A 121,896-nucleotide genomic window follows, 5' to 3' on the forward strand; every position below is an offset into this window, starting at 1 on the left:
TAGTTTTATATTTGATTTATTTCCAGCACTATTTGCAGCTTTCACTGTGTCCCAGAAGTTCTGATATGTCATATTGTCATTTTCATTTGTCTCTATATAGCTTGTGATCTCACCTTTTATTTCTTCTTTGACCCAGTCAATTTTTAGTAGCATGTTGTTTAATCTCCACATATTTGTGGGTTTCTGAACTTCCTTTTTGTAGTTGATTCCTAATTTCAAAACATTGTAGTCAGAGAATATGCTTGGTATAATTTCAGTATTCCTGAACTTATTGTGGCTAGTTTTGTGTTACCCAACTCATAATCTATCCTTGAGAACATTCCTTGTGCACTAGAGAAGAATGTATACTCTGATGTTCTGGGATGAAAGGATCCATAAACATCAATTATGTTCATTTGGCATAATATGTCTTCTAAGGTCAATATTTCTTCATTGGTTTTGTTTGAATGATCTATCTAGAGTTGTCAGTGAGTGTTAAGATCCCCAACTATGATTGTGTTTCTGTCACTTTCTCTCTTTAGGTGTGTTAGTAGTTGTTTTATTCAATTTGGTGCTCCCTGACTGGATGCATATATACCGTTATATCTTCTTGTTGTAGAGTACCCTTTTTCCTTATAAAGTGTCTGTATTTGTCTCTTGTTACCTTTGTTATCTTGAAATCTATTTTGTCATATGTAAGCAGGCTACACCTGCTTTTTTGTGGATGTTATTTGTTTGGAGAATCATTTTCTATCTTTTCACCTGAGTCTAACTTTGTCTTGCAGCTTAAATGTGTCTCCTGAAGGCAGCATATTGGTTGGGTTTTGTTTTTGATCTGATCACTAATCTGTGCTTTTTTATTGATGAATTCACTCTATTTACATTTAGGGTAATTATTGATGTGTGAAGATTTCCCATAGCCATCTTATCTTTTGTTTTCTGGTAGCTCTGTGCCTCCATTGGTTCTTTTCCTTTGTGTTCTTATCTGTTGTTTTTGTCTGGTGGTATTCCATAATTCTTTCCTCTGTTTTCCTCTTTAAGTTTTGTCTCAGTTTTTGGTTTGTGTATATTCACCATTAAGCTTATGAAAAAGAGTTTCATATGTACAGTAGTTTGTTTTGCAAACAACAGCTCTGATAAGGGGTTAATATAAAAAATATATAAAGAACTCATATAACTCAACACCAAACAAACAATCGAATTTAAAAAATGGGCTCTGGCTGGTGTGGCTCAGTGCATTGAGTGCTGGCTTGCGAACCAAAGGGTTGCCAGTACAATTCCTAGTCAGGGCACATGCCTGGGTTGAAGGCCAGGTCCCCAGTTGGGGGCATGCAACAGATATATAAAAAGATGTTCAACTTCACCAATTATTAGGGAAATGCAAATCAAAACTATAGTGAGATACTACCTCACACCTGTTAGAATGGCTATTATCAACAAGACAGGTAATTACTAGCATTGGAGAGGCTGTGGAGAAATAGAAACCCTCACCCACTGCTGGTGGGAATGTATCCTGGCACAGCCACTATGGAAAACAGTATGGCGGTTCCTCCAAAAATTAAGAATACAGTTTCCATATGGCCCAGCAACCCCTCTTCTGGGTATCTACCAGAAAAACTCAAAAACGTTTATTCACAAAGAAACATGTACCCCTTTGTTCATTGCAGCATTATTTGATGCAGACACCAGCCCCCAGTGTCCACATCATTATGGATTAAATGAGACATCCACATGGACTACCGAGTCCAGTGGAGGAAAAGGGACAACATGGCTTTTCTCTCAAGAGGAGCAAAAGTTGCGGCCTCCGCTATGACAGGCCTTTATTGGGTTTCTCCATCCATTACATGATGATCCTCATTTACTATACACAGGTTCACTTTGGGCGGTTACTTTTTACAGAAAACAAAGGAGCCAATGCTGCTAATCACATCACTGAAGAGGGATATTTGCAAATGAAAAGGCAAAAGTGGTTGAACTGGTTACACTCATCCTTGGAAGGTTTAGCATGGATTTTAGGGAGTTACTTCATAGTAAATGCCCTCAATTCAGAGTGAGGGAGTTTTAGCAAAAAGCAAGACTCATAACAGCCTAGGTACAATGCAGGCCTGATTCCCCATGAGAAAACCTATCTGTGGGTGTGGGTCCTGTGCATCTCCCAGTGGGAGCTGGGCCAGTGCCACACAGAATGGTCTCCTACAATTATTCATGGTGGCCAAAACATAGAGACAACCAAAGTGTCCTTTGATAAAGAATTGGATAAAGAACATGTGGTACATATATACCATGGAATACTACTCATCCATAAGAAAAGATAAAATACTGCCATTTACAACAATATGGGTAGACCTTGAGAGTATTATCCTAAGCAAAACAAGTTGATCAGAGAAAGCTAAGATCCATATGATTTCCCTCATATGTGGGATATAAAACTAAAACTCATAAACACTATGGTGTTTCCCAGAAGAAATGGGGTGGGCTGTAATAAAGGATAAAGGCCAAACTATATGGTGACAAAGGTGATTTGACTTTGGGTAGTAGGCACACAATGTAATATAGAGATGATGTATTACAGAAATATACACTTGAAACCTACATGATCCGATTAACCAATGTCACCCCCAAAAATTTAATTTAAAAAATTAACTCTTACATACCCTACTTGCCCCTACATGTATATATACTCACCTCCCTGATAATCTCAACATAGCTTTTTATTCTTTTTGCTTAAATAGGTATAAGGTATTTATATTATTATAATAAAATAAATATCATTTAGGAATTAGCCTTTAGTACACAATGACAAGGTTTCTTTCCATGTGCAACTTTTTATCTCTAGGGGAAATACTGCCTTTTTATTTCCTCAGTTTTTATATAATTACCTCTCATTACTTCATCCACAATTCTTCAACAGAATTAAAAATACCCTCTCAAATTCAAACTCATCAGGTATTCTGTAAGTTTCATTTTTCTCAAAGAACTCACTCTCTTGGATATGTCCATCCTCTTCCATTAACCTACTATGACTGCACTCAAAACTTGCTGTGCCACTGGGACTTTCCTTCCCAGCCATCCTGGGAATTTCCTTCATTTCCCACCATGCTACATTGGAAACTTGTTTCCTGGATACTGGGCTCTTCCCCTTTCTGTGTTGCCTTATTTTTGGCAATGCACATGATATAATTATTTCTTTAAAATGCATAAAATTCTAAAGATATTGCATTATTCATTTTATTTACAAGGTAAGTTTTGAATTACAAATTGAAAACCTTTTCCATCAGAATTTTAAAGGTACTGTCTTCTAATTTTATTAATTGCAGTGAAGTCTCATGTCCTTCGGATTCTTGATTCTTACTTCATGACCTCTTTTTATGTGAGAATTTATGTGAAAACTCAAAAACTATTTATGTAAAATCACAGGAAAATTATTAACTTAATGTTGATATCTTCATATAATTTAGCAATTAAAATTGTATTTCAGAAAAACATTTAATGTCATAATAAAATACCCATAGTGGAAAAGATAATATAGATATTTAATGTTTGACTTCCAGCCAAGATGGAGGAATAGGTAGATACACTTTGCCTCCTCGCACAACCAAAAGGACAACAAACTTAAAAACAAAAAATACCAGAACTTCCAGAAAAATCAAACTGTATGGAAGTCCAACAACCAAGGAATTAAAGAAGAAACATTCATTCAGACTGGTAGGAAAGGCAGAGACCAGCAGTCAGGCAGAGAGGATATGCAGCAAGGTACCAGCTAGAGGACCAGTAGGGAGAGGTGGTGGTTGTCAGTTCCACATTCATGTATGGATAAACCAGGAGGAACATAAGGAGACAGACAGACCACTCAACCCAGGGTTCCAGTGCAGAAATAAAGCCTCAAAACCTCTGGCTGCAAAAAATACAGGGGGTTACAGCAGTGTGAGAAACTCCAAGACTCACAGGAGAGTTCACTGGAGAGACCCACAGGGTCCTAGAATGTACACAAACCCACCCACCCAGTAATCAGCACCAGAAGAGCCCAATTTGCTTGTGGATAACAGAAGTGACTGAAAGCCAGCTAAGAGCTGAGTAAGCAGCATTGCTCCCTCTCTGACCCCTCCCCCACATACAGCACACAGGGGTTGCCCCACCATGGTAAATACATAAGGCCCATCCCTTGTAATGTAACAGGTGAGCTGAGGCAAAGAAATATGGCCCAAATGAAAGAACAGATCAAAACTCTAGAAAACACTAAGCAATGAGAAGACAGCGAACTTATCAGATGCAGAGTTCAAAATACTGGTAATCAGGATGCTCACAGAAATGATTGAGTATGGTCACAAAGTAGAGAAAAAAAAGTGAAGGCTATGCAGAGTGAAATAAAGCAAAATGTAGAAGGAACCAACAGTGAAGGGAAGGAATCTGGGACTCAAATCAATAATTTAGAACAGAAGGAAGACATAAACATTTAACCAGAACAGAATGAAGAAACAAGAATTCAAAAAGATGAGGAGAGGCTTAGGAACCTCTTGGACAACTTTAAATGCTCCAACATCCAAATCCTAGGCGTGCCAGAAGGAGAAGAGGAAGAGCAAGAAATTGAAAGCTTATTTGAACAAATAACGAAAGAGAACTTCCCCAATCTGGCAAAGGAAATAAATAGACTTCCAGGAAATCCAGGAAGTTCAGAGTCCCAAAGCAGTGGGATCCAAGGAAGCACACACCAAGGCTCATCATAATTACATTATCCAAGATTAAAGATAAGGAAAGAAGCTTAGAAGCAGCAAGAGAAAAAGAGACAGTTACCTACAAAGGAGTGCCCATAAGGCTGTCAGCTGATTTCTCAAAAGAAACCTTGCAGGCAAGAAGGGGCTGGAAAGAAGTATTCCAAGTCATGAAGGCAAGGACCCCCATCCAAGATTGCTCTATTCAGCAAAGCTATCATTTAGAATGGAAGGGCAAATAAAGTGCTTCTCAGATAAGGTCAAGTTAAAGGAGTTCATTATCACCAAGCCCTTATTACATGAAATGTCAAAGGGACTTATTTAAGAAAGAAAGATGATCAAAACTATGACCAGTAATATGACAAGAAACTCACAACTGTCAACAACTGAACCTAAATATAAAAACAAACTAAGCAAACAATTAGAACAGGAACAGAATCACAGAAATGAATATCACATGGACGTTTATCAGTGGACAGGGGGATGGTAGAATGGGGAAAGAGGTACAGGGAATAAGAAGCATAAATGGTAGTACAACATAGACAGGGGGAGGTTAAGAACAGTATAGGAAGTGGAGAAGCCAAAGAACTTATATATATGACCCATGGATATGAACTAAGGTAGGGTGAAATATGGGTAAGGGGGTGCAGGGCAGAGGGGAATAAAGGGGAGAAAAAAATGGGACAACTGTAATAGCACAATCAATAAAATATATATAAATTTTTAAAAATAGTAAATAAATATATTAATGTTTTAAAATACTAAACAATAACTCACCAAAATATTAAAAATGGCACTGATGTATGATGAAAGTTTGAGTTCACTTCTTTAGTAACTTCTTGTTATGAACTAAATGAATGGTTATGTCCCACCCAAAATTCATATGTTGAGGCCCTAATCCCACCATGTGCTGATAGTTGGAGTTGGGGGTCTATGGGAGATTTAGATGAGGTCATAAGGGTGGGGCTCATGATGGGTCTAGTGTCCTCATAAGCAGAGAAGACACCTGAGCTCTCTTTCTCTCTCAAGAAAATGTGAGAACATGGGAGAAGGCAGCTGTATGCAAAACAAGAAAAGGGTTCTCACCAGGAACCAAACATGCCAGCACCTCAATCTTGTACTTCTCTGGGAAGTACAAGAAGCATGAGATATAACTGTCTCTTGTTTAAGCCACCTTGCTTATGCTTTTTGTTATAGCAACTGAAGCTAAGACAGTTCTATGTTAAATAAATTTCTGGGACCGGTTTATTTTTAAGTTGTGTTTGAAAAGTTAAAATATCATCTTTAAGCTAGTAATAAGTATTATCAGCACATTGGAAAAATAAAAATAGTGCATAATAATATAAATCTTTATAAATATAATTTTAATCCCATATTTCCAACATTTTATTATAAACATTTTCAATATATAGCAAAGTTAAAAGAATTTGTCTATAAACTGTACACCTACTACCTAGATTACACTAACAATATTTTACAATATTTGTTTTATCACATATCTATCCATTCATCCATTCCTCTGGTCATTCATTAATCTCTCTTATTTTTATGTATTTAAAAGCAAATAGCAGGTGTCAGTATAGTTCTCCTTAAATTTTTCAACATGCATATTAACTTGAGTTCAACATTATTTGTAGTAATTTTCTTTTTTTTAAGGCTTTATTCATTTTTAGAAAGAGGGGAAGAGAGAGAGAAGGAAAGGGAGAAAAACATTGATATGGTAGAGAAATATCAATCAGTTGCTTCTCGTATGCACCACCACCAGCAACCAAACCCACAACCCACTCAGGGCATCAAACTGGTGATATTTTGCTTTGCAGGATGATGCCCAGCCAATTGAGCCACACTGGTCAGGGCTGTAGCAATTTTCTTTAGAGGTAATGTTTATATATAGTAAAGTGTACAAGTCCAAAATGTAAATCCATTCAGTTTTTACAAATGCATATATCTGTATAACTCAAACTGCTACAAAGATATATAACTGCATCACTTCACATAAAATGTAAAACACTTGAAACCTTATAAATCCATTTATCACCTACCTCCATCCTTTATAATTGTCATATGTATTACATCTATATACATTATAAATATGATACACCCATGAGACAATGTTACAAGTGTTCCCTTAAACTGTCACATATGCTAAAGAAATTAAGAGAAAAAGTAATATTTTATATTTACCAGTTCTGATGCCCTTCCTTCTTTTTCTCCCTCCCTCCCTCCCTTCCTCTTTTCCTTTCTTCTGTCCTTTTTTCCTTTCCTTCCTTTCTTTCTGAAGAACTAGGTTTTCCATTTGGCCTTATTTTCCATCAGCCTGAAGAAATTACCTTAGCACATCTCTAGTGTAGTTATGTTGACAACAAGTTCTCTGAATTTCCTTAATTTCCTTTTATCTGAAAAGGGCCTTATTTTCCTTCATTTTTAAAAGAATATTTTGGCTTATACAAAACTTTTTAATATAAAATTCTGGGCTGGCATGGGGTTTTCTTTTCCCTCTTAAAGTTCTTTGAAGATGTTGGTTAGTTAGTTGTCTTCTGTCTTCATTATTTTTGAAATGTCAAAGTCATTCAAATCATTATTCCCCTATATGTAATGATTGTTTTTCTCTGGCTGCTTTCTAGATTTACTCTTTATCCTTAATTTTGAGCAGTTTTGGCAATGCTCTGATTTAGGGTTTGCTAAACTACTATAAACTATAAACTTATAATTTACACAAAATAGGAATATTTTGGCCATTGTTTCTTAAAATGTTTGTGTTGCATTTGCTTTTGGGCTTCCAATTATATATATGTTAAATATTTTGATATTGCACCCAAATATCTAAGGTTCTATTTCTTTGTTATAGCAAAGTTATAACTGCTTTAAAATTCTTCACCTGATAATTACAAAAGCTGGATCATATCAGGTTTCATCTTTTTTGTCATTTTTCTCAAGAATATATCATATTTTGGTTTCTTTATGTTAAATAATTTTGGATTATATTCTTGACATTGTGAACCTTATCTAGGAATACTCTGGATTCTGTTACATTGCTCTGAAGAGTATTACTTTTTGTTTTGGTTTTGGTTTCATGAGCATCTCAGACTTAAACTGCAAGTTTTTGTCTCTTGGGCACTAGCCAAAATCTCAGTTATTTTATCCTTAGCTGAGCTACCTAAAATCAGACCCCCCATGCAGAGTTCGGGGATCCACACAAATTTTAGTGTAAAATTTTATACAGAAGTTTTGGTTCCTCTCTCTGTATTTCTCATTGCCAGAATTCTTCCCTCATTGTCTAGTGAGTGGCTATAGTTCCCTTGAGCTCTGTTCTCTGATTCTTCAGGCCAGAAAGACCATTGGTTTTCTATAGACATTTTAGCTGCCCCATGTAGCCAACTGTGGTCTGCCCTGAGGCCAAAATTTGAAAAAAACAAACAAACAGACAAGCAAGGAAATTCACCCTTTTTTATTTCCTTGTTCCAAATGTCAACCATCTCCAAAATCTGTTTAATTGTATTTAGCCTCCATTATTACCAGGAACTCTTTGGTTTTTTGTCTGTTTTCCAGTGGTTTATAGTGTTATCTCTGGGAGGACCAAGCTACTGCAAACTTAATCAGACACTCCTGAAGTGAGCCACCACTGTTGGAGAAGTTAGTTTTCTTTTGTGTAATTTAATACATTACCTACATTGAACTAGAGTTACTTTTATAATCAGGAAAATTATGGTTTATTATATTAATATCATAACATGAATAAAAACTTTCCATACCCCCAAAATGAAACTTTACATTTATACAGAGAGCAGTGGGAAGTAGACATTCTTTGGAGAATGACAGTAAATGATTTAGGAGAATGAAGCAGAGCTGAAAATTACACAGCAAGAATTCAGACGATAAAATAGGAAAGTCTCTAAGACAAAGGACACTTTGAGCAGGCATTGAACCTCAACATTATTAGCAAGGAGGAAGGCAAACCAGAGTTTACCTGCACAGTATTTTCATGTGTAGGTCTCTTGGTTAACACTTACCCATCCCTTCCTGCTGTTAGCCCCTCTCCTCCCAGAGTACCCGTTGTCCCTAAGGCACTTACTGAATTTGATTTCCAGTTTCCTCCAGACCATAAGCCGCTCCTCAGCTGATGAGCATCTGAGTGAACAGGTACAAACTTTCTAGTTCATTCCACAGGAACCATAAGTTTATATGTTCAGTACCATCATTGGGGTTGAGAAGATCTACTTAAAACCAACTATGTGATCTTGAGTGAGTCATTGCCCCTTTCTGTTTGAATTTCTTCACCTGCAAAATGAGAAGTAAACTAACGGAACTTCAAGTTTAATTTTTTAATCCATTTTTCAATCCTCATATGAGGGTATGTTTTATTAACTGTAGAGAGGGGAGATGGGAGAGAGAGAGAGACATTGATTGGTTGCCTCCCATAGGCACCGCCCCCACCCAACTGGGGATCAAGTCTGCAACCTAAGCATGTGTCCTGACCAGAAACCGAACCAGCAGCACTTTGGTGTACAACTCCAACTAACCGAGTCACCCAGCCAGTGCTAATTTTTTCATCTCTAAAATTCTACAGAATTTGAAATTCTATAAAACAGAAACATGTGTTAAATATATTTTTAAATTCTTTTTTTTCCTCTAAAACCTGCTATCCTATATAAAAATCCACTAGAGGGGAGTAAAACATTAGATGAGAATATACCACAACTCATCTTGGGTATCCTGTATAAATTAAATTTGCAGTTATTGCCTAATGTCCGTTGTTTCCAATCAGTCCCTACTTAATTGCTTTACAATACAAAGATGTGAGGGAATCACCATTTCCATGTGGAAATCTTTTATTTTGTGGAAAACAGCCCCGTGTTTGGGGTTAGGGAGCCTCTGTACTCTCTAAAGTCCCTGGCTAATGGAACAAGATCAGTTCCCTAGAACAAGCATGCCCATTTCATTTCCGGTGTTCTATTGATTTACAACTGAGTGACAGCCACCAAAAAGATTCCCTAATCCTTAATTCAGAAGAGATGCTTCATCCTGACAACCAATTCTTACTGAAAGGCAAGAGCAACCCCAGCGTTCCCAACCCTCAAGTAGTTTCCATGTTGAAAGAGACCTCAGAACCTTGTCTGCATTCCAAGCTCTTTGCACCCAAAGGCTGAAAGAAAGATTCCTTTGATGGGATTTCCCTCATGTTAAGATGATTAGAGACCCATGGTGCAGTAGTTTAATACTTTTACTTTGAAGAAATACAATTCTCATATAATTTGCTCACCTTCTCTTTCAGAGTAAAGTTTTAAAAGGAGACCAGAGCCTCTGGTTCTTATTCCCAGAAAACCAGTTTCAGAGGAAAGGGAGGAGGAACAGAGGCAGAAGGACAAGATGGTGCCCAGGTGGGGCTCCACTGGGAGACCAGGTATTAGGAGAATCCAGCTACATACTTGTTCCTTGAATTCTATTTCTTAGTTTCCTAGTAGGTGCAGAATAACAAAGTAGAGAGAGCATTAACTTTGGAGTCAGCTGGACAGATCCTAGGTTGATGAACTGACTTCTGTGTGACCTGGAGATATTTGTGCCCTTTTGAGTCATGATATGTGAAGCAAGACTCGTTACTAGGAACAGTAATCAAATTCAAATTAGGATAAGTATACAATGTCATCACCCTCTTCCTATCCCCCTCCCTCTCTCTCCCCTCACTTTGTCTCTTTTGATTCTAGAGTCCTTGAATTTCATCCCTACACTGCTTCCTTCTTCTGGCTAATGAAGGAGGATCTTGACATCAACATGATCCCAGAAATACAGCCTCTCTCTTTTGACAGCTATATGCATGTGTATATAAAATCCTAGAGACAGACTCTGATGGCCATGGCTTGAGTCTTGTGCCATCCTATGCTAGCTCATGTGCTCACCGTTACGGCCCCTAAGATTACTGACTAGGATTGCCAGATAAAATATAGGATGCCTTGCTAGTTCTGAATGTATCAGATGAATAACAAATAACTTTTTAACATGAGTTGTAAGCAATATTTGGGACATACTGATACTAAAGGGGTATTTGTTATTTATCTGAAATTCAAGGTTAAATTCTAAGCATCCCTAGTGATATTTGGGACATACTTATCCGACCTGCACGGGAGCAAACGCAGGACTGACCAGGATTCCACATGCATGTGAGTTTCTGTTTAACATTCTGATGCCCACGGGGTCAGCACACACCCAGAGAACAGTGCAGACGCCCCTGACACCACCACCTCTTCCAGGAACCCACTACTCCCTCTGCACAGTGTTCAAGTAGTTGAGTGTGCTGTTTTGTACTGCTGATTTCTGGAGTTTCTGTGAACCTGTTTTCAGTGATTACATATAACTGCACAATCCCCACTAGAAGACCACCCCACACTTCAGTTATGAATGATCTATAGAGGAGAACCCCATAGTTATGAGTGACTGAACTTTTTTTAATTCAGTTTTTACTACTTTCAAGTTTTCATTGTTTTGTAGCATTAAAAAGGCATGACAATCCGTTGTTCATATGCTTGTTTTAAATTTTTTGATGGAAGAGTAAGGTACAGAACAGTGGGTATAATATGCTACCACTTAAAAGGGGGCTATTTCTATACATATCTCCAGGCACACAGACTCAGAGTAATGGATTCTGCTTCAGGGGTGGAAAGTTTGGGGACTGGGGATCAGAGTGGGAAGGAGGCTTTCAGTATACGTCTTTCTGTAATGTTAAATTTGTTTAACTTACCATTAACAATTTTAAAAACACTATAAACTCACTTATGAGTGAATTCTCACCATAATACATTGATTATTCTATGTGCTGCACCTGCAACACATCTTTGCATGGAGCAGTCATAGCCATGGCTGTCGTCTCTTTCCTAAGGCTCTCCGATGCTCAGCCCGTTATGACAGTGATGGGATGCTTCACTTACGGTTCTGTTCCTCCTTAGCAAACACACGGTTTTGCCAGTTAACTTCATGGAATGACTGTAGTGATTATGCTCACCATTGGCACAACCCCCACCCCAGGTGCTTGGCGGGAAAAGCAGAAATCCTAATAACTTGTAGACCCAAGATTCCTGGATGAGCATCGGTGGGAACTCCAGAACAGAAGGAAGACATTTGCTCCCACTTAAACAGAAACCAGGCATCTCTGCTCAGAATGTGCGTCTTAAGAAATCAAAGCTGCACCCATCGCGAAGGAGGCCATATATGTGAGATACTGCACAGAGGGGCTCTTTCTCTGGTTTTTCGCTAGTAGAAACTCACATTACGGGTTTGACCTTAAACAATTATCTGTAGTTTCTAGAATCATGGCAGCAGAGGGGAATAAGAGCACATCAACATATTTTGCATTTTAAAAAACGCACAAAGAAGCTTTGTGTGATTACAAAGCCACAAATCTGGATGAGAGCGAGATCTGCCAGCTGGCGCGGAGGAGGAAAGGGCTCTTTGCGGTAAAATAACTACGTGTCTTGAGAAAACAACTAGTATGTGTTGCAGGCTCAGTGGAATTTGCTTAATAAGTTGCACATTTGTCACTGTAGGTCAGTTCTTTGGGTGCCAGAAGACATAATTTCTTCATTATATAATCAAATATTTGTCCTCGCTGGAAAACGAGCGCCAAAAAAGCATCAATCACTCGGCAGTTTCTCCGGCCAGCTGGGTGTTCTGCATGGAGCCCACCATGGGGGACATTTTGAGACCATGTCTGGCACTGGGCTGTGGCCCCTCTGCCACTTATCTCTGCACCTCCTCCGGGAGACTATGACCTGACCTCTCTCTCAACAGGCTGATGAGAAGGGGGAGGAGAGCAGCAAAGCGGGCAGTCAGAGGGTTCCAAATGTGTCAACTGGCAGGTTTCTATGTATCTGGCCACAGATTTTGGTCAGCTACGGCAGCATCTTAGTTACTCTGAGGGACTTACAGACAAAACATTTTCATTCTTGAAATCTTTTTTCATCCTATAGTACCCATACCCATATGGTGGTTCGGCTCTAAAATCTTTGAAGACTTCTCCCAAGAACAACAAAACTTTTTCATTTCTCCTAAGAAGCCCCTTTGGTTAATCCTACATATTTTGATTTTGAGCAAATTCGGAATTTCTTCTGGTGTTCATTTTTGCTTCAGCGTGGGCAAATACATGTGAATAATTAGATTTGCTCCAGGGAAAAACTTTTGAAAGTGAAGTTCCTGAAATATTTATTCAGGAGGTGACTTGAAGAAGGTAATTCACTTCCAATAGCTGTGACATCAAGAAAGTGGGTCTCACTCAACCCCAATCTAGAAGTTACACATTTCTTGTTACAGGTTAGTTCTCCGTTCCCATGTTGGAGGAGACAATTTTTTTTGGAAGGAACGTTTTCCAGAAGTCCTCCCGCCCTTTCCTTACATCAGCATCTGTCAAAATTGAGTCATAGCCACTTCTAAACCAATCACTGGCAACGGAAACTGCAGCCACTCATGCCAAACAGGAGTCAGCTCTGGAATTGGGACTGAGTCACGAGGGGAAGGAACAGATACTCCCTCCGTGCTCTGCCAATAAGGAAGAGGTGGGTAATGATGTTGGATTCATAACCAACAGTGCCAGCCACATATCCCTTTTCAGTTGTGGGAGCTAGGTTCACCGGTAAGTGACGGAATAAAGATTTGAACCATACTTGACTCCAAAGTTCTGATCCTAATCACTACCTCAGTGTCTAACCTGAGAAAAGCCTGGTTTGTACTAAATGGATTTGAGCCATTCAGTACATACCTAATCTAATTTCAGGAAAGCGTTGTAGTTGTTGTTGTTGTTGTTGTTGTTGTAGAACAGTGCAGCAACTCCTAACTGTTTTTAGATAGAAGGCCCCTTATTAATGCTACAGTAGCAACCATATATATTTGGGGAGGGGAGCAATATCAATGTTAGAAATATATGGTTTTTGTTTAAAGACAATGCTTGCTGAGTGTATGGGCTCATATCTACCTTCGTATTCATGGCCTCTATGGGTACCTGCTCAGCCACATGAGCCTTCTTAGATAAGCCCTTTCACCTTTCAATCCTTTCTCACCTGTAACATGAGGGTAAGAAGACCTACTTTGAAAGACTATTGTAAGACTTAGGACAAAAACGTATGTACAGAGCTGAATATGATAACTGCTCCATTATAGGCATCCAAAAACTACATGCTATTATTTTGCATTTATACCTAGGTCAAACCTTAAGAAACTTAACAGGTAGAATTTTGGAAAACTCTTAATCAATTAAAACAGAAATTTGAATTCATGGGAAGATTAGAAATAATACGTGAAAATGTAGCCATCCAAAAATTAAAGTAACTAATGTATAATCAGTGTGTTATGCACTACTTTGCAGAGTAGATTGTGAAACTGTACATTTTAAAAAGTCTGCAAAAAACTCACTGGCAGCCCATAAAACCATTAACGTCTATAGGGCCATTGTGATCATGCATGAACACGGTTCACCCTGTGTCCTTGCACAAACAAACTACGACTCCAGGGTGCACAAGGTTCAAAAGTACAGAAAGCAGAATTTGCTCCGGTATGTTGTGTACACAACATGATTAATTAAATTGTGAAATTAAACTTGTGTGAAAACAAATCTTTCACACACACAAAAAAAAACAATTTTAAAAACCACATTTTTGGTTGGTTCTATTCAATTTGCTTACTCATGATGACAACATTTTTAAGAGCACAAGATTTAACTCAATCTCAGAGTCTCCATATTATTGTTGAGCTTTATGAAAGAAGTCATTCCATTTATACAGCTTTTTAAAATGAAGTTTCTCTTTAATGACATTTACTATTTTGATTTCTATTAATTTCCTGTTCTGAGCCTTAAGGGAAAATGTTGTTATAATAACAATAATACCAAGCATTAGAAGGGCTTGTTTACTGCTAGGAAATTTCTAAATATCTTTTAATTTTTCTTTTTAGATGAACCATTATTGGTTTAATTTTTAAATTACAAAAAATGGTTCTATTGTATTATGGGTTTTCCGGTTGTGTTGGTAAATTCCTAATTGCAACACAGCCTCCACATAATGTCCTATTCCAAAAATCTCCACTGAAAAGTAAGACCTGTTTTTTCCTATATTCTACCAAAGAAGCAAGTTAAAAGGATTTCACATGTGGAAAAGCCTGCTGAATTTATTTTCCTTTTTGGGAGCATGGGAAAGAAGTGGAAGGAGAGGAAAAAGGAAAGAACTCCCGTTTAAAATGAATTCCAGCTCACCTATAAGCCAAGCCAAATAAAGACAGTATAGGGGTTAAGACCGTGAGCTCTGGAGTAAAAAAAAAAGACCTAGATGAAATTGGTTCCTTAGTTGTGGCAAATTCATCATAGTGATGGAAGATGTTAACAATAGAGAAGTTCTGGTGAGAGGTATATGGAGACCTTCTGTAATATCTTTGTAACTTTTTTGCAAATCTAAAACTATTTTAACTGAGTTCATTTAAAAAAAAAAGACCTGGGTGTGACTTCTGACTCTGCCATGTGTTAGCTGTATTAACTTTGAGCAAATTATTTAACCTCTCTAAGCCTCAATTTCATTCATCCAAAGAATGTCCTTGTGGAGCCTACTTCACAGCCTGTTGCAAGGATTAAACGAGCTAATGAAGTACTTGGCACCAAGTTCAGCATGCAGTAAGAGTCTACATTTCTTGTAACATGAACGTGTGCCCACCAAAGGACCAAGCATTGTAGTATTTAATGGAAGGTCCAGTTACTTTAAGTGTTCACCATGTGCTATTTTCTTCCCAATTTCTCAAAATCTGTTAAGCTTCACAGTCACACAAACTCTAAACCAGTTTTGGTGTTTCTTTTCCCCATGACCTTGTAGTCAATCAGGCAGCAGGTCTTGTTCAAGCTATGGCTGTAATACTCTCCATCTTACCACCTCTTCTTTCCTACCATTTCCACCCTGGTTCCTGCCTCATGCACCAGGATGTTGTCCTCCTGGATTCCCTGCCTGTCTCTCTGCTCTTCTAAGTCTGCCTGCAGTGGGGTCTCACTAATCCCTCTAAATCATGCCCCCCAAACTTCCACAGCTCTTCATTTCCTGTGGACCCAGTCTCTCATTCTTTAGCTTTGGCACTCCAGACCAATCGTGACTTAGCCTCAATCGACCTTCCAAACTGCATTTCCCATACCTACCCTTCCCCCTGTATTCAGTTTTAGATCTCCCTTACCTGAATCATTAACTAGCTGTGAGATACACCTAAACATTAATAACAGCAGACACTGAGTCCCAGAAACAATAAGAAAAGGGTCAGATATCACAGAGTTAATGACAAAGCAGACTTTAGGTCATTGGATGGCATTGTGAGTTAGTATTTGGGGAATACCCAGCATCTACCAAATAGAGCAATAATAGGGGGGTGGGAAACAAAGACAAAGAAAAGACATTAAAAAAGATATATCTGAGTACTTGAAAAATAAGGTATGGCCTGCTCTGGATTCCAAAGCAGTAGAAGCCAGGAGTCCCTGAAAAGCAGCAAGGACTAAAAGCATCCCACTTGAAAGGGTGGAAGGACAAGCCAGATGCTTAAACTAGTAACCCATGCAGAGCTCCCTTACCCCAGGGAGACTGAAAAGCTACAATCCCTGTCTGAGGCTACAGCTTATATAAAAGCTATGCGCTAGAAAGCCTGGAGGCTACAGGCAGAGCTTTGCAGCCAAGACCAGGGCCAAGCAGCCTGCTGGCTCAGTGACTAGATTTAGGATAACGCTAATGGATCAGAAACCACCTATACAAGACCTTATCTTGGACTGGGAATACAAGTGGCCAGGGGAGACAACCACAAAAATCCAGACTGTGGAGGGAGAGAACACAGAAGGAAAAAAAAAAGTCCTCTGTACTACTGTTAGCAAGCTAAAATTCTATACACATGGAAGAAACTAGTTCTACAAAAGGCAATAAAAGCAACCATTTGGATATGACTTCACTCCCAAGTGACACCATAATTACCTTAGAAGTAATTTTTAAGTAAATTTTCTTAATTCTTTAAATATAAAGAAATAGAATCTATTAAAAAACCAAGATTAGTAAGTAAAACAAGCAGAAATTATACAAAAAGTGTAGGTATAAACACACCAACCAGCAATCCTGGACATGGAACAAACAAAGACAGAATTAGCAAACTATAAGATGGCACTGAAGAATTCCACAGAGCAGCACAGGAAGAGATGAAAATATACAGAAAAACAATTAAGAGACACAGGGGATGAGACTGTGTTTAATAAGAGATCCAGAAGTAGAAAACATAAGAACTGGTGATGCTACATTCACCACCTTCAAGTCTTTACCCAAACGTTACTATCTCAGTATGACCTCCCCCTACTACTGCATTTAAACTTCTGACCAGCCCTGTGCTATGACTCCTTCCCCTTCCCTGGCCCTGGTTTTCTCCACAGCACTTACCAGCTTCTAACGCACTTCACAAATTAAGTATACTTACTGTCTCCCCTGACCTAAATGTGAGAGCTATGAGAGTAGAAACTCATCTGTTTTGATAACTGCTATATCCCTATAGAACATTAACAAGCAATTAGTGCACTTCATAAATATTTGTTGAATGAATAATTAATTGTTGGCTGAGTACTTTTCATAATGGAAGAACAATTTGAAGGTAAACAGCAAAGAAGTAAAAAAAGCTCTAACACATTGACAATTGGAGCAACTGGAATAGACTGTGTATGTTCATGAATATTCAATTTCCTAAATATGATTATTGTACTTACATTAAGAAAATGTTTTTGTTCTTAGGAGAGGCATACTGATACGTTTAAAGATGAATTTTCATGATGTCCACAACTAACTTTAATGGTTAAGGAAAAAATATATATTTATATATTGCATACATGCATATACATGTATATATACAAATAAATATAAAGCAAATGTGGAAGTTTAATAGCTGGTGAATCTAAATGAAGGATATATAGGTATTTATTTTCTATGGATTATGAAGTTTGCAAGATAAAAAGTTGGGGAAAATAAAGGGATTGAGACTCCAGTACTAAATGGAATAAATAAAAATTAAGGAACTTCTGGTAAGTGAAGAGGTCAGCAATTCTTCTCCTCCCACCAAAATAACTATAAAACCAGGAAAAGATAGCCAAAAACAACCATTTCAGGGCTCCGTAAATCAACCAGAGGGAAACAACAAATCAGACTGCTGGGCTTTGGGAAACCACTGGGGCTCTCACACATTCTTACCTGGGGCCCCCATTCTCCACCGCAGATTGATGGGTGAGGTAGAGCTAACAGGGCAGGGGTGGCAGTGAAAACTTACGGCTTCTCTGCTAGAGTGGACTGACTTGATCCAGAGGAGAAGAAGATAAGGAGACCCATGCCCAACTGTAGTGTTAGCAAAAGAGGCAAAGTTAGAGGGGTAAAAATATAGTTCTGCTTGCCTGAAATTATAGTCCCTGTTGGGACAAGAGACTGGAAGACTAATTTAAAAATCATCAGACAGACAGCCTGGAAATGAGGAGCTAAACAAGCTATCCCTGAGTGGGAGGTTGCCCACAGGGGCAGGGAAGACCTAACAGGGCCCAAGCTCTACCATAACCCTGGATGGACAAAGAGGATGAGCACATGTGCAGGGAAGACCTGAAAAGGCTGAGGGAGTTGGGGGAGTAAAAGTGGGATAAGACTAGGAAATTGCCTGAACTTTGCACACTTCAACACACCCACAGATACAACAGCAGGGGTGTAGAAGACCTACTAACCCAAGGATTTTTAGCACAACCTCAAACCAATCACTGGGTGGCCACTAAACTTATATAGATGCTGGGGTAGCCCCTAAAATGCCAGGCTTATAAATTAAAAATACAAATTAAAACAATTGAGCAGAGAAATCACCAACACATGACACAGTGGAGAGATTCTGCAGATTAAGTCCAGGTAAATTAAACAGCAAACAAATCAAAACAACAACAATAAAAACCAACTCTGGAATATCAAATCTAGAGTTGCTACGTTACATAAAATCTCATTTTCAACAAATTTATGCACTGTATAAAGAAATAAGAAAGTGTGATCCATACTCAAGAAAAAAAACTGTCAAGAGAAAGTGTGTATGTGCTCAGATGTTGAATATAATAAAAACTACAACTCACAGAAGGACAAATACTGCATGGTTCTACTTATACACAATATCTAAAATAGTCAAACTCATAAAAACAGAGAGTAAGATGGTAGTTGCCAAGTGCTGAGGGGAGTAGGGGGAGGAGGAAATTAGGAGTTGCTGTTTAATGGGAATATTAATTTTTTTACATAGCAACTATAAAAAAGAACCAAATGAGAACTGTACAGTCAAAAGTATAACTGAAATAAAAATTCCTGGATAGGCTCAATAGCAGAACTGAGACAGCAGAAGAATCAGCAAACCTGAAGAGAGATAGGTAAAAATAATACAATTTGAAAACGACATAATCAAGATGGAAGAAACATGTACAGAGCATTACAGACCTGAGGCACAACAGCAGGTGTATCAATATCATTGAGAGTCCCAGAAGGAAGGAGGAATTAAAAAGGGGGAGAAAAAAATAATAGAAGTAAAATGGTAAAAAAACCCCAAGCCCTTCCAAATTTGATGAAAATAGTAATCTACAAACCCCAGAAGCTCAACAAATCCTAAGTAAGCTAGACACATACAAATATACACCTAGACACACCATGCTCACTATGGAAAGCCTAAGGAAAAATCTTAGAAGAAGTTGGAGAAAAACAACTAATCACAACTGGAGAATAATACAATTATAGCTAACTTTTCATCAGAAACCATGTTGACCATGATGCAGTGGAATGACATAATCAAAACACTCAAAAGAAATGTCAACCTAGAAAGAAATACAACAGGAAGACCCAAGATGGCGGAGGAGTAAGTGGAAGCTACACTAACCTCCTTCCAAGGCCAATCTGGAATTACAACTACATTGTAGAGAAATCATCCAGAAGAACCAACTGAACACTAGCAGGAGAGAAGCCTTATAATCACAAAAAGACAAAAGAAACCACTTCACCACAATATGACTGGTAGGGAGTATGGAGGAGGTGTGAGAAGGCTGGTTGGGACCTAGGGCAGCTGAAGTCCAGAGGGGTATTTCAGCAGCTGGGGGAACCCCCTGAGAAGTGTGAGGTCTAAACCCCAAGCTGGGCTCACCAGCCTACAGCATCAGAGCCAGAAAGGAGCCCAGATAACATGTAGCTGTGAAAAGCAGAAGGGTTTTGTCTGCTAGGAAGATACAGCTGGAGATGTAGAGAGCCTCTTAAAGGGCCAATGCACAAAATTTTGTTTGCAGCCACTTACCCTGGGCTCTGGCAAAGGAAGGGCAGAGTGGACTAGCAACATGTGAGGAGAGTCTGGGATTGGTGGCTCTGGGGAGAGACCTGAAGGAACAGTCACCAGGATTCCTGTGCTGAGTCATCCCCCATACAGCAGTAACAATCTTTCTCAGGCAGAGCACTCCTCTCCGAATGGCATCACGCTGAGGGGAAGCAATACCTCACTTTCAGTAATTACTCTGCCCCACCCAGTGTGCTTAAGCAAGCCTGCTGATCACAGCTTGGTTAGATCAACCGCAGATCATCTTAATGGCTGATAACTTTAAAAGCTAAAGCAGAAAATACAAAAAACCAGCCCAAAAGGAAAGACAAAGAAACAGGCCCCAAATGAAAGAACAACAGAAATCATGTAGGTGCACTACATGAATAGAGGCAAGTAATTTATCAGACAGTTTAGAGTAATGATTATGAGGATACTCAACAGTATGAGAAAAAACAGAAACCATAAAAAAGGACCAGTCAGAAATAAAGAATGCAATATCTGAAATGAATAATACACTGAAAGGAACAAACAGTAGGTAAGATGAAGCAGAAGATCAAATCAATGACCTGGAAGACAAGGTAGAAAAAAAAAATCCAGGCAGAGCAGCAAAAGGAAAAATGAATTAAAAAAAAATGAGAAGAGCTTAAGAAACATTTTGAACAACATGAAGTCTAACAACAGCCACATAATGGGAATACCAGAAGAAGAGAGAGCAAGGGATCGAGGACACATTTGAAGAAATAAGGACCAAAAACTTCCCTAACCTGGTGAAGGAAAAAGTCACACAAGTCCAGGAAACTCAGAGAGTCCCAAACAAGTTGGACCCAAAGAGGCCTACACCAAGAAACATCATAATTAAATGACAAGACATAAAGATAAGGAGAGAATCCTAAAAGCAGCAAGAGAAAAGCAGGTAGTTAAACACAAGAGAGCACCAATTAGACTGGCATCTGATTTCTCAATAGAAACCTTTCAGGCCAGAAGGGAATGGGGTGAAATATTTAAGATGATGAAAAGCAAGAACCTACAACCAAGGCTACTTTACTCTGCAAAGCTATCATTTATCCATCGAATGAAAAATAAGGAGCTTCCCAGCCAAGAAAAAGCTAAAGGAGTTTAACACCAAACCTGAACTACAACAAATGTTAAAGGGCTTGCTTTAAGGAGAAGAAAAAAAAACAGAAGAAAATAGTCTGACAATTAAAATGAAACTACATGTATATCTGTCAATAATCACCTTAAATGTAACTGGCTTAAATGCTCCAACCAAAAGACATTGGGTAGCTGAATGGATAAGAAAACAAGACCCATATATATGATACCTCCAAGAAACTCATTTTAGATCAAAAGATATACATAGACTAAAAGTAAAGGTATGAAAAAAGATATTTCGTGAAAATGGAAAGGGGGGAAGCTGGGGTAATGGAACTTATATCTGACAAAATACACTTTAAAACAAAGGATATAGTAAGAAACAAAGAAGGACACTACATAATGATAAAGGGAATAATCCATCAAGAGGATATAACCCTAGTAACATTGGGGCACCTAAATATGTACAACAAATCTTGATGGAGAGATCGACAGAAATATAGTCATACTTGGGGATTTTAACACCACAGTGACTTCAATGGAGATCTTCCAGACAGAAAATCAACAAGGAGACAGTGGCCTTAAACAATACACTAAATCAAATGGATTTAATAGATATCATCAGAGCATTTCACCCCAAAGAAGCAGAATATACACCCTTTTCAAGTGCACATAGAACATTTTCTAAGATAGACCACATGTTAGGACACAAAACAAGTTTCAAAAAATTTAAGATTAAAGCCATACCAAGCATCTTCTCTGACCACAATGCTATGAAACTAGATATCATCACAAGAACACTTGGAAAACACACAAAGACATGGAAGGCTAAATACTCTCATTAAACAATGAACAGGTTAACAAGGAGACCAAGGGAGAAATCAAAAGATACCCTGAAACAAATGAAAGTGAGGACACAACAATCCAAAATCTGTGGGACACTGGGAAAACAATCCTAAGAGGGAAATCCATAGCATTAACAGGCCTATCTAAAAACAACAAGAAAAAGCTCAAGCAAACAATCTAACTTCAAATGTGAACTTGAAAAAAGAACAACAAACCAAGCCCAAAGTAAGTAGAAATAAGGATATAACAAAGATCAGAGCAGAAATAAATGAAATGGAGCCTTAAAAAAATGATACAAAATATCAATGAAGCCAAGAGCTGGTTTTTTGAAAAGATAAACAAGATTGACAAACTTTTAACCAGACTCAACAACAAAAAGAGAAAGGAACCAAATAAATAAAATCAAAAATGAAAGGGAAGAAATAACAACTGACACTAAAGAAATACAAAGGATTATAAGAAAATATAAACAATTATATGCCAATAAACTGGACAACCTGGACAAAATGGATAAATTCCTAAAAACATACAATCTTCCAAAAATAAATCAGGAAGAATCAGAGAACCTAAATTAGACAGATTACACCTAATGAAATAGAAGCAGTAATCAAAAACTCCCAACAAACAAAAGCCATGGACCAGAGGGCTTCACAAGTGAATTTTACCAAACATTCTGAAAACTAACATCTCTCCTTCTCAAACTATTTCATAAAATTCAAGAGAAGGGAAAGCTCCCAAATTCATTTTACAAGGCCAGCATTGTCCTAATTCCAAAACCAGATAAAGACACTACAAAGAAAGGAAATTATAGGCCAATATACCTGATGAACATATATACTAAAATCCTCCACAAAATATTAGCAAACTGAATACTACAATGCATCAAATAGATTATACACCATGATTAAGTGGGATTTATTCTGGGAATGCAAAGTTGGTAAAACATTCAAGAACCAATAAATGGGATTTACCATTTAAGCAAAATGAACGATAAAAACTGTAGAAAAAGCATTTGAGAAAACCCAGTACCCATTTATGATAAAAACTCTCATAAAAATGGGACTAGAGGGGACATACCTAAACATAATAAAGGCCATATATGACAAACCCACCACAAGCATCATACTCAATGAGCAAAATACAGTGTTTTCCTTAAGATCGGGAACAACACAGGGATGTATGTTTTCACCTCTCTTAGTCAACATAGTACTGAAGTCCTAGCCACAGCAATCAGATAAGAAGGAGAAATAAAGGCATCCAAACTGGAAAGGAAGAAGTAAAACTGTCTTTATTTGCAGATGACATGATACTGTATCTACTTTTGTAGAATCCCCAAGATTCCACCAAGAAACTACTAGAACTTACAAACGAATTCAACAAAGTAGAAATTAATACAAAATTAATATCCAGAAATCAGCTGCATTATTATATGCTAATAACAAACTAGCAGAAAGGGAAATTAAGAAACCAATCCCATTTATAATTGCCTCAAAAAGAATAAAATACCTAGAAAAAAACCTAACCAAGGATATAAAAGACCTGTACTCAGAAAATTATAAGACACTGAAGAAAGAAACTAAAGAAGATATATGTGGAAGCATATAACATGTTCATGGATAGGAAGAATTAACATCATTAAAATACCCATACTACCCAAAGAAATCTATAGATTCAACAAAATTCCTATCAAGATTCCAATGAAGTATTTAGAACTAAAACAAATATTCAAAAATGTATATGGGACCACAAAAGGCCCCACATAGTGACAGCTATCCTGATAAAGAAGAACAAAGCGATCCTGGCTGGCATAGCTCAGTGGATTGAGTGCGGGCTGCGAACCAAAGTGTCGCAGGTTCGATTCCCAGTCAGGGTACATGCCTGGGTTGCAGGCCATGGCCCCCAGCAACCGCACATTGATGTTTCTCTCTCTCTCTCTCTCTCTTTCTCCCTCCCTTCCCTCTCTAAAAAATAAATAAATAAAATCTTAAAAAAAAAAAAAAGAACAAAGCTAGAGGAATGACACTACCTAATAAGGCCATATACTACAAAGCCATAGTAATCAAAACAGCCTGCTACTGGCATAAAAATAGGCACATACATCAATGAAACAGAATAGAGAGCTCAGAAATAAACCCACACCTTTATAGTCAATTAATATTCGACAGAGGAAGCAAGCATGTACAATGGGCTAAACATAGTTTATTCAATAATGGTGTTTGGAAAAATTAGATAGATATGTGCAGAAAAATGAAACTAGACCACCTTCTTACACCACATACAAGAATAAATTCAAAGTGGGTCAAAGACTTAAATGTTAAACCTCAAACCACAAAAATTCTAAAAGAAAACATAGGCAACAAAATTTCGGACATGTCTTGTAGAAATTTTTATCGGATATATTTCCCCAGACAAGGGAAACAAACAAACAAATTTTTTTTAATTGGGACTACATTAAACTAAAAGTTTTACACAGCAAAGTAAATCATCAACAAAATAAAACAACCCACAGAATAGAACATATTTGCCAATACATCTGATAAGGAGTTAATATCCAAAGTTTATAAAATCCTTAACAAAACTCAACACCAAAAAAACAAACAACCCAACTAAAAAATGGGCAAAGAACCTGAATGGACACTTCTCCAAAGGGTACATACAGACAGCCAATAGACATATGAGACCATGCTCAACATCACTAATCATCAGAGAAATGCAAATTAAAACCATGAGATACCATCTCACACCTGTCAGAATGGCTATCATCAATAAATCAACAAACAAGTGCTGGTGAAGATGTGGAGAAAGGGGAACCCTATTGCACTGTTGATGGGAATGCAGACTGGTGCAGCCAGTGTGGAAAGCAGTATGGAAATACCTCAAAAAATTAAAAAAGGATCTGCCTTTTGACCTAGCAATCCCACTTTCTGGGAACATATCCTAAGGAACCCAAAGCACAAATTCAAAAGAAAATAAGGACCCCTATGTTCATTGCAGCATTATTTACAATCGCCAAGCTATGTCCATCAATACATAAGTGGAACATTAATAGTGTCCATCAATAGATGAGTGGATAAAACAACTATGAGACATTTATACAATGGAACTCTAATTGGCCATAAGAAAGAAGAAAATTTTACCTTTCTTAACATCATGGATGGACCTGGAGAACATTATGCTAAGTGAAATAAGCCAGTCAGACAAAGACAAATACCATATGATTTCACTCATATGGGGAATCTAATGAACAAACTGAACTAAAAGCAAAACAGAGACAGACTCATAGATGGAGCACAGATGACAGCTAATTGGAGGTGGGGAGAAGGGTGGAGTTAGAGGGTGGAGGGATTGAGCAAAAAGAAAAAAGTACTCACAGACATGGACAACAGTGTGGTGATTGATGGAGGGAGGGGGTATAAGGGGACTAAATGGTAATGGAAGCAAAATATAACAAAGGTTAAATTTTTTAAAAAAAGAAGTGCCAACCAAGAATTCTAAGCCCATCAAACACAGTCCTTCAAAAACAAATTTAAAATATATTCCAAAATAAAGACTGAAAAAATTTGCTGTGGACATATTTGTCTTACACAGAATACTAAAGTCCTTCAGATGAAGAGAAATGACATGACTTGGTAACTTAAATCTAAGGGAAAAAATGAAGAGTGGCAGAAATGGTAAGTATGTGGGTAAATATAAAGGACTGTGTGCATGGGTATACTTTAGAAGACATGATTGTATAAAGACTTAATTATAACTGTACTGTTGTTATATATAATATGACAATATACAGATGTAGTATATATGACAATAATAGCACAAAGGGGATGAAAACAAAGCTATACTGGAATAAAGTTGTTATATTCTACCAGAACCTAGTCAATATTCATCTGAAGTAGACTATAGTAAATTAAGATGCCTATTGTAATACCTAGGGCAACAACTTAGAAAATAACTGAAAAATATGCAGATGATGTTTCATAGAATTGTACACTTGAAATATATATAATAATTTCATTAACCAATGTCACTCCACTAAATTTAATTTTAAAAAAGCCCAATACTTTATTTAAAGAATAGTAAAAAGTCATGAGTACGTAAAATGGTACACTAGTAAGTTTCTGTGTAACAGAAAAGAAGGCAGTAAGAGACCAACCCAACAACAACAAAAAAGACATAAGATATAGAGAAAGGAAATAGCAGAATGACAGGTATTAGTCCTGGCTGGTGTGGCTCAGTGGATTGAGTGCCAGCCTGCAAACCATAAGGTCGTTGGTTCAATTCCCAATCAGGGCACATGCCTGGGTTGTGGGCCAGGTCCCCACTTTAGGTTGTGAGAGAGGCAACCAATTGATGTTTTCTCTGAGACATTGATGTCTTTCTCCCTCTCTTTTTCCCTCCCCCTCTCTCTAAAAAATAAATAAAATCTTTAAAAAAATTATAGATTAAAACTCCAATCTAAAACAAAGGTTGCTGACTCAATTTTTAATTTTTTTAATCCTTACCAGAGGACCTGTTTATTTATTTAAGGCTAGAGAAGAAGGGAGAGAGGAAGAAGGAAGAGGAGGGGGACAAAGGGGAGGGAGGAGAGAGAGAGAAACAGAGAGAAACATAGATGTGAGAGAGAAACATCAATTAGTTACCTACCTCATATATGCCTGGATAGAGAAAAGAACCCACAACCTACACCTGTGCCCTGACCAGTATGTGCCCTCACTGGGATCGCGCTGCGACCTTTTGGTGCATGTGAGAACACTCCAAACAAGTGAGCCACCCAGCTGGGGCGCTGACTGGATTTCTAAAGAGTAAGATCCAACAATGTGTTGTCTACCAGAGATCCACTTGAAATTAAAAGTCACAAATAGGTTTTTACATATATATATATATATATATATATATATATATATATATATATAATTACTATTTACTATTCTATATATATGTAGAATATATATATATAAATTTATAAGTATATATATTATTACTATTTACTATTATATATATGTATATAGTGCAAATAGTAATCATAAGTGAGCTGAAGTGGCTGTGTTAATATCAGACAAAATGGATTTTAAGAAATAGTATTAGTGACAAAGAGATTTTATAAGGATAAGAGGTCAAACATTACTGGCTGGCGTAGCTCAGTGGATTGAGTGCAGGCTGCGAACCAAAGTGTCGCAGGTTTGATTCCCAGTCAGGGCACATGCGTGGGTTGCAGGCCACGGCCCCCAACAACTGCACATTGATGTTTCTCTCTCTCTCTCTTTCTCCCTCCCTTCCCTCTCTAAAAATAAATAAATAAAATCTAAAAATAAAAGAGGTCAAACATTAGAAAATTTTATAAAGGTATATACAAATATAAAGATATATTCACCTAAACACAGAGGCCCAAAATACATAAAGCAAACACTGACAAACTTGAAAAGAGAAATAAACAATTTGACAATTATAGTTGACAATTACAATATCACATTCTTAATGATTAAGAGAACAAATAAGCACAAATCAGCCAGGCTATCACCAACTTGAACAAACTATCAACCAACTTGACCTGACACTTGATTACTCCAGCAAACAAGAGCAGAATACTGTATGCATTCTTCTCAGGTGTGGCCATTCTCCAGGACAAGACTACATGGCAAGCCATAAAACAAGCCTCAAGACATTTAAAAGAATTTAATCGTTCAAAGTATATTCTCCAATGATAAAAAGTTAAAAATAAATAACAAGGAAATTTGTAAAACCCTTAACACCTAGAAATGAAGTGACGTATTTCCGTATAACCCATGGGTCAAAAAAAGAAATCACAAAGTAGGAAATATTTTGAACTAAATGAAAACAAAAACACAACATATCAAATTTTGTAAGATATGATTTAAATAGTGCTTAGAGGGAAATTTTGAGGTTTAAATATCTTTATTAGAAAAGAAAGGCTTCACATCAATAATCTAAGCTTGCACTTTAAGAACAGACAAAGAAGAGTGAGTTTAACCTAAAGCAAGTATTAGAAAAGAAATTAAGATGGGGGTGGGCGGAGGAGTCAATGAAATAAGAAACAGAAAAATAGAAAAAAAATCAAAGAAACCAAAAGTTCTTTTGGGGAAAAAGTCAACAAAATTGATAAATCTTTGGCTAGACTAAGAAAAAAGATGACAGAGAATACCAAAATTGGGGTAGAAGAGGACACATCACTACCAGCTCCACTGAAACTAAAGAAGTGGAAGGGTTATGTCAACAAATTAAGACAATTTGGATGAGCCAACTCCTCAAAAACCACAAAGTATCAAGACTAAAGAAGAAACAGAAAATCTGAATAGCTCTATAACAAGAAAAGAAAGCTATTACTTAAAAATCTAGCCCAGGCTAGAACTGTTTCACCTAGTGATCCTATCCATTATTTAAAGAAATAGTGCCAATTCTATACAATTTTTTTTTTCAGAAAATAGAGACGGATGGACATTTTCCAACTCATTCTATGAGACCAGTTATACTTTTTCATCAAAGCAAGACAAAGTTGTCACAATTAAACTAGAAACCAATATCCTTTGAGAGCATACACAGGAAAATCCATAACACAATATTACCAAACGAAACCCAGCAACATATAAAAAAGATTAAACGCCACGATAAAGTTAAATTTATGGGGCCATGTCGTCCCTGGAGCTCCTGCTTCCTTTCTGTTCTGACGTCATCCCTCAAATGCAAATCACCTGTGCTGGTGCGGCTGCATAGTCCCTGAATTTGCACAATTATTGATGTACACCTTCCTCGGTAGTTGTGTGTAGGGTATTTGAAATAAAGTAACCTAATCCTATTAAGATGAAATATGGATATTAAAAAATAGATTGAAATTAGAGTATCAAAGGAGATTAAAGACAACATAAAAGGAGCAGAATGCAAGATTTCCCATTTTGACCTTGACACTGAGGATTTAAATACCTGACAAGGATTTAAAACAAACAGAACATGAAAAGGTAGGTGGGCAATGAGCTAGATTCTCAGCTCAGTTATCCCCAGGGCTTAAAATGACCAATCACCAACCAGGTACATACATGCCCCTGGTTTAGATTTCCTAGAGTCCAAAATTCCAGCCAAACTATTAGACAAGGGGCCTTCTATTAGACAAGAAGAATTGCATCCTCAGGAACAGAAGTGAGACTTTGAAGTGATGGCGTGCTCCTTTCTCTAACTGCATGTCAACTCAAGGACTGAAATCCAGCATTAATTTCACCTAACTGGTGTAAGCTGTATCACCAGGTAATACACAGTTTTCCAGGCTCCAGAAAGTTCAATCATAGGCTCTTGTTTTTAAAGATGATTAGCAGCAGGATGATGCATCTTGCCACCCATCCCACCACCACCCACGTTAACCTGGCTCTGGGTGGAAAATACACCGAATCAACCCACATATACAGTCCACAATACAGCTGAGGGTGAGTGGTATGAAAGAAGCACCTATGCGCACCTAAAACTTTCATACGTATCTCTAGGAATCGGAAAAAGAGTTCCTCTAAAAACGTCACTATTTAGATGGTCATTCATTTCTGCATGGTGTAGAATTACAACTAAAAGTATTAATGAGTTAGCCAATTTCTACACCATAAATAAACATAAAAATCTAACAGTTAAAATTTTTCGACTATATGACAAAGCTTATCATTTCCATTTTTAAAAAGTAGTATCTTAGATAGAAGACGATGGTAAAACTATAAAAGAAACAAAGAAAGTCTCTGGATGTCATAGGAGTTATAACATTACGCAAATCTTAACTAAAAATATTTATACTAATATTTTAAATAATGTAACCAGGACACAGCTACATGTTTTGTGGCAATCCCTACAAAACCTCTTTTCCACTAACTGAAAGTGAGGATCAAAATTTTGAGTAGATACTTCTAGGAAAAGTATGTCTAGAATACATATTCAATATAGCCTTATTAAACATGGCCAATATAAAAAATTAAATTTGGCTGTTCATACATACAAATCATCAGTGTTTACATTTTTTTCTGGATGAATTTCAAACATAATGTCAATAGAATATTTCTACATTATGAATTACAAAACAATTCATAACAATTCTATAGGCCATATGCAAGTTTTATTTAAATAATTTAACACTGCACAGAGAGCTAATTCATAAGTAAAAAAATAGACAGTTTAGCAACCAAATACAAACACCACGCAGAAACAGATTACACAGACACTATCAGTCCTTCGGAAGATTAAGGCAACAGTAATGTCTCAAGTAATTTTATGAGAATACTTTACTCATATGATCGATGTTATCAAAACATCTCAAAATAGAACCCACAAATTTTTCAGTATGAAGTCTTCCCTTCCAGTTTTCTTGTCAATATATTCTTCTTAAATACTGTACAACAATTAGTCAAGATCGACAATGGGGCTATCAAAGCCACTATCCTGTTGGCTAGACAGAGGAGCAATCAGTGCGCTCGAAGACTGCCGATGCACGGAAGATGGCTCTGCACCGCCCAGTGTTTTGAAATCAGCCTTACGAAGAGGTGGGTGGACAAGCGTCACACGGATCTTCCCTGGCTGGGAATACATGGTTTCTTCTGACAGGTCTGGAAGGCGACAATTCTTACTATTTTTCTCTTTATCTGAAAGACAACCCACTGTTAAAAACTGTTTGAAATTACCAGACCTGGCTAGCGTATCTAGCGTCTCCCGTGCCCCTCCGAGACTGCTGCAGGGTCCAAGGGTGCTGCTGGAGCACCAGCTCTCGGAGGAGTTGCTGCAGTCCCCTCCGTCCTTCACGGGAGCGTCCTCGACGCCCAAACGTTCGCTTTTCTCAGATGCAGCATTTTCACTTCCCATCAGTGGAATACACTTATATACTTTTAAACCGAGTCTTTCATTAGGACCTTCACAAGTTATGTGCATGAATCCGGATTCAGAAAGACCAGGGACACTCCTGGGTGAGGATTTATTTCCACAAGTTCCAAGAAAGGGGTATTCAGCTGAATGCACATGTGATCCAGAGTCAGCATCACTGACGAGTTCTTTCTTCTTGTGCAAACCGAAGCCTCTTTCCCCTTCGCAAGGAACAAACTCAGGAGAAATGGCCCTTGGCGAAATGTCTGGTTGTTTGTGATTGTTATACCCAAACTGAAAGTCTGAGTGCGACCCTTTGGGGCCCACAAGCTTCATGTCCCCAGGTTCCGTCTCCTCCAACCGCTTTCGTAAGTCACAAGCAGCCCTTCTCTTAGGAACTTGGTCACACGTAGTTTTCCTACTGTTTGAGTTACTTTCAGTGTGACATGATACATTCTGATTCATGTCATTCCTTTTCGATTTGTCAACACCAATTATCTCTGAAGTCTGAGGCAGTACTACAACATACAAGGGAACACAAAATTAGGGAAACATAAAATCGGAGAAAATTAACATTGAAAGAAATGAAAAAGATTACATTTTTTATGTATTCCCAAAGGAGGCATATTTATTTTAATCATTCTCAAAGAAAATACAACAATGCTGAACATTTTAAAATAATCTTTTACATATATCTATTAGATAAAGAGAGGTGACTTTGTTACTGAAATCTGATACATTATTATTGCTATCCACCTGATTATTTTCTGCAATAGATGTTACAGCATTTTAAGAGCCAACTGCAACATTTCCAATCCTGTTCTGATGTCAAATATGGAGTTCCTGATGAAGAAAGTTTACTGGAAGAACCCTACTGCCCAACACTTATGCCCAAACACAGTACAAAGTGATGAGAGTCTCTGATTTGATTAGCCAAGACATTAAATCTAGCGGGAGGCAAAGCAGCCACATAGCAGACAAGTAGAGGCACCCTATCTCCGAACAGTGTACCCCAATCTCAGTCCAAGAAAAGGGTTTGCTTCTGTTGAGGACGTTATGTGCACACACTATTGCTCCAGATCTAGAAAACTCTTTTCTTGTATACCACTGCCCTCTTCTATCCAAGGTTCATATTACCATTGCAAAATTTACACAAATAATCTTTGTGCTTCTGTGTAAAGAACATTTACAACATCAGACTTGTGAATTCCTGAACAGACTCTGCTTTCCAGAAGTTCAAAAATCCTATTTCCCCATAGATATGTTCAAAATCCCTTAGTGTGGAGTTTACCAAAGTTTTCATGTATTTTCATCAGCTTTGGCTGTAAATAACCTACAGCTATGTTTTCTTTTTGGTTATTTATTTTTCATGTAGAGAAAGAAACCATTTATATAGCTTCCTGGGAGGCCGTTGCTTTATCATGAATTTTGGCCCCTTTTAATATTAACTCTGTGATTTACTCAATATTGTATTTAGCTCTATCTACTATCAACACTGCATTTGCTTGGTATGTCACCCTCCATCCCTCTATTTTGAATTTTAACTGTTCTTCCTGTAAAAATAACAAACATTGGGGTTTTTAAAAACTGCTAGAAAGTTGCGGTCTCTTCATAAGTGAGTTTAAACTATGCACATTTAGTATGATTGCCAGTATTTCAACCAATTATTTTCTACTTACCCATCCTTTCCAGCTGTATTTTCCTCTTTCTGGATTCCGTTAGATTGAAAACATTTTCTTTCAAGTTTTTCCCCCACCAGTTTGAAAGTTACATATTCTGTTTCTCTATTGGTTATGGCTAGAGTTATCAGTGTCTATATCGTCTTGAAAATAGTAAAAATCTTAGCATATTGCAATTTCCTCTATAATATCCTCTTACATTTTTCTGAGAATACTATGCTTTTCTAGTATTCTCAGGTCCTGCTGTTTATTCTATGAATTCCATTTTTGTTTGGTTTGGTTTGGTTTGGTTTTGAGTTTGGTGTCCTTTTTTCATGGTGCTGGCTTTCTATAGATAAGTGATGACTCCTCGTTGAATGTTTATCTTTCAGTTGCCCTGAATGTGCTGTTTGTGCTGTTTGTTTAAAAGAGTTGGGAGTGGGGCAGGAAGAAACGAGCTGCAGTACAGAAAGACCTAAATGCTGGTACTCTGGGCACGTGGGCTCTCCTTCCGCGCTGCAGCTGGCCGGCCACCTGGAGCACCGCCCCGGCCCAGCTTCCAGCCTCTTTGTTCCATTGCTCTCACCCAGCCCCATACTGAGGCTGGGAAAGGCAGAGGAGGAGAAGTAAACAGGGTGACCCTGCCTGGTTACTGCTGTTCTAGAACACCAACCAGTGATCCTGTTGGTATTCCTTAGGCTTGCTTCTCCAGCAACACACCACCTTCACACACGGACCGGTCTTGATGTTGCTCCTGCTTGCAGCAGTCATCTCTGACAGTTCTGAACTGAGGTTCCCATCCTCAGTCTTAGACTTCTTTCTTTCAGGATCTGTCATGGCTTCTGGTCTATCAATTATAACTTTTCTAAGCCCGGTTGTAATTTCTTCCTTTTCTCCTTTTATAGTTGTTGTTTACCATCTTTTCTATCATTTCTAGAGATGGAAGCAGCAATGGAAAGCTGATGGTTTTGCTCAGTCTGCCTATTTGAACTGGAAACTATATTCTTTCTTTGTACATTTCCAGTTTAAGAAAAAAACACATACAACTTAATAAATTACCTCTCACTCCTTACATTTCCTGCTCTTCTTCATTCCAAAAATATTAAATATCTTTTTTCAAAATAAAATGGAGAGAAAAGCCCTTCAAGTGACTCATTTTGACATACCTGACTCTGGAGTTTTGCTCTGGGATCTATTAGAAATGGGTGTTTCCAGCAATTTCGCCATTGTAGCTAGTTTGCTAGCAGCGTTCATAATCTTTTTCTCAGCTCTGTGGGAATTCCAGAATATTAAATTAATACAGTTTAAAGGAAAAACTGAGTTTCCTTAGCTCCGGGATTTCTGCTTTCCTATTAGCTCTGCCAACATTTAGGGTAGCACAGCATTTAAACCTCTCTTAACCCCTGATGGCTGATCATGGAGAAATAGTGCGGTTAAGGAAAATGCTTAAAAAATGACAACATGCCGTCATGGTACTCTAAGGACACAATGTTTGTTTACATTAAACTTACCCCTCCTGTTTTCCATTATCCTGCAAGATCTGCTGGAGACAAGTCAAGTAATATTTGCGCATCTTTCGGGTGGTTTCTTGACGTTCTCGCAATACCTCTGCTTTTACCATTTCCGCAGCCCTCTCCTTACTCTCCCGAATGTAATGAAGCATATCGCCTGGTGGTGAGGGTGGTGAGGGGGGAGAAGGGGGTGCATGTTTACTACCAGCTCTTCAAAACCAGGAGAGGCACACTTCAGACCAATTTTCTAAGAGATTAATTGATTATAGGTATAATTTAACCACTAGTCTTTTCCACAGTCATTAAAATGGAGTATTTCAGATCATTATTTTGGTAGACTCAAAGGAAAAGGAATCATTTTAGAATTCTAAGTAAACATAGCATATGACCTAGGGAAATTCTGCCATATTATGAAACAAGATAAGAAAATAACCATAAATGCAAGGTGAGGCAAAAGTAGGTTTATAGTTGTTTGCATGGAAAATATAATAATAAATAATACAAAAATAAACTGTTTCATGTGCTCACAACTATAAACTTACTTTTTCCCCATCTTGTATGAGGCACAGAAATGTATGCATTTTAGTTGTAAATTATATCCAATTAAGAGAAGAAAGAAATACAAGAAAAGGGGGAGCCAGTAAGGAAGAGACAGCAGATACAGAAAGACAGAAGGAAGCACTCTGAGATGAAGAGACTCATATTCTGTTCACTTGTGGTCTGAAAATCCATGTTTCATTATTTATTCAATTCTTTCAGCACCACTATGAGTATCCAACCACTGTAATCTCACCATCTACAGGAGATATACAAAATGCTATTGCAGGGAAAGGAATGAGACTTATGTTGCCTTCTGAAATTTGCATTTAGAAAAATTCACATGTCTTCAAAATCTCTTTTTATGTTTAATTCAACATGTTTTGATTGGGACTACCATTAGCTAAGGTTGACAATTTTTACCAAGTCCAGACCTGTTATAATAAGGATTCCAATTCAAAAAGGAAACTTCCTCTTAATATCAGTAAACCTCCCTGAAAATCAGATGTTCTCTGCAAAAATTCTAACTGATAGACTGTTTTTAATTATTCGAAGTGGGAAAAATTAAAACCAAGTACATGTCAACACAAAATCTTCAACCAACTTCTAAAATGTAAAACAACACATACATACATAAAACAAGTTATCATATTAGGATAAAAAATGCTTAAAATTTCACTTCCCATCAATAAGATTGCTAACAAAAATATTACCTTGTTTGTAGTAATAGGGCCCCTGTGAGCACAAGCAATGACTGAGATGCAAACCCTCTTACCTGCAAGTCAACAGGCTTTACAAATATCTACACGTGATTCTGATGACCTACCAATTACTTCTGGAACTTGAGACCTGTTCCACTCATTTTGTTAAAACTGAGTGCAATTTTAGGAGGTAAATATATATTTCTTCCATATAAACACTGGTTATTATTCTGGAATATACATATATTCTATGCAAAATTGTAATAAAAAACCAGGAGGTATTCTACTGGGAAAACATAACCAAAGATGCTCTGCAGGATGTGCTGCACCTCCTAGCACTGCAAAGGACTTGATAAGTAAATTGATGTCTATGATTGCATCCATTATCCACATAATGAGAAAAGAGAATGACCCCTAACTAGATCCATTTTCCATGGTCCTTAAAAGTTTAAGGTAGGAAAAAGTAATTGCTAATTTAAAACTCATGTGACATTTTCTTTGCTACCAGTTAAGGTATAAGATTATGAAATTTTGCTCTGGCTGCTGTGGCTCAGTGGATTGAGTGCCGGCCTACAAACTGAAAGGTAGCCAGTTTAATTCTCGGTCAGGACATGTGCTTGGGTTGCAGGCCAGGTCCCCAGTAGGGGGCGTGAGAGAGGCAACCAATCTATGCTTCTTTCGCACATTGATGTTTCCCTTCCTCCCCTTCTCCCTTCCTTCCCCTTCTCTAAAAATGAATAAATAGATAAATAGATTATAAAAATTTTAGTTCAATATCAGTGTCCAAAAAACAAAATAATCAATAACATACAGTAAAAATAATTCTATCCTTATGTCACTTCCAAAAGATACTACTTGGGCAAAATGATCCTATACTATCTAATTAGGAAGGTATCAATTGATATCTTATATAAGCTGGTAAGAATCTAGAACAAGGTAGTTTGAAAAATTCCCCAAAATTACTACTGTTAGTAACAAAAAAGGCCCAAACCATCTTAAAATCTTGGGAATGCCTTTAGGGACTTACGCTTGATTTTTTTTACTGCTTTAATGTACTGCCCACGAAGTTCCTCCAAGGCCCCCCGATGGCATGGCAGGGAAGCGTTTTCAATGGCCCCTTCTGACAATGACCTAAACACAAACAAAAGATTGCAAAAACATAGTCAGTAAGTGAAAAGTTCACTTAAAAAAACCTATCTGTATATATTCCGACAGAATAAACTGAAATGTGCTTTAAAATTCACATACGAGAATCTTTATTATAAAGGAGAAAACTGAAAACAACTTACTTTTTAAAAGATTTTATTTATTTTTAGAGAGAGGAAGGGAGGGAGAGAGAGAGAAACATCAATTGGCTGCCTCTCACATGCCCCCAACAAGGGACCTTGCCCACAACCCAGGCATGGCCATGACCAAAAATCAAACCAGCAACCTTTTGGTTGCGGGATGATGCCCAACCCACTAAGTCACACCAGTCAAGCATGAAAACAATTTAAGAGTTATGGTTACTTAAAGAAGTCATGGTAAATCCACATGAGAAAAATCTATTCAGCTACTGAAAAGCATACAGAATATCTAGAGAGACAGGATAATGTTTATCTTATAAAGTTAATAAAACTTTACAAAACAGCTTATCCAACATTCTCAATTTTTAAAAAACATGTGCATATGATGTGTGTATAAAGAGTTTAAATGATACAAAAGAAGAAGTCAACAGAGGATATCTCCCAGGGACAGGATTTTGGAAGATTTTTTTTTTTATACTTTATGCAGTAGAATCATGAACCACTTAATGATTGGGATACATTCTAGAAAATGTATCATTAAGCTCTTTTCGTCATTGTGTACATATCACAAAGTCCACTGGCACAAACCTAGATGGTCTAGTCTCCTACACACCTAGGCTAGTTGGTATAGCCTATTGCTCCTGGGCTGCAAGCCTGTACAGCCTGTCACCGGACAAAGCTACATGAGATTAAATCAAGCACAAGACAAAATTATACAATGAAGAAACAGGGCAGGCATGAACCAGTGACACAGTCATCAAGTATTGTGCACTGTACATAACTGTACGTGTTATACTTTTATATGATTCAGCAGGTTTGTTTACACCAGCATCTCCATCTCCACAAACACGTGAATAATGCTGTATCTCAATGGCTATGAAGTCTCTAGCAATAGGAATTTTCCAGCTCCATTATAATCTTCTGGGACCACTCTCATATATGAACACCATCATTAGTCAAAACATCGTTATTTGGCACAGGATTATATAACAATAACAATAATTGATATTCTTGGTATAATATTATTGATATGATTAAAACATTTTAAAGATATTTAGACAAAAGCAATTTCTTTACAATAGTAAAAGCATACCTTGGCGGTATTTTACAAAGTGTTCTCAGTTCTTCCAATTTACTCTTCATGTCATTGTTCTCTTCTATTAGTTCTTCAACAACTTTACTATTCTTTTCTGAAAAAGAAGTTCATAATATATTGATCAATTAATCTCTTTTTTCCTCAGTCTCCCACTTCCTTCCATCCCCAACACAAATGTTCCCAGAGGAAACTGCAGAATTCCCAGTTGCCCCTTTGTCATTCACTCCCTGGTGAGCCCCGACATCGCCACTCCCTGTTCTGCCTTCTCAGCCCTTGAAATCTGGACTTCATCTTCACTTCCCTTTGGGCTACACGCTGGTCTGGACTCGGTTTCCAATTGTTTCATATGCATGTGTTTTGTTTTCCAGCTGAACTGAAGCTCTGTAGAAACTACAAGGTTTCCTCATTCCCTCTTTCCTATGGAGCCTCATGCACAGTCTGATCATAACAACCGTTGAACAAATACCTCAATACAAACACTTTTTAAAAATAAGCTTATGCAGGTGCCATTTTCAGAATCATGGTAAGATTTTCAATTCCTTGAACTTTAAGAGAGAAGATGGGGAGACTTATCGGGTGACCTCATGTACCCCCACTCTCAACCCTCTCAGTACACTCCATAGACTGGGGGATGACTCATTCTATTCCCCCTAGTGCCTGATGTTAACTTGTATATTTTTAAGCCACTCACTCTTACCCTATCACTTTCCAATAAGTGGTACCAAGACAGTGGAAAGGAAATTTAAGAAGCAAAAAGGAAACAACCACAATAGTAAAAATATTATCAACAAATTTACATTAAGACAAATACTGAAATTAAACTACTGAATGACTTTCCATGACTACCAAATTCTGACCCCCGACTGAGCTCTTTTATTAGCCATTATTTTAAGCTAAGTACCAACTTTCTTGTATTACCTCTAAATCCACAAATTACAGAAGATATCAGCCTCAAAAAGTACTGTGTAGAATACCAATTTCACGCTCACAATGTTTGGTGCTAAATATTATTTATAAATAATAATCCCATCCAACTGCCACTGTCATTTAATTACATAAAACAGATATTTGAGGTTTTCATTTAATTTTATAGTAGCTACATCTTATATACATTTATATATGCCGTTTGCTCGGCTCTCAATACAAACCTCAATACAAACCTCAATTTGTCCAGAAGTTGGACAAATTAACTAAATAGTTAAGCAATCACGATGGGAACTATAATTGTTAACATTTTTTTTTCTCAAAATTCTTAAAACCCAGATGGAGGGCCAAGATGGAGATATGGATATAGACTTGTTTCACCTCCTTGCAGAACCATAAGAAGGATAAAACCAATCTAAAAACAAAACCCAACCAGAACTGCCAGAAAATTGAAATGTATGGAAGTCCAACAACCAAGGATTTAAAGAAACATCCAGATGGGTAGGAGGGGCAGAGAGGACTCGGGGTGGCGTAGGCAAGACAGCAGCAGTGCCTGTATGCACAACGGGTGGTCCCACATTCATGTGTGGCAGGGAAAAATCAGGAGGGACAACTGGGGCGTGAGTGATACCAGCCCCAGGCCAGATTATGCAGCCCAGGGTTCCAGCACTAGGAAATAAAGCCTCATAACCTCTGGCTGTAAAAACCAATGGAGGTCGGGGTAGCAGAAGAAACTGCCAGTCTCGCAGGAGAGTATGTTTAAAGGGCCCACAGGGTCCTAGAATGTATGCAAACCCACCCACTCTCAGAATCAGCACCAGGGCAGCAGCTAGAAGGGCACCACCTAGAAGGGCACCAGTCGCTTACAGGAAGTGGGAGAAGTGACTGGAAACAAGGTGAGAGCTGACCAAATGGCATTGTTCCCTCTCTGAACCCTCCCACACATACAGCATCACAAAACAGCAAAGCAGATTGCACTGCCTTGGCAAATACCTGAGGCTCTTCCCCTCACAATGTAACAGATGTGCCAAGACAGGGAGTCAAAGCAGCTCTACCTAATACACAGAAACACAGGGAGACTGCCAAATAGAGACAAAGAAATATGGCCCAAATGAAAGAACAGACCAAAATTCCAGAAAAAGAACTAAGCAACACAGAGATGGTCAACCTATCAGATGCAGAGTTCAAAACACTGGTAACCAGGATGCTCAGAGAAATGATTGAGTACAGCCACAAAATAAAGAAGTGAAGTCTATACGAAGTGAAATAAAGAAAAATAAACAGGGAACAGATGGTGAAGGGAAGGGAGCTGGTATTTAAATCAATGATTTGGAACAAGAGGAAGAAATAAATAGCCAACTGGAGAAGAAAGAAGAAACAAGAGTTTTTAAAAAAATGAGGAGAGGCTTAGGAACCTCTAGAACAACTTTAAACGTAACAACATCTGAATCATAGGGGTGCTGGAAGAAGAAGGGAAGGAGCAAGAAATTCAAAACTTATTTGAAAAAATAATGAAAGAAAACTTCCCTAATTTGGCATAGGAAATAGACGTACAAATCTAGGAAGCTCAGAGAGTCCCAAAGAAGTTGGACCCAAAGAGGAACACATCAAGACACATCATAATTAAAATGTCAAAGGTTAAAGATAAAGAGAGAATCTTAAAAGCAGCAAGATAAAAGGAGACAGTTATCTACAAACAAGTTCCCATAAGACTATAAGCTGATTTCTCAAAAGAAACCTTGCAAGCAAGGAGGATCTGTCAAAAAGTATTCAAAGTGATAAAAAGCAAGGACCTACATCCAAGATTACTCTATCCAGCAAAGCTATGATTTAGAATGGGAGGGATGACAAAATGTTTCTCAGACAAAGTAAAGTTAAAGGAGTTAATCATCACCAAGCCCTTATTATATAAAATGTTAAAGGAACTTACCTAAGAAAAACAAGATCAAAACTATGAACAGTAAAACAACAAGCTCACAACTATCAACTGAACCTAAAAAAACAAACTAAGCAAAAAACTAGAACAGGAACAGAATAATAGAAATAGAGATAAAATAGAGGGATATCAGTGGGGAGGAGGAAGAGGGAGAATGGGGAGAAAGGTACAGGGAATAAGAAGCATAAACGGTAGGTACAAAATAGATAGGGGGAGGTTAAGAATAGTATAGGAAATGGAGAAGCCAAAGAACTCATATGTACAACCCATGGACATGAACTAAGGTGGGGGGTGGGGTACTGCTGGAAGGAATGGGGATACCAGGCAGAGGGGCGCAAAAAGGAAAAAAATGGGACAACTGTAAGAACATAATCAATAAAATATACTTAAAAAATAAAAATGTAATAAAATAAAACAAAATTCTTAAAATGCTTTTTGCCTTAAATTTATTATCTATCTTTAACAGACTTAGCAAGCAGTAGGTAGAAATAGATAGATTCTCTTAGTCAACAGTATTTATAAAGTGTGCTATGATGCCAGATATTGCGCCAAGTGCTAGGACAGGACTTGGTCCTGGCCATCACCAGGTCCAAAAGAGAATGCAGACAATCAATAGTTGAAGGATGGTGAATGTTTTAAAAATCGCAGGGAGTGTGGGGCATGTCCAACAGAAGAACCTCTTCAAGTCTGTGGCTGGGATTACTTCACTAAGGAAGTAATGCATGAGGGACAGATGTAGAGGAGTTAGCCAGGCAATGTGATCAGGATGGGAAGACAGATGTTTTAGTCGAGGGAGAAAATGTAAAGAGAACCAGAGAAAAGGGATGATGAAATCCATGCCATGGCTCTACGACAGGGTAAGGGGGCCAGGGAAAGATGAGGCTGGAGGGGGTGGGAGATGCTGGATCATAAAAGCTTTTTAGGATCTGTTCAATGAAGTATTTGTATTTCTTACTGAGTAACACATCTGGTCCCTGATGGGCTTTAGTAAGAGAGGATGATGATCCAATTTATTTTTTAAAAGGTTGCTCTAGCTGCCTGATGGAGAACAGACAGGAGGGGCAAGAGTGGAAGCAAAAACTCAACAAGTGACTTTTACTGTCCAGGCAAGCAATAGAGGTGATGGTAAGGAAACAAATGAAATGATGTGATGTGATATGGATGATGTGATTATTTGGGACCAAGGGATTCAGTCTTTCTTTTTTTTTTTAAGATTTTATTTATTTATTTTTAGAGAGGGAAGGGAGGGAGAAAGAGAGAGAGAGAGAAACATCAATGTGAGGTTGCTGGGGGTCATGGCCTGCAACCCAGGCATGCACCCTGACTGGGAATTGAACCTGCGACACTTTGGTTCACAACCCGCGCTCAATCCACTGAGCTATGCCAGCCAGGGCTGGGACTCAGTCTTTCATTCATTCAAAACATTTACTATATTCTGGTATGTAGTGGGTACCATGACAATAAGGGTGAACAACACAAAACATTCCTTGTCCTCAGGGAACTTACAGGCTACAAAGGGTATCAGGCAAGTAACCACAAAATTGAATACTGAATGGTGATAGAGGAGGGGCTATGGGTTATGGGGCCACACAGGAGAGGCCCACCTACCCCAGACTGGGGAAAATCAAGGAGGGCTCTGCAGATAAGGCATCTTCTCAGTTGAGTCTTAAAGGATGAAAGAGTTAGGCCAAAAAGAATGAGAGGGTACAGTGTAGGACATAGTGACTTCATAATGTATAAGATCTGGCAGTAAAGAAAATTCCTGCCCAGTTCAGGAATCTGAACTGTTTCAAATGTAAACAGCACAGAGCATGGGATATAAGTGAGTAGTAAAAGGTAAGAAGATGCACCCTCATAAGCCCAACAGCTTCCCTTCTAACAAGGACAACAGAAAACAGCAGGAGGCACCCGTTTTAACATTCCCTGAAAACACTGTGAAAATGGACTGGAGAGAGGCCCCATCAGACCCATACACCTTTGTTCATGTCTTTTCCCTCCACCTAGAACACTGTCCTCTTTGGCAAAGACCTTCATCTTTCAAGGCTCAGTCAAGCATTCCTTAACTCTAATAGGAGGAAGAGTTAATTAACATATTTTCTTCCCAGTTTACATGAACATATTGCTGGTAGCACTCAATGCTGCAGTTATTTATTGATCTGTGCTTAGTTCTCCTCACTTGATAACCTTCTTGAAGGAAGACAGCAGTCTCGCACACCTCCCTTGGAACTAGAATTTCGTCTGATGTATTTACTGTGGGACCCCCAGTGCCTAGAACTCTGCTTGACACATACTGGGCACTCAGTGTCTGTTCAATCAAAATGGGAAGAAAGGAATGTGACCTTTTCATCAGAGCTCTCATTTTCCTCTTCCTCTTTTGAGTTCAGTAATAGTAAAAATACAGTCCAAATTAGCTTACATGAACCCCCCAAAAGAATCAGTGCCTACATTCACTAAAATGTCTATTTGAACATTTCAACAGGGATCAAAGAGATTTATACTGGCAGCGGTGCTACCTGAAATGCTAACCTCCGATTTTTTCCACTACAGCTTTGTGCTTCCTTTCTAGATGCTGAAGATGCCTACAGCATTTCTCCAGTTTTCCTTTGAGATCTTGACATTCCTGCTTTGCCTTTTCAAGTTCCTGGAAGCAGTGTCCACAGCATGAAGCTTTAATTTCAGGGATCTTTTTCTTATCTGTAAAAATTAAATAGTAGAAAACCTTTATATATTTAGAATGAGAGCTACAAGGAAGGAAGGGAGGGAGGGAGGAGGAGAGGGAGACCAGATGACGTAACTAAGGGCTACCGTGTAACTGGAGAAAGAATGATGCTTAAGGGAGAGACCTGGGTTTAAATCCCATTCCCACTACTGTGTGACTCAGACTGTATTACTTAACCTCTCTGAGACTTAGTATTTTAATATATAAAATTGAATAATACCATCAGTTTTAAATTGCCATGAAAAATAATGCTCAGACTTTAGTACTGAATGCCATTTCCCACTAAAATCTTGGGATCTTCAAGAAATGGCTGATTCCAGTAATGGAATGGGGTATATATGAGATGAGGCTAGAGTATTTTGCTGTGCCAGAAAGTTAGAAATTACTCAAAAATATAGGCATGTCAAAGGACACAGGAGCCAGTTTGAAGAGGCTCCACTAGCTGGATTTAGAGCAATTTGAAACTTAATAAGTACAGTAATAAATTCATGAGTCATACCAATAATCCTACCAATAACAGGGTGGATGGATAGAAGGATGGACAGGTAGGCAAGTTAGTAAGTAGATAGGTAGATGGACAAACAGATAAACAAATAGATAAATAATAACTACACAAACAAACTGGAGGGGAGGATTCTTGATTATAACAACATGCTGAGTACCAACTGGCAAAAGTGAAGGAAGGTCTGGAGTTGGAAAAATTATAATTGTGCAACCACCACAGTAAAGACTGGATCCGGTAAGCACCATCAGTGATTGCTAAATATAAGAAGAATATATTTTCATGGCCTTAAAAGCATCCCCCCACAGTGCTCATCAGTTGCAAGGGTGGGGAACCCAGGAAGACGACCTGACAACACCTTGACCAGGTGCTCAAACGAACCTCACCAGTGACAGACACCGTGCACCTCCAGATGTGAGACATGTCACCTGCACGGTGCTCCAGCCCAGAACACACAGCCCGAATCTAACCATGAGGACACACCAGGCAAACCCCAAATGGGAAAGTTCTGGTGAAAGCCTTGGGGAAAGGGGGAGATGTTGGAGAGAGTGGAAAATGTGCCTCTCAAAAATGTCAATGTCATAAAAGGCAGAGGAGTTGTGGAAATATTCTAATATTCTAAATGAAAGACAATTAAAGAGACATGACATCTAAACATATGCCTAAACCCAGACAGAGTCCTGTACTGGAGGGAAAAATGCCATGAGAGACATTATTGGCAAAATTAGAATACAAACAGTACACTGACAGAGTATTTTCATCTAATGTTAAATTTACTGTACTAATAAGCTTATACAAGAAAAATTCTTTTTTTTTAAATACATACTGAAGCATTTAGGAGTAAAAGGGCACAATGTGTATAACTTAGCCACAAATGGTTCAGGAAAGAATGAAATAGTCACATCCACATTCACATAGAAGAACATAAAATGAGCAAAATGTTAGCAATAGGTGTGTCTAGGTACGGGTACATGAGTGCTCTTTGCAACTATTTTTATTTTTGCAACTTTTCTGTATGCTTAAAGTCACTGCCAAATGAAAAAAATGATTTAAAACTATGAGGAGGTATAAGTGTATAAAAATTTTTGGGCAAGGAACCTGGCATAGAGCAAGTATGCAATAATCACTGTGGCTATCAGTAATATGTAGTAATATGTAGAATTTATAAAATTTAATAAATAAAAATGACACAAAAATGGATCATTACTATTAATATCATTGATATTATCATAAAGTAGAAATATCAACTAGCACAGGCTCAGAAGCCAATATCCAGTATGTTGATATAAAGTCACTGGTCTATCAATACCTGACTTTTTAGTTTCATTTAAATGGTGACATTTATGTTCATAAGCATTGAAGAATTAATAGAGCATCACTTTGGTACTATACACTGCTTTCTATTCTTCACTTAAGATACTGTTATAAAACTAAAAACCAAGCAAATGCCCATTAACAAGCAAGTAAATAAATTATTGCATGGTCTTGCAATGGAATACTACACGGCAGTGAAAATGAATGACCTAGAACTATATGCATTAACACTGACAAATCTTAGATGCTTGATATTAAGTAGAAAAGGCAAGTCAGAAAGATCACAACAAGTATTAAACCATTTTTACAATGTTAAATGACACACAAAATAAAGCAACAGCTTTTTGAGGGTACCTATACTTGATCAAAACAAAGAAAAGCAACAGAATAATTTTTAAAAATGAGAATAATGGTAGCCTCAGGGTGTAGGGAAGGCGTCGGAGAGAAACCGCGGTGAAACTCCCGGCCGTCTGTAACAGTGCTGGTCTCCTTCCGTTTCCTGCTCTGACAGCAGGTTCCGGGTTGCTGGCCTTCATTGTTCATATGAGTATGATGTGTATGGTTTGCATGTGTCAAGAATTTCATAATTAATGTTTAAATTGCTTTTAAAAATAATGCAATATTAGAAGAATACAACCAGTCAACAGTGGCGCTCTCTTGTAAGATTGCAAAGGACTTTACCTCTTGCTATACGTTTTGGATTATTTAATGGATTTGTTAATGTGTTTGTAGGGAAAAAAACAGACTGAAGAAAGACAAATATATCCTTTTATAGTCTGATTTGACTTAGTTCAAAACACTTCTTTCATGTTGACAGAACTTCCCAAAGCTAAATATTAACTAAAACTACCCGTTTCACAAAATAAAACATGATCCTCAGTAAACAGCAAGATACAAATTAAGGTGGTACTGCATCTAATTAGCAATTAGATATTCTCAGCCATCTGGAACCTAGAAGTAAGGGAAAGCGGTCTAAGAACAATAAGGAAAAATAACCGTTGACTGTTTCTTAGGAAAGACAGAGCTTCCCTCAGGTTCTGGTATTATTGTCTACTGAACTGAAAATGAGTGAAAACTAAGGCTATTGGCTTAGTGCTTGTGATTTGCTCTGGCAACTCTTAGTTCTTTCCAAGTTACAAACAGGAAGAATATGTGAGTGTTTGTATGCTGGGGAAGGAGCAGGCTGCAACAGAATGAGAGCTAAGAAAAGTTATGCCAATTCTAGCACAAAAATCTCAGGCAGCAGGAATCTAAGCCCGGTATTCCTTAGTGAGCTCTGAATACCTCAAGGGGCTGCAGTACAGCACACTAATTCTTTTTCACAATGACAGCTCAAAGTCATTAAGGAAAAGTTACACTGTTAATTCATCAAATTATTCAGGGAACACAAACTGTGCCATTCACTCAGCCATATGTTGGGGAGGAAGAGATAAAATCACTGACCCTGCCCTCAAGAAATTCACAAATCAATCAGAAAACACCTAATACACTTCAGAAACATTTCCAACTTTTAAAAAGATAGGTTAAAATAAGTGAATAACTTGAAATAAAAAGTCTCAGCTATTTGGCAATTCTCTTATCTGAAAACTTGATTAATCAATAAAGCCAGGGAACAGAAACAAGACCGGTCTATTAAAATTCTCATTATTCTCCTCCTAATCAGAATCACTTCTGAATAGAGGGAAGGCCATAAAAAGACAGAAGTAAGAGGGTCTAAAGCAACCATGTCTTCCAAATGCAAAATGAAATCTGTGGGGTGGATGCACATTGAGTAGAAGTAATATTATATGTGTGTTTGCTCAAAAACTATGATACACATTTGATCTCCTCTTATCTTCAAAGCACCCTCCAGAACCGTGGTTATGGGTGTCACAAAGATCAGTAAGAATCAAACCCCGTTACCAGCTTCTGCTTCTGTGTCTTGCAAGGCCAAGGTCTGAGGATGGTGTCCAGAAGTGGGTGCAGGAAGGGCGACCAGGACTCCGGGGTCTCCTCTGCCAGTGACGCCCGTGCCAGGGTCCTTACAGACCTTGGCCGTGTTGCTCTGAAATAGAATATCTTCATAGTTAATGCCTAGTATTTAACATGCTAATATTAACCACGTTCCTTAAAAAAATAATGCCTGATAAAAACCTGCCTAAATTATCACCAATATTCTTCTTATAGTGTTAAAGTGAATATTGTCATTACTATGAACTAGTCTCTGATGAGGATGTTTTCCAAATTAGAACATTCTCTGGCAGAGGGCTGGTGGTCCACTATGAAGCAGAGAGAAGATATATATGAATTTAAGATATTCTAATAGTTTATGTGATCAACCATAGGACAGACTAGATGAAATCAAAATTCCTCTTGAAAATCCAGAACATTTTCACTGCAGCAGGAATCAAATTCACTAGAAACTGTAATACCAATCTTTTGCCTTCCATGAATTGAAAGTAGCAACAGTAAAAAAAAATTTTTTAATTTACATAGTATGCTATATGTTTCTAAATATTTTAACATCCCTTGCCATTTTGTAAGGAAGGCCAGTTGAATTCCAATATTAAAGAGAGAAACTGAGGCACATCTAGTCATAAAATATCTTGCATAAGACCATTTCTTCACCAACAGGTATCGAACACTTATTGCACTCCAGTCTCTGTTACAGGCAACAGAGCTACTAAGCAAATTAATGGTGAGACATTCTTTTAAGGCAATATTTTCAGATTTTGGACAACTACTGCATCCCAAAGAATGATCTGGAGAGAGCTGTCTTGCTTAATTACTTAAAACACATTATATATATGCTTGATTTTGATGATGAGAAACTCATTTAATTGACTGTCAGGAAACCTACTTACAGTGCCCAACAAAAGCAGAAATTGACAGTTAAAGAGAAAAGGCAAATTCTGAGCTCTCAAAAGGACATGGAATGGAGGAATCAAAGTGGAGCCCAAAGGCAGTTGATGTTTCTAATGTCTCCTCAAAACTGGAGAAAAGTTAAGATAAAACAAAAGATAAGAAGTGGCAACCCTTTTGTCTTAGCTTTGACTTGACTTTGGTGGTAAGAAAACATAGAATGTGCATCCTTAAGTTCTGTTTGAAAATATTGTTTCAATTGATATTTCTCTTTTCTTGTATCCATTATGAATTACTGTATTAATGCATACTGTATTGATAATGCATTCATTTCCTTGGAGACTTGATTTTTAATTCATTTCATCCTTCCCATTTTGATCATCTTAGTTATTTTAATGAAACTTTTTTCATGTATACTGATCAGTTTTCCTGGGTTTTTTTTGTTTTGTTTTTTAAAAAGACTTTATTTTTAGAGAGAGGGGAAGGGAAGGAGAAAGAGAGGAAGAGAATCATCCATATGTGGTTGCCTCTCACACACCCCTCACTGGGGACCTGGCTGTGGCCCAGGCATGTGCCCTAACTGAGAACTGAAGCAGCGACCCTTTGGTTCGCAGGCCCATGTCCAATCCACTGAGCTAAACCAGCCAGGGCAGTTTTCCTGTTTTAATGTTCATGAACAGTTGCAAAAACTATAAATTTAATAAATCATCAATCATAGCTCTTTGCTTTCATGGCACTTACATTGCAATTTTATAATCACTGCTTTACCTCGAGGTTCTGAAATGAGTTAGCTTTAAAACAGCAAAAATCAAGTATTAGTCTATGACAAATGCCAGATTAGGCATTTCAAAGCCACCCTCTTCTCAGGAATGAAATCTGATCCCACCCAAAGCCACAGAAGTCTAAGTTCTTAGCCAAATTACGTGATTCTGTCTCCATTGACATGTAAGCCACATTAAGTCATACAAATGATCTTATACTGTTTGCACAATTATAAGCCCTATTAAAGGACCTCAGGTTTGATTATATATTAATGGTAAGAGAAAAGCGTTAGATTTTTCTTGATATTTATAGCAGAGATCGCCTTTTCAGGGAAGCAAACTTGAAAGCATATATAATGTGATTTTCCCATCACTTCTCATCATTAAAACCACCTATACATAATTCTTCTTATTTTAATTATCTATTTTTCCTAAAATTCTCAGTAAAGTATTATAAACAATATTCATGGGAAGTAGCTCACCCAATTACTCTTAAACTGAAAGCAACTACTAAGTAGTAATATCTTTGTGAAATCAAGAATTAAAATTATCAACTGGAATAAAATATGATGGGGTGGACTGATCTTTCAGGTCCCTTCAGCTCTAAAATTCTGGGATGCAGAAAAGCCAAACTGCATCATGTACATCCTATGAAAACCCAAGTAATGAGACAAAACCCAAAGATTTTGTACTTTCTTTTTCCAATGATCAGCAATACTATATGACTACCCAAGGTAGTAAGTTATCCCCACATATAACTAGACTCAGATTTTTTTCCTAGCTTGTAAGTCTTTCCAAAAGATATTAATAACAAATGCTCAATCCTTGCCTTGCAAATCTTTAATCATGCTACATATCTCAATTCTTCTACCAGACAAACCTTATAATACTGGCATTTTTTCCTTCCTCTAAGTCCAAATGTTGAAATCGGCTGAATCACAATGCCTAGAATATCATTCTGGATTTTTCACACATACCCGATTTCTTTAATCATAAAGGAGCAAGATTTTGATATTATCAACCGTTCCACAAACTAAAAGCTGGTGTCAGAAAGTACTTATACAGCTAAAAAAAAATACAACTGATTCATTATACACACATATATATGTATGTATGTTTGTATGTATGTACGTGTGTATTTATGTATATAGTATATGAACAGAATAGTTTTGTGTGAGTGAGCCATACATACCTCTATTTGCTTGTTTCTACATCAATACTCTTTGTACTTGGTTGGTCTTTTGCCTACATAAGACATAAATTTCTTGAGGGCAAGAAATAGGTTTCTAAACACTTTAGAAGCTCTTAAGAAGCCCTAGTTTAATGATGCATATTTCTTGAATGCCCAAAAAACAAAATAGGGATAAGAGTCATTCAGTTTCTGAAATCTTAGGCCCTTACAATGTATAACTTTTTTTTTTTTGAAAAAAGAAAGTATCTATAGTCTAAAAGCTCTGCCTCATATTTACAGCACTATGAAGAAGTAGAGTTTATAGCAAAACAAAAAACAAAACAAAAAAAACTGTAATCTTTTGGATTGCTACAAAAAGTTTTTTAAATCACTGGTTTAAAAAAAACACATAAGTCTTACATTTATTAAACTGTAAAATGAAAGGAAAATCTACCATATGCAACTTCTACAATCATCCTTGATATTTAATAGTTCTTTTCACTTTTCAGGAACATACCTTTGCCCATTCTGATTTGGCATTTTCTTTAAGTAGGGAGACTATATCTTGAAATGCTTTCTGAATGCAGGCCTTTAGTTTTTCAAAATACCGCACAGACACCCATTCTGAAGAACAAGTCAACACAAGGTCTGAAAGTTGCTTGTTTTCTGAACCACTGACATGCTCCTTTTGTGTATCCTCTAAGAGAAGTTCAAGGACAGTTAGAATGTCTTCCTCATACTGGTGGATTTCCAGTTGGACCCGCCTGGCTTCCTGCATAGTCCACTCTCTGCGACTCTGGTCTAGACATGTTTGTAATTCTGTCTCCTTCTGAAGAAGCAGCTCAGTTTTTTGTTTCAGAAAGTCTTCTTTGGCAGCCGCAAGCACCTCATTAATTTTATTTCGATGATCATCTAAAAATTGCCGGTAATCTTGCTCATTTTGTTCTTGAATTTTGCGAATTTCTTCCTGTTTTTCTTTGTTCCATTCATTCCAGGCCTTAGCCAACTCGGCCCTAACAATCACAGGGACTTCCTCATCTTTTAATTCTAGCTCTCTCTGAAGAGAATGAATCTTCTCCTCCAATTCCTTTCCAGGTATTACATTTTTCTTCATATTTTCAAGCTCACTTTTCCACTTCTCTTTAGCTTCAGAAACAGCGAATGATATCTAAAGGACATAATAATGTACATTTAATTCTTCTCATTAATAAAAAATTAAGCTAAAGTAACAATTTGGGTTAACAAGAGAACTTAGTAAGAGACATAAAATCAAAATTAAAGGCAAACAGTGAATTTAGATAAGACATTATTTTAAAAATATTCTTACACTATACTTCAGAATCTTTTCTTCATTTTAAGTCACATAACATTTGATCTTATGGCAAAAACTACAAGCATTCCCCTTAAGATTGGGAACAAGACAGGGATGTCTGCTTTCACCATTGTTATTCATCATAGCACTGGCAGTCCTAGCCACAGCACTCAGACAAGAAGAAATAAAAGGCATCCAAACTGGAAAGAAGGAAGTAAAACTGTCATTATCTGTGGATGACATGATACTGTACGTAAAAAACCCTATAGACTTCACCAAAAAACTACTAGGCCAAATAAATGAAATTTGGCAAAATACTGGATAAAGAAATCAATAATCAGAAATCAATGGCATTTTTATATACCAATAATGAACTATCAGAAAGAGAAACTAAAAAAAAATCCATTTTGCAACAAAAAAAATTAAAGTATCTAGGAATAAATTTAACCAAGGAGTTAAAAGACCTGCACTCAGAAAAAATAGGACATTGAAGATAGAAATTGAGGAAGACATAAATAGTGGAACTGTGTTCATGGATAGGAAGAATTAACATCATTAAAATGTCCTACTACCCAAAGCAATCTATAGATACAACGCAATTCCTATTAAAATACCATGGGTGTATTTCACAAATATTCCAAAAATTCATATGGAATCAAAAAAGATCCCAAATAGCCTCAAAAATCTTGAGAAAGACCAAAGTTGGGGGAATCACAATACCTCATATCAAGCTATAGTACAAGGCCACTGTCATTAAAATAGCCAGTAATGGCATAAGAACAGACCTCTAGATCAATGGAACAGAACAGAGAGCCCAGAAATAAACTCATGTCTTCCTGGTCAATTAACACTTGACAAAGGAGCCAGGAGCATACAATGGAGTAAGGACTGTCTTCCATACATGAGTTTTGGAAAATTGGTCTGTTATATGCAAAAAAAAAAAAAAACAACAACATGAAACTAGACCACCAACTTATACCATACCACAGAATAAACTCAAGTTGGATAAAAGACTTAAATATAAGTCACAATACCATAAAAATCCCAGAGCAAAACATAGGCAGGAAAATTTCAGATATCTCAGGTAGCAAAAAAATTTTAATATCCAAAATATATAAAGAATTTATACAATACAACACCAGGAAGACAAGCAATCCAAAAAGGGGCAAAGGACCTGATTAGACTCTTCTCTAAGGAGGACATACAAAATGACCAGGGACGTATGAAAAAACGCTCAACATCACTACCGATCAGAGAGATGCAAATTAAAACCACAATGAGATATCACTTCAAACCTGCCAGAATGGCCATCATAAATAAATCAACAAATAACTGCTGGCAAGGGTATGGAGAAAAGGGAACCCTAGTGCACTGTTGATGGGAATGCAGACTGGTACAGCCACTGTGGAAGAGTATGGAATTTCCTCAAAAAATTAAAAATGGAACTGCCTTTTGACCCAGCGATTCCACTTCTGAGAACATATCCTAAGTATCCCGAGACACCAATTCAAAAGAACCTATGCGCCCCTGTGTTCACAGCAGTGCTGTTTACAACAGCCAAGTGCTGAAACAGCCTAAGTGCCCATCAGTAGATGAGTGGATAAAAAAAATTTGCAGTATATTTACTCAATGGAATACTACATGGCAGAAAAAAAAATTCCTACCTTTTATGACAGCACGGATGGACCTGGAAACTGTCATGCTAAGTGAAATAAGCCAGTCAGTAAAAGATAAATACCATATGATCTCATGTGTTTGTGGAATTTAATGAATAAAATAAATTAACAAGCAAAATAGAATCAGAGGCACAAAAACATGGAACAGGCTGATAACTGTAAGAGGGGAGAGGGTGGTGGGGGTTGCTTGAAAGAAGGAGAAGGGACTAGTCCCAGGACACATATGCGTGACCCACGGACACAGACAACAGTGTGGGGACTGCCTGAGGGAGTTGGGGTGGGGGACTGCTGAGTAGAAACGGGCAAAGGGTAAAAAATTCAGAGAACTATAATAGCATAAACAATAACACACTTTTTAAAACATCAACCAAAAATTAGTTTCTTGATGAGCTAGAAATTTAAACTGACAAAAGATATGTAATTACATAATTGTACAAAACCAATTTTAGAAAAAACCCATATCAGTTTTTAATACAGAAGCAATTTCAAATTTTATCTAAGCCCCCCAAACGAATTAAGTATCTTTCACATGAAGCAAAAGCAGCCTTATAAGGAAATCTTGCTATCATTTAGGAATATAACATATACCTGCATAATTACTTGCTGACAAACATAAATGTATTTTAATGCAATTTTAGTGGTTGGAACAGTTCACTAAATGACAACAGCAAACAGAAAAAGTTGGGTTTTTCCCTTAATTTTCTTTTATAACGGAACAGAAATATTAGATCATAGAGAATAAGAGTGTGTAACCAAAAAGTAATAGGTAACCAGAACACCCGGGCTCTAGCTCTAATCCCGTTCGTGTGAGGAGGCTCTGGAGACCAACTGCTGCGGGATCTCACAAAATAACAGCTTTGGAACCTCAGGCCCAGTCCTCCACTTCTTTGAGCCTAGGTGTCCTCATCAGTTAAAATCAGGATAATTACCATGCCCACCTGAGAGAGTTATTTTAGGATTAAATGACAAGGAGATAAGCCATTTAAAGTACTTAGCCCAGAGTGTGGCAAACAATAAGGACTCAATAATGCTATGTAGTTATTATTGCTTTTGGCTTCTTGTCCTTGGAAAAGTCAATCTGTTTAGCATTTTACGGTCTTCATCTATATAATGAGCAAACTGGATAATTACCTTGAGTCCCTTTAACTTCTAATATTCGTTGACTGAATCCAGAGAAGTCATCAGAATACAACAGTGTTAAAAGAACTGGGCTATTCCAAAGGCTTGGCCTAGTCAGTGGTAATTGCTGTAATTAATACTACATACATGCTCTGAATGTGGAGACAGGATATCTGCTTACTAAATTTTCTGTTATGTAATGAGAGCAAACACCTCTACCAATACAGATTTATAAGCACATGTTACAAACCTTTAGTCAACAGTATGTGTTCATAAATAGTTGCAAATAATAAAAAGTTTCTGAACTGTATTTTAAGTTTACTAAATGAACCAGTATCTAAGATGAGCTTTACAAAGGAGTTCACAGTAAAGTTCTTTTGCTTCCAGCAGAATAATTCAGTAGCGTATGACACATGTTTAAAGAATGCTTTAGAGAAAACAGTTCATGTTGCAATGATACCTGGAAATCACTGTTAGGTGGCTTGGGTGGAGGTGGTGGATCTCACAGAATCTGGATAGCTGGCACAGTCTCCCCAAAAGCATACATCCTCTCACGTGAAGTCTTAAAAGGAGACTTGGACAGGATTTACTGCTCAGTGGTTCCCAACTTGGCTGCACATGAGCATCAGCTGAGCAGGTTTTAAAAATCCCAGTGCCCAGGCCACAACCCATAACAATCAAAACAAAGTCTGGGAGTAGGAGCCAGAAAACAGCATTTTTTAAAAGATCCTCAAGTTTTTCCAATGTGCAGTGAAGTTTGGGAACCACCAAACCAACCCAACTACTTATGGATTCTGGAAACTGGCCTTACATTTCCACAGACTTGAGGATCACTCCAATCCTGCAAGAGCTCTACGGCCAATACTATGAAATTGGACCTTGCCCGCTTCCTTTGGTTTGAGCACTGATGCCCAACATGCTCGCATTAGGCTCTGTGGCTGAATAATCACCTAAAACAGTGTGACCCCTACCCACGTGTGGTCCAAAGACTGGCAGTGTGTCACATCACCTGGGAGCCGGTGAGAAATGTGAATTCTCAGGACTCACTCCAGACCCACCAAAGCGGAATTTCCAGGAGTGAAGCCCAGGAATCTGATTTAACAAACTCCAGGTGACTCTTAAGCCTGCTCACTGTCCTCTGTTGCTGTATTTCTGCACTCCTTCAGGCCCTCTGTGTTCTTGAGGAATGATCTCTTGCCTATTTCCTATATTCTACCCAACTGCATCACTCTTCTAGACTTAGCTCTGAGACACATCTACATACCATAAGATTTCCTCTTTCTCTCCCCACTAAACTTCCTTTTGAACTGCTTCAACTTACTAAAAAATATAGAAAATAATATAATAAACAGGTACTTCCACATAACTTTAAAATATATTAAAATAGATTTTATTTGTTTAATTATTTCCTTAATTTGAGGAATAAGCATATGAATACTATATATGAATCCTTTATAATGTCTGTTCTGCATATTATTTTCTGAAATGACTGTGACACTGAGAGAGCAGTATGTACTTTACACTACAATCTGTTATGCTTTGCGTATGACAATTGAGAAAAGAGGATCCGTACACATGGCACAAAATGGCACCTTAAGTTTGATCTAGTTTTCACGTCTCCAAACTGGTAGATATGAATGCATTTCCATTGTTTTTTTGCTGTTTGGAATTCTCATGAACATTATTTGTTCATACCTTTGGCACACTTACTTATGGATGCTTATTTTTCTCATATATAAGTGTTAATGTCTCCCATATTTGATTCATTTATTTTCCTTATTTTATCATCCTTTTATTACACAAAAAGTTTGAAATATTTGTATATATTTTATTCTATTACTTTATCTTTCCTACTGTGCCTGTTGTCTCAAAATGTATTATGATGTGCATTTGAAATACTCAATTTAATTTTTAAAAAATAACTCCTTAATCAACCTAGATTTTATTGTGATACAAGGTATGAGAAAACTTAATTTTTCCAAAGTATTTGCTGGCTGTCGTAAGAGTATTTATTATAATATTATTTATCATTTTGTTGTTTTGACATAATTATTGAGTTTTTATGCATAGCTGGGGCTAACTCTGAAGTCTGTATTTTACTGAATGAAAAAGAATTTTATATTTGTGGCTCTATACTATCTAAATTGTTGCTTTCCAGTATATTGTGAGTGAAGGCTGGACTACTACTTATTTTCTACAATGTTAAAAAAAAATCTTTTAGCCCTGGCTGGCATAGCTCAGTGGATTGAGCATAGGCTGCGAACCAAAGTGTCGCAGGTTCGATTCCCAGTCAGGGTACATGCCTGGGTTGCAGGCCATGACTCCCAGCAACTGCACATTGATGTTTCTCTCTCTCTCTCTTTCTCCCTCCCTTCCCTCTCTAAAAATAAATAAATAAAATCTTTTAAAAAATCTTTAGTCCTTTAGTTTTCCAAATAAATTTTAGAATCATTGTGTCAAATTTCATGACTATGTTCAGTTTCATGGCATTTTGATTGGAACTGATTTAGAAATCAGACTGGGGGAATACAAATGATTATAGTCAAGGAACATGACATCTCTGGAAAGGACAGTTGGATTGGGTATTCACCGAGAAGAATATATTATAAGACTACTGACACAGCACAAAAAAAGTCTTTAAGCATGTGAAAGAATATTGTATAACTAATAAACAGAGAAACACCTGTCCTCAATTTCTCCTAAGGATATGGCAAGACAGAATGAAATTTAGTTTCACAGTTAAGGTTATCTTCCTGATTATGTGAGTTTTGAGACCCTAAAATACGTTCTCTCTCCCTGAACAACTTGATGACGACAAGAACAGGTACTACTAGCAAGGCTCTGAGCTAACAGTTAACTTTCATCATCATATACAAATCCTTCAACAACCCTGTGAGTAGACAGTAATTCCCAGGACTGAGATGAGAGAAGAGGGTAGCAGAAGGGGTCTCCTCAAGCCTCTTTCCAGGAGTGTTCTTACCCGTTTGGCCACAGAGATCTCTTGCTGTTCTTCCCACTTCTTCTGTTCTGCTCTTACACGGGCTTTATACTCTGCGAGCTCAGGTAGTTCTTGCAGCCATCGATGATGAGCATTTTGCACAGCTGTTTCTACCTGCAGGATATTGCAGGAGAAAGGGGTCAAGGGAAGTATAAAACTTCAAAATGATCACGTTTGCAAATAGCAACTATGACGTCCTGTGTATTTCACACTGTACTATACTGCACTGGAGTTATAGCTGGCTTCAAGTACCTTACCTTACCCCAAACAACAGAATCCGATCCTTCTGTTCTACACTTCCCATACTGTCCCCTGTACACACCACCGAAGGAGGGCTGCTTGGGGCCAGCTGCTGTCCAGCTGATGCAGCCACCACCTCCTCCACTCACACACATGCATGCATGTGTGCAAGCACCTATAGAGTTTAGAGCCTTACACCTGGCAAATTTTCCCACTGTCAAGAACGAGTCTATGACTAAAGAATAAGCATAATACATCAATTGAGGCAAAATTTAAGACATGATGAACTGTAAGGCTCATCTGCTTGTAAATCTGCTACAAGTTTCCACAAGATCATTTATTAACTAATCATTCCTTACTCTCTTGTTTTGAAATACACACACACACACACACACACACGTGTGCACGTATGTCCATGCACACACACAAAAGCTCAGTCGACGAGAGGCTGTATTTCTTACCAAAATATTACATTTACAGGTAAACTTCAAAGTGTTAAAAATATGGGGAAAGATATGGTTCCTATAAAAGTTTATATATCCTTTAAAAAGTTATTATGAACAATTTCCTTTCAACTATATTATGCTATTTGTTTTTCTTCACAAGATCTATAATTTTATAAATACCAAAGCTGAATCCTTAAACATGTCTATTTAAGGAACATTCTCTTACTCTGCTCAAGTCTTATGGTAAACATTTCAGAAAATTATTTTCTTATTGATTGAAGATATCCTTGATTCCATCACATATATTTGCCTATGTTTCCAGACTTTAAGGATGCCCTTTAAAATCAGGTAGAACAATTTAACAAATAAGCAGAATTTCAAGTATTTAGCAAAAACTGGGTGTATTTTTAAAACATTAATTTAGGTTATTATCTTAAGACTTAATAAGTAATGTTTCTAAATAATACATACACAATAAGTAATATTATATTAAGGTTTCAGAAACATCTAAGGACTAGAAACCCTATCCGATGGTCTGTGAGGTCAGAACTATTTTGAGAATAATAGTGAGACATTATTGGTCTCTTTTACTCCCACTCTGTCATGTGGAAACAGCACAGTTCTCCAGGCAACACACTACGTGATGGTGTCTCTGCTCAAACAGCCAATGGAATATGTGCCAGAATAGTCTGGCTTTTTAACAATTTCTTATGCAAAGGTAAGCTGAGGCCAAAAAATTCGAGAAATACTGTAATTGATAATATAGATAAAACAAATAGCTCATCTTTATTCTGTTAACACAGCGCTGTCCTTTCCTCAGTACAACATGTCTTGGAAACCAAGTGACAAGCCAGTTAAAAGTGAGCTGGCTTTTTGAGTGTGTCCAGGGGAGACAATGGCACTGCTCTGGGGCAGAAGTAGGCTTTGTAGACCAAGCCCCACTTAAGGGACATGCCTGCACATTCAACTCCACAAGTCTCAATGCAAATATTGCAAATATCTTATTTCCTTAAGCTTGCTTATCTATAACTGCTTTAGTGGAATGTTTTCTATAAAGTTAGACATGAAAGATTCACAATAAAATTGTGCTTAATTCAGCTGTAAAACCACCTCGGGTACCTGAATGCTTACAGTGACCTCAGAGGAGCCAACATTCCATAAACTGAAAGAATATATAGAAACATCAAGGGCAACATTCTAAAACAGAAACATAATGATAAAATGCTCAGAACCACATAGAGGGTTCTCTACCCTAGAATGCACACAATGTTTAAAGTATGAAATTATGAACAAGTTCAATGGTAGCATTTTATATGCTTTTTTAATAGACAAACAGTTGCAATAATTTTACCAAAATAAACCTATTACCTGTTTGGCAATGTTTTCACAGTATTTGAGTTCCAACTCAACCTCAAGTTTCTTCAAGGCCCCCTTGACAGCTGTTTCCTTTTCTTGCTCTACATCTTGCTGGACCCTTTGCTCCTGTTCTTCTCTAGCGACTGCCACCTCTTTCTGGGAAATAGCATCAATGGTGGCTACTGGGTCAGTCTGGCTATAACAATCAGAGGTCTTCTTTTTCATTGCCTTTATAGTTTGATCCAGCTGGGACTGCCACTCCTTTTCAAGCTGTTGAGTAAGTTCTTCTTTCATCTGTTTTCAAAAGAAAAATCATATGAGAAGAAAAATATTCAAATAATTATTAGTAAAAACCAGAATATAGCCAAAAAAGCAACCACAGCTGTGTCTGAAAGCCATCTAGACATTGTTATAATAATTACATGAGGTTTTGAAATTCAGTCTGTGGAAATACAGTCTCAAATGAATCCTAAAAATTATTCTTTGACCTTATCTATGTGACATAAATCACATGGGAGATTTAACTATGTTGTGTAAGGTCAGGCTATCTTGTTCTCAAGATGCAACCAGCTGGAGGCTTTGACCTTGCCAATACAAAGATGGTACGATAGCCATGGCAGGTATATAACTCAGTTGGTGGTCATCCCATAAACCAAAAGGTTGCGGTTTGATTCCTGGGTCAGGGCATATGCCTAGGTTGCAAGTTCAGTCCCCAGTCAGGGTGCGTGTGGGAGACAACAATTTGATGTTTCTCTCCCTCTCTTTCTCCCTCCCTTCCTCTCTCCTTAGGGGAAAAAAGGGGAGAGAGGAGATGGGATGGGAAGGGAGGGGAGGGGAGGGGAAAAACTTTTGTTATTAATATGTGTTTTTCCAGCCCTGGCTGGGGTAGTTCAGTTGGTTGGAGCATCATACTAATACACCAAGGTTGCAATTCAATCCCTGGTCAAGGCACATACAAGAGCCAACCAAATGCATAAATGAGTAGAATAACTAATGTTTTTGTTTCTCTCCCTCTCTCTCTCTAAAATCAGGACTGTCCTTGGACTTCTGGTAAAGAGGGAAGCATAGGTAAATACAGCTCACCTCCTCACACAACAACATTAAAATTACAACTAAAATATAAAACATAACTCAGAGCCATCACAAATCAAGTTGAATGAAAGTCCAAAAACGATGGAATTTAAAAAAACCACATCCATCCAGACTGGTAGGAGACATGGAGACGGAGCATCCCATACCCACATGTGGCAGATAAAAATCTGGGAGGGATATCTCGGGAGCAAGGAATCCCAACACCACACCAGGTCCCCCAGCCCAGGGTTCCAGTGCCAGGAAGATAAGTCCCTATAACTTCTGGCTGCAAAAACCAATGGGGACTGAGTCAGCAGAAGAAACTGATGGAGTTCCAAGCAGTTCCTCTTAAAAACCCACACATGGACTTACTCAGGCTCACTCCCTCTGAGCTACAGCACTGGAGCAGCAGCCTGAAAGGCACCAGTGTCATATAGGAACTTTATGTGCCTGGCATCAAGGTGAGAGCTGGGGAACAGCTTTCTCCCAGACAGGAAAGCAGCGGGCAGAGGGTAATTGTCCCTTTTCTAAACCTGCCCCCCCAAAGAGCCACAGAGCTGGCATGTGGTGCCATATCTGAGATTCCATTAACCTGGCTAACACAGTTTACTCTGCCCAGGAGATCCCCTGAGGCTCTATCCTACCCAACTTATGGGCCTGCCCAAGCAGTTAACAGTGTTTTTTCCAAATGAATGGCTGGTCCTGGCTCATGCTTCACAACTTCCTAAATCTTTTCAAACAAACCACTGCCTAACACCTGGTATCAATGAGTCCCCAACCCCCATAACTCTTGCTAAGTGACCCCAGGCCCTGCACTAGCAGCAACCAGCTTTGGGTCACTGGGAACCAAATCAATGATCTGGAACATAAGGAAGCAAAAACAACCAATCAGAACAACAAGAAGAAAAAAGAATACCAAAAAAATGAGAATTGTATAAGCAGCCTCTGGGACAACTTCAAGAGGTCCAACATTCACATGATAGGGATGCCAGAAGGAGAAGAGAGAGAGCAAGAAACTGGAAATCTATTTGAAAAAATAATGAATGAAAACTTCCCTAAATTGGGGAAGGAAATAGATATGTAAGTCTGGGAAGCACAGAGAGCCCCAAACAAGATGGATGCAAAGAGGCCCACTCTAGGACACATCATAATTAAAAGGCCAAAGGTTAAAGATAAAGAGAGAATCTTAAAAGCATCAAGAGAAAAGAAGTTAGTTACCTACAAGGGGGTCCCCATAAGACTGTCAGCTGATTTCTCAAAAGAAATTTTGCAGGCTAGAAGGCATTGACAAGAACTATTCAAAGTCATGAAAAGCAGAGACCTACAGCCAAGATTTGCTCTACCCAGCAAATATATCATTTAGAATCAAAGGACAGATAAAGTGCTTCCCAGACTAGGTAAAGCTAAAGGAGTTCATCATCACCAAACCATTATTATATGAAATGTTAAAGGGATTTATTTCTTAAAAAGATCAAAACTATGAACAATAAAATAGCAATAAATACATATCTATCAATAACTGAATCTAAAAAAAAAAACTAAGCAAACAAGAACAGAAACAGAATCATGGATAACAGAGAGTTTTGATGGATTTAGGTGAACGCATGAAGAGGTGAGGGGATTAAGAAATACAAACAGGTAGTTACAGAATAGCCATGGGGATGTAAAGTACAGCATAGGAAATGGAGTAGCCAAAGAACTTATATGCATGACCCATGGGCATGAACAATGTTGTGGGAGTGCTGGGTAGAGAGGGGGAAAGGAACAAAATCAGGATAACTGTAATAGCATATCAATATAGTTTTTTAAAAAATTAAATTATATTGACAGAAAAATACGTAATAAAATCAATCAATAAAAAATAATAATAATACATGTTTTCCCATCTACACAAGGCTTTCCACAATGCAGGCACTTGAGTACATCTAGTTAATGAACTTAATTTTACTCACTAGAACACATTACAATCTTGTTTGTTACGACATTAAATTCTACTGATTAGAATGGGCATTCAAGAGTGGGGAGTGTTCTACCTTATGATTTCCATTTTCAACAGGGTAGTAGGATGGATCCAAACACAATCAGTCTTAGGCAAAACTGCGAAACAATGAAATCTGCTTTTCCCTTTCCTGTTTCTTACCTGCCTGGGATCCAAGGTTCTCAAACTGCTTCCCTGGCTACCAGACTCTGGCTGTACCATGTCACTTGCAGTGGCCGTCTTGTGTAGCAGTTTATGATCTCCTGACATACAATAACATTAGCTCTCTATCTCATCCCCCATCCTCCCCATAAATAACTGGTTAGCAAATCCAACTAAAAACCAATGTAAACACAGAGAATTTGTTTTGTGCCATCCAGATTTTAAATATGTTGTATAAGGTCAAGATATATATATTTTTATATTAAAAATGACTAGTAGAAACAATTTTAGGTGCCATACCACAGCATGAGATTAATGAAAAAAATAATAATTTTAAGTGCCATACCACAGCATGAAATTAATGAAATTAGGGGGAGGGACTGGGTAATGAGGAATAGTGAAGCCAAAACATAGGACAACTTCAAATATCCCGGACCCCAATTATTAGCAATCATGTAGGTAGAAGAAACTAAGTTCAGGGTGTATGTCACTTCCAACTCAGTTTTTAAGATCATAATTTGGTTCTTAATGTTCTAGAATGCTGTTAGCTTTCCTAATCACATTTGCTATTAGATAATAGAAGCAATGTTTGAGTTTACCCAGTCATTACTTCTTCCTTCTAACCCATCATGTGAGAGTTTATTTGTTAATGTTAGATTGTTCTAAACTTATCAGAATTTCACAATATAAAATTAGGTCATGGTTTCATTTTAAAAAGTCGAAAAGTGCCCTAAAAAAATCATTATATCCTGACTTGGGTTGAAGAATCAAGTGGGATGGGAGATTCTTTTTAAATAAAATTGGTGTAAGCTACTAATAGCCCAATTCTGAGAACTATAATGAGTGATTATATACTTGACAAAGAAAAGTTACATGGTTGAGACAGTTGTCCTGTATCACGTCATATGTCACTGTTATTATTTTCTGTTTGACTGTAGAAGAAATCCTCAAATTTTCCTATCTGTCTATGTCAAACCCTCAGGAGTTATTTCCATCTGCACCTGCATTTCCCTTTGACCCACGGCAGAAAATTGCTACCATTTTTTTCTGTGTTCGTGGGCATATACACTATTTTGCTACATAATAACTAAGCCAAAATTTAGTGATTTAAAACAACAAACCTCTATTACTTCTCATAATTCTGAGGTCAGACAGGGCATGGCTCTGGTCTAAGCCAGTTCAGCTGATCTCTGTGGGAAACTGGGACTACACGGTCTAAGACGGCCTCACTCGCATATCTGCTAGTTAGTGTGATGTCTGCTGCTTAGTGTGATGTCTGCAAGGACAATGGCAATGACTTCATCACAAGTGCCACCATCCAATAGGTGATCCCAGGTCATTCACGTGCTGGTAGTCACAGGCTTCCTAAGAGCATTGAGCTTCCAAAAGCCCCAATGCACCAATGCTTTCCAAGCCTCTTTTGCATAATGTTTGCTAGTATCCCATTGGTCAAAGTAAGTCATGTGGCAAAGATCAAATTCAAGAATTAAAAACAAATTCTACCTCTTATTGGGAACAGCCACAAAGTCACGTTACAAGGGGGCAAGGATTCTGGGATAAGAGAAAGGTCTCGCTGTTTTTGCAATTCACCAGTGAGGAAAACCTTGCTTCCCTCTCTTTACAGAGGAAAAATAACAGATTCATTGGGTATAGGGATCTGCCATCTGAACATACTACTGAAATACCTAATTCAGAAAGTTTTAGCACTAAAAGTAAAGAAATATTTGAATAGTTTTAAAACATTTACACTTGTTTGGCATGGCTTGAACAGCAAAAACCTTTACCTCATATGGACTGACTTAGCATGTATTATAACAAAATGTGTGTATAGGTATGGCATTATGAATGGGAATATTAAACATCTGTTTGAAGGGTTCTATGTGGATGGCCTTTTTCCCCTTTCTCTGAACAAGCCAGGTTAATGTGAAGAAAGCTCCATGTGTTAATAAAATCCCTAAAACTTTGAATTGAGCTCCTACTTAACCCCTAGTTAGACTCACCAACTGTTTCAGAAAAGAGCACATATGAAACATTTTCCATGCAACCTTGGACTCCTGGTGCCGAATGTCTTTAAAAATCTGTATCCAGACTAAGTTCCCAACCTGAAGCTCAGCCACAGGAAAAATGGCTTATGCCCCATAGGGGAGGGCTACCCCCAAAAGTTCCTTGGTTTGTTCCACATTTTAATAACACTCTTCTGTTGTGTGTGAAATAGATCATAGGAAAACAGACTGGCATATCTTTACCCACCTCTGGAGGATATAAAATAATTAAAGTCTCTTAAATTTAAAGAAGTTCTATTCTGACTGTCTTATAAAGACTCCTACCCTGGCTGGTGTGGCTCAGTGGATTGAGTGCCAGCCTGCAAACCAAAGAATCACCAGTTTGATTCCCAGTCAGGGCACATGCCTGGGCTGCAGGCCAGGTCCCCAGTAGGGGGCATGTGAGAACACCACACATTGATGTTTCTCTCTCTCTTTCTCCTTTCTTTCCCCTCTGTCTAAAAATAAACAAATAAAATATTTTTTTTAAAAAGAGAAAAGCCTTCTAAGCCTTATAAGGAGCTTATATACATATACAGGGTCCAACAGAAGTAAGGCCTGCTTGAGTGTGGTTGGTACAGTAATAACATGGGTGTAATAGCTTATAGGTTTAATTTGAACATTTTACCTAAAGTGTCATATGGTGTGCTTGAGTATATTATGTTACACAATTACATGCTTATGATTTTATAATAAAAAGGGGGCATTATTTGTGCCAGACCCCTGTGTGTATGTATAAATATAAATATAAAAAAACAAAGAGAAGAAACGAATTAAACTTCTCATGTTTTAAGTACACTGGCCCTTTAAGTGTGGGGTATGTAACTACAAAGGGATAGCACAAAGGACTTCTTTTTAGGGTGATGAAACTGTTTTGTATTCTGATCCTTTTATACATGTGTTAAAATGTATAGAACAATACACTAAATTTTAAAATGAGTTAATTTGAAAGGACTCATGGAAGAGGACAATGGGGGGAGGACTAAATGTGGGAGGGGGGTTGGGCAGGGCAGAGCAGGGGAGAGCAATGGGGGAAAAATGGGGACAACTATAATTAAACAAGAAAAGTTCTTTTAAAAATGAGTTAATTTGACACACGGCTGACCTCTTTGCACAACCACATCAAAATAACAACTAAAATAAAGAACAACCATTACTCAGGAACATCAGAAATCAAGTTGAACTGGAAGTCTGACAACTACAAAATCAAGCTGACTGGAAGTCTAACGATTATGGAATTAAAGAAACCACATCCATCCAGACTGGGAGAGACACAGATGGAGAACGGACTGGTCCCACTCCTATGTGAGGTGGATAAAAATTTCAGAAGGGATATCTAGGGAGCAAGGAGTCCCAGCCCCACACCAGGCCCCCAAACCAGGATTCCAAGGCCAGAAAGGTAAGTCCCCACAACTTCTGGCTGCAAAAACCAATGGACATTGAGTTGGTAGAAGAAACTTCTGGAGTGCCAAGCAGTTCCTCTTAAAGAACACACTCTCTCTCTCTCTCTCTCTCTCTCTCTCTCTCACACACACACACACACACACACACACACGGACTCATCTACTCAGGCTCACTCCCTCTGAGCTCCAGCACCAGGAACAGCAGCTTGAAAGGCACCAGTGGCATACCAGGAGGAACTGAAGTATCTGGCATCAAGGCGAGCGGAGGCCATTGTCCCTTAGCTAAACCCTCCCCCCACAGAGCTGGTAAACGGGTGCCAAACGTGAGACTCCATCAACCCAATTAACAATGTTTGAGCCACACTGGAGATGCCACAATGCCTGGAGGCTCTGACCCACCCAACTTCCAGGCCCACTCAATCTTCTTTTCCATAATAATGGGCTGGTCTTAGCTCCTAACTTCTATGAAACAAGCAACAGCTGGCTTCAGTGAGCCCTAGCAGCAGCCAGATTACATTCACAGCTTGGCTTCACCTAGAAATCTCAAATCTAGCACAAGTAGCAGCCATCTCAGATTGCTTTACAGCTCAGACAGGATGCCCCAGGCAAAACACAGGTGGGGGCTGACCTTGGCCTGTACCACCCAGGAAACCCCTGGGCCAGAGCACCCAGTGGACAACTACAGACCACTGTCAGAGCACCACCACTCTTCCCCTACACAGCTGATCCTCCATGGAGAGTGGAGGTCGGTGGTCAGTGGTCACAGCCAGTGACCACCTTTGAAGCTAACAGGCCTGGGTAAATGCTTCCCATCGACCTCGAAGCAGCAACCAAGGTTCAACTGGAAGAGGGGGATGTACTCAGCCCATACAAAGGGCGCACCTTGAGTACCCAGCTTGGGTGATACGGGAGGTTGTGCCACTGGACCCCATAGGACAGCTACTATATTAGGCCACACTGCCAAGACACAGAGTCAAAGCAGCTCTACCAAATACATAGAAACAAACACAGGGAGGCTGCCAAAAGGAAGAGACAAAGAAACATGGCCCAAATGAAAGAACAGATCATAAGTCTAGAAAAAGAGCTAAACAAAATGGAGATAAGCAATCTATCAGATGTAGAGTTCAAACACTGGTTATAAAGATGCTCAAGGAACTTAGTGAGGACCTCAGCAGCATTAAAAAAACCCATTCAGAAACAAAGGATAGACTCATTGAAATAAAGAACAATTAAAAGGGAAACAACAGTAGAGTGGATGAAGCTGAGGATCAAATCAATGATTCAGAACATAAGGAAGCAAAAAACAACCAATCAGAACAAGAAGAAAATAGAATCCAAAAAAAAATGAGAATAGTATAAACAGCCTCTGGGACAACTTCAAGAGGTTCAACATTTGCATCAAAGCAGTGCCAGAAGGAGAAGAGAAAGAGCAAGAAATTGCAAATCTGTTTGAAAGAATAATAAAAGAAAACTTCCCTAATTTAGTAAAGGAAATATACACACAAGTCCAAGAAGCACAGAGAGTCCCAAACAAGATGGATGCAAAGAGGCCCACACCAAAACACATCATAATTAAAAAGCCAAAGATTAAAGGTAAAGAGACAGTCTTAAAAGCTGCAAGAGAAAAGAAGTTAGTTACCAGATGAATGCCAGATGAGAGCGGAGAGAGAAAGGAAGGGTGAAGAGGTAAGGAGATTAAGAAGTACAAATAGGTAGCTACAGAATAGCCCTGGGGATGTAAAGTACAGTATAGGAAACGGAGTAGCCAAAGAGCTTATGTGCACGACCCATGGATGTGAACAATGGTGGGAGGACTGCCTGAGGGAGTAGGAGGACTGGGTGGAGGGGGGACAAAGTGGGAAAATTCAGGACAACTGTAATAGCATATTCAATAAAATATAATAATAAAGAGTTAATTGTACTCTAGGACAATTTTTAAATTTCAAAGTGAAAAGTTTAACCTGTGAGTTTCTTCGGAAGGGCCAAACAGCACTTCTGACTTTCCTTCCTGCCCCTGTGCAAGCACTCAACAGCCAAAGTATCGATTGTAGCAGCTATTAATTGCAACTGACTAATTATATGAAATCCAATTTTTCAGCCACATTCTCTCTTTTTTTTAATCCTCACCTGAGGATATCTTTTTATTGCTTCTGGAGGAAGAGGAAGGGTGCGGGGCGGGGGGGGGGGGGGGGGCGATAGAGAGAGACAGAGGGAGAGGGAGGGAGAGACGAAGGAATAGACAAGAGAGAAACACTGATCAGTCTCCTCCCACTGGCCTTGACTGGGGACCGAACCCTTGACCTGTTGGTGCATGGGACAGTGCTCCACCAAGCCACCAGTCAGGCCCAAACTGTTTCTTTTAAAAGGACCAGAAAATATATTCCTGAAAAGAATGACTTCTTTGAGAGAATTGCTTATGTTCTTGCCAATTTATATGTATTTTTTAAAAAGAATCAACTAGGTATCTCCCTATTTTAATTTTTAAAACATTATTGAAAGTTAAGTCCTTAAATTCTAGGTAATTTAAGATCCCTTCTAACTATTATACTGTCAGTACTAACTAAAACAACTCCTTTTAGAAGCTGGTATACATGCCAGGTTTTTTACCATATTAGTCTACTCAAAAATAATCAAAATATTAAATGAATTGAGTTCCTCACCTGCTCTTTACTATTCTTTTTAAGTCTGTGGTAGCAACAGTTTGCTTTAATGTAATGTATTCAAAAATCTCTGTATAAAACATTTACTCAGGCCTTTAAAAATATTTTCTAATCTTGACGCAGGTGGCTTTCAAATTGTGGTCTGTAGCTGGTCCAGAGAGGGAGAGTCAAATGTGTGCCTGGATGAGGCTCTGGCCAGCACAGAGAAGAAAAAAGGAGGGGCAACTCTTTATGTGTGATTTTACTCCTGGACACTCACCAATGGCAACTGGGAGGATTCAGACAGAAGAGAGTACACAGTGGCCCCTCCAGTTTCCCTGGAAAAGGTCCGGCCAACACTGACCTCCTTCTCCATAACCTCCACATCACCACCTTCCATCATGAAACCCAAGTTCAAATGCTCACTCTGCTCCCCAAGAATAAAATGATGCTTAGATAATGGCAGAGAAATGGGTCAGAGGAAAATGTCTCTGAAGGAAATACTTTGTACGGGGCTTACAGGACTAGATAGGGCCGCCTGAGTAGCCAAGAAGTAAATGCAAAACAAGGATCCCTGGGTTTCAGACTCAGTCATTCAGGTCCATTCTTACTTTCAGAACTCATTTCTGCCTCTTAGAATAAATCAATTAGGAAGAATTTTCTCCTTATAGGTAGGCCAATTTCTACTAAGGTTTTAATAAGCAGCTCAACTGCATTTTGTGAGCTCTATTAGTGTGATATAGCTAAAAGTAGAGACTTCTGGGTGTGCCTTTCCTATTGCATGAGAACAAGTGTATTAGTTTCATTCAATGATAATAGTGAGGCCAGATAAATCAAATGAACTAAACATAATATAAACTTGCACTGTACCTTCTCCTGAGCCTGGTGCTCCTTTTCAATGGTCTTCCTGAAAGACAATTCTAGATTATCCTTTTCTCTGCACACTTCCAGGTAACACTCCTGCGCAGCAGCCACCTCCTTATTCACCTTATCTAATTCAGTCCTGAGTACACAAAACAGCAAGTAAAGAACCATAAAAAAATGCAAGGGCTGCAGCACAATTTTCTTTAAACAAGAAACAGGGGAATATTGTCTTACAGATTCAAAGGCAGCTAAACTCTTTTATTCTCACCTAAGTTGCAAGCGGGTTGCCTCATAAACTTCAAAGAGCTCCTGCTTCTCCAAAGCATGTTTTGCTAACAGGCTTTCTCGTATTTGGGCTTTCATAGCTTCATGGTGCTGCTGGTAAGTCCTCTCACACCTGGAAACACAAGGCAGACAGCAGATTCTAAGGCAGTGCCAGCGTTACTAGAAACACCACAGATGAACTGGTTTCCCGTCTTTCCTTCCTCCAACTCTACTTTAACGCAAATTATAATTGAGGTCAGATTGGTTTTCCCCAACCAAAAATGGTAATAATTTTCAATATATGATCTTATATGAATCTTTAAATTTTTATTTCTTCAAATGTTTCTAGAAAAAATTAAAAACTTGAATGTGAGGATGTTCCAGTCCTTCAAACAGAGATAATAGTCTGTGCTGAGGCCCTGGCTGGTATAGCTCAGTGCATTGAGCACTGGCCTGTGAACCAAAGGGTTGCCAGTTCGATTTCCAGTCAGAGCACATGCCTGGGTTGCGGGCCAGGTCCCCAGTGGAGGGTGCATGAGGCAACCACACATTGATGTTTCTCTCCCTCTTTCTCCCTTCCTTCCCTTCTCTCTGAAAATAAATAAATAAAACTCTTTAAAAAATAGTCTGTGTTGAGGACTTAGTAAAATAAAAATTGAAATGATCTAGGTTGGGGTTCCAAAACTGCAAGTCATCTATATTAAACACAAATACTAGCACTACCAAACTCACAAGTAAGTTATGTTCCAGAAGTCTGTGTCCAAGTTTATGATTTGGTATTTGGAAGACATATACCCTCCCACAGATTTCTTTCTTGTAAAGAATAGTTTCTCAGACTAGCCTTTAAAACACCATTAAGCTATACCACTTCAATGAACTACCATTTGATGGTGCTATAGAATCCAACCCACTACATAACATCATTTCTATGGAAAATGAGTTCCAAATTCTAATTTGAGAAGCCAAGGATTCACCTGCTCCCATCCGAAGTCTCAATAGGGAGGGTTCACTCCATCATTTTTCTCCAGTCTCTTTTGTTGTTGTGGTTGGGGGGGCAGGGGTGGGAACGGGGATGGGGAGAGAAAACAGGGAGGCACCCAGGAAGCAGGCATGAGGTTTCTATACAGACCTTACCTATTAATAGTTTCTTGTTTATCGCGGTCAAAATCTTGTACCATTTGTCTCATCTGATTACATAAGTCCTGATTTGCATTTATCAGTTTTTCTTCAGTTTCTTTAAGTGCCTAGATACAAAAGAATAAACTATTTAGTGGAAATAAGTATCATTTTTCAATGATAGTCTAATCTCATTTTTAACATCCTCTGTACTTTAGCTCTATCCTGTAACATTATCTGACATAATATAATTTTTATAATTCCACAAAAGTCTCTTCATGCCTTGATAAGAGTACAGAATCATTTATTCGACAAGTAACTTTCTGAAGAGCAGAAATTTAAATTTTGCATTTAATTTAAAATATATGAAATGAAAACATTTACCCAGACAAGTATTAGCTAACTGATGATGCCTTAAGATAAATTAATAGTCTTCAGTAACCTTCTCAATAAGCAAAGTTTTATTTTTTGGTCAAGGGCTGGCTAAGGAAGCAAGAACATCTCTATTGGCCGTGTTACTGTACAGACAGAAAACTGCATTTACACTAACTTACCTTCTCATGAACTACCACCTTGTGACCAATACTAAAGGGAAATAACTGGAATCCTTAATCACCTACTAACGTCCTAACTCACATTGTCTCTGCATTTTTTAAAAGTCTATCATACCCCTTGCATTTAATGAGGCCATAAAGGTTCTCACAAAACATAAAAACTTTTTTAATTACCTGATTTTGTTGTTGTAAAACTTGAATTTCATTTTGAAGTCGCAGAATATCATCTTTGACACTCATTTCAGACGTGGAAGAGTCAGGCCATAACTGATTAGCTGGTTTTTCTGAGGTATCTGTTTTAGTCTAAATGTTTTAAAAAGTCAAAAGTTTTTCAACTTTTAAAAACAGTCTAAGTACTTCTTTTGAAATAATGTCATATTTATGAAGAAATTGCAAAAACAGTACAAGCATTAATAATTTTCATATACCTGTTACCATGATCCCCAAATATAACCACAACACAATTATCAAAATTAGGAAATTAACTAGGACACGATACTATTAACTAACCTTCAAACCTTACACAAAATTTTCTGATTTTCCTCTAATGCCCTTTTCTGGTTCAGGATCTAATCAGTGGCTCCACACTGCATTTAGCTGTCACATCTCATTAGTGTCCTGCAACCTAGGACAATTCTTCATTCTCTGTCCTTCAAACTCATGATATTTTTTATTGCTAACCCATTACTTTGTAGGATGTCCCTCAATTTGGATTTTTCTGATGTTACTGCATTATTAAACTCAGGTTATGCATTTTGGGGCATGAATGCCACAGAAACGATGTGCATGCCTTTCAGGGGAGACACGGTATCAATGTCTCATCACTGGCGATAATCAGTTGATGAAGGTAGTGTCTGCAAGCACCTGCACTGCAAAGTTGCTATTTTTCCACTTATAATTAATAAGTATCTTATAAGGAGATTACTTCGAGATTGTGTAAGTATTGTATTTTTCATTATACTTTCACCCACAGATACATATTTTGTTCAATAGGTACAATTTTTAGGACTCATGATGGACTTTGGCAAATAGTTTCCAGAAAGTTTGTACAAACGTGTACTCTCATAACTCCGTCTGGCTCTCCTTCCCTCCAGTGGCAGTGGCAGTCTTTAAGTGATGACTGTATTCCGTGGGGGAAAGGGTATCTAGCCATTGCTTTCATTTGCATTTCTTCTCCTGCCCCGTGAGTGGAACCTCTTACATACCTTCGCTATTCATTTGTCTCACACCTTCCCAAACTGGTCTGTTTACATGACTTTGCACATTTTCCTCTTACCATCTAAATGTCCTCCTTATCTATTTTTATGAGTTCTTTATTTAGTGAGAGGTCACAAAGATTTTTTTAAAATACCTACTCTGCTACACTTACTGGTTTATGTATTTATCTAAACTCTGAGCTTTCTTACACAATGTTTAAAAACTATCCTGTACCAAGGTTCATTCTACTCATTGGGGAGGAAGAGGTACGTGTATCTCAGTATCTCATTCCCATGTCCGGTGACAAGACACTGAGGCTTCAGCTCAGTCTTCCAATTCACAGAGTCTTCACTTCAGAAGGAGCTGCTCCAGTTGTTGATGCTCCTCTTTTCATTTGCCATCATTTCCCAGAAGCCACTGCTCCTACCCCAGTCAGAAGAGAGAAGAGCTAAGCATACTTACTCTGTCAGCTTCTCTCCACTTTGGGGGATACTAATGAGACTTTAAAAGATTTTACTGACTCAGTAAAATGGCTTTCATTTCTTTAACTTGGCCTCCACTTTTTAAAGTTTATGATACGCATTTGCGCTTCCTTCCCCACTGGTGAGTTTCTTATTACTAGGAATAAAAGTACATCATACAGATACACTGGAAAACAGTTTCCACAGCCAGAGACTGCACTCAGTTTTGACACATGACCTCACACTGCAGGCGCACAGAAGCTAGGTGCTTTTCCCCGTCAGCACAAAATCCTTACAAACATCTTTTTTAAATGTCACAATAAAGTTTCTTTCTAAACGTGGAACACTGAAGACATTATCTTCAAGGAAACAAGAACTGTAATATTACACCAACTCTCATACTATCTTCATAATTTCCATACCTGAAAAGATTCTAGCTAGGAACCTTCTAAGTTGGCTATTGAACATTGCCTATTAAGTAGCTTACGATCAGAGTATGGCTTTAACCACAACTTGTGGTAATGATCTCTATTGAGTGTCAGGCACAGAAAGGTCTCTGTGTTTCATTTATTATGCTTACAAAATATTAAGTGTATATGTCGGCCCCCAACTGCTAGTCAGCTAGTCTGGTTTTCCCAAGGCCTTTACCACATTCTACCTCAGTGGCCCAGTTTTCAACTGCAATGATCAGCACAGCATTTGATCCACATAATACTAATACTAACATTTGATTAGTATTTTGTAACCCCATTAGAAAACATGTGGGAAATAAGTGACAAAGGCAAGGCCTGAAGGTGTCCATGGGGTAATTAGATGGCTGTAAATGAGTGTTTATTGAAAACCCCACCTGTTGGTTAAGTTACTATAACCTCTCCTGTCCCCCCATCTAGGAAGTGGATCAATATGTGTATTGATTCAACAAATACTGAGAAAGTATGCAGTGAATTATCAACACAATGCTCCTATATAGTAACACAAGAATCAACACAAAAATCTCCTATATAGTTAAGTTGAAGCAGAACAGACAAAAGCAGCAAGGGCTGAAGTCACACTGTAAGAAAAACCAAGGGCAGACTGCTGGGAAACCGTGACAGCAAAGGAGAAGCTGGACAAAGAAAGGGTCTTCAAAGAGGAGGCAGCTCCCTCCGACTCACTGACCAACTAGACTACAGGGCCAAAGGAGAGGGCCAAGACAAAAAACAGCATGACACACGACCGCCATCACTGCCGCACACGTGAAAGTGTATCTGCATGACAAATGCCGTCAGTAATCTCAAAATAAAACAAAGAAAGCACCGAGATACCTGAGCTCAGGTTCAGACTCCACATCAGGGTCCTCTTCTCCTAAGTTTTAGGAGAGTCTCCCCAAAATGCTTAAACCCATCACCTCTGATCTAATACAAACTGGGACACAAACATTCATTTCCATTCTTTTTAAGAAACATATGGAAACAGTTAAGACAGCTTGAATTAAAGATGTTAGTGGTGCTGCTGAGAAGGGGTCTTTCCCAGTTGGCTGTTAACACTGAAATCAATGTTTGAAATCAATGTTTCACTCATCGAACACAGTTCCTGAGAAGAGGGAACCAGACTGGGCAGGCTGTTAGCAGTAGGAACACACTACTATTTCTAGAAAATAAATAACAATTAAAGTTCCATAATAATGAGGTGCCTTAGAACATCCTGAAAACTTTCTTTTAAAAGGACTATTTTAATAAACACACTTCCTAGTTGAAAGGATCAGGAGATAAAACAATACTAACATAAGAAGTAAAAGATTATTTCCATCCAGGAGGAAAAGAAATACACTATCTACATTAATTTCCCTCCTTCCCCTTCCTTTTAGTTTGCTAAGTCTTTTCGCATTATTTTCTGTTGGCAGTACACATGAGTTCAAATCTGTGAAACACAGAAGGGTGAGAAGGATAGCTATGGAAGGAGGGCCACCCTAAAAGGCTCTGTGATAGCACGATCCTGGGGAAACAACCCTCACCTACTTATCATTCAAGTGCGTTCATTTCAGTTTGCCTCAAGATTGACTCTGTAGCCTCAGAAGGGTCATAAACTGCTCCAGCTTCATTTTCCTCATGAACTAAGTAAGGAGAGTAACTGAAGGATATAAAGGTGGATCAGCGACTCTGACGTAACCTGATTCTGTGCCTCTCCCCCCTGTAACAGCACCACTGTGTAATTAATTTGCTTATACAGAATGACTTTCACTATGGAAATATGAGCCAGAGAAATCTCATGGACAACATGCTAAATAAAGAATCTAGCTAGATGTTAGGGCACCGTTGGTCCAAGCCATCCTGAGGAAACGCAGATACTTTGTTACACAGGCTGGATGATTCCTTGGATTTCTGATAAAGAAATTTTACCTAATGGGCATCTCATTTAGAAGGTGCCAGGAGTAACCAGAAAATCTATTCCTTTAAATGGCATTTCCTTCTCTAAATCTTGCTTCTAAAAAAGTCAAACGAACCCCTGAAAACGAAGGTTTCATGTAAATGTGAAAATTGTAAGCATTTGCTCTAGGAAGCCTTCTAAAAATGGTGTCTTAGGTCTATAAACTCTACGCACCTCAACCTCGATGCTCCTTACACCTTTCTCCATCTGCTGCAGATCTTCAATTTTCTCATGACAGACTCTGAGATCATTCTGTAACTGAGACACCAGGCGACGCTTCACCGAGTTGCTGGCCAGCAAGCGTTGCATTTCTGCCTTCAGCTTCAGGATCATCTCATCTTTGGAAAGCTCTTCCTTTGGGTCTTCTTGTACAGTGCTACTAGGGAAATTATCATATTTTAAATTAAATCAAGTAACAAATCAAGCATGGTAATTCCTTAAAAGCTACTAACTGCTATGAAAACCCCACAGCTACCATTCATGCTTTATGGCAAATGACTGAATACTTACTCCCCCCTATGATCAGAGCAAGACAATGATGTCTGCTCTTGCCACTTCTATTCAACATTGTACTAGAAAAAAATACATAAAAGGGCCCAGGCCAGGTGGCTCAGTTGGTTGGAGCACCGTCTTGTACACCAAAAAAAAGTTACAGGTTCCATCCACAGTTAGGGCACATACAGGAGACAACAGATTAGGAGTATCCAACAGAGTCCACGGGCCACATGCAGCCCAGGATGGCTATGAATGCAGCCTAACACAAAACTGTAATTTACTTAAAACATTATGAGAATTTTTAATGATTACTTGTAGCAATGTATTTAATGTGTGGCCCAAGACAACTCTTCCTTCTTCCAGTATGTCCCAGAGACGCCAAAAGGTTGGACACCCCTATTCAGTATCTCCTCCTCTCCACCCCTTCCCTCTCCCTCTCCCTTTCCTTTTCCTTCTCCTCCCCTCCCTTCCCCTCCCTTCCCTCCTCTCCTCTTCTCTCTCTCTCTTTCCCTCCCTCTCTCATATCAATAAACATGTCCTCAGGTGAAGATTTTTAAAAAACGACAAAAAAATGCATCCATATTGGAAGGAAGGAAGTACAACTATCTCTATTTTCAGATGACATGATATTGAATACAAAAAAACCCTAAGGAGTCCACTAAAAAACTTTAGAACAAATAAGTGCAGCTCAGCAATGTGACAGGATTCAAGGTGAACATACAACATCAATTGTATTTCTGTACAGAAGTGATGAACCACCTGAAAACAGAATTCATAAAACAGTCCAGCAAAGAGAATAAAATACCTAGGAATAAATTTAACAAAAGTATACAACTAGGACACTGAAAACCACAAAACTAAAAAACTAGATGACTGGTATACTAAAAGAAATTAAAGAAGATCTAAATAAATGAAAAGACATCCATGTTCAGAGATCTGAAGATAATATTATTAAGATGGCAATACTCCCAAATTTGATCTATAGCTTCAATGCAACCCATATCAAAATCCCAGCCTGTTTCTTTGTAGAAATTGACAAACTGATACAAAAATTCATACGGAAATGCAAGAAACAGTGAATAGCCAAAACAATCTCCAAAAAGAACAACATTGAAAAACTCACAGTTCTGAATTTTGAACCTTACTAAAATGTACAGCAATCAAATGACTGTGGTACTGGTCCAAGGACAGAGCTATAGATCAACTGGAATATTGATCTCAATGACAGCTCAGAAATAAACCTCACATTACAGTCAACTGATTTCAACAAGAGTGCCAGAACAATTTAATGGGGAATATTCTTTTTCAATAAATGGTACTGGGACAATGGGACATCTACTCCATGCAAAAGAATGAAGTTAGGTCCCTATTTCACATTGCATGCAAAGATTAACACAAAATGGACCCAAGACCTAATGTAAAAGATAAAACTCTTAGAAGAAACCATAGGTATAAATCTTCAGGACCTTGGATTAGGGAATTGTTTCTTAGGTACCAAAAGCATAAGAAACCTAAGAAAAAAGGTAAGTTGGACTTCATAAAATTAAACACTTTGGTGCTTCAAACGATACTATCAAGAAAGTAAAAAGGCAACCTACAGGAGACAATATTTCCAAATTATTTATCTGGCAAAGGACTTGTACTCAGAATACTCTTAAAACTAAACAATGAAAAAACAATCCACTTTTTTTTTAATCCTCACCTGAGGATTTTTTTTAATTGTTTTGAGAGAGAGAGAGAGAGAGAGAGAGAGAGAGAGAGGGAGAGAGCGGGGAGGGAGGGAGAGACAGAGAAAGAAACACTAACAAGAGAGAGGGATACCAATCAGTGGCCTCCTGTATGTGCCCCAATTGGGAATCACACCCGCAACCTAGTTATGTGCCAGACCAGAAACTGAACCTGCAACTTTTTGGTGTATGTAATGATCCTCCAACCAACTACTGAGCCACCCAGCCAGAGCAAAAACAATCCAACTTTAAAATGAAATAAATAAAGATTTGAATAGACCTTTCTCCAAAGAAGACAAATGGCCAATCGACACATGAAAAGATGGTCAACATCATTAACCAGCAAATCAAACCCACATCATTCTAATCAAAACCTCAATGAGAAACCATTCCGTAACCATTAAGAGAACTATAACAAAAAAATTAGAAACTAACAAGTATTGACAAGAATGTGGAGGAATGGGAACCCTCATACATTGCTTGCAGGAACACAAAATAGGGTAGCCACTTTGGAAAACAGCTGGACCGCTCCCCAAAATGCTAAACATAGAGCTACCACATGACCCAGCAATTCCACTCCTAAGTATATATCTAAAAAAGATAAAAACATATGTTCACACAAAAAATTGTACACAAATGTTCATAGCAGCATTATTCACAATAGCCAAAAGGTAGAAATAATCCAAATAAATGTCTATCAGCTGGTGAATGGATAGACAAAATGTGGTATATTCACACAATGAGACATTATTTGGGTACAGAATGAAATGAGGTGCTGATATAAGATGCCGTGTGATAAGCCAATCACAAGAGACAGCATATTATATAATTCCATTACCTGAAATGTGCAGAACAGACACATCTATAGAAACAGAAAGTAGATTAGTGGTTGTCTAGAGGGCAGGAAAGGGTAATGGGAAATGACTGGTAACAGGCGTGGGGTTTCTTTTATAGGATATTGAAGTGTTCTAGAATTCGGTTGTTATGATGGTTGTACAACTCTGTGACTACACTAAAAACCACTGAATAAATGAATGAATGGATAAAATTAAATATTAAAATTACAACCTCTGAACTATACACTTCAAATGGGAAAAAACTATGGTTTGCAGAAGGAAAAGAACAAGCCTAAACACCTAATGTGTATGTTACATTCATATGACAGCAAACCCAATCTATGGTGTTTAGGTGTGAATAATTAGGTCTTAAAAGGATTTAAAAAAAAAAAAAAGAAAGGAAGGAAGAAAATGACTGCCATAACAGTTAAGTTAGCAGTTACTCTCAAGGGTATAATTGGGAAGAGAAATATGGGCAGTTTCTGGACCTGGGCAGTGGTCCCATGAGTATTTACTGTAAAACCATTCATTAAGTATATGCTTCATGTACTTTTCTTTGTGTGTTACATTTCACAATTTCAAAAGGTTTAAAAGTGAAATAAAATTGTAAAGGTATTAGAAAATACCATCAAGAAGTAAGGTGAAAAAGTGATAGATCTAACTACATAAAAATTTTAAACAGGGGTAGTGTACTCTCAACGCGGGCAAGGTACACAGAACCTGGCACTGGTGGGTGTGGGCAATATGCCAGCCCCAGGCCTGTTTGGCAGCACGCAGCAGGGGCCCCACACACTGCACACACCCTTTAGCAAGAATAGTTCTCCACATCTCAAGGAAATAATCCAAAGATATGAATAAAGATTTGACTACAAGGATGCTTGCAAAAATAATATTGTGTTATTTATCATTTAAAAATTTTAAACAGTGTATTACTAACTAAACTACATTACATTCATCCACCTACCAGTTAGTAAATATATGTAACAACATTTACTGAAATCTAAAGATTTCAGAATGTATTAAGGCTCATTATAAAACAGTATATTCTATGTTATTTTATCTCTTAGAAACATCAAAACAGACATGGAAATTATATACCAAAATGATATAAGTGGTTTTCTTTATGAGAGGAAAAGACTGTGGGTGCTTTTGATTTTGTTTTCTTAACCTATATTTTCTATTTTTTCCATAATAAAGGAAAAAATTACTTTTGAAAGAAATATTGATAGTATGTACGCTTAATATAAAAACAGAACCTCATCCCTGTGATACTAACCACAAAACCCATGAGGAAAGCATAATTGTGAGATAAACATCAAATTCCAGGGGCTCCCTACAAAAGTTGACCAGTATGTCTCCAAACTGTCAAGGTCATCAAAAATGAGGAAATTCCAGAGGAACCTAAGGAAATATGACTTCTAAATATAGGATGTGATCCTAGAACAGGAAAAAGACATCAACTAAAATCTAAGACCATCTAAATCAATGATGGATATATTAATAATGATAATATATCAATATTAGTTCGTAAATTGTAACAAATATACTGTGCTGATGTAGGATGTTAATAGGGCAAAATGGGTACAGAGTACACAGGAACTCTGTACTATATTAAGTTTTTTGCAAATCTATAACTGTTCTAAAAAAGTAACATCTATTTCTTAAAAAAGAATAAACAGTATCTGATTTAAAATTTTTACTGTTTGCAGTTTCAGATGACTTTAAACAAAATATGAGAATATATGAGGCCTGCCTGGAAAAAGTTGAGCCATTGTCAACCTAACAAGAATGGTTTGCACAACATCACTGTAACCTGGCAGCCAAGGAGAGTCAACTGGAATGCACACATGTGAACAACAACAACTTCACTGTACTGATCAGTGGAGGCAGTAGACGCCATTGACTCAGCCTGTGTATTGTGTGGCCATCGCATTCAAAATGACTAAGCAAAAAAAGCAACGAATCTCATCAAATTTTGTGTTAAGCTTGACCATTCTTCCATGGAAACTATTCGGATGACTCAGAAGGCTTTCAGGGACAATACAATGAGTACAGTGCAAATAAAAGTGTCCCACAAATGCTTCAAAGATGGTCGAGAATCTGTTGAAAGTGATCCATGTTCTGGAAGGCCTGCAACAAGCAGACCACCTGAGAATGTTGAATGCATACAGTTGCAATCAACAAAGATCAGCAACTCACAGTGCGAGAACTAGAAGCTGATGTGGGGAGTCCCAAAACTACTGCGTCCAAGATTTTGATGCAGGATCTTGGCATGAAATGTGTCATGGCAAAACTCATTCTAACACTTCTACTACCAGAGCAGAAGGGACATCATGCTACAGTTACTAATGACTTGATCAATCCACTGCCAATGGACCACATTTCCTCAAGAAGATCATAACTTTGAAGGGGACTGAGGTGGCATTGTCCTTTGTACTATGCACAATGTTGTTTGTATCTTGTATCTCCTTCAATAAATGTCTCCATTTTTCATATTACATGGCTGAATACTTTCTGGACAGACCTCATATATATACTGTGTACATACACACACATACAGAGAGCAAGAATGTAGAATACACGATGACCATTTTAGCATTATAAAAGGCACTCCTTCTAATATGCTACATTAAACCACTTATGTTTATATATAAATATAAGAATATATGAGTATTCTTATATAAATATAAGAAATACGTTGGGGGAAAATTGGGACAACTGTACCTCGAACAATAAAAAAAGAGAAAAAAGAAACAGAAAATAGAAAATATATTACAGTGCCTCTTCCCATGCTGTGAGGCACAGTGAACTAACTTGAAGCAGCACACTCATTTTGCCCAGTTGACAAATTACACACTCCTCATTTCTTTTCTTACTGAATGCTGACCACTGAAATAGCATATCATGTACTCCTAGAGGGAGCCAAGTCAGAGAGCAGAAAAAGTGCTTGCTAAAATAATTTTCTCTTCTTTCTCAAGAGGGAAAAAGTCAGTGGTGGTGACCAGTCCCTGCAGAGTGCTCACTCCAGAGCCCTGCGGAAGTTGGTTCCCCTGAGTCCAAATAAACTGTAGTCCCTTATGAAGCCTGCTGAGAAGACCAAAGGGAAAAGGCATTCCACTTGTTAAATGTTTATTATTTGAGCTTCGCAGCCAACTATAATAAGGAAGAGGGGAAGCTGTCTGCGAGCTGCATGCAGATTTAGTTACTCAAATTCCACAAATGTGAAATAGAACGCTGAAGCTAAACCCTTCAAATTTACTAGGCGGGAGCTTGAGGGAGGTAGTAGTTGGGAATATAAGCTTGGAGCCACTAATAATGGGTCAGTGATCTGAAAGCAGCTCAAGTCCACGAAGAACTAAAATTCTCGACACTAGGAAAACTGTAGCTTCCTCTTGTTCTAAGAATCACAGTTCAGCAGAGGAAAGGCACAAATCTCTCTCATATCTCCTCTCACTCTGAGTTAAGAATAAATATTTTTACTTTTTCCTCAAAACTGAATTCTTATCTGTTAAAATGCTGGTGGGTGGGATGACTGTAGGCTCAGCCTTTCTTTACATATCCTGTGTTTCACTGAATTCCTTCTCCTTGAGCGTCAATAACGGCCCACTATGTTTTAGTTATTCTCCACTTTCCCAGTTGACCACGGCTGGCACTCCTTTCACTACAACAGTGATGTGATGCCTCAGGTTTACTGTCTATGGGAATGGGCTTTAACTTACATTAAGACTTGGGCTATAGGGACTAATTAAATACAAAGGGCAAAGGCAGAATACATTTTGGTAGACATCATGATGAAGTCAGTCTACTTGAAAAGATATATATACACATATTACTATTATTTACCTAATTCCCAAGCTAATTATGGCACAAATTAAAATAGCATATTGGAAAGAATCTTTTTTGGCATGAATCTTTTCTGGCATTTATTTTAATCCTCTAAAATAAAACACATAAAGAATGACGTCTTAAGGCCAAAAGGTTCGACTGTCACATGAATATGAAACAACAGGTTTACACAACAGTCACATGTTGGATTCAAATACTGGGTCTGCTGATAATGGTCTGTCCTCCTGAGAGAAGAGTTTAGCTCTCTGAGCTCTGGTTTTTCCAATTCTAATACGATGATAATGGGTCTGATGCTTTTGTCAAGGTGGAGATGAGGATCAAGAACTTTTTATAAAGTGTGTGTTGAGTTGAAACTGGATTAATATAAAATCTGATTGATGATATGTTTTAATGAATCATCTATTAAATAATAATAGAATAGCTACCATCTACTGAAACATATTACATAAGGCCCTTTATTCATTATTCATTATCTACTCATTATTCATTACCATTCATATTCATTATCTATTTTAATCCTCACTTTCACCCCCAAGGTATATGCTATAATCCACTTAATAGAAAAAGTCTGAGGAGAAAACAGGCTCAGGAAAGTCAAGAAACCTGCCCAAGATCATAAAGCTCCTAATAAATGGCAAAACTATGATTCAAAACAAAACCTGGATCTGAAGCCCAAGCTCTTTTCATTTGCCCAGTAGAGGTAATCTGGCATTAACAGGAAATGAGGTGTTCACAGTAGTCAATTTTCCAGATGACATTTTTAACTTTAAAATTTTATATAAATCTAAAAAATTCATATAACACCTACATCCTCTTTCATGTTCATTAACTAACCAAGCTGAAGGCTTTCTTGGACGGCCTGGTGAGTGTGGACTGTGATGTGTCCCTCCAGTTCTCTCCTGGCGAAAAGGCCGAGCACCCTGGCTGCACTGTGGCAGCCCCCGCCCAGTCCCTGCCCCAGCTACCCTTCCATCAGTCAGGGAGCCAGATAATGCTCAGGGTGCAAACAAATCCAAGTCAATATGGCCTGACGGTGACTCCCACTAAACAGACCACACGGTTTAGTTCTACTCGCTTTTCTGCTTCGCTTTCTTCCAGATTGTCGCTGTGGTCTTTGGAGGTGATGGTCCCTAAGACTGACCTCCGGACAACTGGAGCCTTACTAAACTAACATCTTGTTTCACAGTGTAACCCAATAACTTAAGTTTTCAATGTAATGAATCTCATCCTACAGTTCTGAAAACGGAATCCCGTAGTAAAATGCTTAAGTTCCAAAACACTGTAGAGCAAACCCTTCAGGGCATTTCTATACTTGTATTTAGCTTCATGATGCCTGAAACACAACAGGTAGTAAACACTCACACTAAACACTAATGTGGTAAACTCAGTCTTGAACTAGAAACCAGATGGGGCTGGTATGAGCCAAATGCATTCAAGAAAGGTTTCCCTTAGTCTGAATGCAATCTCTTCCAAACAGCCATGCCTCGCCTTATCCCAGACCAGCAGAGGGAAGGATAAACACCCCTTTGTACACCAAGCACAACATTAACACAGAGTACTTAGCTGCTTACAGGTGTATCTTCCTCTCCCCCACCAGACAAAAGGTAAACCAGCTTTGGGAAGGGGTATGTCCATCTACTCCACTCTGCTCCCAGAGCCTTGCATCACACCTTCCAAAGAGCAAGTGCTTCAAAAATGTACATCTTCTCCTCCATTCATCTTTTAAGTGTTTAATGATTTCCTAAATATACTCTTTCCTCTACTACCACCACTTCCTCCCCCATCAGTCCCTGGGAGGGACGGCAAGACTTTAATCCCTTCTATAAGATTGCTAAAATATCTGTGTTAAGCAGTAGCATAAAAGACAATCCCTATTTTTTAAGATGTTATTTATTTATTTTTAGAAAGAGGGGTAAGGAGGGAGAGATAGAGAAACATTGATGTGTGAGAGAAGGACCGGCTGGTTGCCTCTCACATGGCTCAACCTAGGACCTGACCCACAACCCAGGCATGTGCCCTGGGAGTCAAGCCAGCGAGTCTTCACCTTGCGGGATGATGCCCAACGCACTGAGCCACACCAGCCAGGGCCAAAATCCTTATTTTAAAAGTAACACCATGGTAAGATTCCTACAGAATATCAATGCTTATTTTTTTAACATACCACTGATAAATGTCAGGTACCTGCTTTCAACACAGAATATTAATATAATAAAAAAATGTTTCACCTTAATAGTAAAACAGATACATGATCTCTTCTGTAGAAGTTACTTTCTATGTTTTAGCTAAATTAATCATTTTCTACCTTACTAAAACTGATGTGCCCACTGGTGTTGAAGCGAGTACAATATCAATCCTTGAGGCTGCTGTTCATTTTGATCTCAGACGTTCACACTTCACGAGGAGTTACTAACACACACAGCCCACATTCCAGAACCCCTGTCAGCTCGCCTGGTGCCCCTTGTTTACCGAGCATCCCAAGTTTTATTACTGTGGGCTCTTCTACAGTAAACTATTTTCTCAATACCTCTGAACTTTGTATTTTTTCCAGTTGACTTTTTTAATACCCAAATCCACGTATGATTCAGTGAGTTCTGTATTTAATTCTCCTTCTGAGTCACTTGGAAGTATTCCTAGTTTTGCAGCAGATTCATAGAGAGAAATTTCATCTCTTAGTTCTGTTAATTCTTCCTAAAACACAAAATTATTCAAAGTTACTTTCATCATTTTCCTATGAAAAGGAATCATTCTATCTATGCTTCACATTCATTTTAATGGTCAAGAGAAGGTAGAAACGCTTCTTCAAATATGTTTTAGCACATGTTAAAAATAACTTTGTAAAGACCAGCATGTATCAGGTTTTCCAGTAGACTGAATGAACGAATGAATAAATGAATGAGAGAGCAAATGCAAGTAGTTTCTCTCACATCTCCCTCACTCACATTTTGTCCTCCATGAAAAGTGTCCCTTGAGCTGGGAAACTGGTGGCAGCACTTTTTGGCTCCGTAGAGAAGACAGAGTAGACTGGTTTTCCAACATGCTGCACTTTATAGCCTGCCAGTGGTAAAAAGGCAAAATCCCTCCTTCCAGTGGCGCCAACACTGGACCTCTTCCTCCAGTACTTTCCTTTTCCTCCAGCAGAAAATCTAAGTAGCGCTGGAGGAGGATGCGATAGGACCGCAGCCACACTGTAGGTTTCCCACACCTGTATGTAACCCACACCTGTATGTAACCTTATCTCTAGGATACACCCACAGGCAGACCTGGGCTTGACTACCCAGCTGTGTGGGAGACATTGTGAGCAACTCTCATGGGCTGCTTTGGAGATGGTCCAACCCCCTTTTTTATACAGAGAAATCCAGGGTTCATCAAGGTGATGTAATTCAGTTACCCAAATTCTCCTCCAGGGGGCATCACTCACCTGCAAAGTCTTGTTCATGTTTTCACTCATAGCACGAGCCTTTTGTGCTTGCTGCAGCTGTAGCCGCAGCTGAGCCACCTCCTGTACTGAGCCTATGGGGGAAAGAGTCATAGAATACACCAATGTAAATGGCCAAAGCACCGATAATGTACAGAAGACACGAATCCACTGAGACAACAGAAAGTAGAATTCTGCGTTATTTCCTTTTTATTATCTTTTCAGGAGCACAAAGAAATAGCCAGTGGGACCCAGAGGTTATAGGTCTGGTCCACACATTTCCAAGGTTTAATATGGCTCCCCATACGTCCTTGGGAAGTTGAAGACATGGGCTACGGTGACCTTGCTATGAACCAAATCAGCCATGCCTACAGACCTGAACACTCCAAAAGTCCTTTAACAGGGGCATAACATTCCAACTCATAGGAAGCCAAAGCAAAATTTCTTCAGAACCCATTTCCACCCTCTAATAAGAAAACTACATCTTGTTGCCCTTAGCTTCTTTCTAAATGCTTTTATTTCCACCACCCTGACCTCCGTGTGAAAGAAGCCTATTAGGATTATGCTTCTGAAACTTTAGTAACCAAGGGAAGTTCCCATTAATTTTTTCTTTTGTTTATTTCTTTTATCTTTTTTTTGAGGGGGTTCCCATTTAAAAGGGACTTTATTGGGTTTCCTCAAAAGAAAATGAGCATCTGGGAAATGCTTAAGCAAAGTAATGATGGCATATTATGCAACTGAAGAAAATCTATTTTCAAAGCCTTTAATGGCAAGGGAAACAAAGGAATACAAAACCAAACAGGGAGGGGGCACCTGTGTAGAACGTGGTCCAAATTTTGCCCCCAGCGAAGCATACAGACACCTATTTAGACAGTCTTTGATGTTAGCACTTTTGACTTTTGAATAACCCACTCTTACACTGTACCAACAGTCAGAACTGATTTAATATGCCAAAGCATGGCTTTCATAACCAGTGAGTAAATATCCATCGAGCCATTTGCACAGTGTGAGCTGCTCACCAGTAAACAGTGCCGTGTTTTCTGTATGGTCGTGTTTGTGTATACATTTGGTTATTTTATTGTCTTCTATTCTAATATCATTTTATAAAAATGAATAGGAAATAAAAGTACTGCTGAAATTAGTAAGAAACACTTTCTCAGACCTAACACCATGGAGACCACAGGAGAAAGCTTACGCAGGACAAAAACTGTAACTCACTGGCTTCAATTGACCAAGTAGATGCCCACTCCATTGTGAGAGGGAAAAAAATTACAGAAGTTACCCAAAATGAGGGAACTATATGATCAAAGATCAATTCCAAAAACATAACGGGATTTCATATCATTTTTAGCTTTCAGAGACAAACTCTACCTTATCACGTATATTATTCAATTTTTGAACATTCAGCTTTGGTATATTTTCAAAAGCAGGAAATTATCTGTGCGTGTGCATTCCTTTCACTTAAAATACATTCAAATGCTAACAATAGTTACATCTGTGCAGTAGAATTATTGGTTATTTTAATTTTTTAAAGGTTTTTTTAACCCTCACAGATATGTTTATTGATTTGAGAGAGACAGAGAGGCAGAGAGTGAGAGAGACATCAATCAGCTGGCTTTTGTACACACCTGACCAGGGATCGAAACCGCAACCGAGGCATGAGCCCTGGCCGAGGACCGAACCTGCATCTTTTTTTTTGGTGTGCGAGACGATGCTCCAACCAACCGAGCCACCCAACCAGGGCAAGCAGAATTATCAGTTATTTTTATTTTCTACTTTATGCTTGCCTGAATTTTCCAAATTATCTAATGAATGTGCACTATACCTTACACATATATGCATAACAATGTTGAAAAATTGTCACTCATGATTTTGCTATTTTTTCTTGATTTTTATAATTCAAGGATCCTACTGTGTTCTCTCTGCATCATATACCGGCCTCCCTGAGGACACAGTCGCGCACCCAGACGCCCACCTGAGTGCAACAAGCTGGCACACTGCCTCTGACTCTCCTCCAGGCTTCTCGTCAGTCTGTTGATGGTCTCAGTCTTCTCTAGTTTGGCTGCTTCCTGATTCCTTTCCAGTTGTTTCACCTTATCTTCCAAATGACAGCAAATGTCTTCCTAAACAGAAAGAGTGTTCAAGAGTCATTTTCATGACCAGTTGTTGAACATCAAACTAGCAAGTATCACACATAATTGGGTTTTACATCAAATATGAAATCTCCACATGGCAGCACCCCTCTCCTACTGGGGAAGTGCACGGGACTGGGAGTCAGGCGGACAAAGTCGCGAGATCTCGGGCAACTCATCAACTTCTCGGTCTGTTTTTTTCTCTTGTAATTACAAAATAAAGGTTGAATTTCATGATTTCTAAAGTTCCTTTCTGCGATACATTTACAAGACGCTGCTGTTCTAAAATTACATCCTATTCAAGCCAAAGGAAATGTATTGCATTCCTACCTGCAGCTCACACTGCTGGTGTGAGTGTGCGTACACATATGCAGGCAGACCACGCTGACTCTGAGCCATGGGTGGCCTCTGTCTCCCAGGACTGCGAGGACACAGATAAACACACGCAAACTCACTTGACTCTGAACATCCAAAAGATCATTCTATTCTGAGCAGCCAAAAATAACCTCTCCCTCTTCTGAACACCTTTTAAACTTGATTTGTTTCTCTCATGTTTTCCTTTCTACCTTTTACATGTCTCATTTCTCTTAACAGCCTCCTTGCAGGTGCCTCTGTGGTGCCTTACACATAGTGCGGGCTACAAAAAAATGCTGAAAACTAAGTATGTGTGTGCGCACGGGAATGCACGCAGGCATGGGTGTAACTGTATGGGGATACCCAGAAAATACAGAGCATGTAATAATATATTCAAGTTTCTTCAAAAAAAATGCACATGGGAAGCTGTGAGTCACGAGAGGGCCAAGCCCACGTAGAAGAAATCATCACCTCTCGCTTACAAAAGGCTTCGCAGGCTGATTCCAGGCCAAAGGAGCATGAGAGGGGCAGCGGAGTAAATTAAGGTATTAACAATTGGTTAAAGTTACCTGGAAAACCCTGACAAAGTAAGTAGAAAAGGAATATCAAGAAAGGGTTTTGAAGCAGAAAGAAAGTGTTTGGCACCAGATCCACAGGACAACCTAAAGCCCAGTAAAGCCTTAAAGACACCAACCCCAAGAACAGTAAGGATGGTGACAGTGTTCTTAGGCAAAGAAAAGAGATTCTGAAGTCTGTTTCAGCTTAAAAATTTGTGTGAATTTTGTATTCTACTTCATAATGTAGCTATGTTTGCTTTAATTTTTTTCTACCGAATTTTTGAACAAAATAAAGCTGCTGGAAACTGGTCCATGTTTATTCAACACTGTAAACCTCTTGGCACACTGCTGCTGATTCCTGGGCCAGCGTGAGAAGCATGGTCCTAAAGCGCCAGAGTAGCACAGCAAACACAATGAACGAGCTGATATTAATAATGACAGTGTGAGCGGGTGTGCAGGAAGGGGTGGGGAGACAGCTAACAGTTATGTGCTAGGGGAGGTCATGAGAGATTTTACAAGAGACTGCAAACTGATTTTTAAAAAAAGGTAGATATGAAATACATGGTAAACAAAAGGCAGGCCGTGGCAATAATTTGACAATGTGCGGCAATCAATTAAACCATGTTTTTTTCTGTTGACAAGTTCAAGAAAACAGATTATACTCATAAAACTGTAATTTAAACACACATACATACAAATAAAACAAAATGAATGGTTCCATCTTTTCCATGATTAGCTTGAGAAATGAGAACACTCAATTCAAGACAAATGCAGACAGACATCCTTTAAGACTGAAAAAGACAAGTGTGGTAATAAAAAAGAATGACAGCTGGATCCACGGAAGCAGATAAAAGTGAACAGATCTCCAGGGCACACACGTACACAGAGGTCTGTGAGAGTCCCTTAGCCAACACCATGTGTTTACAGCTGAGCCTTTAATGATAACATTAAAAGAAAGGTAGGAAATAAATCAGGTGAAGATCTTGACATAGGAACCCAAGTCCATGACTTCAACAAAAGCTACAGGTTTCAAGACGACCAGAGTGAAAACAGGTTTCATACCACCAAGGAGAAAATTAGAGATCTTCCCACGACACTTCTACAAACAGGAGGCGCAGTTTGGAGTGACAACCAGAGATCTTAGAACACGACACCTCTGGGAATTAGAGAGACAGAAGGCAATTTGCTACTAGAAAGTTCTGTCACCAAAGGAACACTATGAACTCCAAGCGGCTCATTTGTTCTCATCTTCTCCGTCACACTGCGAAACCTAAAACTCAGCCAAAGTAAAAAGAACTGTTATAATGTGTTGTATGTGCAATCCTTTCTATCCAGAAAAGCTGATGCTGGCTGAAGGAAAACACTAAATTCATAATTAATTTTACAAGCCATATACTTCTCAAAATATACTACACAGACATTCAAAATAAAAAAATAAAAAACTCTAACTGTATCATGGGTTGCTAAACTAGGCAATCCTGGCGTTGAACTCTGTCCGTCAAAATATAATTAAATATACATAAGCCTGTTTACATCCTCATGCTTAGCTGTTGGTCAATGGAGGTTTGCTCCACACATGAAATAAAATAATCAGTCTACAACTGTAGTCCTTTCCCACCAAGAATGTGTTTTTCATAAAGCAGTAATTGTCAACCTTCTGCAAGGGAAGGTATGAACTTCTTAAAAAATCTGAATAAGCTCAAGTCATCTCAAAAAGATTGCATATACACACACCCCCTCCAAAAATCATATCCAGTTTCACAGGATTCATCAATTCCCTGGAGCCTAGCCATGAACTGCCTTAGAAGATGCCAGGCCAGGGAATTTTCTAACTAGGAAAACCTACCCTGTGTGAGCATCTGCTCTGTTCACACTATGAATGTAAAACACATAGTCCATGGCTACAGAGTCGTGTGTGTCCACGAGAGTCGCTCGGAACCTAGACCCTGGCGAACGTATTCAAGTTCATCTACTGAATTCTCCAGTTACTTTTACCTCACTACTCCTTTCCAAGACTTGTTTTACTTTTCTTTGTAATCTACTGAATAGAGTGTCGTGGTAAAACATTTACCCCAAAGGGAAATAATTGACACCTCCCTCTTTAATAACTTTTATAAAGAAAAAGAGGGGTAAAACGTGGAGTGTATATATAGTTACCAGTTATGTAAGAAAATCTAAATCAACCCTCTGTGTGTAGAACACACTCATGCATTTTTCAGATTACAGGCAGACATCTCCCTAGCTCCTGGTTGATTCTGGCAGCACGGCTAGAATCAGGAATCTCAGTTTCAGTTCTGATATAATATGGGTTGACCTTTCACTCGAAATGCTACTGAGGAAAATGATAGCAAACGGACAGCACAAAGGGACACAGCTAGAAACACTTCCAGAAAGAAAAAACTACAAGCACTTTAGAACCAGCACTCTGCAAAGCAGTTATGCAAATACATGTGGAGGACTACATCAGTGCTAGGCTCTGTTTAAAAACAAAAGAAAAGACAAGAAACCCACCACAGAATATAAAAGTGGAAAAAAGACCTTAATCGACACCTTCAGTTTATGGTCGGAAGCCCAATCAAGACTTCGTTCTGTGTTCTAGTCTAGCTTCTTCTACTGAAGGGGCGGAGTGGGGGTGCTGAGTACACTAGGACCTCCTCCCAGCCCTCCGTGTAATTGTGTCTAAGTCAGCCAAGAATGGAGAGACCCACGAGTAACCCAGGATGGAAAAACCACCAGACTCCACCCTCTCGTCATCCATGGAGGACGATTCTCCAAGCCTAACTTTAACACTATCACCCAAACATAGACAAAGGCAGTAAAACTGTATCTCAAATTTCATTTGTTTAAATATTATGTAAAGTACACTTTCAACAGTTTGGCATGGCCTTTGCCTTTCCCCAGCCCTATATATATTCCATGCTGAGCAAATTCACAATAATTTTCTATATAAAGAGAATAAAAACACTTTAGGAAAATAAAGCTAATAAAAACTCATATAAGTACACATAAAAATAAAATAACAGAGTACACAATCATTATTGCCAATAATACATCTTATATAGCTCTACCTAAATAATGGAAAAACTTAAGAGTCAGCTGTATAAATAAGAAATAAGAACACAAATCAAGATGAATTTAAGTGTAGTGGAATTTCCCACACCCTCACATCTTACTCTTCTTCTTCCATTTGTTTGGGTTAAGTTAATTCTGAAATTACATTAAGAAAACTGCACTCTGAAATCTTATTCGTTAGAATGATTACCTGAAGCTTTGGAGCACAGCAAACCCACCCCCTGACTCACTGTCAGCTTACACTATTTTATTCCCTGTGGGGCAAAAACAATAAAAACTGTGAAATATGCTCAAGTTTCAAACCTCAACAATTTTAGATCAGACTGCCTCCCCTATTTTATTATACTATTCTCAAAAGGAACTTCTCTCAAGAACCATTTCTAGACAAGCCTTAATGATAGGTTTCTTACCAAATGCTGGGAGACCCAAGAAAGGTTTTCCAGTGGTTAAGCTCCCAGACCAACCTCAAGTTCATCCCATCTCCCAAAACACTCATTCCTTTCAGTCTGGATTTATTCTGGGACAATATCAGCAATTTGTAAAAATATTCAACAAGGAAACAACTAATAGTATGAGAACATACTACAAGAGGAGGGATTTCCAAAATTACGCCTGATTCAGGGTGTATTCATAAAGAAAAATCTTTGCCTTTCAAGTTTTACTTACAATCGAAAACCTACTGCAAACATCCAAAATTTCTATATGGAGAACCACAAAATGTCAGTTACAAGAAATAACCAGCTTACTTAATGATGATAGCTGCTCGTTTGAAATCATCCTGACCTGTTCCTTAAGAGCAGTCACCGTAGCATCCAATTTCTCCTGCAAGGACGACACCTGCTCTTCGTACTTCTTGGTGAGGCCCATCACGACGCTCTCGTGCTGCTCCCTGGCTCGCTGGAGGGACTCAGACCGGTGAAGGTCCAGCAGCTGCTGCTTCAGGCTCTCCAGAGCCATTTCCGTGGTTCTGGACTTCTTAATCATCTAGTAGGAAGACACAGGATTATCCATGTTTACAGTATTTTGACTCTGTGCTCTCTTTATGTACTTTAAAAATCAACCATGCTTTAATGACAGAGAAGAAAGGGTCTCCCCATGGTGGCTGTAGTTCCTTAAGACTTCCCTAACTGGGAGCTCCCCAGGCCCATGAGGCCCATGGTTGCTGCAAACATTATTCACTGAGAAAAAAAAATCTGTAGTTACCCGAGATGGCAATGTGAGTACCAGACCAGGGATGTGCAGCTACTACACTGGTCCCAGTGCTGTTTGCATTGCTCTGTGAGCCAAGTGTGGGGGGCAACCCAAATGCCAGGTCACAGAAAAATGACAACTGTTTCTTGAAAGACTAATAAAACCTGTCAACAGTCACTTAGTAAGAAGAAAGTTTTGAAAGGTATAATTGAACAGTTGCAAAATAATGGCACAGTAAGCTAAAAACTGGCTCCCCAAAGATGTCCATATCCTAATCCCCGAAACCTGTAAATATCTTATATTACATGGCAAGAGAAAAATTGAAGGTTGTGGACTGAATTTAAGTTGCTGAACAGGTGACCTTAAACTAAAGAGATTATCCTGGATTACCCAGGTAGGCCCCATGTATCCACAATGGTGCTTAAATGAGGAAAACTGAGGCTTTAGAAAAGTCAGAGCCAGTGACTTCTGGCTCCGAGGATGGAAATCGGCCACCAACCCTTTGCATGCAGCCTCTCAAAGCTGGAAAAGGTGAGAAAATGAATTCCCTCCCAGAGCCTCCAAAAAGCAGTGCAGCCCTGCTGACACCTTCGTTTTAACCCAGTGAGGTCCCTGTATCCAGCTTCTGACATCCAGAACTGTACATAATAAATTTATGTTGTTTTAAAACCACTAAGTTTTTGGTAATTGTTAGAGCAACAACAGAAAACCAGAACACTTAGTGATTCTGTTAGTTTCTTTTATTCTTTTATTTATACTACATTTTTTAAATCTAATAGCTTTATCAGTTTTCAAAAAATTTTAAATGCTAATAATCTACTGCAATATTGTGATTTCTAAGAAATATATATTTGGTCTCCATCCTAATTTTCTAAGTGTTCAGAGAGATAAAATGTGTCTTTTGTTATGTTACCCAGGTTGACTTTTCACCTAAGGATGCAGGCTGGATGCCAATGGAACCAACCATGTGCTTAGAGGACTGGAATTTACCGTCTCAACCCCTGACCTCCAGGGAGAGGAGAGGGGCTAAAGGCTGAATTAATTACCAGTGGTCAAAGATTTCATCAGCCATGTTATTCAGTGAGCCTCCACGAAAACCAAAAGGACAGGGTTCAGAGAGCCTGAGCTGGAGAACTCGTGGAGATGCAGGGAGAGTGGCACTTGGAGAGGGCATGAAAGTCCACACCCTCTCCCCACACCTCGCCCTACGCATCTCTGCCATCTGGCTGTTCCTGTGTTATATCCTTTTACAATAAAGTGCTGACCTAGTAAGTAAAACAGTAAGTGAAATCTCTGGGCTCTATGAGCCCCTCCAGCAAATCAATGGGACCCAGGAGGGGGTCAAGGGAACCTCTGATTTATAACGAGTCAGTCAGAAGTATAGGTAAGAACTTCTGATGACAACTGGCATCAGAGGTTGGTGCAGACAGTATAAGAACTGATGAATTCTTTGAAGCCCGGCTGGTGTCTGAGAATTGCTTGGTGTTGGTTTGGGGAGGAGAACAGGGGAGACTTGGGGGGGAAAAAAAACCCATGAGCAGGGACTTGTTAATCAAATAGCAGTGTGCCATGGAAAGGTTTGTGCACATTCAAGTACATAAAGACAACAAACAGACTTGAGTGTGAGGAGAGCAAGAAATGAGATAGGCAGGGTCAGATGGTCCTCTTGATGCCATACCTCGTCCCACAGGTAAAGCACAGCCACTGAGAAGCTTTAAGCAAGGATGAGCAGAACTGTATTTTCGAAAGATTACTCATGTGGCCATAAGAGAGACTTTGGAGAAGAGTAAAAGAACAGAGTCTAGTAAGAGATTTTTGCAATAGATGATAAAACCCCAATTAGGGACTTAAGGGCAGCAATGAGGAGACTCAGCAGAACGTGGTGGATGAAGGGGAACGGGGAAGCCGAGGTCTCCTCCAGGTTTCTGGTGTGTAGATGACTGGGTGGAGGAGAGCACACTTCCTCCAAAGTAAAGGAAAGAACTGCAGGCTTAAGATGGGAAAAGGGATAAACTTCAAAGTTCTTCTACATTTAGTCCTACCATACCGAACATGAACTAACTAAACTTTCCTTTGTTTAAATTTTTAAATATATTTGATTGATTATGCTATTACAGCTGTCTCATTTTCCCCCCTTTATTCCCCTCCCTCCTGCACCGCCCCCCACCCCAGTACTCGCCCCCTTAGTTAATGTCCATGGGTCATACAAGTTCTTTGGCTTCTCCATTTCCTATACTATTCTTGACCTCCCCCTGTCTATTCTGTACCAACCATTTATGCTTTAGTCCCTATACCTTTTCCCACATTCTCCCCACTCCCCACTCATAACCCATCATGTGATCTCCATTTTTGTGATTCTGTTCCTGTTTTACTTGTTTGCTTAGTTTGTTTGTTTTGTTTTTAGGTTCAGTGGTTGACAGTTGTGAGTTTGTTGTCATTTTAATGTTCATATGTTTGATCTTTTTCTTAGATAAGTCCCTTTAACATTTCATATAATAAGGTCTGGGTGATGATGAACTCCTTTAACTTGACCTTATCTGGGAAGCATTTTATCTACCCTCCCATTCTAAATGATAACTTTGCTGGACAGAGTCATCTTAGATATAGGTCCTTGCCTTTCATGACTTTGAATACTTCCTTCCAGCTCCTTCTTGCCTGTAAGGTTTCTTTTAAGAAATCAACTAGAAAGTCTTATTGGAACTCCTTTAGAGGTAACTGTTTCCTTTTCTCTTGCTGCTTTTAAGATTCTTTCCTTATCTTTAATCTTGGGTAATGTAATTATGATGTGCCTTTGTGTGTGCTTCCTTGGGTCCAACTTCTTTGGGACTCTCTGAGCTTCCTGGACATCCTGGAAGTCTATTTCCTTTGACAGATTGGGGAAGTTCTCTTTTGTGTTTTTTTTTCAAATAAGTTTTCAATTTCTTGCTCTTCCTCTTCTTCTGGCACCCTGATGATTCAGATGTTGGAACATTATAGTTGTCCAAAAGGTTCCTAAGCCTCTCCTCATCTTTTTGAATTGTTTCTTCATTCAGTTCTGGTTGGTTGATTATTTCTTCCTTCTGCTCTAAACTGCTGACTTGATCCCTGTTTCCTTCCCTTCACTGTTGGTTCCCTGCATATTTTCCTTTACTTCACTTTGTGTAACCTTCACTTCTTCTATTTTGTGACCGTATTCAACCATTTCTGTGAGCATCCTGATTACCAGTGTTTTGAACTCTGCATCTGATAGGTTGGCTATCTCTTCATCACTTAGTTCTATTTTTGAAGATTTGATCTGTTCTTTCATTTGGGCCATATTTCTTTGTCTTGGTGTACCTGTTGAGTAGTAAGGGTAGTAAGGGGCAGAGCCTAAGGTATTCACCAGGGTGGGGCCACCCATGTGGCTGCGTGGTGGCACTGTATATGCGGGAGGGGTCCTAGAGGGAGCAATGCTGCTTGCTCAGCTCTCAGTTGGCTTTCAGTCACTTTCCCTGCTACCCACAAGCAAATTGGGCCCTTCTGGTGCTGATTCCTGGGTGGGTGGGTTTGTGCATGTTCTAGGACCCTGTGGGTCTCTCCCATGAACTCTCCTCTGAGGCTGGGAGTTTCTCCCACTGTCACAACCCCTACATTTTTTCAGCCAGAGGTTTTGGCGCTTTAGTTTCCTGCACTGGAACCCTGGGTTGTACAGTTGGCCTTGCTCCCCATTTTATCCGCACAGAAATGTGGGACCATATGGTCTGCAGCCGTGGCTTCACCCGGGCTGCCCATCTCCACCCCTCCTACCAGCCTGGATGACTATTTCCTCTTTAACTCCTTGGTTACCACACAGTTCGATTTTCCGGCAGTTCTGGTTATTTTTTGGTTTTAAACTTGTTGTTGTCCTTCTTTTGGCTGTGCGAGGAGGCAAAGTGTATCTATCTATGCCTCCACTTTGGCTGGAAGTCCTAAACTTTTCATTTATGGTAAAAAAGTAAGTAATTTTTTAGCATAAGTAATTAAGATAAAATATTTACTACCCAGGCCAGGTGGCTCAGTTATTTGAAGCATTATCCCATACACCAAAAGGTTGCGGGTTCTATCCTCAATCATGTCACGTACCTAGGTTCCGGGTTCTATCCCCGGTCCGGATGCATGTGGTGGGGGGTGACCGATCAATGTTCCTCTCTCTCTCACTCCCCTCTCTCCCTCCCTCCCTTCCTCTCTCTCCAAAAATAAATATATCCTCAGGTAAGAAGTTTTTTTAAAATTTACCTGTTCTTCGTTGACTTTTAATGCTTGTATTTGGGTCTCCAATACTTTTATTTGTGCTTCAAGTTGTATCTCTCTTTCTTTTCCATTCTGAAAGAGTTTCTGTGATTCTCGAAGGCTGAGGGTCAAACCATCCTTCTCATCTGGAACATTAAAAATGTGCATATAAATAATTTGTCAATGTAAAGGAACCCCAATTGTCATAGTCTCTATCAGATCTATATCTACATATAATTGTTGATTCATTCAATTTAATTCAGATAATGAATTTTAGTTGATTTAGAGAAAAATTGAAAAGATCCAAAAAAGAATGCACGAGTGCCACAAAAGAAATTTTGAGAACCAGGACCACGGCCTTCAAAAATCTCACTGTATCCCTTTGGGGACCAAAGACTTCCAAACAGTGATTTCGGCATCTGTTTACTTGAGAAGCTACAGATATGTGACAATCCCTAATCAAAAAAGAAATCTGAGGAGTAACTACTTTTATACCTACTTGCAGTGAACTCTTAAATTCACTTAAGCTTAAATTCCTCTCGCATACTTTTTACATGATAACCCACAAGTTCTTCTTCTCTTGAAATACATTTTATGAGCATTACAGAAAGAGAGCTTTTATCCCTATCAATTAAGTCTGAAGTGAGCTGGAGTTCAGTCTATAAGTGAAAGTTCAGCATTGAATAAAACTACAAAAAGCACGAAGAGCCAGCAAATATCATTTGAATCTGTACTTTCTCTGTGTGCTTCTCCCATGTATGGCTCCATTTTCTCCTTGGCAACCCTAAAGGAGTTCCGGATCACTAACTCTTACTTGGATTAAAACATTATGCTAATCTGTAGACTCAGAAAAGGTCTTGCAAACTAAACTCAAGTCTCTCTGGGAATTGTAATACTTCATCCAAAATAAATTAATCAACAACTTTTTACGACAGGATGCTATCAGCACAGTTAAATTATGTGCATTTATTCTAAAAGCCTAACAGAAAGAAGAAGAAAGAAAAGGAGAAAGTAAGGACCTCAAAGTAGTATGTCCTGGAGAGACGTAGTCCCACAGGAAAGGTGTCAAAAATCCTGGGTTTGGTTTCCTTCTAGCTGACTCACTATGATTCCTCTGAACAAGTACATCAACTCTAAGCTTCATTTTTAAACTACGGTTCTGACAACAGGATACCTATCTCTAGCACACCTCAGAAACAGCAGCTGTCATCTTACCTTTGATTATCAGGAGCTGGTGGTTCAGATATCTGATTTGACGCTCGCTTTCGTTTAACTTTTCAACCAAATTGTCTAGTTGTCTCTCTTTTGCCTTGTTAAGCACCTGAAGTTGAATAATCTGCATATTTTCTGCAGAATCTGATTTGGAATTAAAAACAATTATTAGATAAAATAATACCAAAATATAAGTTTGTGGTTATTTAGGGCAATGTTTTTCAAACTGTGGATACAACTCAATGGAATACCATGAAAAGGAGTCAGTGGAGTGTGAATAGTGTTCCTTAAATAAAAAAATAAAAACAAAAAAGAATATAATAGAATATATCAGAGTGCACCACGTAGTACAAATGAGTCGTAGTTTATGAAACTTGTTTTTTTAATATATACTTATATATATGTTAATACTATAGACAGCATCTCAATGTAGCCACTGTGTTCTCAATGTTCTCACTGTGGTCACTGCCAAAAAAGTTTGAAAAGTCACTGGTTTAGAGTATAAACCATTTTGGCTAACTGAAAATAAATGTATACCAATGTGAACGAAACTGGAGCTGTGCAATAAACCTCAGGGGAGCACACGGCAGGCCTGACAAGCTCCGTGACCAAAAGGAACCACACAGGATGTTGTGATTGCAATTCCTACCTGGGCAGGTCATAGCAGGTAGTCGTGTCCCAGGCCTATAGCATCATTAGCAAAAGTCAGTCTTTACGTTAAGTGAGCCCTGTCCATTTTTCTTATGCATCTAGGACAACATTCCCTTGAAATGTCGGAGTAATTTTCTTTTCCTTCCCCTGGAAGGCTCAGCCACAGGCACCAGAGCACAAGACCACAGAAGCCCTCACTGCTCTCTGCTCCCCACATACCGTCTGTGTGTGCTGTGTCAATCATCAGCTGCTCCCCTGCACCCACCACTGTGGAGCAAGCCTATGTTTCTCCATTTCGCTTTGTATCCAATCTTAGAGACTTTCCTGTTATGTGTTCTCCCATCCCCTTAACCTACCACCAATGGATTTCATGCACATTCCTTATGTCTTCTCCTTTGGTTCTAGTGTATGAAATAAGCTGCAAAACTGCCCTTCTCTGGAGCACGTCACAACATATGCTTCCTGGCACATGTCATCAGTTTGGCTCAAATAAACTCACAAAAATTCCCTACGGGTTTGGACATGTCCTACGCTGACACCGATTACAGCGGAATAGAGTTCTGTGCTCTCATAAAATTGAAAAATAAGTACATCAGCTTCTCCAAAATCATTTTTAAAGAAAATTTCTAGATAATCTCCACAAAATATTTTATAAACAGGAGTGAGCATTACATTATATTCATATTTATGTTGGCACTTAACTATTGAATAAATAGATTAATAAAGGATTTTGAGATCTTCTTTCAGAAATGATTAAAGTCATTTTAAGGACCAGTTAAAAATGACTGGGGGGAAAAACAGAAAATGATTCATAGGAGAGGGATAATGGTTCAACTACACAATGACAATTACTCATTTTCTACTAGAACAGCGCTCCTACTTGCTAGCAAACAAAGCAAGCCTCTTTTTTAAAAAAAAAGAGATGTGGTTAAAACCAAAAAAAAAACTGAAGACTGAAAACTTTGTTACAAGTAAAACTCTCGGGCCCTGGAACAGGACCAGCCCAGGAATAAACCTGGGTACATGCCACGCCTCTCTTCAAAGTCATCTTTTTAAACTACTGTTGCTAGGAAGCTGTAATCACTAAATCTGGCACTACCATTACATTATTTAATGACCTTCCAAATGTCAAATGCAGGCAAATGTGTACCTGACTTAAACAGAAAATAAATCAACTTAATAAAATGCAGATTAAGAGAGTGATAAAAGGTTATACAGGCAGAGCAACCAACAGAACACGGGAACTGAGAGAGAAAACACCCAGGCCCCGGGCCACGGCTGCGGTGCTTCCTCACACAGCCTAACACCAGCTCTGACACACGCACTGCCCACTTCCTCATCCCTTCAGTCCACAGTGACTTACCATCAAAGAGGGGCCACCCCCGCATTTGCTTTGACTCGCTCGAGGGCATGTGAGTCTGCAGCCCAACGCAAGACGGGACCCGTGCTATGAAGTTAGAGCATGAAGCCCAGTTTTCTCTTTGGCGCAGGCTCTGAAAAACCTAGAATGTCCAATATGACTTTCCCCTTGCTGCTGCTTTTTTTTTTCCGTCACCCAAGGACATTTTTTTCATTGTTTTAGAGAGAGAAGAAGGGAGAGAGAGATCCCCTGCCTCTCAAATGTCAAATTAACAAAAAACTTGCTGTTACACTGTAGAATCACACTGTTTCTTCGACATGCATGATAACTAGAAGTTATTTCACGTGCCAGAGAATCTGACAATGAAAGTTGGATCTATGAAAGCTCTACTTCAGGTCAGAGTACAAGTTCTGATTTTTAGTTCTGGGTGTTTTATCTCCTCAAAATGCTCTAGTAGCACTTTTCTCATTCTCATATTTATACATATACAATCCAAAAAACTTTTTTGGTAAGTGCCACATGACTAAACCTGAGATAGGAGTCTAATTTAAATTCTGACCATTAAGTAATTTATGTCAGCGTTGTCTAATTATTATACTAAAACTCTAAAAGTCAAAGAAAAAAATTAAGGTGCTAATGCTCATTTACTAAATTACATTTCTATATAACAAAAAATCTAGGACTGAAGGGACAAGTACATTTCATTTCCCAAATTCGACTTCAGTTAGAAAAACACAAAGCTGATGAAAAGTCTTAACCAACTACAATGATTCAAATGTACAGTTCAGAAAATTCTATTTTAGTTTTTTATTATGGAAAACTTCAAACACATAAGAAGGCAGAGAAAAGAGCACAGTGGATTTCACGAACTCATCGCCCAGAGTCAACAACTATGAACTCACATCCAGAGTCTTGCTTCACCTGTCTCGCCACCCAGCATCACCCCTGACACCGCATCACCTGAAGTAAATCCTAGACTTCCTATCAGTTTACTCATAAATACTTCAGGATGTATCTCTAACAATAGGGCTCTTTTAAAAAACCAACCACAATTCAATTACCATACTTAGCAAAGTAGTAATTCTTGAACATGCTTAAAATGTTTCAAATTCTCCAATCATGTTGTTAGGAAATAAACATAAACCTGATACATACTTTCATTAGCTCCTAAAAACTGCTGTTGCAGGCCTTCAAATGTGTCACCCCCTGCGATCTCCTGGGCGGGCGAGTCACTGTTCTGAGCAGGAGCGTGATATGGCTTGTATGTCACTGTGTACGGTTCCAGCCCTTGACACCCGGGGCCTTGCGATGCACCAAATTGCTGTGATAAGACGGTAAATGAAACTGACAATTAGGATTTGCCCTTTTCCCCCAAAATTTTCTGAATTAGATACCTTAGGAACTTAAGGAAGTTAACTGTGGTACAATGATAAATTTTAAACATACGTCTTTGCTTTAAAATAACTTACTGTTATTTAACACTGTTAATTGAAAGTCTGCAAAATATAACTTCACATATCTTAACTGCACTCTTCAGCATACAACCGGCCAACTCCATAACTAACACTCCAGAACACCAGTAAGACTGTAGAGAAATACTTAGAATGACTTAGATGATGCCAACAGCTTGGAAATATCAAGGACACATATGCAGTAACAAGAGCATGCATTACATGTTCATATGTAATAAATATTCACTACCTTCTGTGGAATGAATACTATTTACAGAGATAGAAAAGAAAACAACTACCTTAAAAGGAAAAAAATCATCCTGTCAGTGGGTGACACAGAATTCGCCAGCTACTGGCAAAACGAGGATTCATTGTCATTAAGGAAGTCTAAGAAACAGCTAACTGTATCCTAAGGTCTTACTTCATTAAACTATGCAAGGGTTTAAAAAAAAAAAGTGTTTCTTTCCTTAGCATTCATCCTGTCTACTGGTCTATCATCATAAAACAGATATCAATTTTTAAGTCTTTGACCTAAAATTTGTTACATTTGTTATTTGGTGAGCTAGAAAGTCACAGTAATTAGTCATCTACATAGATTTACTGCTTTGCAACTATATCAAGATAACTGAACATAGCTTCTCACTGAAGCATAGTGAAGTAGTAGAAGCCAGAAGCAACAGTATATGAGAATGGTTATTCAACAAACTTAATTTTTAGTGTTTAATTAACTGTCTCCATAAAGCCTCTATTTTAAAATTCTGACTTACGATCATGCTTTCATTAGATTGTAAACAGAAAACAAAATGACTAATTCAGCATGAGCCTCAACAAATGCATTCAGAAATTTTTATACTTAAAATAAATCTTACTATTGCACTTATATACATTTCTTAAATACACGCAGATGTGTGGGCACAAATAAGCAACTCCTTGAAAGTCAAGTTCTTATAATACCTGAAAATGATTCCTTTGAGGATCTGTAAATTTAATTACATTGGCTGGTTGGTTATTAAATTCCTGCTTCTGACCTTTGGTGTAAGGCCTAAAGTTTTCAGGAAGGTGATATAAATCAGTCTGCTCGTATTTACTCGGAGGGCTATAGCCACTTCTGCCCTCATCTTCACCTCCTTCAGGATGATATCCAGGATGCTGGTCTCCAGTCTTACTTTGACTCTCTTCCCAGCCATTGCCAATTTCCTCTCCGGTATATCCATCCCGAATCTCATTATAGTCCTATCAGATAACAAGAGTAAGGACAAAAACACTAAGACCTAGTCCCACCCTCACCAAAACCACTGTCACACCAGATACTCACATTTACACTTTTAGGTTTAGGCAGCACCTGATGGTCATTCCAGTTCATCTCCAATTGCTCAGAACGATGAGGTCTTGAGGAAAATCAATACTTTGGATTTAGAGCCTATCATTCATTTGGACATAGATATCACAAAGAACCCTATGATTTTAACATGTTTTCCCTCCAACCTTGGCCTACAAGTTTAAGAAGTAGTCCAGAATTTTATAATCACATACATTATTATTACCTGCACAGAATCAAGAGACAGACACTTACGGAACTGTAATACACAAATGAAGTGATTTCACGCCCTTACCCTCCCTCTGTGTCATCCTCACTGCAGTCTGAATAGTGGAGCTCCGGGGAGGACAGGTCGTCATCCAGCATGTCATGAGGCAGGTCTGTGAGTAGCTGCTGCAACTGAGACAGAAAGCCAGCGTCAGTGTCACACTGGCTTAAAAACAAGGTGCCAAGCCCAAGCTGCCTTGGGCTTCTGACTGTAGAAGTCAAAGAAGTTCCTAATTTCAACATTCAACAAATGAATGTCTTAAATTCCACACAAATTATGTTTATCATTTCCCTTGGGGAAAGGGGAATAGACAATTGCAAGATTTATATTAGAAGGCTTTATTTTTTTCTACAAAGGTCTTGGATTTAAATACACATATATCAGAATTTAAAAACTTCTTTATGGAAGCACAGCCAGCCATAATAATGGCACAATCACTGTACTATGTTATCACAGGGTGGACTTCAATCTCAGAACCCTGTTCTACCAGAAACCAAACCTTGGGTGCTTGATAATCAGACCTTCCCCAGGGAATCTGAAGAGCCAGATGCACTGTGCCCAGGTGGTGAGAACAGCAGAGGCAGCAGCAGGTGGCCGAGAAGCCCTGAAAAGCTCTACTAACAGGACAAAAGCCTCTTGGGAAGTGGCTAATTAGTAGACAGCCATCTAATTCCAACGATGAAAAGATATGCAATACTCGGCTGTTGTAAAACAGTTGAGTAAAGAGAGCTGTAAGATTCAGTTTCTATGGTGAGCACTCTCAAAAGCATAATTTAAAAATTGATGTTAAAAGCATTTGACTTCACTTTCCAGTTTTTTTTTAAAAAACTCACATCTTTAACATTCTGCCTATAAAAACTAGAGATAGAAGAAATTCATTCAAGTTTCAAGATAAACTGTGATAAAGGGATGAATGATCTAATTTGCTGAATTTTAATATCTATCAGCAAATGTCTTTCTTCAAGTGCCAATACAATATGAAATCCCAATATAACTGTAACAATCAGATTCAAATATTATATTACTAAATAGTAGGGAGACTATTTATAATGACTTCTCTTTCAAACTAAGCATCCGTTAAATTAACAAGTTAACTGAGTCCCTCCACAGTACATAAATTAATCCCATAAAATTATGCGATGAGTGAATTTTAAAGATATTAAACACCCTGTCTGAAACCTTGGAGGAAGAAAATTAGACAGTTTGTCTATGACAGATTTTCCCCCACTTTCTGTGTCATTATAATAAAAGAAATAAAATGCAGCTTTGAAACATGTGAGTATTACATTTATAATAAAAAATACTTTCATAAACAAAATACATAAGGTAAAAGTTAAATAAATATATTTAAAGAAAGGTCTGAAAGGTATGCTCCAGTTGGTAACTTTGTTTTGGTGAGGTCAAATTTGGGAATGGAAATGAGGTGTGGGGGGCGGGGGCGGGGGGGGGGGGGGGGGGGGGGGGCGGGGGAGGCACACTTCCTCAGTCCCTTATGTATTTATGTTCACTGGATTCACTGGATGATGTTTTTAAACGGTTTTCTCAATCCATTTGGGTCTTTACAAATGAAACAAAAAAGAAAACAGTCTATTCAATGAAAAGTTATCTTCATCTCAAAATGTATCTGACACTACTATAAACAAGTCAGGCCTTGATTTATGCCGGGTAACTGAGAAATCACTCTGAGAGTTAGCAGTATCAGAGCAGAACCCAAAAGCACACAGAATAAGAAACACAGAAGAAACAACACTAAAAACAGTACATGTCAACAAATTAGTATGTGACATGTGCCCCAAGTGAAAGATAGCAAAGTGATTTTACAAACACTCAAAATATCTGAAGACAAAAATCATCTATGAGGTCTTTTTAAAAAGTCCAAACTGCTTTGTCTATAATTATGTATCGCTGCTTTAACAAAAAAGACCACCCCCACACATTATACAGGAAAAGAAAATAACAAAGTAAATCTTTCATACTTACATCAAGTAAGGACTCCTGTACAGAAAGAATATTTTCTTCTAAATCTTCAGTGAGGTTCAAGTACATAGCCTTATAATTCAGGGGAGCTTTGACAGGGACGTCTGAGCAGGACATTTTCCCCCTCACAAAGACATAAAAAGCTACACAACAATTAAGCAGCTCTTGTAGCTTTCTTTGTGACACCACAAATGTGTCACTGAAAAAGTATTAACAAAATCAGCATCTATAAAGATTGAGTATAAGCAATAAGTTCTTCTGAATGTTTCTGGATCCATAAGTAAATTATGAACCAGTAAATCATCCCTGTAGTCTTTAGTGCCTTATAAGTTATTTTTTATACATGCTAACATTTTAAATCATTTTGTTCACCTTTGAAAGCTTTCTCCTCCATGTTCTTTGGCATAACTGGGCCATATTCCTCGATTTCCATAACTTTCAGAGCAGAGAGAAGCTAAATGAGATAAGTCCTCCTAATGAGGAATTCAGGAACAAAATCCCACCCCCAAGGCTTCCATGTCCTGGGTTCAAGGTGTGCCCTCCTCTTTACCAGGTGGCCAGGGCCAGACACAGGCAGTGCCTGACCTTGGCCTGCAGGATAGTCCCGCCCTAGAGGTCCCAGAACCAACACACCTGGTGGGCAGCTTCAGGCAACACCAGAGCCCCACACAATTAGCACCACAGATGGCACACCCAAAGGGAGCCTCAGCAGGCACCAGAGCCCTGCTAAAGCAAACCCCACTCTGTGGCATTAGCCCTCCACAACAGCTTGTCTGCTACAGTCTCAGCCTCAAAGCCAGTCAGCCTGAGAGTCAATCAGACCCACTGATGTGCCGATGGCAATCAAGGCCCAAGTACAAAGGAAGGCACACACAATCAAAACACCGGCTTAGGGCACCCGGCTTGAGCAAACAGGGAGATGGCACCACTGGGCCCAACAGGACACCTAGGCCACTCTGTCAAGACTGGGAGATGTAGCAGCTCTACCTAATACACACAAACACACACAGGGAGGCAGCCAAAATGAGACAGAGAAACATGTCCCAAATTAAAGAACAGGAAAAAGGGGGAAAAAAAGAACTAAACAAAACGAAAACAAGCAATCTACCAGATGCAGAGTTCAAAACACTGATTATAATGATGCTGAATGAACTCAGAGAAAGAACAGATGATCTCAGTGAGAACTTTAACAAAGAGATAGGAAACAAAAGAACCAGTCAGAAATGAAGAATAAAATAACGGAAATGAAGAAAACATTAGGTGGAATCAACATCAGATGAGATGAAGCAGAGGCCTGAATCAGCGATTTGGAAGACTAAGTAGTAGGAAAGACCCAATCAGAACAGCCAAAAAAAAAAAAAAAAGAAAAAAAGAAGAAGCATCCAAAAAAATAAAGATAGTTAAGAGACCTCTAAAATAAACATCAAGTGTAACAACATTCTCATCATGGGGGTACCAGGAAAAGAGAGAAAGCTAGGGATTAAAAAACTATTTGAAGAAATAATAACGGAAAACTTCCCTAACCTGGCAAAGGAAATAAGCACACAAGTCCAGGAGGCAGAGTCCCAGACAATATGAACCTGGAGTGGCCCACACCAAGACACAGCATAGTTAAAATGCCAAAGTTTAGAGACAATGAGAAAATCTTAAAAGTAGCAAGAGAAAAGCAGTTACCTACAAGGGAGCTCCCACAAGACTGATTTCTCAACAGAAACTCTGCAGGCCAAAAGAGATTGGCCTGAAATATTCAAAGTGATGAAAAGCAAGGACCTAAAGCAAGATTCCTCTACTGAGCACGGCAATCATTTAGAGTCAAAGGAGAGATAACAAGCTTCCCAAACAAGAAAAACCTGAAGGAGTTCATCACTAACAAACCGGTATTACAAGAACTGTGAGAGAGACTTAAGAAAAAAATAAATAAATAATACGAATAAGAAAAAACACAAAGAAAAAATTCTCACTAAGTCATAATAAAAGCAGTGGATCAAAATTCTCATCAACAAAGGCAAACACATAATAGCAAACAGTAAAGCTAGTAGAAAGGTTAAAAGGCAAAAGGAGGAAGATCGTGTGTAATTACAACAGTAAATTTTGGGATCCATACACATGTACAAAAGAAGTAAAAAATAATGACAAAAACATACATGTGGAGAGGGTGTGTTAAAATGGTAGTGATTTTAGAATGTGTTTGAACTTAAACAGCCATCAACTTAAAATAGACTGCTATAAACATAGCTTGGTATATATGAAGCACATGGTACCCACAAATCAAAAATCTACAAGAGATATACAAGAAATAAAGATGAAGGAATTCAAACACAACACAACAGAAAATCATCAACATACAAAAGAACACGGCAAAAGAATAAGAAAGGAAAAAGAACTACAAAAACAATCAGAAAACAGTTAATAAAATGGCAGTAACTATTGGGATGGCCAAAAAGTTCGTATTTTTTCCCACAAAATAAAAGACATCTTTCATTTCACCAATAACTTTATATTGATTTGGATATTTTGAGTATGTTGGCTATCTCCTACATGGTAGAACATTGATTGTTCTCAATGCCTCGATTTGATCACTATCGACTGTCTTACCCAACTGTGGAGCATTGCTCAGCGAGTAATCTCCAGCATGAGACTTTGCTAACCACTTTTGACATATTCAATCAGTCACACCACCTCCATATACCGCACAAATCTTTCTTTTTGCATTTCAGTTGCATTTTTACCTTTCTTGAAATAATAAAAGCATAATATGCCTAAAATGTTGTGCATTTTCTTCCATCTTCAATATTAAAATAGCTATAGAAAAATTCACCAATTTTGATGTTTTTTAAATACATACTGATGTGACAGCTGTGACAATGCAATCTAACAAAATTATTTCAAATGAAGTTAAAGACAACTAAGCACTACTAGAATCATTGTATGGAAAAAAACAGACTTTTTCATCAACCCACTACATACCTATGTAAATGGATTAAATACTCCAATCAAAAGATGACTGGATAAAGAAGATGCAGTACATATATACAATGGACTATTATTTGACCATAAGAAAAGAATGAAATCTTACCATTTGAAACAACATGAATGGACCCTATAGAGTATTATGCTAAGTGAAATAAGCCAAAGCTGGGTGGTTGGGGACTGAGTAGAAAAGGTGAAGGGATTAAGTATTACAAATTGTCACTTACAAAACAGTCACGGGATGTAAAGTACAGCATAAGGAATATAGTCAATAATATCGTAATAATTGCATATGGTATCAGGCAGGTACAAGACTTACAGGGAATCACTTTGTAAGTTACATAAATGTCTAATCACTATGTTGTTCACCTGAACCTAATGAATAATGAATGTCAACTATAATAGAAAATTTGAAAATAAATACTTTAAGTGTGCCCTCCTCATATTCACTGTCAAAAGGATTTTGCTTTTGGTCATGGAAACTTGTGCATAAAACACAAAATTACCAGATCAACTTACGCATGTTACCAAATTAAAAACTTTAGAAATTATACAATTTCCTAAGTAAAGATCCACACAACTATCAAATACATCAAAAGGCAAAGATAACAATCCATATAAATGACAAGATTTAATTCCACTCATTACTTTCAAATTCATCAAACTGCTTTTTGGTTGCAAATGCAATCTTCTCAGTGGGATGTTATTGGGTATCAACTGAGTTTAATAACTGAAGAGACACCTTCCCTAGAAAAAAGATAATTTGCTATTGCTAAGGCTTCTACTGAAGTACGTTCTAAACCATTTGATAAAACCATCTCCCTTTACTACTTACACGATTCTTCCTTGAAAAGAAGGGAAAATAAGGACATTTTACTCAAAGAACTTCAGTAACAAAATACTTCAGAATAATCCATGTAGAACATCCAAAAAGTCTATGTGAAGGAGGAACATAAAGCAGAGAACACGAACCCTTCTGTTAGGATTTTCAACTTAAATTAACTAAACAGACTGTATTCAGAGACTAATCCTTGACATTCACGAAAGCAAGACTCCTCACATTACAAACGGTACAGGGCGTTGCGTCTCCCACAGGAGAGAAGCCGCAAAGGGCCCGCCAACAGTTGTGTGCCTTGTGAGCAGGTGACCTCCCAAGTATGCGGAGAAGATTTGGTATTTTCAAATATGAATTATTAAATAATGCTTTCACGGATACGCCCTCAGCAGAATCTTCATTTTAACCTAAAAGCCAAGTTAAAACATCTTCGAAAAGGCCCAGTATGGGACTGACAAAGGTCCAAATAACTTGGCAGCTGGAACTTTAGCTGCTGAATTACACTCTGGGAAGGATTAAGAAAAAATCCATTCCATTAGTTAAACTAAATTTTATAATGTCAGTGGGGAAGACCTTGTCTAGGTTGCCACATATCTGAAAAAGAAATATGGCAAAATCAGACAATATCGGCTGCACTGCAGATGACACAGAACAGAACTTTGGGCTTGGAAGTGGTGATGGGATTCCTCCAGGCCCCACCTCTCCCACCAGTCAGCAAACCCGGGCCCAGAGAAGGTCAGGGGCGGGCCCAAGGAAAATGAGTGACCGTCCCAGAGCCAACACCAGAGCCTGAATCTCTTCATTTCCACACCTATGTTCTTCCACAAGACATGTAGTCATCGCTGGAAGGTACTTATTTCCACCTGTCTGGATACAATCAATCTTCAGCCTGCCAGAGTTCAATGTTTTGTTCCCATTGTGACAGGCCCTGAAATAGACCTACATATTATGGGAAACATTCAAAGGCCTGATCTAGATAAAGAAACTGCTAAAGAAATACATCAGAAAAATATAATATGAATACTCAGCCATTTGTTTCTTTGATTTTCTTGGATGATGACAAGAAATTTCCATTAAACAAGTCAAATAATATACCCCTAAAATATAAACAAATACTAGCTTTACAACTCCCTCTAGTGGGGACATAATATCAAAATGTTTCCATAATTATATCAAACAAGACAGTAAAAAAAACCCCTTGAAAGAAAGGCTATGCAATGGAAACCTTATGTCTAAAATGCATAATTTTAAGCTCAGAGGAGCTTTATAATTTGATTAGAGTACCACCAACATAAAAACCACCAGGGACCTCAAAATTGGTATTGCCAAGTGCAAGTTTCTGTCTGCCATCTGCTACTTAAACTACCTACTTTTCTACTCAAGATTATTTTCCAGGTTTCAAATATAGCATCGCTAAATGAATCAGCATCAGCAAGTATTACCTTGATAGCACAGATCACTAAGTACTTCTGCCCCAAACCAGCAGCTCCAAAATACATGCATACATACATACATACATACATAATTTTATTATCTAGAACCAAGTGATAATCACAGAGCTACTTCCAGTGACACTGCAGAAAGTACCTGTACACTCCAGCCAGCTGGAGATCCCAAATGACAATCTACCTTAAGCTGTGGTTTTACCAATAACTTTAAAGTTTATAACAATCACTCCTACCACAATAACAACTATATTTCTATAATATCTGACAATGACATCCCAAAGCACAGTGACTTCAGGTGAGAAGTATTTTGTAAAATCACATTGTCACATTATGAATGAGCTAATAAAAGAACTTTTCAATTCTTCTCTGAGCCAGCTTTACAAGTAAAAGTTGCCCTAAAATACTTTGGGTGAGGTCTACTTAGTAGCAAGAAAGATCATTATATCAGTAGTTCTCAGATAGTAGAGCAAGAAAGTGATGCACTCCAGTGAGTGGTAAGGTATACAAATACTGACAAACATGATACCATATCCCCACTCCCCTGCACCCCAATCTGTTGTGTTTGTTTACTGTGGGTTATGCACTTCTCTGTGATGCCTTGGCCCACATTAGCCACACTTGTACCAAGATATCATTTAGAACTGTAACAATTTAGAAATGATGACAGTGCCTTACTTTCCTGCAAAATTCTTGGAGCTTTTAAAAAAAAAATATATGGGTCTATTCATGGTGGGCTGTGGATTGAGATTCTACTGGTCTATATGTTAAATCTCTGAATATTAAAATCACTTTGCTAAATCCTTTGTTTTTCTGAAGAATACATGCATTTTCTTCATTTGCTCTTTAATGAAAACAATGGAGGGAATAGAAATGGGAAAGGCAAGATGACGATCATAGAGCCGCTACTTAGGATGGCACGGAAGTCGGAATTTGACTCTTGGCTTACTCACTCACTTATGGGAAAGTGCAAATAAAATCCCAACTGACCCCAAAGCACCAAAATTAAAACTCCGCTCGGTAAAGCATATTGTATTAGCAACTGACCATTCATACCAGAAGGTCAAGATCAAGATTATTCTGCCATTTGTAAGAGAGGATCTCAAACGCCTCAGCAAGGTAAGCTCTGAGTCAGACAGGGCCTGCTTGGCCAGCCAGACAGCACAGCCTCAGGTACCCGCATTCCTCCTACACCTGTGAACCCAATACAAAGTGATTCACCACATGAAGAAAACCACACACATTCACCCACTGCTAACACAACCCAGCTGGCAATCGCAAAGCTACCAACCAGGCAGGCAAGGAGAGAACACTCTTTTCTCTAACCTCTCAGGGCTATGAAGTAACTAGTCTATTGTAGGGCCAGGGAGTGAGGAGGTTTGAAAAGGCTTTTGGATGTGCAAACAAACTCAGGTTTGATCAGCCACTTCATGGTTTTAACCTACAGTGACAAAATACATACACAGCTGGACTTCTAGGAATAATTCTGAATGTCGCTGAAAATCTAAAATTCCCTAAACCCTGATCTTACTTCATCCCTTGCAGTAATGAACAAAAAAGTAAAACTACTTTTTATTCGCATGAAACTCTTTTTATTAACGTGAATCACGACCAGCAGGATAGAGTCAGGGCATCTACACGCTCTCCTCTCCCACTCTGCTGGAAACACTTGTTCCCAGGCGCGTCACCTCCTCAGCACTCCTTCCCTCTGGAAAATCTCTACCCCTGTGTATTATCTATCAAGACATGATCCCAGTGGCTATTTCCTATATTATCTAGAATAAGTTCCTTCCTTAACTAATACCCCTTTAAACCTTTCACCACACATCATACTTGGCAGTAAGTTCTCTCTAATACCCTTCCCATCTCTCTAATATCTTTTCCAATGAAAAAAATCACCTATTTTTTCTCCTTCCTTAAAGTCTACTATAGTAATTACTTAAACTGATCCTCCTAGAGAATCCCAGTAGCTAAATTCCGGCCAGCTATCCAAAGCCATCAAGATCATGAAAACCTCATGCTATGAGTTGACAAAGTAACAGAAAGTCCTCGTCCCCATCCTTGCCACACAATGGTTGTGAAGGGCCCTGTCAAAATCCAAAAACCCTGACCGGGGTGATGAACTCCAAAGCCCTCAGAGACCTGGCAGAGAGTTTACGAGAACAAAGCTGGCACATCTAAAAGCAAAGCCCATGTCTGTGTGAGACGTAGGGACTGCAGACAGCTGGGAGGGCGGGGGGGGGGGGGGGGGGGGGGGGGGGTTGCCGCTGTTTCACTCCGGCTCTCCTGCTGCATTGTGCAGACACAGGCCACATGTGGCCAGGGCTTAGAACATCTGAAGACAAGCCAGAAACTCTGAATTGTTCTAAGAAATTTTCCTATCTTTAAATATAGATTCTGTATTTTAAATACATTATGCAACCAAATAATACATGTCTATGGATAAAATCCACTGAGCTGCCAGTTTTCTATCTCTGCCCTAACTCTACTTCCAGCCACATGGGCAACTTACTCTTTATTCCTGGCTTTCTGTTAACACTAATGGTCTACCAGAACTATTAAAAAGGATTATGTTAGCCCTGGACAGTGTGGCTCCATTGGTTGGAGCGTTGACCTGTCCTGTACACCAAAAGGCTGCAGGTTCCATCCCTGGTAAGGGCACACACCTAAGTTGTGGGTTCAATCCCCAGTCAGGAAATGTTAAGGGAGGCAACTGATCGATGTTGCAACCGATCTACGTTTCTCTCACATCAATGTCTGTCTCTTTCATTCTCTCTCTCTCTCTCTCTAATCAATAATCATATCCTCGGGTGCAGATTTAAAAAAGACTCTCCACTGGCTTCCCCTGCTCCTAGAACACACTAAGAACATCCTGCCGTGACCAAGATCTGGCCCAGCTCACTTTGCTCTATCTCCACTGCTCGGCCCTTCTCACACAGTCCCAAATACCACAGTCTCCGACTGTTCTGCAGACCTACAGGGTCTCTTCCCGACTTCCGGGCTTTATACTTGTTGGTCTAGAACATTCTTCCTCAGGCTTCTACAAGGCTCCTCCTCCTTCTCAGGAGTCAAGTTTCAGCTCAAACATTACCTCCTTCAAGAGCCCTTCCCTCACCAGTTCCCTACCAGTTGCTTTGACATAACCCTATTTTGTTCCCCTATCATTATTCAGTGCTAAGTTATCACTCCCTCAAGTGACTTCATTCATTCGTTTACTTATTTATAGTCTGCCTCCACTAAGATGTAAGCTGCCTGAAGCAAAGAACCTTGCCACACTTGGCCTAGACAATGTTCCAAGCAACTAGAATCTAGGCATCTGCCTCCAAGGCCAGCCATTACCTCCTAAATGAAATACCGTAGAGAGATTCTGTGGCAGTCACCAAGCAGATCGGACTCCTCTCATTTGTGCGCCTCCCTTGGCTTCCTCATGTCTTCCTTAACCATGTCTGATAAACCCGATGTGGCCAAGATTGAGAAATTCGTTGTCAAAATTGAAGAAGAAGACAGAAGCACAAGAGAAAAATCCGCTGCCTTCCAAAGAAACGACTGAACAGGAGAAGCAAGCAGGCGAACCATAATGAGGCCCACACCGCCAATCTGCACTGTACATTCATTCCACAAGCATTGCCTTCTTATTTTACTTCTTTTAGCTGCTTAACTTTGTAAGCTGCAAAAAGGATGGATCAGTTTGAATGACTGTGCTGCCCCTTTTCACATCAAAACTGACAGTGAAGGCCGCACCTGCCACTCCTATCTGCCTCTCTGGCTGGCAGGGAAGGAACAGAATTTGCTTGTTGGTGAAGGAAGAGGCTGGGTGGGAGAGAGTGAAACCTCGAGTAAAAACCAAGCTGGTCCAAAGTGTCCTGCAGGTTGTAAAATTCAGTTTAATCAGAGTGCCATTTTTTTTGTTAAAATGATTTTAATTACTGGAATGTATAATTTTTTAAATGTGCAAATAAAAAGTTTTAAAACCTGAAAAAAAAAAAGAAATACCATAAAGAATCTAACCACTTATCTAGGGGCATCCTTTAAGGTTGTGATTTATTCTTGTTTCCAAAAAGGAAGCATTCTGCTCATCTACCTTTTAGAATTGCACATACCGGTTAGATTTCAGGAATTAAAAAAATTATAAATTCCTTCAAAATGACAAAAGAAGACATAATTTTGACCAAGAAATAAAACTGTTTAAGGTTGGGTTTATAGTCTTCTTTCTGAGCAACTTACCTCTTTCTCCCTTTCATAATCTTCCTTGTCGTATTCTTCATCTTCGTTTTGAGTCTGCAGTGCCACACTGCCAAAGTCTAGTGACATGGTCCTCCTGCAGAACGAGAAAGACGTTGTTTCGCAATATACCCCCAAATCTCACCAGCCAATCTCTCTGTACAAGGGATGCCACACACAGAGACAACAGCAGCCAGGGAGAAGACATATGCAACTCATGGACGACAAACGGTTAGTACTCCAGACACAAAGTGGGTTCTTACAAATTAATTGTGGTTCCCAGAAAATAGCTATATGACAGCAATTCATAGAAAGACATGCAAAAACCAGTAAACTGATGACTAGACCTTCCCAGTGTTCTGGAAAATATAACTCAAAACAGTAGAACTTTTGTCCAGAGAAAAAATAATAAACTAGAAATGTGCCAAAACATAAAAATTTTAAAAATATACTCAAAGTTTCCAATTTTATATGTTCGATAGGGCACAGGTAGCATCCTCCACAACTGGCTTCCACCTTTGACTGTCACAAACCCAAGCCTCACGTGTTACAACAGGTGAGCCACTAAGCCCGAGTGCACGACTGCCACCCAATACCACGTACAGTCCGGCAGCCTGCGTGTAGCACGCAATGAAAACAAAAGCGGTAAATGTCCTGCTCTTAAATTTGATAAAATCAGGTTCCAGAGGGAAAAAACACTCCAGAAAAACAGAAGCGAGGACTATGAAGTGGTACCACTGCGAGGTTCCAATTCCAAAAGCAACAGCAAGCGGCTCCCTGGAGAAGGGTAACTGCTGTGGCAGAAGCAGCAGCAGGAAATGGGTTTTCAAGCACTTACCGTCAAAAGGCTGCTGATGATTTGAATTACACTTAGGGATCCTGACACGACACAGAAACTACTACTGAGAATTTCAAAGCTCCGAACAATCCTGACAAAATCGGAAACAGGTGTCGTCAATTTCCCTGTGGCTGCCCCCCACTCAGCCCTGCTCCTGCGTGCCAGGGGCACACACTGTGATGTGAGCACGAGCCACAGCTTCGCTACACTTTTCAGGCTGGAAAATGTCATTAAACTGGAAGTGAAATAAGGAATACAGGCCCAGCCATCCAAAAGCATTTCGCCATGAAGAACTCAACTCCCTTGTGTTAACAGTTGAGAACTGTGACCACAAACTTTTCTACAAGCCAGTAAGTAGCTCTATAGAAAAAGATATTCCACTTCCTCAGATCCAAGGTACCCCTGCTTGTATGACACTTCCATTTGTACCCCCAAAAAAGAGATGTGGCCAATTAAATCATGACGCACCATTAACTTTAAAACGCAACCTGACTTTGTAGATGTTAAAAATGTGAAAAGAAAATGTGCACTTAGAGTAGGTGAAATATGGTGTTACAGATTTACATAAATACTACTCTCAATGCTAAAATCCCCATATGTCGAGTTTGTTTTTCCAGGACTGAATTATGTGCCTTGGCCAGACTCCAATTTGCGGTCCACCTTTTCTACCCCTCCCTCTCCGATCCCTGCACCTGCCCATCCCTTTCAACTCTACCATCTAAACTCACATCCACTGTGAACCCTTCCAGCCAGCCTCTGCTTCTCACACCAGACATGCTCCTAGCTCTTCCTGTGCCAGAGCTATAAGGAGGAAGGAAGATGAGCACGCTTTCACTGAGAGGGAAATACATTAGGTTTGGGGAACCTAAACCTTGTCTGCACCCTGCAGCTGGGTGACCCCCTGCAAACCCATACCTGCATGAGGAGATCTGAATATGGTCAAGAGTCTAAAATGTAGCCGAATGGGGGGGGGGGGGGGGGGGTGTGAAACACACAGCTCCTGTTCCGTGTTTCCACTACTGCAACTGAACATCACGTCTACAGAATCTATAGATAATGAAAATACTAGTCCACTTAAATCCTGGCTCCTTAAAAGAAATGAGAGTAAGCTAGACCTTAAAGACATCCCTAAAGTCTCCAGGCCTAAATAATCTTTCATGCTTTTCACTCTTATAGTACTCTCCACATCTTCCTGCATTTTATAATTAAAGCCAGAAGATGAAATTTGGGTTAATTTCTCCTTTATTAGGTAAAAGAAAGGAAGGTTTTTTTTAATTTCTCACTAACCTTCCACTAATCTGTTAAATGTTGAAAAAGAGTATTAAGGTTTACAAGAGCCCATGTTTTCTCAGATAGAGAATAATGAATTCTACAAGGTATTTTTATTTTTAAGTGAAGAGAATGTAAAAGACCAAAGCGTATCTTTTTTTGAATGACATTTTAAATTCATACCATGTCATTAAAGAAGAAATCTGAAAAATATCTGGAAAGGCCAAAACCTCTCTCCATTGGGGAAGAAAAGACAGGAACAAGTTTTCCTTCTGAAAAGTGCAAACTACCAGAGACTTTAGGGAACTATTTTAGGCATAAAGGTGAATTTGATAAACACACTGCAGTTAGGGGAAAAGACTAAGAAGATAATGACTATTTTAATTACAATTTAAAGTAAAAGCTAATGTGTTTCTTCAACTCATTAATCAGTACTAATGGCCACTACTATCAGAGACTTTAATATTCGGAACAATAAGAAATCACTTTAGAAAAAAAAAAAATAGCAAGACAGTAAACCCAGAAGCCATAAAGGAAAAACTTGATAGAAACTTAATCACAAAAAATTTTGTATATGGCAAAAGATATCATTATTAATAAGTTAAAATTATGTATGAAAAAATACATCACTAACAAAGTCAAAAGATTAACAATAATAATGAGAAAAATATTTGCAAAATATATGATAAAGACCCAATATACAGTTCTCACAAAGAAGATAAAAAATTTAAAAATACACAACTGACAATTTCATTTAAAAAAAAGAAAAAAAGAAACGTGCCCCTGGCTAGTGTGGCTCAGTGGATTAAGCATGGGCCTGGGAACCAAAGGGTCACTGATTTGATTCCCAGTCAGCGCACATGGCTCGGTTGCAGGCCAGGTCCCCAGTAAGGGGTGTACAAGAGGCAACCACACATTGCTGTTTCTCTCCCTCTCTTTCTCCTTCCCTTTCTCTCTTTCCTAAAATAAATAAAATCTTTTAAAAAAGATATTTTAAAAAGAAACATAAATGCACAATTGACAAGATGCTTATAGTCAAGAAGAATTCAAAGTCATTTATACAATGAAATATGATTTTCATATAAATTGAAAACAAAAAAAAATTTGGTAACATCTATGATGGCTCCTTTGTAGGAAACAGACATCCTCATGAATTGTTGGTGAAAGTGTCAACTGTGAAAATCATCTTGAGCCCTGGATGCTCTGGCTCAGTGGACTGAGTGACAGCATGAGAACTGAAAGGTCACTAGTTTAATTCCCAGTCAGGGCACATGCCTGGGTTGCAGGCCAGGTCCCCAGCTAGGGGCGTGCAAGAGACAACCAACTGATGTTTCTCTCCTTCTCTTTCTCCCTCCCTTCCCCTTTCTCTAAAAAATATAACAAAATCTTTAAAATTTTTTTAAAAGAAAATCATCTTGAAAATTATTATTAATATACTGGAAAAGAACATTTGCCCTAGTAACATACTTTTGAATAAATTTGATAGTACTATGCCACTGATAAAAAGCAAATATTTCTATATTTATTGAATTTTTTAAAAAATCATGATGCAAAATAAGTGTACAGTATGCTTTTTTTAATAGTAAGCTAGTTAATAATTTTTCCCAGGTAGATAACTTTTCTGAATCTATTAACAAGACTTAGAGTTAAAGTTGAGAGTTAGAGTTATATTCTTTCCTTTTGTGACACTCAGGTAGGAAGGACTCAGGCTCAGCAGTCACTTCGTTGTCCCTGGTTATGCTGTCTCATGGCCCTCCCTGCCATGAGAAGGAAGACCAGTGGGTGTTTAGTTGGACAAAACATTAAAAAGCAAAAGTAATATTGTTTTTGCCTCATCTGACAGCCTACAAGCACTCTAAAGGCAGAAATTAAATGTATCTACCCCACCCTTTGGACATGGTAGGCACGAATATTTGTTGAATGAATGTAATACATTCATGTTGCCCTATATTGATTCATTGTTTCAATAAATTACTGAGCACCTACTGTGTGTCAGGTTGTTTCCTACATATATCTAAGACATGGTACTAGCCATGGGGAGGTAACAGTCCCTCAGGGAAACAATGATAACAATGATATAAATTAATAGTTACAGTGATACATTGTAGTAAATTCTATAATAAAGTACCAAAGCAAATATTAACTTTGCCTAAGAAGAAAAGACCGCTGAGAGAAGTTTCACAGAAAGAAAAAGACTTGATTAGAGATAGATTTTCAAGGACACAATACTGCTGAAAGTGGTTAAGACTAACAGAACTCACTCAGACAACCTGGGCTTAATTCTGGCTTTTATTTATCAGCCATGCAAACTGTTTAGAGCAAACTGTTTTCGTTTCTTCATTAGTAAAATGAGGATAAAAATGGTACCCACCTCAAAGATTGGTTATGAGGATTCACAAGATAATACATACAGATTGCAATCAATACATTTTAGTTGTTATTATCATATTATTACTGATGAATAAGAGTCATCCTGCTACAGAAGAGGTTCAAGAAACAAAGGGTATTCAGCACATCTGAGAAAAGGTGAAGGTTCGGCCGGTGGGAAACTTTCAAATAACACCACCGCTGCTGAGATAAAAATGCCACATTCTTCAAGATGCTCTTCCTATCCAGTTCCCCCTGAAATTAGTCCCTCTTTTGCACTTTTGGTCTGTTTTTCTTATGCGTTTCTTATGGCTTCAATTCCAGCCATAAGATTCCAAGGCAATTATTTGAATGCATTCACATATCTGGGGAGTGAATGTAAATTGTCACACATTGTGAAGGATATGACGAAATTCAGTTTAAATCACACTGGAGTTCATGACCATAAGATACAAAAGGTTAAGTGCCACAAAAAGGATTTGTAAGAGCTCTGAGAGTTAGTAAATTCTACTTATTTGCTTACATGCTAGCTTCTCTCCTAGAATGGAAACAGCCACCAGCCTCACCAGCCTGTTTGAGACTTGCATTACCAGGTTTAGGAAGCCTATTCCTTCTTTCAACAATTATTTACCTAGCACTGTTCAAGATGACAAAGTTTAACAGGACTTGGTGGAAGGAAAGAAAATAACCATACATACAAATGATGACAATAATCTGTGATCAGTGCTAATGACAGCAGCTTGGACAAGTCAATTCAGAGATCTCAGAGGGTGCAGCGAGCAGGCAACCACGGGCTGAACGAAAGGCTAGATCAATCAATGGTCTTACCCAGGAACTCCGTTTGGCGTCAGCTACGGCCCAACAAGTAGGTACCGCGACACCGAAGCTGCACAGAGCCTGGGATGCCGAGGATTGCTGGTTTTGGCTGCCAGCGTCACATGCACTCGGTCAACACACGTGTACAAAACACCCACTGTGAGCCAGGCGCGGCGCCAGGGTGACCACGGAGGGGATCCCCAGGGTAGCGTCTGAGGGTCACCCCAGGAGCCTACAAGATGAGAAGAGGGCCTCCGAGACGTCACTGCTCAGCAGAATGACACTTCAAAGTCAAAGGCTGAGCCTCGCAACCCGCGAGCAACCCACCACCGCGGGATTTGGGGAGGGGGCGGGTCAGTCCTCCCGGAAGCCTCGCCACAACCCAGAGAACCCTGCACCCCCTCTAACCCCACCCCCAAGCCCCGTGGCGAAGCAAAACTCACCGGAGGCCGCAGACGCTGCCACCGCGGGGAAACCCTAGCCCCGGCCGATGTCCAAGTTCCAGCAAAGCCCCTTACCCGGGATCTATCGGCTAGCTCCTTCCTAGTCACAACCTAACTCGGAGCCCTGAAGTTACTGAGGAGCACCTGCCTCCTTCAATCGTCCACTAGAGGTTTTCCTGGTGGGCGGGACCATGTTGGGGCGGGGAGGGACTTGGAGGCGAAAGTCCCCGCCTCGCTCAAGCTTGGTTGAGAAGTCCGCCTGCAGTTGCAAATGTAAGGCTGTTTAAAAGCGGGCGCCAGAGGTGGCGGGAAACTCCTCCAGTGCGCCCATTGGTGGATTTGTAAGCCAATTACAAAAGAATTGACTCTGGGAAAGGAGGGTTTATCGGTTGCCTAGAGACGCCCAAGCACTTTGCCTCCAGTTTTTCGCTAGGATGAACAGGCCTTGCCGGGGTCCCTTGTCCCTTCCCTCACTACCTAATGCTGGAGACTGGTGCGGTGACTCTTCCCCACCCCACCCCACGCTTGCCACTCCTAAAGTCCAGCACACAGAACTCCTCACTTCCCCATAAAACCTTTACCTTGGAGTTTGCCCTTCTGATTCTCCAAAGTGCCTGCCTCCCCATCACCCAAACGGCTTAATTGTCTTTTGTTTTATTTACTTCGCCTTCCTGCTTACTAGGTCCCACCTTGTTGGAACTTGTGTTTACAACTGCATCCGCAAAATACTGTGCTTCGTTTTAACATTTAGCAAGATAACATTTACTAAGTGTCCAGACCTTGACACCCTTGTCCTACTACCTACGTATATTACCTCAACATCCCATCGCTGTGATAACCTCACTGGCCCCTGTAACTCCATCCACTAGCTTAATTAAGGCACTTTATCTGTAGTGATAGAGTGAGTGAAATCACTGGCTGAGCTGCTTAAGGTTCCCAGAATGTTTTTGTTTGGCTCCAACTATTTCTTGACCTGCCTTACTTCTCCACCTATTCTGTCTTCAAGATAGATGAGCTCCTCCTTGTAACCTTTTATAATGTACCTCCCTTCCCTGGCAGAAATGATATTTCCCACCTCTGTACATAGTGTGCATATCTTATTACAGTTCTTATATCTACTTTAATTAGTTGTTGCATGTCTGTTTTACTCAGTCCAATGTTAATATCTTGAAGTACTTAACTTTGCTTCTTGGACATCCAGCATACTTCATAGCCCCTGCTAGGCACTCAAAACAAATTTGTGAAACGAGTAAATGAATGAACAAACAAACAATGACTTTTTGTGCCACAAAAAGCAAATAAAGGCATTCAGGTAAATGGCAGTTGTTGAAATCTGAGCCAAGGTATCTGGTAGTAAGAACTAGGCTGAGGGACTTTTTATGTCTCATTGAAGTCCATCAGCAAACTGTGTGTAACGTCCGTGCTGAAGGGTAAGGTGGAATGCTATGGCAAGAATGTGGAATGATCCCTGCCCAGCACAACGTTCCTCAGAGAGAAGAAAGATGGAAGGAAGAAAAGCACATGAGGAAGCAGTGTTTGCAATTTTAGAACTGG

The 121,896-nt window shown here is 38.7% G+C and overlaps 1 protein-coding gene and 1 pseudogene across 3 annotated transcripts; one reads left to right on the forward strand and one right to left on the reverse strand.

Moving 5' to 3' along the window:
- Positions 1-30,032: 30,032 nt before the first annotated feature.
- CEP152 (centrosomal protein 152) lies at positions 30,033-120,474 on the reverse strand. Of its 3 annotated transcripts, none has more exons than XM_036033273.1 (27): positions 120,343-120,473; positions 114,613-114,706; positions 103,189-103,292; positions 102,891-102,963; positions 102,530-102,808; positions 101,280-101,445; positions 98,117-98,257; positions 96,908-97,047; positions 92,267-92,467; positions 87,344-87,491; positions 85,372-85,463; positions 84,478-84,641; positions 75,224-75,425; positions 71,160-71,288; positions 70,450-70,559; positions 69,320-69,448; positions 69,058-69,190; positions 58,905-59,186; positions 56,833-56,964; positions 50,263-50,913; positions 46,875-47,016; positions 42,964-43,131; positions 37,575-37,671; positions 36,223-36,326; positions 33,958-34,114; positions 33,613-33,716; positions 30,033-31,306 (listed from the first exon to the last, which is right to left on the reverse strand). In XM_036033273.1, the coding sequence occupies exons 2-27, from the start codon at positions 114,697-114,699 to the stop codon at positions 30,336-30,338; spliced, it is 5,106 nt and encodes a 1,701-aa protein (XP_035889166.1). In that variant the 5' UTR covers positions 114,700-114,706; positions 120,343-120,473; the 3' UTR covers positions 30,033-30,335. The 3 variants fall into 3 exon arrangements, with proteins under 3 accessions (XP_035889166.1, XP_028363314.1, XP_035889176.1); XM_028507513.2 differs by lacking the exon at positions 120,343-120,473 and adding an exon at positions 119,912-120,195; XM_036033283.1 differs by lacking the exon at positions 42,964-43,131 and having other exon boundaries at positions 120,343-120,474.
- Positions 113,200-114,358, forward strand: LOC118502121 (annotated as a pseudogene).
- Positions 120,475-121,896: the final 1,422 nt, after the last annotated feature.

The sequence above is a fragment of the Phyllostomus discolor genome, chromosome 1 (assembly GCF_004126475.2).
Source record: "Phyllostomus discolor isolate MPI-MPIP mPhyDis1 chromosome 1, mPhyDis1.pri.v3, whole genome shotgun sequence".
Taxonomy (NCBI): domain Eukaryota; kingdom Metazoa; phylum Chordata; class Mammalia; order Chiroptera; family Phyllostomidae; genus Phyllostomus; species Phyllostomus discolor.

Coding starts and splice junctions, on each gene's coding strand:
- CEP152 (XM_036033273.1), bottom strand. CDS start 114,699: ATGTCACTAGACTTTGGCAGTGTGGCACTGCAGACTCAAAACGAAGAT. Junction 102,964..103,188: donor GAGGATGACACAGAGGGAGG/GTAAGGGCGTGA, acceptor ATTTTCCTCAAG/ACCTCATCGTTCTGAGCAAT. Junction 43,132..46,874: donor AGACACAGAAGCAGAAGCTG/GTAACGGGGTTT, acceptor TAATTTTTACAG/ATAAGAAAAAGATCCCTGAA.